Source organism: Equus asinus, chromosome 27 (genome assembly GCF_041296235.1).
Source record: "Equus asinus isolate D_3611 breed Donkey chromosome 27, EquAss-T2T_v2, whole genome shotgun sequence".
NCBI lineage: Eukaryota > Metazoa > Chordata > Mammalia > Perissodactyla > Equidae > Equus > Equus asinus.
Genome location: NC_091816.1, coordinates 13,734,646 through 13,878,824, shown reverse-complemented (window position 1 = coordinate 13,878,824; position 144,179 = coordinate 13,734,646). Strand labels below are relative to the sequence as shown.

At 43.7% G+C, this 144,179-nt stretch overlaps 2 long non-coding RNA genes across 2 annotated transcripts; one reads left to right on the top strand and one right to left on the bottom strand.

Annotated features, from left to right (window-relative positions):
• The first annotated feature begins 50,876 nt into the window (after positions 1 to 50,876).
• LOC123281457 (uncharacterized) lies at positions 50,877 to 126,870 on the top strand. Its single transcript, XR_006520957.2, has 5 exons — positions 50,877 to 51,114; positions 63,225 to 63,540; positions 64,699 to 64,931; positions 117,833 to 123,953; positions 124,045 to 126,870. It is a non-coding gene; the product is annotated as an uncharacterized lncRNA (long non-coding RNA).
• LOC139042286 (uncharacterized) lies at positions 100,306 to 131,993 on the bottom strand. Its single transcript, XR_011498846.1, has 3 exons — positions 131,413 to 131,993; positions 121,057 to 121,099; positions 100,306 to 100,479 (listed from the first exon to the last, which is right to left on the bottom strand). It is a non-coding gene; the product is annotated as an uncharacterized lncRNA (long non-coding RNA).
• Positions 131,994 to 144,179: the final 12,186 nt, after the last annotated feature.

Genomic DNA, 144,179 nt, shown 5'->3' with positions numbered 1-144,179 from the left:
TTCTTATAAAGGCGCTAGTCCCATCACGAGGACCCGACTCTCATGACCTCATCTAAACCTAATCACCTCCCAAAGGTCCCATCTCCTAACGTCACCACATTGGGGAACAAGGCATCAACATATGAATTTTTGTGGGACACAAACATGTGGTCCATAGCACCCCCTTTCTGATTTGAATGCTTTTGCTGTTGTCTTTTCCCTGCTGACTAGTACATGGTGTGCCCCATGAGGTAAGGAAGGGGTTGCGCCCAGACTTGGAAGGAGGATGGACAGCTGTTGCACTTCTGAAGACTCAGCTGAGTGGAGAACCCTGGTGGTCTCCCACTGCTCATCTAGAAGATTCCAAGCCTGGGAGCATATCTGACTTGTCAGACATGACTCTTCTGACCTTCTGCCCCAGGTCTCAACTAGACAGTTAGGACATTTTTAGAAAATGATGGAGTAAATTTCAGCATCTCCCTTCCCCTTTCTTTTAAGTTTATTGAATTAAGTTTAGGTTGACTAAATGGATGCACCCATTCTTCCAGGAGCTTCCTCAGTATTGACTTAAAATCCTGCATATGACTGAAAGTGTCATGATGTCTCCACTTCTCTATATTTCATAGTCTCCCCTGTATTGGTCTCTTCCAGGTGTTGCCGTCTTAGCCTAGATCAAGCACCCAAGGGCGGGTACCTTCTCTCATTCTTGGACTTCAGCATAGTCTAAGGCACTCTTCTTCATTCAAAGTTAGAAGAGTCACTGGTTTAGAAAGGTCCTCAGAGGCATCTAGTCTGTTTCCTTTAAATTAAAGAGGGTCTCCTGAGGTCACAAAGAGGTGAGGATATTGGCCAGTTAGACCCAACCTCCTGACTCTTCCTCCAAGGCTCTTGGCATAACACTGTTGAATCTCACTGATGATGCCCAGGGAAGTCTCAAGGTGCAGAAGAGGAGAGGTACCATGGACTGCGGGTGCCAGGAACCTGAAGTTCTGAGAAGAAATGGTTGGAATAGTGTCTGTGTTTCTCAATAGCTTTAGGAAGAATGTGCTTCAGATTTTACCTTCATGGAAAGGCAGCTGAGGATAGGAAGTATACTGAAGGATGCTGAGCAACTTTTCTCCTCCTGGAAGCTCCCCCTGACACCTTGCTGTGCCATTGCTGCAGTGGCCTCTGCCCTCACAGGGGCCTCTCACTTTTCCATTGACTGACAGCTGCTCTTTGGCATATGGAAGTCATCGGTCCCTCTGAGCAGTTGAATTAGCAGCTGGGTAAGGTTCTTTCATCTCAGAAAAAGGAGGCAAGAGGGGAAGAAATAATATTGCAGAGTCAGAGGCATGAGAGATTTCTCTGGTTCACTGGACTCTTAAAGGCAATAGCCCAGTACGGAGTCTACATAAAGAGAGTATTACTGTTCTCAGATGTCAGTGGAGGCATGAGGCTAGTGGGGGCTCTCTGACTCTGTGTGTGTGTGTACGCACACATGTGCTAGAAAGAGCAAATGGCAACAGAAAAAGATTCTCATTTCAGGCCCGAGTGGGCAGCTACCTGTTGGCTTTCTTTTCTGCAGTCTCAGCAAGATGGCTGGAGGAAGAATGAACCTGCAGAGGGAAATCCCTGTTCCTTTCAGAGGAGGCACTGGAGGAGAATACCTGTGTATTCTGTCTTAAAGGATCTGTGGTGATGTTCCGAATACTAACCAAAGGCCCCTTGAAAAGTGATAGCTCAAATTTGCTGAACTTACAGACAGAATAAGATTTGTAAGGTAGGGGCTGGCTTGGTGGTGTAGTGGTTAAGGTCATGTGCTCTGCTTCGGCAGCCTGGGGTTCACTGGTTCAGATCCTGGGCATGGACCTACACACCACACATCAAGCCGTGCTGTGGCAGCATCCCACATAGAAGAACTAGAAGGACTTACAACTAGGATAGACAACTATGTACTGGGGCTTTGGGGGGAAAAAAAGAAAAAGTGGAAGATTGGCAGCAGATGTTAGCTCAGGGCCAATCTTCCTCACCAAGAAAAGCATACTTTTAAAAAAAAGAAAAAGATTTGTAAGGTGAACCTGAAAGCTAAAGGAAGAACTATTGTTTTATTTGTTGTTGGTTGAGTTTTTTTCATTTGTAACTTCAATACATTGAATAATAATTTTAAATATTAAAAAAAAGAATCTATGGTAGAATTCCTCTGGCTTCACCTGAACTTGTATTAAACGTATCAACCTATAGTTACAGTATATGGTAATACAGCGAGTATTCATCAGGGAGGTAAGGAGACAATATTTGAAAATAGCTACTCTGCGCCCAGATATTGGCAGCCATTATGGAAATTCAAAACTCTATTCTGGTTTTCAAGTGCCATCAACTTAGCCAGTATACAACTCTTGTAGAAAAAACCCAAAGGGTCAGGACCCTGCCTAATCCCCCTCTGCGAGGTTTTAGAATATTCTTTGAAGCCAGGAGCAGTTTGGGTGAAGGGATGTTGGGCATGGGGAATCATGAGTGTCTGAGAGTAGCAGCAAGATTCAACCCTCCTTGAAGGGGCCGTGTGCACTGCAGGAGGACGGAGCACTATGCTCGGTGAGGCGTCTTTCTTTCCCGAATTCTAGGTGTACAAATCATTCGTGGCCAAATGTTCACTGTTTTCTAGGAAAGTTCAGCCCTGTACGGGGCTCAGGGAAGATTTTTTTTCCCTGTAAAATCCTAAATGTTTTTGTTGCATAGAAAGCCCTCCTATATCCTCCATGTTTTAAAAAGCTTAGATCGTGTAATTGTGTTTGGAAAGCGTCTTGGGAAAGCCTCTCCAGATCTGGATAAAGGATTACCATAAGACTGTTCGTTTAGATGGAACTCGTTAAAAGGTTGAGGTGGGAGGGCTCATTTAACTATTGCACCTGTGTAGTTAGCATGTAAGTAACAACTAGAGCAACAACAATGATAATAGTAAAATCTACCGCGACAATGAACATTGATTTAGCTTTCCTATGTGTCGGCCATTGTGCTAAATGCCTTACAAACCTTATTTCACTTAATTCTTGAGACCCATAAATGGTTATGTAGGCAGAGAGGCAGACAAGGAGCCCCCTGCTTGAGATATTTTTCAACTTCTTAGCCCAAGCAGCAGAATTTTAAACCATGTATTAGAGTGAGGTGCATATGGGAGCCTGCTCATCACTCTTTTCTCAAGGTAAGAAAGCGTTTGATTTTCTGGAAAAGCCATTGAAATCCATTTGACTTGGGTATGCAAAAACAGAGGCTTCTGTGCTTCCCACCCTGAAAAAGGACAAGTGGGCATTCAAGGACTGGCCATGCACCCAATCATTTCCTGAACAATATTTATTATGTGTCCCACCTTGCCAGGCGTGATGTTTGAGTACTGACACATTGCCGCTGATACCCCTAGTTTAAAGATGCTCTTAGATTTGGAACATGAATTGAGTTCCAAGACCCTCATCTAGTGTCAAGGAAAACAATTAAATTTTTATAGGGTTTAATGGAAAAGGCTAAAAGACATGGAAAAGCATACAGCAAACGGGCTCAGAGGCCCCTCCCACCCTCAAGAATCTATTGCCGGAGATCTCTCACCCCTCAAAGTGTGGCATCCTTCTCAGGTTATGTCTTAAGCACAGCACAGATCCATGCAGAAGGCAGACCAGTCACGACAAAAGGGACTCTTATGACGGAACAGCGGTTGCGTGAGTAAGTTGGAGAGACACAAGCGTAGTCACATTAACCTCCAACCTGCTTGACACCCCTTAACACATTCACTCCATTTCTGCAGTTGATTTCTCTGTCCCTTTCTGGGTTTTCATTTTCCTCTCGTTTCTATCCCAGATAAAGCTTCCTCCTCAATTTTCCTGGTCAATAAAGCAGTAAGATCCCTCCGGGCTGGTTTGCTCAGGCCTCACCTTGAGGTCGGATTGCAGCTCAGGAGCTGAGCCACGAGCCTTTCCTGTTCTCCACTGAGGCATTTCCCTCAACTAGTCTTTCTTTCCTTGGCTTATTGTCTGATCTTTCTCTTTTAGTTGTTACAATTTTTTTTAATACTTCATTTTTCAGGTCTTTCTTTTCTAATGAATGTATGTTATGGCTTTAAAAATGGCATCACATCATACTTTGGTCTTTTGTTGTTTTCTGAAAAGCTCCTTTCATGCTTTAAAAAAAAAATTTATGCCATTTGAGGTTATTCAGGAGCTGTGGCATGGGGACCTATTTTTTTTGTTTAGGGACAGAGATTGTCAAAGATAATGCGTATCATCTGATTTCTTAGCCAGGTTCTCTAGAAAAAAAGAGCCTAATGCACAGCTTAAGGGTTAATACTTTACTAAAAGGTGAAAGGTCAGGGTAAGCGGAATGAGGGAAAAGAGGAATGGGCCAGAGAAGGTGCGTTACTGAACTGGCTGCTACTTTATAAGGGACATGGCTAGTTGCTTGGCTACATGGATGGTTCTAGACAGGTGTGCAGAAATATCATGTTCAGAATAATCCACTGGAGGGAGGAATGGAGAGGCAATTTATTTGTTGGCTCTCTTCTATCTTTTGTCTCCCATAGGTCAAGGTTTGTCCGTGGGAAGTTCAGCCCGGCACTTGAAGGTTGTATAGCCCAGCTCCTAGGACAGCCAGCATGCGCATCCTGTGGTTTGGAGCTTCAGCCAAATCCAGTGGTGAAGGGAGCAGCCAGAGACTCTCAGGGCCAGTCTCAGATGGAGCAAGTGGCTGTGGAGCCTGAGAGAGATGAGACCAATTAGATAGGGTCTTCTAATTTCATTGCGGGCCCTGCCCAATCAGGAGACGGGAGATGGCCTGGGTGAGGCAGGAAAAAACACTTGCTGTACTGCTGAAAACATTTTAGGAGGCAGAACTGGCTTTGTCTTCAGGACCTTTAGCGCAGGAGTCAGCAGACTTTTTCTAAGAGCGCCAGATGGTAAATATTGCAGGCTTTGGGGATTGTGTGGCAAGAGTCAAAATGAAGGCTCTTGCGTAGGTGCCTATATAACTATTTAAAATGCCACCATTTAAAAATGTAAAAAGTGTTCTTAGGTGGCAGACCTTAAAAAGACAGGCAGCTGGCCAAATTTGGCCTGAGGGCAGTAATGTGCTGATCCTTCTTTTACAAACAAGTAACCAACTATGGGTTCAATTCAACTTTCCGATAAGGTCTCTGATCATCCCAGGCACCAAACAAAATTGTTTTTCTTTAAGACCTTTCCAGGAAACAGGTCTTCAAGAGTGGAGGTCACTTGGGGTTGGCCTGATGGGCCAGTGCTGTTTGGACTCTGTCCTATGGCTCTTTATTTATGTATTGATTTATTTTAGTTTTAATTATTTTCGTTTTGATAGCTGTGTGCAGTGGTAGGCTGGAGCTGGCTCATGCTGGCTCGCGGAAGCTGACCCTGCACATCTCTTGCCATTCAGAGGTGTTACATCGGTGTCTTGAACTTGGCCATAACAAGAATATTTTCACCATGGAAACTGGCAAATGTTACAAATCAGTACTTTCTTGGGAGTGGGAGGAACAAGCAATTGTGAATATTTACCAGCACACCGCTGGGCATTTGCCTTGTTGTGTTAATTCTTAGAGACTTTTTCAGTGATGGTTATATGTCACTTGGGGAGAAACATAAAGAGGTGGTAGAGAGCCATATTAACTGGGCTGGTGGTTTGGCCTTACGAAGGGAAAGGAAGTGGCCTGAAGGAGCTCAAGTCTTGTTAGTCAGTGGCCTACTTGACACTTCCACTAGGATATGTCACAGGTGCCTCCAACTCAACAAGTCCAAAATGGTCTCAGAATCTCCCTACCCTCAAAAAAAAATGGCACTGGAGCTATCTTGAGGCTTTCTCTCTCTCTACCTCCATCTCCCTCTGACCTCCCCTGCCCCCCAATCAAATTAACCCTCAAGACCTGCTAACAATGCTTCCTGTAGAATATGTGGATTTCTCTCCTCTGTGTGGCATTCTCGTCCTGCCCACCATTCTCTCTTGCTTGACCTCCTAACTGGTCTCCTCTTACTGGTCATATCCTCTTTCACTCCATTCTCCTAGCCAGAATAATCTTCCTAGAATGCAAATTTGTTCATATGACTCCCTGGCTTTAAACCCTTCAACTATACCTACTGCTTCTAGAATAAAGTCTAAACTCCTCACCATGCTTTGCAAGCCCTCTTCAACCAGCTGAGGCCTGCCTGCCCAGCCTCAGCTCTGACTTCTGGGATTTTCTCGCGGTATCACGGTGCATTTTGGTCTCACTGACCTTGCATCGCCTGGAATGGACCATGTTCCTTCTTACACGCTGTTCGCTCTCCCCACCTCAGTTTTGTCAGACTAATCCTTACCCACCCTTCACATCTTAGCTCATGGAGTCTTACTTTCTTTGAGAAGTTTCCTTCACCGCTCTACTCAGATAGCTGGGTGGGCTGCTTTACCCTCAGAGAGTAGAATTTAGAGGAGAGGGCCGTTGAGAGGGCACTGCACAGATGCTTCCAGAGTTTTATCCGTTGAGTTTACATGGCCCTGTGAGCTTACAGCCAACCCTGCTTTCTGGAATCTCTTTTGTTGTCTCTCTGTGAACCCAGAAGGTAGATATACCCCAAACTCTTAAAGCAGCACTACCGTAAGACATTAAAAGACCTTGGGAAGTAACCTAGTGGATTCCAGAGCACAGTGCTTTGTAGCAGGCAGACACAGCTCTAGTTTTAAGGGGTCCCTGATGTTGGAACACAGCCCTCAGACTACTGTAAGCGAAGACAACAGGAATGGTGTGCAGTTCTTTCCAACATCTAATGGCCCACGGGAAATGCTTCCGTTCTTCTCCCAGCAGTCTGCATTTGGGTTTAAAATTCACGCCTTTTATGGAGATTGGTGGTGATTGGGATGATGATGAGTTTCTGTGTATGGGACAAATGCATAATACGTTTTGGGGTATTACTGTTGAATGATAGTTCTAAAAATAGCATTTGAAACCTTGTCTATTTTAAAGGATCACTTTTGAATTAAAAGGAGAATGGTTTAGGTATAGCCAGAGAGCAGTTGTGCCAAACATATAGCATCTTGCATGATGGTGACCAGGGAGGTGGGGCAGGATTAAGGTAAAACTTGCTAGGCCAGGCTGCCTTCCTCCTCAGCGCCACTGCTCACCATCTGTCCGCTCATAGCACTCTCTCTAGTATTTAAACAATTTCCAATTGCCATCTCTTAAAATAAAGCTTAATATATTCACATCTGGTGGTTTCCTGCTCCAGTTATGCTTAGTGTTGGCCTTCATATTTAAAAAACTATTCTATGATTGCTTTGTGTTGCTGTGGAAGAGTTTCTGGATTAGGGATTTATGACTCTGGTTGATTGCATTGTGATTGCATTTGCAAGTGACAGAATGGAAGGAAATCTGAAGTCTGTTTTTATCGTGCTTCTGTGGGTACCAGCCCTGGCTGCAGATCAAAATCATCTGAGCAATTTTTTTTTTTTATAGTGCAGATTGCTAAGCCTGGTTCCAGACCCACTGAACAGAATCCTTAGTCATGGAGCTGGGCATTTATTTTAAAATCTCCCCGGGTGATTCTGATATGCAGCCAGGACAGCTAACCGTGGTTACCCTGGTTTTCAAAAGTCTCATCAGAAATTGTCAGTTTAGCATCTGTCTCTTGAAGAATCTTTTCTTCTGTGTTGGCAGTTGAAGTTTTCATTCTGAGGATCAATAATGTTGAAATATCTGCATTCACTGTCTAACCATCAAGAAAATTGTCTCAATAATATCAGTCTTCAAAGGGACTGTGGAACAAAGTGTTTGAATTAAGACTGTCATTCACATTAATTCCTACAGGAAGCAACAAGTGGGCTTCCCGTTGGCAGTCCACTACGTCACAGTGTGCTGAGGGACACACTCTCCTCTCCTGCCCTCAGACAGAAGGAGCATCAGTTTCGGAATCAGGTCAAGTTGGTTGTGAGTTCCGGCTCTACCAACTTATTAGTTGGGAAAACTTTAGTTTCCACAACTGTAAAATGGGCATGAAAGCATTTCTCTTGTAGGGATTACAGTAATCTTTAGAGCTATGAATAGTGCCTAGCCCATAATAGTTGCTAAATAAATGAGAGCTATTCTGCTCGTGAGTATAACGAAAAGCCTAGGATTTCTGTGTAGCCCTGAACACTTAAGGGCTGTCCATTCTTCTCAGGGAGCTGGTCCCCAAGTGTTGAACAAAGTTCTTGCCTCTACTGGGTTCTGTTTCAAGACATCAGCTTTTTTTCTGGTCCAGTTTTGCCATTTGGTATTTTCCCCAAGCATTTAAAGATGGAAACAAAATAGTTTTGCCCTTCCTGGCAGTAATCCCTTTCGATATTTTCTCAAATTTAAAGCTAACAGCCGGACAATGGGGTAAAACACTTTAGTTTAAAGCAAGCTTTGGGGCAAGATTGTCTGTATTGGTCTCCCTTCCCTCTATACAGAAAGACAACCTGAGATTTCAACAATAGTCAGGCACGGCCTCCCAGCTCCTCTGCTCTTAACAAACCCCTTTTCTCCCTCACCTGCCCGCCTCACTAGGGAAAACGATCAGCTCCTTCCTTTTCTTGCCTTGCCTCAGCAACACATCTTTTAATTGCTCTTCTGAACTTGGGGCTTTTTCTAGCACAGAAGCCTTTGAACAAAGCTCCTCCTTTGTGAAAACTCTCACAGGAGAGGTGTTACAAACCTCTGCAGCTAAGTGAAATGAGTGGAGTGAGTATCTTGATAAGACTTGTTCTCTTTCCTTTGACAGAACGAAACCCCCTCTGAGGAAGAGAGAAGGGGTCTCCATTGATGAACACATTCCCATTGCTGCATACATTTACATTCATGAATTATAATGTCAGACCATTTCGCTGGATCTCATCTTAAAAAGCTGCTACCTGGTATTATTCACATGCTCCACCACCTTCAAGTAAAGTACATTATTTATTAAAATAGAGCAGTTATGACAATGTGGCAGGACAGATGGAAATTTTGAAAGATGAGAGGAGTTAACCAGATAGGGAAGTGGAAGAGGGGAGTGGGTAGGCATCTGGGGGGAAAAATCTTCCCACAAGAACACTTTGGCTAGAACATTAAAGATGTGGATGAAATGAACAAATGAAGAAGAAGGAAAAGGCAGAACTCAGGAGGACAGGAGTAGTTGGGAGCCTTGAATTGTTGGGTTGGTGACCAATGATTTGAAGAAATGAAGAAGAGCTATAAGTCATTTTAGGAAAGGGAAATGCGTTAAACCTCAGACTGTTTGCTTACAGGGTGGTAGAGCAAAATGAATGCGATGGTTTAAGATGAGGAAGTACCCAAAAATCTACAATGGCAGAGAACTTGTCTCTTCCTCACTACAAAAAATGGGTGTGATACACTGGAGTGAATTTCTAAGGGAAGGGAAGGGGTAGTGAGAGAGATTGAGAAAGAGAGAGAGAGAGACAGATGGAGAGAGACAGAGAGACAGGGAGAAACAGAGAGAGAGGGACAGAGACAGAGAGACAGAAGCAGAGAAAGAGAGTTTTACAGATACAATATTTCATAGAAAAACTAAAAATATGCAATTTGGTCTTTGAATAATTTAGAGAAGTGACAGAAAGATATATTTACTGACACTGATTTGCATCTCTAGATAACACATACATACTGTCTATAACACAACCAGGAAATCCATCTTCTCTCTAATGTTGTAGGAACAGCAGAGCCATCAGGGAGGGTTTGATGAGTGACGGTCAAACATAGTAGAAAAACTCTGATTTAGGGGTAGGACAGACCCAGGTTCCATCTCAGCTCTTCTGGAACTTCGATCTCTCTTATCTGTCCAACAGGGTTGGCAGCACTCCTTACCTCAAGGGATTGCCAGGAGGAGGAAATGAGAGAGGGTTTGACTTGCCATTTAAGAGGTCCTTGGGCCTCAATCACTGTGCAAAGATACACTGGTACCCCTGGAACTCTTCTCAGGGATGTCCCCTGCACACCGTTACCCTATTGGGTACTAGATATTTGTCAGATTTTCAACATCCAGTTTGACACATAGGGTAGTGGGGATAGAATTTGCTAGTGCAAGCTCTTGCCAAAAAAGAGAAAATCATGTTTTTACTGGGATATGTGAGAAAACTTTGCCTCCTGAGCTGTCAGGACTATAAACAGTTCTTGTCAACAGTGACTCAGCTGAATGGAGTGGGGGTGGGTATCAAGCACAGAGTGTGAAAGCCATGGGCACTTGTAAAGACAATGTGACAAGTGGCAGTGTTTGAAAACTTGCTTAATGTTGGTTTGCATCTTTTAATATCTTCCACTGTTGCAGCCAAATGTTTGACCATGAAAATGTTGAGCCTGAAGTCCTGTATGAGCGCTCAGTTATGGTAGCCATATGACTTCTCAAGGTTCCTACTAGTTGTCATAGATAAAATGTCTCCCAGGGGGCTTCATTCCACTTTGATTTCATGAATGACCTCTTCTGACACATGGTGAGCTCTCTGGCCCTGGTTCACTATTGTGCCTCAATTCTTCACTTTTGCCCTATGACTTTGCATTTACTGCTGAGCGTTTTCAGGATATTTTCACATGTGCTAATGTAGAGGGCTCGTTTCCCCATTTTATATCCTTTTCATTTGTGGTTGCTTGCGTAGCAAGCAGAATGATGGCTCATCAAAGATGTCTATATCCTCTTCCCCAGAATCTGTGAGTGTTATGGTCCATGGCAAAGGGGAATTAAAGTTGCAGATGGAATTAAAATTGTTAATCAGCTGACCCTAAAATAGAGAGATTATCCTGAATTATCTGGGTGGGCCCTACGTCGACACAGGTCCTTAAAAGCAAAAGAAGGACACAATAGAGTAGGTCAGAGTGATTTGATGTGAGAAGGACTCAATCTGCCCTGGCTGGCTTTGAAGGTGGAGGAAGGGGCCAGGAGCCAAGGAGTGTGGGCAGCCTCTAGAAGCTGGAAAAGGTAAAGAAACCAATTCTCTGCTGGAGCCTCCAGAAGGAACACAGCCCTGCTGACATCTTGATTTTAGACTGCCGAGATCTGTCAGACTTCTGACCTCCAGAACTGAAAGATAATAAAGTGTGTTGTTTAAGCCACTACATTTGTGGTAATTGATCACAGCAGCCATAGGAACCTAGTACATTTTGCATCTCCCATAGTGTTTGCTTGGTCAATTCTGCAGCATCAGAGAGAGGCCACGAGCCTGAAAATGAGCCCCTGCGGTCCCAGAGGTTCTAGCTGGCGGCTGCACGCAGGACTCTTACAGCTGGGGGCTGAGGGAGAGGAGCCCAGGCCACGTAGAAGCTCTGTCTGGAGGAGCATGAGCGGCATCCTCATGGAACTTGCTTCATCCTTTCACACCATCCACACACTGTGCTCAGTTGTCACGGGCTCACTTCCTGTTTTGGTCCTTTATTTACCAGAAGTGTCTCTCCCTTTCTGAGAACAAGTCCACTTGACCATGCAAAGAGAAGCTGTTCAGGAAACACGTACCAAGGTTTCATTTTGAAAATCTTAATGTGAGAGCTGACGTTGGAAACTTCACAGACCCCCAAGCTTAGTAATGGTTTAGAGAACTAGCAAGTGTGACATGTCCTCATGGTAGATTTGGCTTTTCAGAAATTAGTTTTGAAAATACCTATTCTAGCCTTCATTTTAAAAGATGGAAGAGTAAATAATTTTTAATAATTTGAGCCTTTGGGCTAAAGCCTGCTGTTCGGATATATTTTTCCTCCTGGGACTCTCTTTCAGAACTGTCCCTCTTTAGTACCACATATCTGGACTTCCCCAGAGGTTTACGGGAAATGTTGAATCTCTGCCTTAGGGTTTCTGAAGTGTAATGAATCGGATGTTTGAGTTGTTTGCTGTAAGGGGTTCACCACATCAGCTAGAAAGATCTGTGCTTAATGGCTCTCCTGGGATCATATAAAAGTGTGAAAAGAGGGGCTGGTCTGGTGGCATAGCTTGCGTGCTCTGCTTCGGCAGCCTGGGGTTCACGGGTTCGGATCCCGGGTGCAGACCTACATACCACTTCTCAGGCCATGCTACGGCAGCATCCCACATACAAAACAGAGGAAGATGGGCACAGATGTTAGGTCGGGGTCAGTTTCCCTCACCAAAAAAAAAACAGTATGGAAAGAGGGATGTTAGCTTATCCAACAGAAATGGCACTGCCCAGTCATACGACTTCAACCAGTGCCCAGTTCTCTTTGGACGGCCCACATCAGAGAGGCTTTTCAACAACAGCTAGCCCTTTGAGTCACTTTAGGATGTCATAGCTTTCAGTGAGTTGCTGATTAATGTTAGATTTCAGGGAAAAGCCAATTTGAAGTAAAGTTTACATAGAAAATAGAAGCCTAAAATGTAGATCCTGGAGTGTATCTAGTAAGGGGAGGGAGAGTATCAGCAATTGTATTAGTGTGAAAAATGCTATGAAATGGGCAATATGGCTTGATTCCCTTCTCTTTGTCTCTCTTGCAGTTTCCCTCTTCTTTCCCTCTTTCTCGTTCTTCTTTCCCAATTTTGCTTCTCTCTCAGGGCCCAAAAGCTGCTTGAAGACATATGATGTGTTTTAGTTCCTTTTTTCCCCGCTCAGGGCCTTACTTTGCAGGTACTCAGTATATTTTTAGTATCTAACTCTCAGCTGTTCATCTTTTTAGAAAGCATTTTATGTTTTCTGCTTTAGATTGGGGGTGGAGTTATGTTATTTTATTTATTTCCAGTTTTATTGAGGTCTAATTGACAAAGTTGTTTATATTTAAAGTGTACAACGTGAGGATTTAATGGTGAAATATTTACCACAATCAAGTTAATTAACACATCCATCACCTCACACGGTTACCTTTTTGACTACTCCATATTTTAGAAGGACCCCGAAAACATGGAAATAAATCTTTCACTGAGAAATGGCCCAGGTTTGCAAGTAGGGGAAGGTTCAAGGGCCAGTATTTTAGGGTCTCCTCCGATTATGACCCCAAGCCTATTTGTAAAGCCCGTGGGAGGGCTTCTCCAGGCACAGAAGAATGCCAGAGTTAAAAAGCAAGCCCCTTTCTGCCATGTATTATATGTCATTGTGAAAAAAAGGACCCAACGAAAAGGAAGGCTCAGAACTTAAGATGTATTCTATTCCCAAGTGGAAGGCACGTTTTTTCTTATTGCTTTAAGCAGCAAACATCCGGGAGCCTTTGGTCCTGGGCAGGATGTTGGTCTGCCAGCTTCACGGAGGAAAGGAACAATGGCTGTTTAACTTGCTTTTTATAGCAAGCCCATTTGGGAAGAATGAAGACGGGAGGACCTCAGAAGAGCTTCCTCTCCCTGAGGGTTGGCCCATCTGCTCGGGATGAGGAGAGGGTGCAGGAAGCCGAGCCAACCAGGGCCCTGCCACTGCCCTGAGCGTCGCCCTTTGCCAGGATGCTGGCCCACGCGGCCACTGAACAAATGACACACCCTGGGAGCAGGGAGGTTTGTTCGGAACCCCTTTCGGAGGGTGAGACAACTGATTTCTGTCTGGGGATTACAGAGACATATGTTCGCTGAGCATCTAAGAATCCTTTCTCTAACAAAGCCTCTTTTGTGGGGTGTTGTCAGAGGAACGCATGATAACTGAAGCTCACCCCTGCAAATGATTAAACATTTAAGACAAATTAATCAAGATATTTCTAAGTGTCGTATCTTTAGGCTTTGGAAAGCAGAAAACTGGGAACAAATTATAAACAACCATGAATATCATTTTGAAATATAATGAGTTGAACGATTACAGCTACTCTTTTATTTTGGTGTTATGAATACTATACTGAAACTCACAATGTCATCCCCACCAGGTGTAAGTGGCTATACTTTCTGTATTTTCATCATCTTTTCCTATCTTGGGTTTTGGCATCTTTTTGGGGTCTGTCTGGAAGTACTTCCTTCTTTTTTTTTTTCTTCCCCTTTGTTTCTATTGCTTCCTCTTTGTTTCTACTGAAACTAATAAATTGCTTTGTTATGGTCATACATAAAGAAAGAATAAATAAACTCTAGAAAGAACCTGATGAATTTCCTATGAACTTACCTGATAGCTCTTTAGGCTGTCCCCAGACCTGTTTTTATTTTATTCTTACATCAAGGTTCCTGCCTATCTTGCAGTGACTTCCAGATAAGGAAGGTATTTCAGACCCTGTGGCAGGGTGAGCCAGGGGTCTTCTCTGAATGGCTCTGACTCAGCTGAGGTTTTAAGGGCACAAGCAAGAGTTGGAGGAAAAGAAGACCTTTTTGCTGGGAGCTTGGTCCCCAAACTCAGTGAAGTTTGCCACACTGGATGCTGGTTGTCGATGTGCGTGGCCTTTCCTTCCTCAAAACTAAGACAAAAGTAGTCAAGGCACCCTGTCTTTTCCTCACATTTTCACTTAGATGCAATGCACATAGCCAGGTGAGTCCCCGTGCAAGATAATGATCCTTTCAGTACCTTAGATGACATCATCTGGGGATTTGTTGAGCAACCACAAGTGCTGCTGATGAAGAAGAGATAACACAGAGAAAATATTTGTCCTATGAGTCTCTCACTATTCTTCTTAGTCACAAATGTTCTGATGTGGTGGTGGGAGTAAAGAATCCTCTTATGACTGCTCTACATATCAGGGATGGGAAATTCTTAGGTCATCCGACTTACCCTTCAAGATATATATAGGATTATGGCTTTCTGTTCATCCTCTGGGCTGACCTCATCTCCACATGCTTCCTTCTCAGAAGAAACAAAGTGATGAATGAAGATCTCAGGGTTGGAGAGATGTTTGCAAAGAATCATGCCAAATGGTGCCATTCCTATTTTCTGTGATTCCACTCCTCTAGTGGCTGGGTCCTGCCCAGGCTGTCAGACACTGATTCTAGTTCTGACGCTCCATGAAGCCTACAGCAAGTGACTTCAAAATATTCTTGTGCCTCAATTTTTCTTCTTTACCAGTACTGTCCAATAGAAATAGAACATAAGCTGCACACGTAATTTTAAATGTTCTAGGAGTCACATTAAAAGAGTAAAAAGAAAGGAGTTAAATTAGCTGAATATATTTCATTGAAGCCAATATATCTAAAATATTATCATTTCAAGATATAATCAATTCAGAAATTAATGAGATATTTTACATTCTTATTATTCATACTAAGTCGTTGAATTCTGTTGTGTATTTTCCGTGTATAGTACATCTTAATTCGGACTAGCCACATTTCAGGCGCTCAATAGCCACATGTGCTGGTGGACAGAGCAGCTCTATATAATGGAAGATGTATCTATTGCTTGTTTTTAGCTCAAAAAGTGTCTGAATTATTTAAAATAGAACAAAACGACGTCACACTATGGTAAAATTGAATTATGAGTTACTCTACAATAGATGCACAGGTGTACTGTTCTCAGAAACAAGAGATATCAATGTCTATTGCTTTTTGAAGAGTATTGCGTGTATTTTAGAGCTGAATGAATATCTGCTTTAAACAATTTGACAGACACAGGTAAGGATACACAGGGACGCCAAGAAAAAATTTGAGTATCGTTTTTCCCTTCATGGGCTGGAGGTTCAGATAAACTTTGAAAGATGAAGAGCCTATGAATTACAAGAGACCTTTGAGGCAAGGCCAAGAATAGGTCAAGGAAGCCAGATATGGAAAGTAGATCCCCCGGTATTAGCAAAATCAGCATCCTAGGGGTGTGAAAAACCAAGAATATGTCCTATGAGTAATTTGTTCTACTCTGAGGGATATTTTCCTGATGAGTCCAAGAAGCCCCCTAGATGTGATTAAGACATAATCTTAAAGGATGTCATGGCGATGGAGCTGGTATTTAGAGACTGAAGCAGGTTAAGAAAGATGTTGAAATGAAGAAAGCCTTTGTTGCCGTGATGAATGCAAACAGGAAGGTGGGGGCTTGAACAAGAGTTGACAAATCTATTGTTATCTTTTCAGTCTTGTCCAAGGCAGGGGGTGATCTGGCCAGACAACTTGTGCATTCCAGGTGCTTGGCAGGCAGACTCCATCACAGAGGCGGTTGCTCCACGGGCAGCCTCAGAAAGCAGTAAATCTCCGTCAGGGAGAGCCCACGGCCTCTGCTCCGATTGTGTAAGGACAGTAGCTAACCCTTGTCAACTATCGACTATGTATCAGGCTCTTCAAAGATTCTCTGTAAAACAGATTGTGTGCGTTTGCTCGGGCTGCCATAACAAGATGCCACAGACCAAGTAGCTTAAACAACAGAAACAGACTTTCTTACTGTCCTGGAGGCCGAAGTCCAAGATCAAGGTGCCAACAGGGCCATTTCCTCTGGGGCCTCTCTCTTCAGCTTACTGATGGCTGTCTTCTGTGCACAAGCACCCCTGGTGTCACCTCCTCCTCTTCTAAGATACTAATCATTTTGGATTAGGGCCCTACTGCACTGTCCTCATTTTAACTCAATCACTTTTTTAAAGACCCTACCTCTAAATATGCTTACATTCTGAAGTACTGGGGGTTGGGACTTAAACATATGAATTTTAGGGGGACACAGTGTAGCCCATAACTCAGGTATTTCCCATCTTACAGATGAGGAAACTGAGGCCCAGGTGACTTGCTAGGGGTCAATAAGCCAGTTGAGACTACAATCTGGATCTCAAGTTAGCGTTTGAGCGTTCTTTATACCATGACCACTGGTCTCTTGAGGTGAACTGATGTCTCTGGCTAGTGCTGTGTAAGACACTTGGAAAACTCGGATTTCCTCATTGCCTGCATGATGACTTGGATGTTCCATGGGGAGTGGTGGAGTGGGTGGTGGATAGTGGAAGTAGCTTGGGGATTTGGATCTGGAATCTGAGTGTGAGTCTTGGCTCTGTCATGTACTAGGTATGTCGCCATAGTCAAAGCCTGCCTTCCCTAAGTTTATATTGATTAGTATTTATTAAGCACAAGTACTTAGCACGGAGCATAAATCTTTTCATTCCATGTTCGCAACAGCCTTTGAGGTAGATACTATTACTATATCTACTTTATAGTTGAGAGACAGAGGCTCAAAGATGTTGAATGACTTATCAAAGGTCGCACAGCCAAGAAGGCCTAGAGCCAAGACTCAAACCCAGGTATGTGGATTCCAAAGTCTGTATAGTTAACCATCACCAGACCTAGAAATTATAAATCTTATGCTTTTTCGAGAGGAAAAGTCTGTGTTTTAATGTAAAATCTCCAGAGTTTCAAATTTTGAAATTCAAGTTCCTTAAAGACACTAAGCAGGGCAAACAAAACACATCAGGGAACTTCAGGTTGGACTAGATCAGCTTGGGAGTCCTTGCTCGTCCAAGAGTTCGTGATTCTCTGACGCCATTTGGAATTGGTGAAATGGCACTTCATGGGTGTGGCAGGACTGTGTGGCCTTTGGACCTGAATGACTGGTTTGAATCTGTGCCTTGACACTTAGCAGCCGCACGCGGAGGCACAGTCCTTAACCTTTCTGAGCCCCAGTTTCCCCTTCTGGAAATTGGGGCTTGTGCTCTGCACCCTGATGTGAAATTTGTCACAATGTTTGTCAAGTACCTGGCCAGCCCTGGTAGGCAAGGAGGAGCGGTGAGCATTTCACGCTGCCTGCATCTCTCTGCGTGGCTCACAGGCTTCTAAGGTGAAGGCCTATGTGGCAATTTGCGGGTATATGGTCAGAATTGCCACCCTGAAAGTTCACACCCAAGGTTCTGTCATTTTAACTTTAGTTTTAGAATCTTCAAAAGTTCCTTTGATAAAAACGCCCCACAGGGTGGCCGCACCTGAGCAAGCTACCACTCAGGGTGGGCCTATGGTCAGCCAGGTGGGGACAGAGGAAGGAAGGAGAGTCTGTCTTAACTAGATGGGCTAAAGTCAGATTCCTTATAGTGGAACCAGCTGGTTCATTCTTAATAAATTTAATAAAAGACGATCATTTTAGGGTCCTGAGATAAGCAACAATTGGCAAGATTGGAATGGCGTGTTCTGACCTCCAGGCCCCTAGTTACCATGCGCATGAATAGCCCAGCGCCCAAAAGTTGCCGTGAATGGTTTCCCTTCTCAAGTGGGGTGGTTTTTGCCCGTAATAAAGTGGCTAGTAAGCTTACGCCTGTAACAGGCCCGGCCACCGTCAGTCATTTCTCGGCTCCCACCCACGCACCTTGCTGCGGCAGATCTGTAAGTGTCCCCTCTTCCTTGCTAAATGAAGTCGCTCAAAGATTCGGAGGAGAGAGGATGTGGCATGAAGCAGAAGCCTGCGCCCACAGCCCGGCACCTGCTTGGTTCAGTGAGTGCCGTGTGCCTGTGCTTCCGCTGCTGGACCGAGTGGGGAGCTGGGCTGTGACATTTGCTGCCCAGGTTTTTTTTCCAGCAGCATCTGGAAGAGATGCCGGGAGGGTCCAAACAAACCACATGGTGTTCTCTGGAGGCTGAGCCGAGGCGCGTGGGCGGAAACAGCCTGGGGTCTCTTTGCTCTCTCTCTGCCTAGAACACTCACTGCGCATACCACAAGTTTTTTTTAGAGGTTAGACAAATTTGCATCCTTCTCCCCCAAGCCAGAGGAAGTGCTGGAGGAAGTCACGTATTAAAAGAATGGGGTAGGGGCTTAGGTTAGGAAGAGGGACTCTTCTTGGCAGCTTTCCCCGTGGCCAGAAACCCCAATAACCTTGAAGCAATTAACCCGGCAGGATCCGGATCAATGGAGTTCATGATTCATCTCAGAAAGGCTTCTTTCTCTCTCTCTTTAAATCTGAGCTTTAAACTAATCAGCAGCAGTTTGTCTAACAAGTCAGCTCCAGCTCCCTGGGGACACCAGCAAATCACAGGACAGCTGCTCTTAATATGAGAAGGCCAGGAGAATCCACTCAGCAGCGCACAGGGTGTTAACACACAGCCCCGGCATTGACCCCGTAAGTGAGGACCAAAGGGGAGACAAGCTCCTCCCTGGGCTTTTCCTTCTTTGCCTTGGGAGCCTAGACGAGCTGGTCTTTGATGCCTTAATTGGTTCTGCGCTCTTTTCTTCCCTTCATAAATTCAGTGAAATGATACACATTTAAGAGTTAGTCAAACCTCAAATTAGACTGTCTGTAGAAGTGAGCCACTGCAAAGAAAGCAATTAAATTATTGGCATGAAACAACAGGACACTGGAGGGAATGGCATGGAGAAACCACTAGTAAAAGTGGAAGGAAATGACTTCTGAAGATACCATTACCTGTGCTGAGAGACCTCAAGTATACATCTAAACCATTTCTGACCAAACTTGAAAATAAGGCTGTGTATGTCATTAGCCATCATGTCATTAGACGTCAGGAAGGCTTTGCTGGCCCCTGGTCTCTCTGCATGCTCTACTTATGTTTAGCTTGGGCCATGGGGTACCGAGGCCCATCTTCCACTGGTTTCCATTAGGAACTCCCTCGTGCCAAGCACGTCCCGAGTTTTCGTAGAACTTACTCAAAGTTTGGGGTGTTTGTGGGATGGGGTCCCATGGTGGAGCTCTGAGCTTTCTGCCTTCCGCATCTCCACTGTGGTTCCCTTCCCTAATCTCTGGGCCACATTCACTGCATCCTGGATTGGCTCCTAGTCTCCAAATCTTTTCCCCACTACAGGGCAGATCCCATGCCCCCTTCCTCAAGGTCTTGCCGCAGAGAACGACATCTCAAGGATGTCAGTGTCTGCTTTCACAAACCAACCAGCCTTGGCAAAATAAGGCTGTTCCCAATAACACTGCCTCTCCTCATTAAAATGCCCTGGGAGAGGCGGAAGGCAAAAATGTGTCCCCACTACATACATAACCCACGTGCCCCCAAGTTTTCTCTGCCTGCTGAAACAATCTGAGCCCCGCTCCTGTGACGCTGCAGAAAATCCAGCCCCTTTCCCCTATCTTTGAGGCTCCCTCTTGGAGTGCTGAGAGATGCCGCTAACCCGTTGACTTGCTCTAGAAGCCCACTGCCTGGGGCCTCTCCCTGGTCAACTCTGGCCATTTTGCAGCTGCCAATCTGGCTCCCTCCTGTCGGCCTCCCTGGGAAGGATGGCTACAGGACCCTCCCTCCCATTCTCCAAAGGAGCTGACACAAGGCTTTGTGTTTAATGAATTTTTCAGAGCTCAAGGCTAACCTAAGGGAACTGTAATGCAGAAAAGGGAAGCAAAATCAATATGAGGTGTTATGACTGAATGTTTGTGTCCCCTCAAATTTATATGTTAGAGCCCCAACCCCTGGGTTGGCTGCATTTGGAGATGGGGGTCTCTAAAGAAGTAATTAAAATTAAATGAGTAATTAAGGTTAAATAAGGGTGAGGCCCTGATCTAACAGAATTAGTGTCTTCATAAGACGCACCAGAGAGCACACACAGAGAAGGGCCACTGAGCACACAGTGAGATGCACGATCTACCGCCCAAAGGGAGCGCTCTCATTGCACACCAACTCTGCGGGCACATTGATCTTGGAGTTTTAGCCTCCAGAACTGTGAGAAACAATAAGACAATAAGATTCTATTGTTTCAGCCACTCAGTCTGCGGTATTTTGTTATGGCAGCCTGAGCTGACTAGGACACGAGGTGTCCCCCTGCTCTCTGGGTCCTTCCTTTGGGTTGTCCCAAACTCACTACTCAGCATCACACGCCTTCACTCTTGCCTACTCCCTGACTGGCCAGATCAGCTCACCTTCTGGCCCAGACTCTCTCAGTCTCTTGCTCCTCCCTGTCTCCTGGCCCCAGGCAGAGGGAGTAAAATGCTGTAATGCTGTAAATAATCTCTACAAAGAGCGCCCATCCAAAGTGAAGATGGAGTTTCATTTCACATCCCAATCTGGAGTGATTGCAGCTGGGTGACTGCTGACTTTTCCAAGATCCAGCCTTGCTGGGAAAAAGAGCGTCTCCCCATCAAGCTTCTACCCTAGAATGCAGAAAGGACCACAGCTGAGTTCACGTAATATTCAAAAAAATTTTAAACGTACGCAAAATTGATAGACCGGTACAATGAATGCTCACATACACTTTACCTGGACTGAACAATTGCTATCATTTGCTGTGTTTGCTTAATCTACATATAGATAGTTCTGTGTGTGTGTGTGTGTGTGTGTGTGTGGCTAGATCATTTAAAAGTAAGTTGTACACATCATGATACTTTATCCCTAAATACTTCAGCTTGCATCCCCTAGGAATAAGAACATTTTACAAATCACCACACCATTAACGCCTAAGAAAATGAAAAGAATTTCCATAATACACAACAGCTGTTAAAATAGCACTCACATCGTTGTTTCTGATATTCTGTCCTCACTCTTGGGGCCACATGGCAGTATGTATGGTCAATCCTTGGGAAAGCCAGTCAGTCTCTCTGTCCAACTTGGGAAATAAAGTTGCTGAGAGTTAAAATTAAGATTAACTGATACTCAGAGAAGAGACACGCAAAGCTATCTTAAAAGGTATACAGGTTGCCAGATCTTCGACATACAACGGTGCCCAGATTAAGTGTATTAACATATCTAAAGAAAAATCCTTGTCAGTCAGAAAGGGCCAGAGTGGGGAGTAAAGAACAGGCCCAGGGGCGGACAAGTCAGTGCTCATTGTGCACAAGAGAAGATGCCTGCTCCCCAGGACTGAACCAGACAGCTGGATACATTAGCTTTCCCTCTGATAAAACAAAATGCATGTCTTTCAAAGGAAACCTGAAAATGTCTATAAATGACGGGAGGCTCTGAATGGAAGTTCTGTGTTCCTGGTCCCTGGGAGGCAGGAGAGGCACCAAATGGATATTTCAGCTTCCAGAAATGTTCTCCCTGTGGCTTTCAAGGTAGACGTAAAGCTTGGTTTTCAGGGCAGACTGTTTCTGCTGTGCTCTCTCGATCCTGCCGATGTCAGAAAAGCGTGTACTTATGGGAGGTGGGTGGTGGTGCTGGAGGTAGGGAAGACATCCCAATATAAACATTTTAGACAGGGCCCCTAAGTATTCTCAGTAACAGTAGGAAAAGCTGCTTAAAGTGGGAGATGGCTAGAGTAGATTTCTACCAAATGCTTTTTTCTTATGATGAGGAGATTTGGCAGTTTCCCTGGGGGGTTTTGAAGGCACTGTTTGTGGGAGCCTTGGATGGGAGGTCAAGAGAGCAGAGAAGGAAGAGGACTCTCTGTTCTAAGCATGGATTTGCAGTCATCCTGGTTGTAAATGCATGGGTTATGATGGCCATGGGCCATCCCTGCATCTTGGACCCTTGGAAATCTGTGAGATTCTTTGACTTTTGACTGTGCCTAACAATGAATCACCTCTCCCACCCCTTTCCAGAAGAAGACCTCCATGACCTTTATTTGGTGCTCCATCATCCCTCTGGCCCAGACAGGAGAAGGAAGGCCAGAGGTGGTGGCAGTGAGAAAGCACAACTGGAGGGGAGGGAGGAGGAGCAGAGGGCTCAGGTTCCTCTGCCATCTGGAAGAGGCTATGTGTCCTTGGGTGGGTCCTGCAGGTCCAGGAGTTGACTCATTTGGCTAACAGTCTGTTGACCCCGAAAGGAAAGGCTCAAAACTCAGTGAATGTAATGGTGGGAGGGAATACCATTAAGTATGTTATTCACAAGTGTCTTTGCTTATTCTTGAGGATTTTGCTAGACCCTGCTTGGCTGGTTTGTGGCTTGGAAATGAGGACATGTGCCTCGGTGTATGGGATTTCTATTAAACATGAAATTTGACCCCATAAGTACTATTTAATCCTATAAATGCTGTGCATGGAAGAGTGGGCCTTAGCTAATGGACTTCAAATATTCCAGTCCCATTTGAAAGAGCCTCTCAGTAAGAAGCAAGCTGAGCCGACTCTCTTAGGCCGATGCCCTTAAATGTGAGATTTCCTCTAATTCCCTTCATTCATATTCTATACTGCGAAAGCAACTGTTTTCGTTTCCTTAGGCTGTTGTAACAAAGCACAGCAAACTGGGTGGCTTAAAACAATAGGAGTTTACTTTCTCACAGTTCTTGGGACCAGAAGTCCAAAATCAAGATGTCTGCAGGGCCATCCTCCCTTCGAAACCTGAAGGGGAGAATCCCTTCTTGCCTCTTCTAGCTTCTGATGTTTACCAGCAATCCTTGCTGTTCCTTGGCTCGTAGATGCATGCTCCAATCTTTGCCTCTGTCGTCACATGGCTGTCTTTCCTCCCTGTGTGTCTCTGAATCTCTTCTCTTCTTATAAGGATGCTTGTCGTATTGGACTAGGGTTCACACTAATCTTAAGACCTTGTCTTAGCTACATCTGCAATGACCCTGTTTCCAAATCAGGTCATATACAAGTACTAGGGGTTAAGACTTCAACATCTCTTTTTCAAGGGCTCAGTTAAACCTATACCAGAAACCCTTAGATTATGATGTTGCTTCCCATGGGGCCTTCCTTCCAGGGTAGTGTGTCTTGGCCATACATACTTTAAGTGTTGTCGTTCCTGTGTTAGTGAGTTCTCCTTGTAAAATCCATAAATTAGACTTAGAGAATGGTTTGGCTTTCCACATAGTTGGACTATAGGAAAATAATGAATTGATCATATGTGGAACAGGGTTCCCATTTCCAGAGAGAGAAATTTCTCATTGTAAGCTAATAAATTGGCTTACCATAAATCCAGATTGATTCATCTCACGATTCATCCCTGCTATGAGAGGAGGAGCCACCATCGCCATGCCCACAAAGCCAGGTTTCTGAACTTCTGAGCTGGGAAACAGACTTTGTGCTAATTTACGAAGATAATGACCATCAACCTAAGGAGCCCCAGGCGGTTGAGCCACCTCAGCATTCGCCAGGCTAACAGCCCATCCTACATTGCCATGTGATCAAATGTTACGGCTGTTATTTGTCTTATTTTAGATTTTGGGTATATGGGATTTGTTCTGCATAAGAAATAAGTGTTCCAAAGAGAGCTTGGTTCCCTTGGTAAAGCAAACAAAACTCCCATCCAGAGATAAAAAAGGAGTTAATTAAAACCAAGGATGTTTCAGATCTTATCTCAGATTCAAATTTAGTAAGAAAAGAGAGGACTTTTAAAGAAAATTGGTACGACTGTTGGTATAATGCATGAACCTAATAAATCAGTCAGAAGAACCCTGATCATGGCAATGTCTTAAATCTCTGATGTAATGACACCAAATTTTAGCAGATTCATTCTAGAAGGCAGTAGAGTTTTCTTCTCCAAATTAAGCCAGTCAACTATTGAGGAATTACAGCATTTATGGATAACTTTTCTGACAGGCAGCAAATCTGGCACCTTCATTGAGAATAAAATAGAGACACGTGCATCCTGTTCAGCGGAGACAGAAGAAATTGTGATGTGAATAATGTTTGTACTAAGATGAGGATTGAACAATTGATGGTGCTGTTTCGAGGGGGTGGCTGGATGTAGGAACTGACTGGAGGTCAGAGGAAGTTATTTAATTAACATGGGTCCAGAAGGCAGGCAGACTTGCCTGAAGTGCAGCACTATAGGGCAGCTGGAAGGAAAGGCAGAGTTTAGCTGACCACGAGCAGATCTCCTAGGACAGTGCTTCTCATACTCGAGTGTGCACGAGAGAGTCAGCAGAGAGCTTGTTAAAACACAGAATCTGATTCAGTAGGTCTGATGTGGGGCCCATATATTTGCATTTCTATCAAGGTGATGCAAATGCTGCTGGTTTGTGGACCCCATTTTGAGAAGCATAGTACTGGAAAACACATAAAAGCTGAGAGGCGCTACTGGAGTTAATTTTCTACAGAAACAGCAAGTCTTTAGAGAAGAGAAGCTTAGGAAAGAGGTGTGAGGCTATGTATCAGTTAGGACGGTATCGCTGCTAATAACAGATGTCTGAGAGCCCAATGTTAACCACACCTTATAAGTGTAAAATTTCTAAAAGTTTCCACGGGCTTTCTCAGTTGGGCAATGCCTCTCAGATGGTAAATGAGCCTAGTGGTTTTAAATAGCTCTCTCTTTCTTAAAAAGAAGTCTGGGTTACTTTGGTGTAGGTTACTAGGACTTACCAGGGAGAATTATTTTGACATCCCCTAGTTTGGCGTTTCCCAGCCAGTGAAGACGTTATTATTAAAGAATGATGAAAGTTGTAACTACCCTTTACCGCATGCCAACTATGGGTCAGAGACAGTGCTCACTATTCACAGTGGCGCCATTCTTCTTAAACATCTGTAGGCATGCCGTATTGTACCAGTGTAGAATCATAGGATAACATGGTACTTCTTCCAAGAGTGTGAATATTGCTTGAACATTTTGGAGAAAACAGATTTTTTAATATTAAAATATGTATGCAAATATTGCAGCATAAAAGACAATCTATAAATTTTAAATAAAAATTTATGACATTTTGAGTTTGTGAGAGGCTGTTTTAGGCTACACCTCTAGACTTCTGGGTAGATATGTTCCTTTGCTCTTTTCTTGCTCTCAGTGGTATTTGTGTGGAAATACTTGCCATGCACCGTGCAAAGGCGTTGGTAATTGTGTGGGTCTGTTGGTTTTCTTACAGTTCTTTGGCTCCTCCCTTTGAGGTCTAACATATGCCATGATTTCATGTGTTGTGCCCTTAAAACTGGTCTTAAGAGTAGGCATATGCCTCTAAATCGTTGAAAGTCTTCTAGGTTGGCTTCTTTTGCTCAAACTATTGACCCTACTGGCAGTCCTACCACCATCTTCATTTCACTCTTTGCGTCATAGGGGGGTTTTGGTTTTCAAGAGTATTCCTTAAAATGTGAACCCTCTTTGGAGGGGCCATGCCAGTTGTGAGCTTATGCCTAAAGTCACCTGAGGAAAGATTGGGAGTCACAGGCTTACATATTGTCCACGTGGAAGGAGACCTCGGAGACAATTAGCATAATCCTTTCATTTATGGGTAAGAAAACTAAGCTCCAGCAAAGAGTGGGAACAAAGATGTATTACCAAGAAATCTCTTTTTTGATCATTTTAACTCTTTGCCTGCCATACGTGCTTACAACTCTAGCCAATGTTGTAAATGGTAGCCATCAGGTCTAGACTTTCTCTTCCTCCTGATGCCAGCCAATCGCTGCCGTCACCATCTCTGTCCTACTTGCTAGTTACTAGAGGAGTAACTTGCTTGGATTGACCCAAAAGTTGGTAGCCAGAGGTCATTTTGAGTGACAACCTTCTATAAATGTAACCTAAATGGAACTAGGTCATTATGAGTGATAGCTTTCTATAAATTTAAACTAACCAAGGAAGTTGATGGAGCTATGGTGGTTTAAAACTGTATATATGTGTTTGCCATCTTTGGTCTCACCATGAAGCCACCTTCTGGACTCCTGTTTTTTTTACTGTATTCCATAGTACTAGGGTGAACCTGGGGACCCATAGAGTCTATTGGAGAAGTGTGGCCCTGGAGTGGGAAGCAGACAGAGACAAATCCCAGCCCAGCTCCCTCTCCATCTTACTTCTGAGTGAGCACCAGCATCCTGTTGCATCTACTCCTGCTACTTTGACAGCCCAGAGAGTGTTCCTTATCATTCCAGTCTGAGCTCAAGTGTTGCCTCCTCTCTGACATCCTCCTGAACTCCTTGAGGTGACTGGGCTCCTCCAAGGTTCCCTGAAGATACACATCCCCAGTATGGCAATATCTTAGGGTATTATAGTTTTTGTTTGTTTTTGGTCTATGTCTTCTCACACAAGTCAAAGCTCCCTGAGGTCAGAGACCCTACCTTTCATTGTTATAACCCTATTGCTTAGCATAGGTCTGCAAATAGTACACACTCAGTGAAGGTGTGCTGTATACTCATACACGAATTAATCCATGAAGAATTTGAATAAATGAAAGGGAGGTAAAGAGGGCAATTCAGGCAAGTAAAATGGCACAAAAACACCTCTAGACGTAGGTGCAAGATATTTCTAGGGAGAACAAGGAAGCCAGGCAGATGGGAGGAGAAGGAGTTTCTAGAGTTGCTGGTGGTCAGATCTATTCTCAAATTAAGAATAATGTTTATCCTCAAATAAATATTCAAATTAAGAAACAATTTCTAGGCAAAGATCAGATTCATAGTGGGCCTCTAAGATTCTTTGTTCAGACATCAGAAAGATGTAAGGCAGTGCCTCATAAAATCTGTCAGACAGACAAAAACCTTTGTAAAGATATTGAACGCGTTTCCCAGATTCAATCCATTAACGAAATAGGACTTCTAAAAATCTTAAGGCATTGTCCCATACTGGTCTCACTGGGAATCCAAAGTAGAGGAGAACTCATCTCGAAGAGATTTGTGGGTGTAGCCTTTAGCTACTGGTATGGATTTATAAATTGACCTAGCTTGAACTGAAAAGGATAGAGACAGCACAAAATGAAAAGAGGTCATTGGATCCCTAAACTTCTACTCCTAAGAAGCAGGTTAGGAAAACAACCCAGCTGCAGACATAGTCTTACTTTTTTTTTTGGAAAAAAAGGTAATTGGGAGAGAAGAACTAAATATCCAGAAGGCAAAGCCAAAGGCCACAGTGAATAATTCCCGGGCAGTAGTGCTGAGCCCTAATCAAGGAACTGGCAACGTGTGACTGGCTGGATTTCAGAATTACTATGGACCAGTGAATGCTGTGTGCCCTCATTTCTCTCCTTCTTGAATGAGAGTCTATAGTGGTTATCCCATGCATATCCCACTATTGTACGTTGGTTGTGTACGTGGTGGAGTCAGGGGCTGATAAATTGTTTCTTTAGTTCATAGGTCTTCCTAGGTCTTTGGGCACAAAGAAATAGTTTCCAAGTGGATATTCTCTAAGAACTGAATCCAAGGAGCTTCATCTGCACATAGACTGGCTTTAGATAATGAGGCCCTGGACTTCTAAGAGGATACCAGTGAGATGAGACTTGGGGGGCTTTGGCAGAGGGGTTAAGTGTGTTTTGTATGTGAGATAGATGTGAATTGTTATGGCCAGAGAGTAAATCATGGTAGAGTGTATTTTCCGAAGACGTCCACTACAATACATCCCATCCCGCCCCACATACTCTCACAACATGACATTGACACTCCTCCCATCCAGTGGTAGGGTCTGTGTCTTTTTCCCTTGGACCTAAGTGGGCCTTTACAACTGCCTGTATCAATAGAGTATGGTGGAAGTGATACTATGTGACTTCTGAGGCTAGGTCATAATTGGGTTCTTGGAACCCATCCACCATGCTGAAAATAAGCCAAGCAGCCTTGGAGAGGAATTGAGGCCCCCACCTCTCAGCCTGACTTCCCGTCCTACTGCCGGCACCAACTTTCCAAGCATTAGAATAAGACAACTTGGAAATGATCCTTCAACCCTCAGGTGAGCCGCCCCAGTTGATACTGTGTGAAGAAGACATGAGCCTTCCCTGTAAATTTTGCCCAGATTATACACTTGTGAGATAAGTAAATGATTGTTGTTTTAATTCACTAGGTTTTGGAGTAGTTTACTCTCAAAAATACATAACTGGAACAATAGGGGCTGATTGGCAGTTCTATGAAGTGCCGTGTAAGTAGTGAGTCATAGGCAGCAGGCAGGATCCCAGGCATCCTGTGACCTGTCACTCCTCTACTTATAAACTATGGGTAGAGAAGTAGCAGAGCATGTACCAGGGCACACAGGAGGAGGGGACTTGGGTTGGAGGCCACTAAGTGTATTCTTTACACTTAACAGAGTCAGTAGCTCTTTTAATGCACTTGAAGACCAGATTCCCCTAAGACTGAATTAAATTAAAAGAGAAAATCTGCTTGGATTCACTTGAAATAAAACTGCTGGGATGAAATCAATGTAAAAACAAGACTTGAGAATGGGTAACCGTGGAGGGAAGAGATCAATCTTGAGTAGAAGCTTGTGTTGCAATGTGGAAAACATTTTGTAATCTGAATGAAAGAGTCAAAAGCACATGGATGTCAACACTGGCTATGGAGGTGGCACATCATGGGGATGGTTCTGATCCATGGGGGCTGCTGGAGGATGGAGGGCGGGGAAACCAAGACTGCTTGCCAGAGGAAAACAGTCCCAGGAGCAAGGAAGGCAGAGATACAGATGGATATACGTTCATCCAGTGGCTGGGTATTCAGGAACATGGGAGACACTAACTGGCATAAGACACGGCCTAAGGAATACACACTTCCATCAGCTGTAGGAACTCTTAGTACAAACCGCTCCATCCCCACAAACTAAAGGCCTTAAAGCTTTAAGTGGCCTGAGTTAGAACTCTAGTCTGTAAACACAATATCAGGTGTATCTCTTTGCCCTCTGGTCCCGTGTCCTCCCGGTGCCCCCCTTAGGAAGAGGCAGGCAGAATAGAGACTAATTATTCTTACTGTGCTCCAAGCCTCCCTGGGGTCAGAGAAGGTATCTTATTCACACTGCAGATGCTTGAAAACACTTGCTGGTTGAATGGACAAACGCATGCCTATGGGGATGAACCCAGCACCCAATGGCACCTGCAGAGCTCAAAGGAACTGCAGAGAGCACTTGGAGAAGGGGAGAGCAATGGGTGTGCAGGGATGGGATATCCGAGGGGTGGAGATGTGGGGAGGTCAAGTCTTAGGAAATCTGAGGCCTTGCTTAACTCCTTCTAAGTCAAGTGCTAATTAATAGACAGGAAGTCTAACTGGTCTTTTCAATTTCCCTTGCCCTGCTCTGAGGGAGGGGTAGTGAGCAGGGAAAGTGACTGGTGGAAAAGGAGGAGTTGAAGGAACCAAAAAGACTCCTTAGCTGGAGCATGAATGGAGCTGGACCTGTGTATGAGCTAAGCTGCCTACCGTACCCATTCCACCTCCTTCTGGGGCCACCCCTTCCTTTTTGCCAGTCCAGGTTTCTGGCCTTCCAGAGGCCCAGCGGTGTCAAGTGACAGCAGGAGGGCAGTCTGTCAATCAGGCCGCCCTGCCAGGGCCTGTCTACCACACCTGAGTCAGTTACCTCTGGTTAACCCAGGTCAGTAATGGCAGGAAACCCTCAAATGTCACCATGAACATGGGACGTCTGCAAGCTTAAAAGGACCTGGGCAATATAGTTCAACTCCTTTATGTTACAGTCAGGGGCACCAGGGATCTGAAAGGTTTACTACCTTGTCAGAGGTGGTGGTAGAGTCTGCTGGAAGGCACATCTCCTCACCCTCCTTTCCACTGCAGCCCGCATCCTTCAGAGGCGCCTCACCCGGGAGAGTTTAGAACATAAAGCAGGGTTCTCTGCCCATCTCCCCACTCTGTCTTTGCTCTTCCTCCCCAAGGTGGAAGGAAGTGGGTTTCTACTCTCTTCACCCTTTTGTTCATCTCCATCCTCCCCTGCGGTGCGGACAGAAGCTTTTAACATAGTTACTCATTGAAGTTTTGCTATGGGAAACCATCCAAATGACAAAAAAAAAAAAAAAAAAAAAAAAACCTTGTTGGTAAAGTTTTTTGTACCAACAAAAAACTCTTGTGGGTACTGAGATCCCTCATTAGAATGTGGGGATCCAGGATGTTGTAGGTTCAATGGTGCCCCCTAAAAAGATATATTGAAGTCCTAACCTCACGTATTGACCTGTGAATAAGGTCTTTGCAAAGGTAATTAAGGTATGAGGTAAGAGGAGGTCATACTGGAGTAGGGTAGGCCTTTAATCCAATCTGGTTGGCATCCTTATACAAAGAGAAGAGACACAAAGACAACCTTCACAGAGGACACCTTGAGAAGACAGAGGCAGAGATTGGAGTTATGCGGCCACAAGCCAAGGAATGCCTGGGGCCACGGGAAGCTGGAAAGGGCAAGGAAGGATCCACCGTAGAGGCTCTGGAGGGAGCGCCACGGTATAGGTTCGATTTATAGCCTCCAGAACTGTGAGGGAGACTAGATAACTGTGGTTCTAAGCCATTTGGTTTGTGGTACTTTGTTACAGCACCCCTAGGAAAATACACATGCCACATGGGTCTTGTTAGCTGGAATCCAGGAAGCCGAGCCTGCATGAAGCCAGGATCTGGGGATGGGATAGAGAAGGAAGGAGTCAGGGGACCAGGCAGAAGGGCTCACTGGAGCCCATGTAAGGCTTACCTGGTGCTACCTAAAGGTGAGCAGGAGGAACAGCAAAGAAATATGGATGGGTCCTGTTCTAGCTGATCATGAGCTGAGGCCATTTCCTTTCAAGTCATTGTGGGGCCTAGCAGTGGCTAAAGAATTAACGTCCAGAAATTAAGTCACTAAAGTCATCGCTGGCTGGTCTCATCCCATTTGAACCTGCATCTTCTTATTCAGCAGATGACAATGGTCAAGAGCTGGCTTCTGCCATTTCAATTGTGATGGGACCTGAAGTCCTTAAGGGAATGGACTTCGGCATACAGGGACCTTTCTGTGGCTTCCTGTCAGTGCCGGCAGTGAGCGTGGCATGCACAGGTCTCTAAATGTATGTTTACTGGTTGGGTGATTTGTTATCATAACAAAAATACAGCCTAGGGTGGTTTTGATTTGTTTAATTTTAAGTATTCCTGGCAAATCTGCTTAGCGTATAGCGATATCTTTATACTCCTGGGCAGGATATCAGTCACACAGCAAGCAGCTCATCTCTCCTCAGAGACCTCACACTGTAGATGGCCTTGTCACTGAGCTTGGTAGAACCTTCTAATTTGGACTTTTCTTGTTTGTACTTTCAAGGTGGTCCTGATTTTAGAAGATGCTCGTCTTGCCTTTTCTTCTCCTTGCTTCAACTCCCCACTCCCATCACCCTGTTCCTCCTCTTCCTTTAAAGACTCTTCATTTATTTTTTGTTTTTACAGAGTTTAAAGAGCAGGATGATATAAAAAAGTGTGCACTGAGAATCCTCACTCGTTCCTCCATCCTCCTCCTCTCCCTGGGCCGTGCATGTGGGTAATTGCCATCAGATTCTTATTTATTTTTCCAGGACTCTCATGCAGATAACTACACATAAAGGTATATATTCTCATACCCCTTCTATTTCTTATACAAAAGATAGCATGCTATATACACTATTTGACATCTTGCTTTTGTTTTTCACACGAATGGTACTTTATTGAGGTATAACTTATAGATAGTAAAATGCACAAAACATAAGTACACAGGCTGATTAATTTTTTTCTTTTCTTAAAATTTATTTTTCTTGTGCGACTTTTAACAGGAGTTTTATTGAGGTACAATTGGCATACAATAATAAACTGCATATACATATGTATCCTCCTTGGAAGTTTCTTCTTGCCTCTATATTTCTTGTTAGCTACTGAGATGGAACAGATTGATGAACGGGGCTGAAGACATCTAACAGTAAGCTGATTTGCACTTCTTCGAGGCTCCTCTAGTTTCTTAACAGCCAGGAGGTAGGTAACAAAATTTAAGGCTTTACTCCTACTAAGTCTTACTAATCACTTAAATTTCTGATGATTAAACATTTGACCTCAAGGGACTTTGATAAGATTAATTTGAAGGTGTTTGCAATCCAAAACTTATTTTGTCGTCCTGTAATGCTTTTAAGTGTCAGAGCTTCTGGTCCTGGGCAGTTTGACTCACAGAATCAAGGATTCTAGGAAGAAGAGAACTTCCATGGGCTTTCAGGATTTCCTTTGTTTATAAGCAGTAATCCTGGGAGGAAGGAAATGAACACTTGTTAAGCACCTTCAATATGTCAAGCACTTTACATGAAATAAATAATTTAACCCTCACAAACAGTGATGGGATTATCACTATCTTCCCAGAAGAGGAAATGGGATCTGAGAGTCTAAGCAACTTGTCCAAGGTGACATTGTAAGTGGCATGAGCTGGAATTGAAACCCAGAGCTATATTATTTTAGAGCCCATCCTTTTCAAATCATGGCTCTACCCTCTGTTCCTGACCACGAGACAAATATCAGCAATGTATATACAGATAGATACACACACAGACACATATATACATACGTAACAGGATGTGCTATATGTAACATTTTAAACACTTCCAAAGGCTTAGGAAAAAGATACAACAGTCTGTAACAAGAGATGGAGGCAAACTGGTCATAAAAGACACGAATCAGTGTATTTTGCTATTGATATAAACACATACATTGAATTTGTTCCCAAGTATTTTCGTTAATAAGAACTGAGAAGTTACTATGGCCTAGGAATTGTGTCCTGTGCTTTGGCAGAGACGAAATGAGGATGAGATGTAGCATCCACTGGCGAAGACTATATCATGTTGTTGGAAAGCGAGGCATAAAGTGGGAGATTGTGTGTAGAGATGTGAGGGCAACGTGGTTCTGGAAACCGTCTGATTGGAGGGAGAGGAAGTGGAGTATTTGACGTTGGGTGTGAGGTTGGGGATCTGAATATCCCAGACAGTGACGTTTTGATAAGTTGCTCAAGTTCACCCAGCCAGCTGATAGCAGAGCTAGGATTACGTGTCAGGCATCCTGCCTAGTTATATATCTTACCAACCTCTGTATTCTCCAAAAGCTGAAACCTTTGTATTGCAAGAGCCAACTTCAGTTAGTGGCAAGCAAAGACAATGAGGACCAAGGCATAAGTCCCACAGGAAACCCATGACCCACTCAAAGGGGGTGATTGAAGAGAGTTCCCTGGAGGGCCCATTTACAAAGAAGGAGCAGGTTTAGAAAAAAGCAACAAGAGATGGTGAAGCACCAGGACCAGCAAAAGCAGGAAGCCATTGCCGTCCCCAACTGTGAGGGGCAAGGGGACAGAGAGGGGTGCTACAACCGATGTGCTGAGTTTCTGGTCAAGGAATAAATATCCATTCCTCACTCTCCTTGCACCCTCTGATCACTTCCTCATTCCTCCTCTTTGCCCAAACCAACAGGAAGCCAGAGGTCACAGGAGCTGTGTGGGTACAGTTCTTAGAGGTCAGCCTCCTGGGTATAGTGCAGAGTGGAAAAGGACAAAGGGTGGATTTGGAGGGACAGACGGAGAATATCCGGTGCAAAACCTGTGCTGGGGGGATCCAGGAAGGCTTTCTTGGCAGTGCATCAAAGGAGCTATTCCAGGTGCCCTAGAATCTCAGAGTTTCAAGTTTATTCCCTTTCGTAATCCCATAGCTTGCCCTGGTTCACAGCAGAAGCTCTATAAACCCAGGACCTTTTCTTATTGTAGTCATCATTTCCTGCAGAACCCAGATACAAGTGCCAGCTGCTTAGCTCAAGCCCTTGCTAAAGAGGCAGTAATGGATCTATTCTTAGTGATCACATTGTGATGGGTTAGTGACTTGAAGTTCAAGGTAGTGGGGACCTAGATAACTGAATGGTAGTGTTGTTTATTGGTTCCAAAGAGGTCTTCCTCATTAACTCATTATCTTGCTGGAAGAGGCAGTTGCATTTTGGCTCCAGCTTTTAAATGATAGTGGCTCTATTTCCAACTTGCTTGGAAACTATTATTAACTATTATTCCAAACAATACACTTGCATATTTGACAATCCGGAAACCAAATTTAGCGGTTCAAATTATAGACAACTGCTCTCTTATAATGTTACTGTGATGTCCCAATTTTTAAGACATGGAAGATTAACAAAGCCAGCTTTAAATGCTTAAAGCAATATTTTATGTAAGAAACCATTTTCCCCCAAAGATGCGTAGATCTCCAAAATGTTCCTAGAGCTCTCTGGAAGATAACTAATATTTCTTTCACAGGAAAGGGGAGTTGCAGAAGATCAAATATATGCAAAAGCCCTTCAAAGCTGTACCACCAACTTACTAAGGAATTATGCTGAAACTAAGGGAAACTTAAGAGGTAATTTAAATGATTTAAACATCATCCTTCTCCCTCCTTCCAGAAAAATCCCCAAGACAGTGCTCATAATGTTAGACTGACCTTTAGCATATGTGACTTTAATGAAAGACAAGACTTTAATGAAAGATTCTGAATACATCTCAAACCATTCTATAAAGTAATGATTTCTTGTCAAGGTCCTTAGACTTACTTGTGAAGAAGGGACATCTGACTTTTGAAAATTATTCCATAGGTCTAAATCATCTAAGTATATTACAGCTTTATTCTCGCAGACAAGAGAACCAAAAACAGTTTGGATAATGGAGAAATTGTTAATACAACTGGATTTGAATGCTACTTATTGAGATACCACTGTGTGATTTTAGACAAGTTACTTAAGCTCTCTGAATCTATCTTCTCATCTTTAAAGTAAGAATAATACTATCCTGCATGCTTATTGTAAACAGTAGATGAATTTGTGTTTGAGCACAGTGTTCAATATATGAGCAATAAGGTATTTCTCCTAAAGGTACTTTTTATAAGTAATACAGTAAGAAAAAACAACCACAGTAATTCATGAACCTTCTCAGAGTTCAGGGCTCTTACTGAGAATGCAATGTTGGCAATGGAGACAAAGGAGACATAGAGTTGAGATGTAGAGACAAAGAAACAAAGTTGACATAGCAACAAAGAGAACATGGTCGTATACATGGGATCTGAAACAATGTCATGGTTTCTGACAAACCAATCTAGCGCATGCCAACTTGAGGGTCCTCTGCATCTATTTTCAAATTCTTCTATTAGGGTACCGAAACCAGCTTGCTTTGCCTGGGATTACCTGACCATGTAGCTCAGGGTCCATGATCATTGGGACAGTGATGGTAATAGTACCCACTCATCCTGCAGAATGGTTAGTGCGATTGTTCAGCAGCCCATACGTGGAGAAATGATACTTCTAGACATGGAGAGGACGTTGATATAAAATTGTGATGGTAATGATGCAAACAAGATGGCTTGTTCTGATGGTGATATTTCAAGATGTAAATAGCTTGAAACTGAAACAGTTTCTACAGGACAGAAGCTGTATAAACCCAGCATCTTTGTTTCAATAGACTTCAAATCTCTCTGCCCTCCTCAGAAATCTGAGAAGCTTGAACCTTTGAGGACAAGAGTAATCTGTTCTTTATATTTTTCTGACTTTTTTATAAATCTTACATCATTTTATAATTTGTACAATTTACCATAGTCAAAAATGTTTACTTTTTAAGATTCTTACAAATAAAATATTTTTGGAATATTTTTAAAAATTGAAATTTATTTTAATATATTTTATATAGTGTCATCATTGAATCTAAATAGAACAAAAGACAGACGGAAAGGGGAGGAAAGTTAGAAGAAATTTCAGAAATCTGCTGTAATATCTCCCCTAAAGAGGCAATTAGTAAATTGCCCAGATTCTGGAACTTCCTGTCTCAGTCCAAATCCTGACTCGACCATTTACCAGTTGTATGAACCTTGGACACGTTCCTTAACTTCACCCTGCCACTGTTTTTTATCTGCAAAAGGAGGACATAAGTATGTTATGAGACTTTACTCCTTTGTTTTCCTGAAGCACATCCTCTAGGAGCTTATTAAGAAAGGGTGCCTTAGAGGTAAAATTCTTGACTCCCTGCAAATTTGAAAGTGTCTTTCCTCTACCCTCACACTTGATCAATCAGTTGGCTGGTAATAGAATTCTAGGTTGAAAATCATTTCCCTCAGAATTTTGAGGTTAGTATTGGTTCAACGTCTTCCACCTTCCAGTGCTGCTGTGGAGCATTCTGATGCCTTTCTGATTTCACTTCTTTCGTCCCTGACTGCTTTTGTTCTCTCTAAATGCTTTAGTACCTTCCTTTTTATGCTGGTGTACCTTATTCATTGTTTATTCATTCATTGTGCTGAGCACTTGGTGGTTACTTTCAATCTGGGGATTCGTATTATTGAGTTCTAGGAAGTTTTCTATTATTTCACTGACAATTTCCTCTCTTCCCTTGTCTTCATTCTTTTCTTAAAACCACTATTAGTTGATGTCAGACTTCTTGAATTGATTCTCTAAATTTCTTACCTCTGTTCTTCTATTTTTCTTTTGTTGCACTTTTGGGGATATTTCCTCACATTTATCTGTCAATCTCTTTACTGAACACTGAAAAATTAATGTTCTGCAGGGTTTTTTTTTAAAGGAATAATATATGCTTATGTTAAAAATCCAGAATCACAGGGAACTAGCCCAGTGGTGTAGTAGTTAAGTTCACCTGCTCTGCATTGGCAGCATAGGATTTGCAGATTTGGATCCTGGGCATGGACCTACACACCTCTTATCAAGTCATGCTGTGGCAGCATCCCACATATAAAATAAAGGAAGACTGGCACAGATATTAGCTCAGTGACAACCTTCCTCAAGCAAAAAGAGAAAGATTGGTGACTCTTAGCTCAGGGCCAATCTTCCCCACCAGAAGAAAAGAAAAGAAAAGAAAAGAAAAGAAAAGAAAAGAAAAGAAAATTCCAAAATCACAAAAGAGAATGTAGGTAGAAGTAGGGCTCCCTCTGCTCCTCATTCCTCAGACATCCATTTACCACCTTGGTAGGGATATTTGGCTGAGCAGAGGATGAGGCTGAAAAACAGGGGTGTGTTATGAAAGTTTGCATACTGAATGAAAGGAGTCCCAGCTCTCTTTCTTCACCTTGATTCTACAATGCAACCATCCAGGAACGTGTTCTCCTGGATAGCAACTGGCTGGGTGGCTTTGCTGGAGAATAGAACCTTGGCTGTCAACATCTTTGGGTCTTTTCTCCTGGGTTGATAAGGTTCCCTAACATAGAAATTTCTAATATCCTATTTAGAGAGCATAAGCCTGAAGCCTGGCTGCTAACATTTTGAGAAAAAGAGCTGGTAGGGGGTAGGGGGTGGGGGGTATTGAGGTGAGCCATCTCCATAGCCAGTATGTAAATTTGTACTTTATCTTTCTATTTTCCATATTGTGCCACCACCCTCCACTATCCACGGTCTCCAATCCACAGATGCTCTGTTTTACACTCTCTAGAAAATAAACCCTTATCTTCTGCTGAGGTCGAGGACAGGAAATCATCTGGCTGAGATGAGTAAGAGAAGGAATTTGTAGTTCTAACTACTTTTTCCATTCTTTAGATTGGGTGATTTCTATTGATCTATTTTCTTGTTTACTGCTGCTTTCCATTCTTATCTCCATCCTACTGTTACTCAGTCTACCTAGTGAATATTTTATTTCAGATACACAACTCAGTTTTAGAATTTCCTCTTTAAAAAAATAGTTTCCATATCTCTCCCTTTTTCAACCTTTTCATTAATTATGAGTATGTTTTCTTTTACTTTATTGAATACAGTTATAACAGATGCTTTGAAATCCTTGTCTGCTACTTTAAACATCTGGGTCGTATCAAGGTCAGTTTCTGTTGATTATTTTTTCTCTTGAATATGAATCACATTTTTCTGTTTCTTCCTGTGTTGAATGACTTTGGATTATATTCTGGACATTGTGAATGCTACGTTGTGGATAACCTGGAAGAGTATTGTCTCTTCCTATTTATTTATTTTAGTAAGCAATTACCTTGGTTGCATTCAAACTGAAAAACTCTGATTTTGGGGGGCACTTCAAATTTTCTATTACTTCTTGTACCTTTAATTGGACTGTTTTCAGCTTTCTCTGTGCATGTGTAGCTTGAGAGTCACGCAGATATTTGATTAGAGTTTATACACAAAATTTCTGGCTCCCTGTCACTGGCCCTCATGTTTCCAATATTAAAACTTCATTTTCCCTGTGGCTGGGATTGCCCTGGACTGTGTTCTCTGGTTCTTTAGGCTAGACTGCAAATTTTCTGTTGGAAATGGTCACCTTCCTTTGATCTAAGAAAAATAAGGTGGGGGGTGGGGGACTGTACCACTTCCTTCTTCCAAATGTGAACGCCCTCTCCAGTCTCTGCCTACTTTTGTTCACTCTACAGTGCCCTGAGATCGTTTATTTCTTTTAAATGTCATTCAGAACTTATAGTTATCTGTAGGAGGGCAAGTCCAGTAGGAGCTTACTCTACTATACCAGAAGTAGGCTCCTTTTAACTGCTCCTTAAACAATCTTTTGTTTGTTTGTTTGTTTTGAGGAAGATTGGCCCTGAGCTAACATCTGTTGCCAATCTTTCTCTCTTTTTTTTTTTGAGCAATATTAGCCCTGAGTGAACATCCACCACCAATCCTCCTCCCTTTGCCAAGGAAGACTGACCCTGAGCTAACATCCGTGCCCATCATCCTCTACTGTATATGCGGGATGGCTTGCCAAGTGGTGCCAGGTCTGCACCTGGGATCCGAACCTGCAAACCCTGGGCCGCGGAAGCAGAACATGTGAACTTAACCACTGCGCCACTGCACCGGCACCCCGATCTTTCTCTTTTTGCTTGAGGAAGATTGCTGCTGAGCTAACAACTGTGTCAATCTTCCTCTATTTTATGTGGGATGCTCCCCCAGTGTGGCTTGACAAACGGTGCTAGGTTCACACTGAGGATCCAAACCTGTGAACCCCAGGCTGCCAAAACAGAGCGCACAAACTTAACCACTATACCACCCCGCCGGGCCCTAAACAATCTTTTAAACAATTCTATTTTCAGTCATTAACTCCACTTCCAAAGTAACTCAGTGCCACCAATTTCTGTGCTTTTTGGAAGTTCCGTGTGCAAATGACAATACCACTGGGCTAATATTCACCCTTAAAAGATCTTTTAGTGAGAGCTAAATAACACGTAAATGAAGTGAGAGACAATGGAAGATTGTGTCATGGAACATTCTAAATCAGACAGAACCTCTGCTGCTCTTTCACTTAGTCTCAAAGTGGCAGAGGTTAGGGCTTTTCAGCCTCATGCAGGCCAAAATAAGAGTATTCCTTTAAATCAGCACCTTAAAAAATATGGCTAAGGACTTCTAACATCAGAACCACCTGGGGTGTTTGTTAAAAATGCAGATTTCTGGCTTTACCTTAATCTTCCTGAATCAGAATGTGGGGTACAGCCTAAGAATTTGTAGACAGTACGTGCTCATCAATGTTGCCTATCCATGTTATTGGCTGAGGCTGCGTAATCAGCAGAGAGCTCCTGATGTGTGTGTGACTTCCCAGGTGCCAGGTGTGGGAGGGGTTGTTGTTGATCATAAATGGGACTGGTATTACCAGTTGGGCACAGCACCTGATTTCGAGTCAGTAAATATGCCTCAGGATGACGAATACAAATAGTTCGGAAGCATACTGCATGGTAGGAAACATTTTTTGTTTGCTTTCTTTTCCCAGGGTCAGTTTGAAATGGGGTTTTGGAACAAGACTTTAGTGCTGAAATTTCAAGGTGTTCTTAACATCTATACTCGCTAAATTCCTATCAAGAAGTCACTACAATGGACTGTAAAAATGACCCCTTTGCTGTAAAGAGATGGCCTTGTCTCTGTTCTCTCGGTTTCTGTCACCTGCATTCAGTTAAGTAATATCACCAGTACTGCTCTGTATGGTAATAGTCCGATGGAATCAGTCACTTCAGGACCCTACATACACACTGGAAAGCTTTGAGAAGGTCATCTCATTAATTTCGGGAAGTTAATTTTTACTCTCATCTTGCTATAAACTCAAGAGCACAGGGAAAGTGAATTGGTCTTTTAGATCCATTTAATTAAGAATTGGCTTCATTCTTAATTTATGCCACTCTAGTCCATCAATTGAGGTCTCAGTAAATTTGTTCTAGAGAAGTTAGTGCACATTTTATAGGATCCCTTTAGCTATTAAGGTACAGGCTGTTTCCTAAGGACAGTCACTGTAAACAGCTGTGATATAAACTGCAGAAGAAGATGTGGACATAATTCAATAAGTTTTTGTTTCCAACTGAAGTAAAATTTGAATGTCTTTAGGGCTTGAGTCAAAACTTTTGGCTTACTATGGAAAACAGTATGGAGATTTCTCAAAAAGTTAAAAATAGAAATACCCTATGACCCAGCCATCCCATTACTGGGTATCTATCCTAAGAACCTGAAATCAGAAATCCCAAGAGTCCCTTGCACCCCTATGTTCATTGCAGCATTATTTACAATAGCCAAGATGTGGAACCAACCTACGTGCCCAGAAACTGATGATTGGATAAAGAAGATATGGTATATATACACAATGGACTACTACTCAGCCATAAAAAAGACAAAATTGGCCCATTCGCAGCAACGTGGATGGACCTCGAGGATATTATGTTAAGCGAAATAAGCCAGTGAGAGAAAGACGAACTCTGTATGACTCCACTCATAGGTGGAAGTTAACATATTGACAAGGAGATCTGATCGGTGGTTACCAGGGAAAAGGGGGGGTGGGGGGAGGGCACAAAGGGGGAAGAGGTGTACCCACAACATGACTAACAATAATGTACAACTGAAATCTCACAAGGTTGTAATCTATCATAACATTAAAAAAAAAAAAAAAACTTTTGGCTTTGTTCACTGGTCTAGAATTCAAAATAATTTCTCCCTCTGGTCTTGTACTCCTTTTCTGAATATTATTGAATTCAAATCACTTGAAATGGAGCTAATCTGGCTTAGCGGAATTTTTGGAATTCTTTAAACCCTCAAACAAATTGAATTTATCTGGGACTCAGAAGAAGTGGTAAACTTCAACATTACAGGGTTTTCTCTGAATTCAGAACAACCAAAGTGTTGTCTGTAGAATAGCCCTGAGGTGAAGATTTTCAATCTCTTCCTCTCTTCCTCCCTCCCTCCCTTCGTTCTTCCTTTCTTTTTAATTGTCTGATAGTTGTTCCCACTTGTCCGATGAGAAAATTGAAACACTGGAAAAGTATTATGCTCATGCCTTGGTTACACACACCTTTTTTGGGAGGACAGAGATGGAAATAAAAGGCAGCTTTCCCTCTCCAATTCAAGGCTATGTAACTTCTACTCCTGGGCCCTTTATGAGGCCCTACACAAGGGTGTCTGAGCCCTTTTGGGGTCTTTGAAGGAAACAAGAAGGATTTTTGAATTATTTTCGTTATTTCAAAAAGTCCAACAGAAATTGAACATTTCCCAAAATAAAACTGCATGAATTAACTAGAATGCTGTGGTATTTTTGCTTTTGATTAGAGCTAAGTAAATTCAGTTTGATAACATTGATCATCACGCTGATGTGAGGCTGTGATTGCAGTTACATATGTCTTAGATGATTAAAGTGGGAAAATAGGTTAATTATGTCTTAATAAATGCAGTTTATTTGATAGGCAGAATTTTATAAAACCTGAAACTAATCAGAAAAAATATAATAAATTTTGGGAACTCTATATAACTAGAACAGGCAGAGCCGAGGCACATAAAACTCTAAAATGTATCTATAGGAAAATTATTCTAGAATCACAAAATTCTGTATATTTTTTCTTTCTGGTTTTGTTAACATGAACAATACAAAGTCAAATTGCCCTTTCTTAAACTTTTGACACTAATTATGTCTACAGTCCATTGACCAGCTACTGTCCATTACTGACATCTGTTTAGCATTAATTATGTGACTTTTCTAATTTTAATTTAATGGACTGATATCTGTGGATGCTGACAGTACATTTAAAAGAAGGTATTTGACAGCAACAACACAACTATTACATTGAGAAACAAAGAGAAAAGACGAGTTAAATCTATCATTCTGCTGGAACTCAGTAGATATCTTCCCCACGTGCTAACAACACACGGCGTTGTTAAGGGCAGTGAAGCTGGTTTGGAAAGTATAAATAGAAACATAACGTATTTTCTGATCTCTTATGAATCATTAGGCTTGTTGAAAGACATTTCTTTGAGGAAGTACTCAACCTGCTTCCCTGAGCTAACTTTACAGGTTGGGGTTTTCGTAATCGTGTTACAATCGCTGTGGCTTCAGGCGTCACTCTTCTGACTCACCTGGCACAGGCTGCTTTAGACACATAGTCCAGAGTTCACCCTGCTGAAGGGCAATGGCTGAGATCATTGTTTCCCCAGGGTGTGGCTTTTAAAGGTTAAATCTGTGGGGCGATAGGACAGGCGCTGGGGCTCAGGAACATGTGACTTGCTAAGTTTAGGCTGCATTCTTCCCTAGTATATTCTGGTTCCAGACATCATTCTGGAGTGTTTCTTGGCCCTAAAGAAAGGTCAGGCATCTCCCCACTGCTGTCGTCATGAGGGTGCCTGTGAACTTGAGGTAACACCGGAACTTGGTAACACTCAGTCACAGGCGTTATTTGTAGGATCATTGCCTCTCTATTGGCGCACGTTACACAGAAACACATGACGTGACAGAAGCTTAATCTACTCAGGTTCCTCGTGTGTGAAAGAGAGGCAGGGCAGATGGTCACTAAGGACCTCTCAGGCTCTGACCAACTTTCTATAACTCGAACCTTCCTTGAATAGTAAATCTCAGAATAAAGATTGCCGTGGCACAACACTCTTGACCAAGTTGACTCCAGACAGGAGGTAATTTACATGTGTGCGAGACTCTCGTTTGGGGGTGGGGAAAGCCAGTTTGAGACAAAGCACATGCGTCAAAGTACGTATTTTAACCTTTAAAAAAAAAAAGGAAGGTTCACCCGTGGAAGGTCGATCCTTTTCTTTTTGTTTCTTTGTGCTAGTGTAGAAAACAACCAGCTATGACACTTATAAGCATCTGCATCAGAACCTTTTATCTTAGGGATTTGAAGGGTTGATGATTTTAATTGCGCAAGTTTCTATGTTCTCAGATGTGTCTTTAAAGTTCTTAACTTTCTGTTTGTCTTTCATCCTAAGTTCACTGCCACGCATGAGACGTGTGGGGCTTGGCATCTGTGAGCACTTGAATAAGTATTTATTAATAATTCAATTGTCATTTATGTAGACTTTAATCTAGGCCAACCCCCATTGTTCTAAGTCTATATTGTTTAATCTTCACAATAACTTCATGATTTATTCTTGTCCTTACTTTACAGATGAAGAAATGGAGATTTTTGAGAGGCTGAGTAATTTGCCTGAAGTCGTATAAACTTGGACAACAGGATTCAGGCTAAAGTACATTTTATTCAAGAGCTGGTATTCTTAATCACTGTGCTATATTGTTTCCCTTCCTTTTGTTGAAAGGATGAATAATACAGGCTCTTTCCCATTGGGGAGAGTGTGATATTAGCAGATCTCCTCTGTTGAAGACATCCTCTGTGGTGGAGAGGAAGGGGTTTGCGGGTGGGGACTCTCTTGCCAACTTCATCAGCAAAATAGACAGATGCAACTCAATCCCATTTACAGAAGCTTAAAAATACACACACACAAAGCAAAAATCCACACTTTACAAGAGCACGTTCAAGCAAAATGAAATATATTAAACTCGTTATAATGGTTGCTCTCAGGGGTGGGGAATAGAAATGGGAATAGGCCTAAAAGGCAACAAATGAATCCACAAGACAGGAGAGAGGACCTTCTGAGGGCCCAGTAATGATGATGTGATGTGACCTGTGAGATATAAGGAATGCAACTCTTTGCACTTGAGCATCCTCACTCCACTGTGAAAAAGACTAACAGCCAGGAAAGGGAAAAGAAGATGCGGTTAAGACAAGATGTGGAATGACAAGGAAGACATGAGTGAGTGTCTCCCACCTCACATTCAGAAATCATTCATTTAGTCCTGGAGTAGAGGGACTTTAATGTAAACATCAGCTACACACAGGCGTGCAGTTGGTCTATCAGGTGTTCAAGTTTTGCCGGAGGATAAAAGGTTTGAGGTCCTGTCATTCACATACTAAAGGAGAAATGGTCTCAGAATGTGTAAGCTGGAAAGGATGGATAAGAAAGCCAAAGGACAGTGGTTGAGATGGCACAGCTGGTGTGGGACAGATCTCGAATGACAACCCAATTCTCTTCCCACTTGCCCACGCTGCTTCTCCAGGCTCATCTGCCCCAGCTGGTCTCTGGACAGCCCTGCACTGAGATAACACTCTGCTTCTCTTGTTGAGCTAGGAGCAGATTTTCTTGCCCGTTTTCTCCCTTTCATTACCTTGACTCAGAGGAGCCTTGACTTTGGAAGGCGCTCAGTCAATGTTGTTGAGACTTCCAGTGCTTCAGTAAGGAAATTAGTTTTGTATTACTTGTTCTGGATTGTTGTGACTTTTCATTTTATTCTAGTTTCAGCTCTGCTGTTAACTAGCTGTATGAATGTGAACTTATCCCGCTTATATTGGCTTTAGTATCCTCATTTGTCTGAAGGGAGGTGCTTTTATATTCTCCAAAGAGCCTTCTAGTCAAGGTTCTATGGTCAAGGCTCTTCTGGGACCTCAGAACTCACCTTCTCCACCAAGGCAGGCATAGGAGAGCTCGGGCTCACAAGGAATTCTCTAAGTTGCTCTTCTGCATTTCAGCTGCACGTCAGTCTTACGAGGCTCCTGTGTCATCTCATCCATAAGTGAGCAGGGAGGTGCCCACCAAGAGCAAAGTGCTGTGTAGAGACAGACAATCCTTGCCCTCCAGGTGCTATCATCTCACTGCGGAAAGAATAACAACAGACAGATGGAAGTACACTAAGTGCCAAATCAGGGCAGGGAGTACAGTGCTGTGGCTGCTTACACTGCATCAGATCTGGCTGTGAGCGGCCAGGAAAGCTTCTCAGAGGAAGAGGGACTGATGCTGGAGTTTGAAGGAAGATAGGATGCTGATAGCAAAGGCAATGAAGTGCAACAATATAGGTGGAGGTCACAAACAGACCAAAGACACAGTCAGGGGTTGTTGGGTCCTCTGCAAGGAACTAACTAGAGCGGAAGGTGATGGTGTTCAGATCTCAGCATCCAGATGGGCGTAACTAGGGAGCTGACCAACTGAACGCGTTATTTACAGCAAATTTTGGTCAGTTGACATTTGAATGTGTATCTGAGATGGAAAGTATGAGAGCATGAGTTAACAAAGTTGTTTGGAACAGACCCAAAAGTAGAGTGTGGCTGTCACAGGACAATCCGCACAAGGTGGGCACTTCCTGGGGGGTTTCTGTAGCTACCTGACCATTTGAGTGTGGACACAAACTCACCAGGAGTTAAAACAAAGGCAGAAAGAGGACATCCAACCTTCTGAGAGAGAACACAAAAGTGTTTATGAACAACAGATGAGTATTCGAGAAGTACAAGGCAAGCGGAGAGGGTTGCAAGTGAGAATGATTTAAAAGGTTAAAATTCAACTTTTCTTAACAAGAAATAGTGACTGTATGAGGAGATAATGCTGCCAAGAGCTTTTTCTGCCCACATTGAAAGGGTATGTGTAATATCTGAACAACTATGTTTTGCATCTGAGTAAGTTTGTGTGGCTATTAGAGTTAATAAATGCATAAATCAATATACTGTTTCACACATAATTTACATCAGCGTGTTCCCCTGGAACTTAGACATTCTTTCCCATATACTTATTTATATATATATGGATATATGATTGATAGATGATAGATAGATAGATAGATAGATAGATAGATAGATAGATAGGTAGGTAGATGGATGGATGGTTACGGGGCTGAAAAGCCAGATTGGGAATAAATTGTGAGGGACCTTGCATGCCTCGCTAAGGAATTGGGGCTTTCTCTTGGGCAAAAGAAAACCATTGAGATGGTGTTTGGATGAGGATTTTATAGATTGAGTGCCTGTCTGCTTTTTGAAAGCTAAGCGTGAATTACTAACCATAAAATAGGAAGTGGGTAGTTGCTGGAGTCCTCTTTGAGGACAAATGGCCCCATTCTCATAGCAGCCGTCAGCTTCGCTCCAGGGACTAGGATTCCTGAGCCCAGGACAAGGCAGGCAGGGACAGTAGGGGCTTAGCTGCAGCTTCCTCTAAGGGCATCTGTGACATCAATGTGGCAATGCTGGAACAGAATTAAGCTTTGAGCTTTCTTCCTTGGCCTCACGGGGCCTACCTCCTGCAGGCTTCTCTGCCTCTAGCAGAAGAAAAGAAGACAGGTTTTTGGAAAGACTAAAAATCGAGTCCAGGTTGTTGTTTTAGTAAGCAGCATGCCTAATAATAACTAGCATTTACATGACACTAGATGGAAACAGGATGGTCAGACCCTTAATAAAACTCATAAATACTTGCCCTTCTCTTTGTTGGGCATGCCTTCCATTTAGCAGGTAGCTACGTTTTACTTCCACAGAAGGGAAATGGTAGGAGACAAACAGAATCACAACTGGATTACTTGAATTTTCTAAATATACTGTTCTGGAGACTATTATACCAATAATAATGGGAATCTCTTATTTGTGATGCATCAGGCAGCTTACAGCGTGGTTTCAAATGTATCCTATCCTTAGAATCTCACAATACTGCTTTGTGATCATCAGGTCTGGTGTTGCTACCACCCCCTCCCATTTAAATATAGGAAAACTGAGGCTCAAATTGCTTATGTGAGCTGCCTGGGAACTCGTGGCCAGCGAGCTGCACAGCCATGATTCAAATTTAAACCTTCTGACCCCTTGTCTAGTGTTCTTTCCTTTCTGCCACACAAAAAAGCAGACTTGATTTTGATTCTGCGTTAGTAAAGTTCTTTTCTAGTAGCCCATTCCGCTCCTCGGGCCCTGAGATGCTGCTGACCTCCAACAAAACTGTGGTCAGAGGCAGAGGCGTGACCCCACTCCCCTGAGCAAAGTTCTGGTCAATGAGCGCACAGCCCCACTCACACATCCTTATTTGCACAGAGAGGATTGTGTTACAGGGTCATCTTTGTTCCACTCCACACTTCCGTGTTCATTTGTACACAGAGAAAATTGTGTTTGGGATTTGCAAAGTACAGCAGAGCATTTCCTGGTTTCACCACTGGCAATTTTTTTAACCCATTGGTATACCTGTTCTTTAAAACTTGAGTATAGTTCTTTCAAACTGTGAGTGAGTTTGAAAAATGTTGAGGGTAGAGATGGGCCCAGGTTGTTAAGACTGCGTGTTTTCAATAGGGGAAGATATCCTGATGATGTCACTGTATCAGCTCCTTTGTTTATTGAAGAAGAAACAAAGCTGTTTCAAGGAGGCAGAGAGAAAGAGAGAGATTGATTTTCACTTGAAGGTAGGGACCCTGAGTTATTTATCTTTACATCTTGCCCCTGTCCTTAGCCCAGCACCCAGAAAGGTGCTGCCCATAGAAGATACTCAGTACACTATTTTCTGCATAAGTGACTAAGGAACCCAGAAACCTGCTTGCTCATCCCCTGCATTGCTGGGTTCCATTCCTATCCGTGGTTTAGGACTTTAAATAGCTTTGAATAATCCCTCTAGCCTGAATTTAGATACGCCAATCCAAATAAAGCCCTGGAATGGTGTCTCCTCTGAAGCAGCTCCAGGGGAGGTATAAAAATAGTTATATTTAGAACAGAGCTATTAATAGCATCATTTTCCTCTGAGGCTTCTCTCTCTGCTCAGGAAAAAGAGGATATAAAATATTGTCCATCCCATGCTCCTCTTTAGGGTTTTGACACCTTGTACCTCATTCGACCTGTTAAATAACAATGGTCTTGCAGACACCATGGTGCCCAAAGGAGCTCTGCGGTGTGGACCAAGGACACGAGTGTGCAAGAAGTCGGGAAGACAATTGCCTGCATTCTTTCAGCCCACTTCACCCCTGTTACCCCAGAGAAGAGACTCTCAGAGCTACCCTATGAGTTTTCTGGAATCCTGACTCCTGGATTGAGAAGAACTCTGGCGTAGCTTTTACCAAACTGTAATCCACGGTGTAACAGATGCTGTTACTTGATCTGTCAAAGCTTTGGTTTACTCGTCTGTAAAACACGGGTAACAGGAACTAATAAGGTTGTTTGAGAATTAAATGAAATAACACCTGTGGAAAGAACCTTCCCCAAGCTTGGCTCCCAGGAACCACTGGTGCCCTTGGCCATTCCCTCTTTTTTCTTCTTCATAGCTAAACGGATACAGTGAGTCCTTGAGCTCTGGTAGCATCCTTCCACCCACTTTTCTACCAATTTGGCTCCTCTGCTTCAAACTCTCACTCAGGTCCCACCTCCTCTGGGAGCCTTCTCTGAAATGCTTGCCTCGCTGGTCCTTGTGAAGTGTTTGGGTTTCTTAGAGTGGTCCTGGCTGAGCTGAAACTGAGAATGGGCGTATGGGGCACCTAGGGGTCCTTAGGTGAGTTGCCTTGCATGGGAGGAGGGCCCAGAAGGAGATCCTTTTTTAAAAAATATATTTTCAGACTGCTAATATCCAGCTGGTAAGAAACCATATGGGAATGATTTCTAAGTGTCCTGGGAACCCAGAAGAGGATCCTTTAGTAGAAAATTTTAGGTGCTTAGATGTCCTGGGGGGCAGAGGGAAGAGACGGCCGCAATGGAGGGGTGTCCAGCCCAATCCCTTTGGAAAGTAGCAGCATCCTCCCCATTTCTGTATTTCTGCAGGGAACCAGCCTGGCTCTAGGACAGGGAGGGCTAGAGAAATGCAACTCTTACGTGCGACACTGGCATGACAGATTTGGGGACACAGGAAGACAGGCCCTGGGCAGGGCAGCCTTCCCCAGCGGAGACCAGATGGACTCCCAGCCGAGCCCAGTGAAAACAACAAGCCCAGAACTGTTCACAGACATGAAAGACATTCCCAGAAGGCTCTGAGAAATACTTGGGGAGGATTTTGAGATGACTTTATGTAGACAAAAGGGATGATGAGACAGCAGAATTTATGACCTCATTCACACTCACCAGCTGATTATGCTTCTAAATAATGCAAACCGCCCCACTGCAGAACATCAGCTCACCAGGTAGCGGAGCAGATCCCGCACAGGTGTGTGGGTGCTTCCTGTTCAGTACGGATTGTCTAATATAGCACTGAGTGTCTCCGTCGCCTTCTGGAATTTGAGCTACTCGCTGTTGCTTGAGATTCAAAGAAAAAAGGGAGAAGAGAACTGTTTGTTGTTTATTAGGATTTTATCATTACCAACAGATCCTCTTTTGCAATTCTATCCCCCAAACTCAAGCTCCATGGCCTGGGTCACTTTTTTCCTCTTTCTTGTGATATTTAATGATTGTGAGGGTTTTTTGCAGTAATAGGTTGATTTAGAATTATGCTGAGAAACACCCAATTATTTGATGGTCCCAGTGAATTTGGGAGAGAGTTTTAACTTGTCTGTTTCTAACTAAACAGAACTAAAACTAAGGTGGTAACTGTGATCAAGGGTTATTTATTTTAGCCATATTTGCACTTGGCTCTTTTTAAGAGTTGGTACCTGGGCCAGCCCTAATGGCCTCGTGCTTAAAGTTCTGTGTGCTCCTATTTGGTGACCTGGGTTCACTTCTGGGTTCGGAACCACACCGCTCATCTCTCAGGAGCCATACTGTGGCGGCAGCTCACACAGAAGAACCAGAAGAACTTACAACTATACACAACTAGGTATTGGGGCTTTGAGGGGGCAAAGGAGGAAAAAAGGAGGAAGATTAGCAACTGATGTTAGCTTAGGGTGAATCTTACCCTGAAAAAAGAAAATATGTCTTACTCTTAGCTCTATGCAGCCCATAAAAAAAAAAAAAAAAGGGACACCTTTTTGAGTTATTAAAGTCAATACTGCTAACAGAAGAGATAGGGATCTGAACTTTACAGAAATTCTGAGTGATGCCTTGAATGTCCTTTGATTCTAATCGTATTTTGGGGGGTAAGATGCTCGAAGTGCCAACTCGTCGTTTTCAGAATTAACTCACTGAAGTTGTAGGTGTCTAGCTGCATCCCTGAGGTCCTTGCTGGCCAAGGAGTCAGCTATGAAGTCTGGCTGAGCCTTCAGGCCGGTGTCTGTCATCACACAGACTTTGCTGGTGGCTTGAATTGCTCAGAGGTTGCCACAGAGAGTGGGCAGCATCCACGCTGTAGTGGCAGGATGTGCTCCCAGGATGAATGACTGCCTGACAAGTGTCCACTTCCAGTTCCAAAGCAAACAGCTGGCAGTACCCTTCCTTTATGGTAAGCACAGAGGAAATTGGCCCTTCCTTCTCCCCACCCCCCCCCCCCAAGGAAATAACATAGTGTTTCCCATAGCCTACAGCCAGCCTCTCACTCTTCTCTGAACCTTTTAGATGCAAATCACAGGGAGGATGCTAGGGCCCTGGGGACAGAGCTCATTGTCTGTTGTGTTGTCACCTTCTGTTATCCAGGTGCACGGCTTGGATTTCATTCAACGCCCCATGTTCCTGGCACACGAATAAACTTAGTGTGGTCTGGTGGGCCGAACTGGCTTCCTGCTTCTGTCAGTGCTGTGTTGGCCAGTTATTTCCACTGTGCAGGAGGCAGCCAGTGCTCCCACACCACCCCCCATCCCCCACCCCCCCAGGCTGAGGCTGGAGATGCCCTTTTGTTTCTTACCACTTGGCCCTGGAAACAATTGTCTTCTGACAGGCTTATCATGCACAGGGTGTTCTCGCTCTGTAGCTCTTGCCAGAGAAATAACAGTGACCTGATCTTTCCTGAAGTCTCTCTCCTTCTACAAGCACCCTGTGTGAAGCCTGTGGGGAGCCCTCAATAAATATTTGTTGAGTGGATTGGATAAATGGAATCGCTTCTGGATCACTTGCCCACTTTAAAGAATTCCCAATGTGGTGGTAAGTCTGGCTTAAATAGAAGCTATAGTGAGAGTGCCCAGTGAAGCCTAGAAAAGTTTATTTGTTGCTCCAGTGCAATCAATGACATTTGGAAGGTTGAATGGGATAGATCCAGACAGCGGAGCACTGCGGGCTCAGGGGAATTTGGGGAAGCTGGCAGCTAACATTTCTTTTGCACAGTTGCCGTGTTCCAGGCACTGAATGAGGCACGGTATTTGCGTTATTTCACTTCTTCTGCACAGTGAATATTTCCTAAGGAGGAAATCTTGCCCTGCTTTAGTGACGAGGAAATGGAGATGCATCAATTTCCAAAGTCAAAGCTAAGAGTTAGGTCAAAGCCTCTGCTGTTTGCGTCAGCCCACAGCAGAGTGGCCACTGGGCTCAGGTGAGCCAGACGGGACACTTCAGAGAAAGATTCGAGTCACAATAAGCAGAATGACTTCTATTTGTGTAGCACTTAAACATTTACAGCATGATTTTACATCCACTAGTTTACACTCATAGATATTTTACGCTATTGTATATTTACACTAGTCCGTTTGTCCCTCACAGTAACTTAGTGAGTTATTAGCTACATACCACCAATGAGAAACTGAGGGATGAAGAGACAAAGAGAATTTGGTCTAGAACTCAGAGCATCTGATTGTGAATCTATTGGGTTTCAGAGAAAACAGAGCACTTTTATTAAGTATTGTGAAAAAAGCTCAATACAGCTTTAACTTCCAATACAAAATATTAGGCTGGAAGCTCCTTAAGTTAGGAACTAAATATGATTCACCTTTGTGTCCCCAGCACCTAGCCTGGCATGGGGCTTATTGCAGGTAAACAGTAGGTACTGAAGGAATCGGTGTCATTGGTCATTGTGATTCATTGTCTATAAAGCAATAGGCCTACAGAGCGGCTTCAGGGTCGTTCCTTAGAAGTATCTAAGTGTCGTCCTCATTTTTAGTGCAGTGGTTAGGAACAAGAACAGTGGCTTAAAAATATTTTAGTGTTAGAACTCTCTTTTTCAAAGAAATCTCAGGCAGAATCTTGACATGGGAAGTGGTTTTTAACAAATGGAGAACTGGGCAATTGATCTCTTCAGCATTTGATGGAAAATACTTCAGTGGGAAACTCCTGCAAACTCTCTGTGCTCTCCCAGGTTTCCAAGGCGCACGGTCTGAAGATCATTAAATGGGATGATGAGATTGACCAGAGTACTGTTCATTCCGTAACCTTGTCACACATTCACGGGCTGTGTGGGGAGGAGGGAGGAGGTGAGGGAAGAATGGTGGATGCCCTTCTTCTGGATGCCAGAGTCTCATCATTGCGGGTGGAAGGAGCAGTGGAATATTGGGCCAGAACTCAGGGCTGAGGGACAGATATTCTGTATATTAGATGGGATTCTCGGGTACAAACAAGAGAATCCACTCTAGCCGGTATAAGCACTGAGCATTTTATTAAATGGTACGCATCCCTCATAGAATCATTGAGAAGGCTGATAAACATGCATTAGTCGAGATAGAATTTCCAGGAATGAGTCCCAAAATCACACTGCAGAACTGAACTGACAAGTGAGCTGTTGCTTCTGCATAGTGAGATGGTGTTCGACCCAGAGTTACATTGCCTTTGATATGATCAGGGAGTCACTAGACCCAGCAACAAAATCAGAGAGCCAGCATTGTAGCTGCTGGCTCCGGGAACAGACCTCTCTACCCTGATCCACATCAGACAAATGGAAGTCTTGTACTCAAACTTTCTTGCCACCTAAGTCAATTCATAACTGACAACCAACACAAGTACAATTTAATGGTAGAGCCTAAATCACATCTGGAATCTTCACTGCTAGGGAGTCTGAGAAACATCAACAGGACAAGAGAGAGTTAGAATGGGTGTTGAGCAAGCTAATATCTAGTAATGCCACAATCCACCACTTTGGTACCCAACACTCATGCACATCTTTCCCTTTAACTTAAATTTCCAAACAACAGCAACAACAGACATTCCTGCCTAAGCTAAGGTACTAGGTTGGATCTTATGAAATTGCTGATTTTTGAGTTTTTGACCTAAAAATGGCAAACTCATGTGGTTTAATAGTAACTGGCTTGTGTATGGTCAAACACATATGCATATTTACCCTCTCCTCCAAAGTCTTACTGGTCAGAGCATCCATCTCTGAGCAATGGTCATTCCCCCTTAGTTCACTTACAATCCAGTGTTACTGTCCTCTAATCTATGGTCTAGATTAGGAAGATAGCCATCACAACCACAACAGTACAGGAAAGAGAGGAAGAGATAAAAGAAATTATATTTATATGGTTATAAGCGGGCGGGGGGGGGGAGAGAACAAAAGAAACTATGGGTAGATATTGCAGTTCTCATTCCTGTAAATGGTCAAAGTTATAGTTGATTGGTATTTATAGTCTCTTCCTTCTCTACCAATTTCTTTGCCCTCAGTCAATACTTCAGTCGGTCAGGACTCTTTACTTAGTGGGGTGCCCTAAACAGTTATTTCTGAGGGGTCTAGCCTATGATGGTCTCTCCTGTCCGGGGTTGTTACAGACTTCATTAATTGTTACCATAGGTATGACCATTTTAGGAGGTGCCCCAGAGGATCCCCTGCTTTCCAGACATCTTTCTCCCTGCCCCGATTGTATAATAACATGTTTTGTTTTGTTTTTTCACCTTGTTCATCAAGGCCAATCATGCTGGCTAAAAGATAACTCCTTTTTTTGTTTTTGTTTTTTTGCCTATTGTTTCAATGGCACCAGGGCCCAAAGTGACTAGATGGCAGTCTCAGCTTCTGGTTCAGTGGGAAAATGATTGTGTCCTCTGGTGAACTGTGAGTTCTAAAGCTCCAGAGCTCAAAGTCTCAGAGGTAGGAAGCAGATATTTTGCCAACGGGTCATCAGATGTAGCGGTGAGAGATATTTTGCTACTTAGTTCCTATGGCCATGCATTCTGGCTAAGGGAGAAACACTCCTATTCATTTGTTTCTGATTTGGAGCATATGCCACATTCCACCACCTTGCTAGTCATTGTTCCCAAGTAGCACTGTAACTGGGCCTTCGTGGGCCATTCCCCCATTCTATGAGGCCCTTTGTTTCCGGATGAAGGATATACGGTAAGACCAATGAATGCTGTGAGCATGCACATGTGGCCTTACTAGTTTTCCCATAAAATAACTGTCCCTGAGAGGAGCAATATTGCCTTGGATGCAATGATGATGAATAAGGCATTGAGTAAGTCCATATATGGCAGAAGCATGGCAGGCAAGAAAGACAAATCCACGTCTAGAATAAGCGTATATTACAGTGAACACAAATTCTATTCAACAACTCAACAAGCAAACTCCCAAAATTGTTTCTCTACTTCTAAATAGAGAGTATAGATGTGGCAGAGTACAGCCCCGGAAACTCAAGAACTCCATGCATGTGGGTGCATGATTAGGGGACACACTGTCTCAGTGGACCATAAATGATGGACTGACAATTTTGTTCTTGTCCTCAGGGACCCTTCTCCTATTCATTTATGTTTTTTCAAACCATCGCCTCTTTTCTCAAACTCACGATTCCAGTCCTTTCTCCCTCATTCTTAGAAGATGACCTTTCTTCCTTCTTCAGGAAAGACGCTGAAGCACTTAGGCCAGAACTCCAAAATCAAGTTACCCTGGGCTGCTTTTCTTCAAGATTCAGAGAAATAAGTTTAAGGCTAAAACTCCAGCTAAATTCTTAATTCTCATCTCTTCCAGATTCTTCCTCCATTAACTATCCTCTTTGGAATTCTCATCCTTACCACATCTATAGGCTTCTGGCTCCCAGATTGGTAATATGCTCAGATTGAATCCATCTTAAAGTAAGAGCAACAATAAGGACCAAAAACCTGGAGAGAACCCACCCCCCACCCCCACCCAGTCCTGCATTGTCTTTTAGCTATCACCTGACTCCTTTCCTCCAGTCAAGGCTTTTCGAAAGCAGCGTCTGTAGCCATGTCTACCTTCTCACCTTTCCTTTGCTCCTCAGCCTATATAGTTAGGTGTTTATTTCCTCTCTTCTCTGAAACTGCTTAGGTCACAAATTTCAGACCCATAATGTAGTGGCCAAACTCAGCGACCACTTTCATCTTTATCTCATTTGCTGTCTCTGCGGTGGCTGGCAGTGTTGATTTCTCCCTTGTCTCTCCTCCCATTACCTCCATAACTCCACAGCCATCTGGCTTTCCTCTTGTTTCTCTCCATCCCTCCAGCCTGTCCTCCACCTACCTACCTCTTAAATGTGTTCTTCAAGGATTGCTGCTCTCAGCCATTTTCTCTTCTTCCTCTTGCGGTACCTCAGCAATCTCCAACTACTCCAGAGTTGTTGAGTTTGGGTGTTTTTTTCCTAACTGTCCCTGCATGTAGATGACTCCTTGACTTCATTCCTGAATCTCAAATCCGCATGTCCAATTGCCTATGAGTCATCTCCAGATTAATACCTCACAGGCAGCCCAAGCTCAACAAGGCTCCAACTGAAATCATCTCCCTTAAATCTGCTTCCTACCCTCCTAATGACCCATGGTGTCAGGGAAAGCAAAGTTGCAGCTTATAATGAGGTGGTAGAAAGTGTGTAGGGGGAAAATCAAGATGAGAGAGGTTTGGTTTAAAGAGAAACAGCAGTCTAGAGGCACAGGCTCAAGGACGCAGGCTGGAGAACACAGTCCAGAGGACACAGGCTTGAGGATGCAGACTTGAGGACACAGTCTAGAGGGCACAGTCTAGAAGACACAGGCCGAGGATGCGGACTTGAGGACACAGTTTAAAGCACACAGGTTTGAGCATAAAGTCTAGAGAGCACACAGTCTCAAGGACACAGGCTTGAGAACACTGCCTGTACGACACAGAATTGATAGGAGAATTGTAAGACAAGGAGCACTTCTAGGGGAGATGGTGGCGTAGGCCACAATTGAGGATGAGAAGCAGGGGCAAAGAGCAGAGACTTCATCCCTGGAGCAGTGCTTGTTGATTTAACGGACCGAAGGGGCAGTAGCCAGGTGGTCATCTGGCAGAATGAGGTATGGAATGTTTAGGGAATGCTTGGCTGGGAGAGGGGGAAGCTGGGTAATCAAAGGAACGTACAAAATTACCCAGCTCCAGGGTTCTAATGAGATTCGACGATGGAAACACCGAAGTCTCAGGATGTTGAGCCCTTTTTACTGGAACTTTCTGAGAGGGTCCAGACCAATGGAAAGAGCTGTTACAACTCGTCAGTTGTTTTCTGAGTGGGAGCCCTGAGTCTCCAATGAGTATGTGGCTCTTTGAGGGCAGGTGGCATAGCGCTTGCATTTTTTTGGCAACTCCTTTAGCACCTAATAGTGTGCCAGGCACACTGAGGGTCCTCGAGAAACAATATTTGGAAAGAGTTGACCTAATAATTGTGTCTGTGGAATCCCTAACACCTGCTATCTATCATCTCTTTGTTCTTGTCACTGAGCCAGTTACCTTTGCCATCAGAATTAGGGAATGGCTCGTGGTGGGGACCTGGTAAGAAGGAGGAGAAAAGAAGAGAAAATATTCTATTAAATACTTGGGAATTTCTTTTTTGTCAACTTAATCGAAAGGTACTGATTGTAAATGGATTTTATTGGAAAACCCATAAAAAATGGAAAAGCACACATAACTATCCCAGCGGTTTATTTGCAGTGCTAGATTCTTACAGTAGACAGAGCCATCAAAGAAAATCCCAGCACCTTCACATCATGTCAAGTTATCAGCCCGTGACTCTGTGAGTGGTGTCAACCGTACTCACAAAGACGTTATCATCTCTTGAATCGCTTTGTTGTCACAATTTGAATGGTGTGTCAGCCTCCATGGATCCACGACAGCATTTTCCTCTACACGAACAGCACAGAATTTCATTTTGTTCCTTCCCTATTGCTATGTTGGTTTCACTTTCTGGCTGGTGTGGCAGCCTGCTCTTGTCCCACCCAAAGCAACCTGTGTAACTCTGTCAAAGGTGAGATCGGTTTCTGATTTTGATCTCTACCGTGTGAAAGGGGAGCTGGCATTCGAGAGCCTTAAGTCCTCTCACTAAATGTGTGTTAAATGCCTTGCAAGATGAGAAGCGATTTCATCTTATAAATGATGGAGCAACAGACTTACACAAAAGAATTGGTAAGGGGATGGTGTAAGTTGCAAATTAATTGTACAGTTGAGAGTTACCTCCTTTCTTATCTTCTCTGTAGCCCATCTCCTTCCTCCAAACATTTCCCCTCTGAGCAGTCTAGACTTTTGTCCCCAGTCCTGACGGGGGACTGGGCTGCTTCTGGGTTGTCATGGTATTGGTGCTGATACCCTGAGTAAATAGTGTAGCGGGCACAGTGCATCTTGCCCTAGAATGCTTGGATGCTCAGGGTCCTCATGACCCTCCACGTCTCCTAGGGTGAGGCAGCTTAAAATGGAAGCCTATCCCAGGAAACCCACACTGTGACACCATCTAAGTCTTAAGCCTAAAGAGACCAAGTCCTTCTGTTCAATTTCCTGCCCTGGTCAGAGGTTAAGAAAAAATTGGGGGGAATGAAAACCAGTCCATCCTCCTGTAGCCACACTCTACAATTCTGACCTTATTTAGTTGGGCCTCTACCTGTGAATTCTCTTCAGTTCAGGTTCAGCAAGCATTTTTTTTTTTTTTTTGGCTTAGTATGTGCTGGACGCTAGGCAAAGAGCTAGGAATATAAAGATGAGTAATGTTAAAGTCTCAGCCTCTCAGCAAAAGACAGATTTGCAGTGAAAGAAATCATGACACTGTTAATGTATAGTCAGTGTCATTATGAGCTATGTAAACCAGAGGCTATTCTGGCTTGGAGCGTCTACGCAGGTGTCAGAGGCAGTGGCATTTAACAGATGAACAGGTTTTCTTAAGCAAATGATGGGAGGGGGGTGTCACTTAAACAAAAGCAATAACAAAACATGAAGTGTCTATGCTCAAGGGGTTTGCAGTCTGTAGTAGGACATATGCATGCACACATACACCCACATATTTCTTCTTTTTTTTTAAATGAGAATGAAGAGCTTTTTTTTTTTTCCCCTCCCTTTCAAAGCCCAAGTATATGGTTGTATATCCTAGTGGTAGGTCATTCTAGTTCTTCTGTGTGGGATGCCACCACAGCATGGCTTGATGAGTGATGTATAGTTCGGTGCTCAGGATCTGAACTTGTGAACCCCAGGCTGCCAAAGCGGAGTGCACAAACTGAACCACTTGGCCACAGGGCCAGCCCTCATGTTTATTATTCTAAGATAAATAAAAGAGGAAAAGTGGTCCTCAGTGAGGGGTAGATCTTTACAGAAGGCTGTGCACTGGACCTTGGATGTAATGCCTGTCATCCAAAGCAGGAGGACGACAATTCCAAGTGATGCATTGGTGCAGTGGTAGCAGAATATGATGTGTTCATCAAGAGGAGTGCACCAAGACTATGGGAGCACAGGGGTGGGGGTGGGGGTAATATTTTAATTTAGAGAAGCTCTCTTTGGTCAGGACATTAAAGGATAAGTGAGACTTCAAGAGTCAGAGAAGCGGGGAGGGCACCTACTCTTCCTTCCATGCTTGCCAGAGACTCTTCGTCCTCTTGGAGTCTGCCCCTTGTGCTTGTCCCTTGTTTTCCAAGTGACACAGAGCTGAACATATCCTTACCATAGATAAGAGAGGCTGTGCTGAGGGCAAAAGAGAGTCATATCAGGGCATGTGCCTCCTGAGGCCCCTCCTCCCAACTTTCAGAGACCTGACTTGGTTTCTACCTACCTTGACTCCTGCTGGTTGTCTGGGTTGCTCGTGTTCATTACGAATCTCCTTTGAAATGGCCAGAAGACACAAAGCTCCAAATGATAAGCAGTGACTGTGCAGTAAAATTGATGAATAATGCTGTCTATGTATATACCAGTGCAGATCCCCAAGAGAAAGACTCTTTATTGGAAGCATAAAGTAACAGTGTAAGAAAACTCAGGTGGTCCCTTGGAGTTTGTGGATTGGGAGCAAACCAGTATTATTGGCCATCAAATATTTATTGTACATCATCGGTATGCAAAGGACAACCTTCTCTCTCCAGGAGCTTATGAGTGGGTTCAAAGCTGAAGATGTGAATAGATGAAAAGGTAAATAGCAACACAAGTATAAACTGATGCTATAGACAATGTTTGTATCCCCCCAAAATTCATATGTTGAAACCTATTCCCTCAATGGGATCATATTTGGAGGTGGGGCCTTTGGAGGGTGATTAGGTCATGAGGGCAGAACCCTCATGGGATTAGTACCCTTATAACAAGACCCCAGAGAGCTCCCTTGCCCTTCTGTCATGTGAGGACCCAATGAGAAGACCACTGTCTATGAGCCAGGAGCTGGCCTTCCCCAGACACTGATCTGCTGGTGCCTTAATCTTGGACTTAGCCTCCCGAACTGTGAAAAATAAATTTCTGTTGTTTATAAGCCATTTCGTTTATAAAATTTTGTTATAGCTTCTGAACAGACTAAGACAGGTGAGATCTCATAAGATGATACATGATGAAGTGTTGCGTGAGTAGCAGAATGTCCTCTGAATGAAGGGAGGGGACGACTGGATTAGCTGACTTCCATAGATTCTGTTTTTAGATCCATCATTGTATGAATCTGACAATAATTGTTTTGAAGTCAGAGTTTCATCATCCAAACAGCTTTTCTTCTCTTCCTCTGATTGTATTAACATAAGAAAATAATTCAAGAGAGCAACAGTTATGTGGAATTAACCATCAGTTACCTGTAATAATAACTGTGTTATACTACTTGCATCTTATATGTAGGACATAATATGTTGAAAATATTGACTAGTGAATTTACAGAGTGTATCGAAACTTCTTTACTTGCAAACAGGTTGGGTTCTCAAGGTCATTCTTTTTTTTTAAATTTTGTTTTATTATAGTAAGAATACAATAAATTTTTAAGTACATAATACAGCATTGTTTACTATAAATACAATCTTGTACTGAAGATCTCTAGAACTTATTCATCTTGTTTAACTGAAGCTTTATGCCCATTGATTAGCAACTCCTCATTTCCCCCGCCCCTGCAGGCCCTTGAAACCACCATTCCACTTTGATCTTAAGGTCATTCTTAAATCTAGTTGTTTGCGAGTTCAAAGTGTCTTCAAACAAGCAACATTTGACATTTTCTTACCACTCTCAGTGTACTTATTTCTATACTTGTTTCCGTAGTAATTCTGTCTCTTCTTACTAGGACCTTCAACACTCTTAGTATTTTGGATTATATCAGATATGATGGGATTAATACTATCTGCAAAATCCCAAAAAACAATAAGCCTTCACTCTCCACTGACAGAGATCAAGAGGAGGCTTGGTCTTGGAGTAGTGCTTGACTTTCCCAAATGTCTGTAACTTCATATACAAGGCTCAAAAGGGAGACAGGGAGACAGTATTAAGAATGATCCTGAGCTCAGGAATTAAGACCTTGCCTCCCTAGGTCTTCTATCCCACTATCTTTGGGGCTCGAGAATGGGCCTGAAGTACCCACCCCTCCCTACCTTTCAATGCTTACAGCTTCACCAGCAACATTTGTCTTGAGTCCGGTAGGACTAATCTCATTATGCTTTCTGTCCTTGTTTATTTCAGTTATCCTAAGAAGCCCCAGCCTCCCAGGTCTCTTTGTGTCTCCCACCCTCTAATCCCTGTAGGTTCTGCATACCCACTAGTCTTTCCCCTTCCTAACTCGTGAACCTCTTCTACTGTGTCTCTGTAATTCCTGGACCATCATCAGCAAAATCCTACATATCCTTAATCTCTTCTCTTTCCCTGAATCTCCCTTGAGGACAGTGCCTCCCCTGCAGCCCCTCAAGGGGTAGCTATTTTTCTCCTGTAGACTTTGTACCACTGGGCCTGGAGGAGACCTAGATGTTCTCCGTGAATCCCATGGCCTCTTAAAACCCCTTCCCCACTTCCCTCCCCAAACATCACTAGCTTTGAATCTCGTATCAGATTATATCACCCAATACCTTTCATTGTTGCTGCCATGTAGGAATTCTGATTCAGTATGGGGTTTGTGTTTGTGTGAACTCCGTGGGTGATTCCATCCCATGTAAAGGTTGAGAACCAATGTTTAGGCTGTGGTCTACCTTCCTTCCAGGAGGTCACTCTCCCCTGCAGGGTTCCCTTGATGGGTCCCTCACAACCTTGGACGGTGGTCGCATTCCAGGGGATGGCTCTGGAGTCTGTCTTTGGCACCTCTGACTGTCCCTGGGTCCACACACTCATAGTGTATCTGGTTGGCCTGAAACCACCTAAGCTCAGGGCATCTGAAATGAAATTCCTCATCTACTTTTCCAAACCCAGCTTTCCTCCTTGGCATACTTATTCCTTTTCCTCAATAATCAGACTCACAAACTCTGAAATGTTCTTAAATCCTTCATGTCCTTTACCCATCTCTTCACCTAAACAGTTCCCATGGAGTAGATTATTCCCTGATGGTGTATCTCACTTTTATTGAGTTCCTTCCCCTCCATTTCCTGTATTCAAGTTTAAAGCCTCCTTCTTTCATGCTGACAGGGGGACCAACCATCCTGGCTTGCCTGGGTCTGAGGAATGTAGGATTTTCCATGGTAAAACTTGGAAGGTCCTAGGAAATCCAGGACAAGTTGGTCACCCAACCTAGACTGAAAATGTTTGCTTATGAAGGGGGAAGGCATCATGGTCACACATCGCTGTAGAGAACACATGTCCAGTCCACTGTGACTTATAAGAGACACATACGCCATTTACAATTCCCCCAAATAAAGGATAATAGTTGCCTACATTTCTTGAGCATGTACTCTGTTCCAGGCACCGTTGTAAGTGCCTCGTATGCAAACCTTTGGTTAGCCTCACAGCAACCCCATGAGACGGTCCAGTGCAGTGGTTAAGAAGATGGGCCCAGAAGTCAGACTGATTGGGTTTGAAACCCAGCTCTACCACTTGCTAGCTGATGTCCTTGGACAAGTTGTTTAACCTACGCACTTCAGTTTCCTAATTTGTAAAATGAGGCTGAAAATAGTACCTAATTCAATGAGGTGTTGTGAGGACTATGATACTTCATTGAATCCAAGAAGTTACCCATTGTATGGTGGACCATAACTTTATGCATCACTGATAGAGAAAAATATCTACCAATTCACCTCTGAACACCACAGATTGTTAGATGTAATCTGATTTCGCAGATGTTAAAATGTGGGAAAATATGCGACTTACAATAAATGAAATGTGGTGAACGGTTTAAATGAATGAGGATACTGTTATGGCCTGAATTGTGTCCCCCCCAAATTTATGTGTTGAAGTCTTAACACCCCGTTCCTCAGAATGTGACTGTATTTGGAGATAGGGTCTTTGAAGAGATAATTAAATAAAAGTAGGTCATATGAGTAGCCCTCATCCAATAGGAATGGTATTCTGATAAAAAGAGGACGTTAGGATACAGACACACATCGAGGGAAGATCATGTGAAGACACAGGGAGAAGATGCCCATTTGCAAGTCAAGGAGAGAGGCCTCAGAAGACACCAATCCTGCTGCCATCTTGATCTCAGACTTCCAGCCTCTCGAACTGGGAGAAAATAAATTTCTGTTGTTTAAGTCCCCCAGTCTGTTGTACGTTGTTATGGCAGCCCTTGCAAACTAATACAGAACCCTCAATAAAGCTTTCTGAGACCATAAGACAAGGAACTGAGATAAGAGTTCCTGTCTTAGCAGGAGACTCCAGCCCACCCTCAGTTGGTCCCTTGTGTTCAATTAACCCACTACCAAATTAGACTTTCCCTTCCACTTGGGTCTCAATTCATGGAGAAGTCAACTGTTCACTTGGAGCACCAGAGCTGTATGAGAACCTTCACCATTAGCACTTAACCTCTTATTTTTTAAAAAATTCCATTTTTGAGGGCATAAGGGGAAAGTGTGAGGAAGCTTTGGGTGTCAACACACTATTAGCCAGATTCTGACGGAAGTACACAGCCCATGCTTAGCTCAGCCCATCTTTAGCAAAACCGATGGTGGGTACTTGACATTAAAAGGGTTTATAACAGCAGATTGTCTAGATTAATTAGATCTTCACACAGGACTGACACCTCCTCTCTTTTTTCGTTTTCTAGAGTGGTTTGACATTTGTGCATAATATGGAGAAAGAGCAAGACTGAAATGTGGCTGTTAAGAGTCTTGGGCTCATGTTTGCTAATCTCCTGTATGGTGAAACACTGGCACCCAGACAAACTCTCATTCACATTGGAACAAAGCACTAGTTATGTGTGTTGAAATTCCTTAGAGAAAATGTCTTGCAGCCTGTTGGGGAGTACATGAATGCTGGAAATACTTCACCCAATGTTGCTCAACGTCCTGGGAAGACAGTGTGCTGGCATCTGGACACCCACTCTGGAGAAGGATTGCAGTGCTCTAGGGCACGTGGGTCTGGTGAGGACAGAAGGAGCATGGGTGGATGGGTGGGTGGAGATGGGGTTGGATGTTTTCTCTGTAATCATCCCAGACCGAGCTGGAGCCAGCTCCAGACTGCCCACTTTCTTAGTCCATTGAAAGTATCTAAAGTCAGCTTGTTGCCAAGGCTGTTGCTTCCCCTGCTTGGGACCAGATTTTCCTGTTTTTTGATTATAAGTCTTAGTTACTTGAGTTTCCTCAACTTTGACCTGGAGAAGTAAGAGGGTAGAGGAATGAAGGAAAGGTTTTCGATCAGTGTCAAAGGTATGAAATGGTTAGGTGGCGGTCTGTGCGTGTAGGATGGAAACTAAGTCAACTGTGGCTCCAGCTGTTTGGAGATAACTCCAATAGATGGGACTAAGTGACCAGAGAGCGCAAAGGAAGGTGGATGTGGTAATGGGGTAACAGTAAGAAGTGAATGCCACTAAAAGAGCAAGGAGAAAGTGCTGAGCTAGAGCAACGGTTCTCATTGTGGCCCCTGGACCAGCAGCATCAGCAGCACCTGGGATAAAAATGCAGATTGTCAGGTCCAACTCAGACCTACTGAATCATAAGCTCTAGGGGTGGAGCCCAGCCATCTGTGTTTGAACGAGTCCTCCTGGTGATTCTGATGCACACTAAAATTTGTTAGCAGCACTTCTGGAATGAGGAAGAGACATCTTGGTAACACTGGGTTTGAGAGGAGGGAGGAAGAGGAAGGGGAGGAGAATGGACTAAACAGTAGAAAGAAGTTATACTCCAAGAAAAGGAAAAGTGATGAGGGCTGCCAGAATGGAAGAAGAATGTGAGTCAAGATTATAATAGTTCATGGTAGCCTGGATTTTTAGTTAGCACATGCCTGCCACTGACATCATGCAGAAGTTTTAAGGAGAAGCAATGATAAAAGAACAAATGTGGATGCAAATTCCTCTCAGAAATTACAAAAGAGAATTACATTGCTGGGGTTCACTTGCAGATCCTGGAAGGGCTCGTTTATGTATTTTTCACTCCAGTGTGGTGTGAGTTGAAGGGTGGCCCCCAAAAGATATGTCCTCGTCCCAACCCCCAGAACCTGTGAATGTGACCTTATTTGGATAGAGTCTTTGCAGATGTAATCAAGTTAAGGATCTCAAGATAAGATCATCCTGGATTATTTAGGTGAGCCCCAAATCCAATGAAACTGTCTTTATGAGACAAGAAGAGGAGACAGACACACAGAGAAGGCAATCAGAAGACAGAGGCAGAGTTGGGAGTTACGCAGCCGTAGACCACAGAACGCCCGGAGCCACCGGAAGCTGGAAGAAGCAAGGAAGCCTTCTCCCTCAGAGCCTTCGGAGGGGGCGTGGTCCTGCTGACACCTTGATTTTGGACATCTGGCTTCCAGAACTGAGGTAAGAGCTATCTGTTGTTTTAAGCCACTAAGTTTGTGTAATTTGTCAGGGCAGCTCTAGGAAATGGATAAACCAGGCCTCAGGAAAAAGGCTCTGGGGTTTGGAGTCAGAAGGACCTGTATCTTAATGTTTTCTTTGCGTTTCATTCCTTTGGATGGGGTAAGAACTCTCAGAGTCACAGTGCTCCCCATGTGGCTTGCATTGCTCTTACTTTACCTGTCTGCCTCCTGTGAGCATCTGAGTTTGTGCCCTCTGGGTTAGATGCTCTCTCAAGTCTTCTCCATCTTTGATGCCTTAAAATTCTAACAAGTGGATGGGCACGGTGAGTTGATAACCCAAATCTTTCGGGAGTATTTGGAGATGTTGCAGTCTACTGTCCTTTGAATGGCCTGGTTGATTACTATGAAGGATGAAGGAAATTCCTTCCTGAATGCAACATGATGCCTTTTTCAGAGCTGGGCCCCGGGTGATTTCTTTGAAGCAGTGACAGGGATTGTCTCCTGGCTGGGTTTCAGTCATTCCTTCCAGAGGGTGGGCGGGGGTGACTCTGGAAAATTAGTGTCGAGTGACTGAGTGAGAAGGGCCTCCCCTGCAGAAGAGAAGAAGTAAACAGAGGCCCGCAGTGGGGACGTTATATCATCCGGTCACTATTACCCATGTATGAGGCACATGTGGTTGTTTGGAATTATCCTCAAGTTCTCCACCCAAAAAAAAAACATGACCTGAAGTCAGTCTTTCTCAGAAGCTGTGTGTTTTTCAGGGAAATCTCCAGCATCAGCTACTCCAGCAGAGAATTATATATTAGCTGGATCAATACTGTCTCCATCCAAGGGGATTTATTTCTGGAGTACCAGAAAACCCTCTGGTTAATAGCATTTTGCTGCTGATAAGTTCCCAAGCTGTGCTTCTGATGCTGGGTGGCATTATGGGGTTCTGCTGTGGTGCATTTTCCATCAGCCCTGCCTCCCTACCTGCTAGGTGTCAGTGAAGGCGCTGGGGAGTAGAAGCTTTATGTGTCAATGTTCCTCTTTGGCTTTGCAGCTAGGGTGAGGAGAAATGGTTCCAAGCAGGACAGGTAAAACTGTGAGGGACAAAATTTGTCTTCGGAGGCCTCCTGATACCCCCAAACCCCGCCTAGTTTCCCTCTTGGTGCACATCTGTGGCTACCCTCAGATTTCATACTTTCATCCTCGTCTTCTTCTCATCCTCCTCTATCAAAGCACAGCTGGCATTTACCTCAACCGTTTAAAGCTTGGATCTGTTGATAAACAAAGGTCCTATGGCTATGAGCATCCTACCGTTTCCAGGTAAGCCATCTGCACATTAGTAGCCTTCTCTAGTCCAGTGGTAGGAATTTCAGAGCCATGGTGGACGGAGCAGTGGGGCGCGGGGGCGGGGGTGTCCCTCAGAGGCCCTCAAAACACAGCACATATGTGGCTGCTGACTATACTGTGGGACTCAATTGACCCTGGACCAACATGGAAAGTGAATTTATTTACTTAGGTCTGCAGGGGTTTTTCAGCCTCACCTCAGAAGTCAGTCCCAGGGAGAGAAGCTTTTGCTCAATCTCCTGCTGAAGGAGGCTTCCTTCAAAGACCAGGCAGGACAATGGGGGTGGGGAAGGCTGAGAGAGCCAGGGTCCCCGCTGGTCGGACTGGCTCAGCCACCAACTGGCCATGTGATCCTGGACCCTTCCCTTAACTCCTCTGAAAGTTGCTTTCCTCACCTATAAAATTTAGTGGTAATTCAGGTGGAATTAGGGCAGTGTCTGACCAGAAAAATCATACAGGCCAACAGTAAAAGCCCGGCTCTCTGGGCCTCACATCCAACCACGTGAATCCAACTCTCCATGGAGGAACACGGGCATCTCTTTTTTAACAGGCACGGCTGTGATCTCAGGGAGCAGGTAGTGTGGGGAACAGGTAGTGTGGGAAAGACGGAGACGATTTCTCAAGGCCCTCATAGCCTCGCTGTCCTGTGAGACTCTCCAGAAAGGCAATTGGGCAACAGTTACAGCAAGGGCCCTGGAGCCTCATGCCTGAGTTTAAGTCCTGGCTCTGTGGTTTACCAGCAGTGTGACCTTGGAGAGTCATGCCTCTTCGTGCCTCAGCTTTCTCATCTGCAGAACGGACATCATAGGAATATCAGTCACGTAGGCTTGCTGGTGATTAGATGATGCCAAATAAGTACAGGGTACAGATGGTGTCTGACACATAGCGAGGGCTAGGGAATATGTTCATTGTGTTAAAACTTCAAAGGGCAGGACAAGAAAAGCATTTGACAGAGCTTCAGAACTCAGCACAGTCTCTCTCTCTCTGCATCTTTCTCTGGAGCTCTGAGCCAGGTGGGCTGGGTTCCTCACTTCTGCTGTCTTTACCATCCAGGCTTACTTAGCACATGTCATTGTTTTGACCTTGTTCACATATAGGTCAAATCTCCACCAGATGCCAAGTGCCCCGAGGGCAGGGCAGGGGCACCTTCCTCTTTCACCCTCAGTTCAGAGCAGAGCTGGCAAACGGCAGGTCCTGCCTCACCACTGACTGAACCAAATTCATCTCCTGGAGCTCTTGGCTCTCAGGCTCTCTCTGCTTCCCTTTGTCTATCTGTCGTCTCCTCTTGTCTCCATCTCTGCCTCCCTGGATCAGAATGCCAAGCTGTTCTACTGGGACATAAAAACTGGCCAGCAATAGGGAGGTAATTTTTTTCTCTCTCCCCTTTCCCTGGTGGAAGGTGTGCCCTGGGAGATCACCGGGTCACAGGAACAGCAGTATCTCTTCACTCGCTCTGAGGCAGGCAGGAGTCTTGCAAGTGAAGGTGGGAGGAACTGGCCCCTGGACCACATCCTCAGTCCTGCAGGACAATTGTTTTTTTGCAGTGCCTAAAACAACAGTATTGTCCCAGGAAGACATTCCATTTTCCCAGACTACCTCTAGGGGTGCCGATCATTGCTTCAGCATTGTGCCCCTAAGGGAGTCAGGTCTGGTGGCCTGGAGGTTGACCAAACTCCCAGTGAGGGAGGGGGCCAGGCCATGGGAGGTGGGAATCCACTCAGGGTCACAGCTAAGGCCGAGAGGTGGGGACTGGGCCTGACCCCTGCTCTGCCTCCAGCTTTCTTGGACCTTTGGACTCGGAACTTCTCCGTGCTATACCAGCAAGGATGACAATAGTAAAAGAGAACCAAATAGAAGCTGTATCACCTTTTATGACCCAGCCTTGACAGTCATACAGTGTCATTTCTGCTGCAGTTACAAGCCCACCCAGGTCCAAAGGGAGGGAACACAGGCCCCACCTCTTGATGGAGGAGGGTCAAAGTTGCCTTGTAAGGAGAGCGAGTGGGATGCGAGCTAAAGCTACAGGCATGTATTAGGGTTCTCCAGAGAAACAGAACCAAAAGGAGATCAATTAATTAATTAATTAATGATAAGGGATTGGCTCACATGAGTATGGAAGCTGAGAAGTCCCAAGATCTAAGGTTAGCAAGCTGGAGACCCAGGAGAGCCAACGGTGTAAGTTCTAGTCCAAGGGCAGGAAAAGAACAATGTCCCAGCTCAAAGGTCAAGCAGGCAAACTTCCTTTTTCCTCAACACTTTTGTTCTATTCAGGCCTTCAATGGATTGGATGAGGCCCATCCACATTGGCAAGGGCCACCTGCTTTCCTCAGTCTACCGATTCAAATATTAGTCTCATCCAGAAACACTCTCACAGACACACGCAGAACAACGTTTCACCAAATGTCTGGGCGCCTCGAGGCCCAGTCAAGTTGACACATAAAATTAGCTATCACAAGCCATCTCTGAAAAACACAGTTGCCACATTCTCAGAGAAACAGAGCCCCACTTCTTTGGTCCTGAGGCAAGCTCGGAGCCCTTCTGGCTCTTCTAAGGGATGTTGCTACCGGCAGACAAGGCCACAGGATTCAGGCAAAGACACTTCTTCCTCAGGGCCCCCATCCTCTCTTGACTAGACCTTGTAGGGAAAGGATCCCAGAGATGAGAATGGCGGCTTGTGGGAGTCACAAAAGACCCTAGTCAGAGCATTGCCACTTCAAAGGAAAATCCAGGTGCTGGGAGTCTCTTGGGCCTTTTGTGACTAGGCCAGCTCACCAGTGGGATCCTGTGGACCAGGCTGGTAGTGAGGGGAAGAGGAAACCCAACTGATGGTGTTCTGGGGGCGAGACCAAGAGTGAGACCTGGGAAGGCACAGAAATAGGGCTGCTGAAAGGCGCTCTTTCTTTTCATTGTCTTTATCTTTCCTCCCTGCCCCAGCTCTGGCCCTGTGGTTTGACAACAACATCCAAACAGACAGGATAGATTGGAATAAGCAGTCAAACAAAGGAATTAGTATATTACTGAGTTCGATGTTTACACCACATGTGTGTATTGAGTGTCATTTATGCACTAGGGCTCTCACAAAACTTCTGAGAATAGGATATTATCAATTTCAATTTGTAAGCAAAGACAGAGACAGAGAGGTTTAATAACTTGCTTAAGATCATTCAGCTAGTGTGTGATGTAGGCTGGATTCAAAGAATGTCTATCTGACTCTAGCAGTTCATTGCACTATAAGCTCATTGCACTGTATCAGGGTTCCTCCAACTCGGGGGAAGCGATGAGGAATGGGGAAGCGAGGTTGATATGAGGAAACAGCACCAAGAAGGAAGTTGGGGAGAGGGAAACCAGATTCCCTTCCTGCATTTCTTAGTGGTTGTTCGCCTTTAAGGGACAAGCAGGTAGGGGAGGCTGCCCGGTTCTATGGGTACCAATGAATTTGGGCAGGAGATGATCTTGCAGAGAAAATAAGGAAAGAGGCCTGCTGTGTTCAATGAGAAAGGAAAGCTTCTGGGCCAAGGACAGCTGGCTTCTCTCACGGGCGTGGTCAGCGTGCACAGGCCTGGAAATTGCAGCACAGCATAGACATTTCTCTCTCCTACTCTCAAATTTGAAGTTTCCTGGGAAAACATGTTTCATTTGTTACAAAATAATTTCCTGGGAAAAGGCAGGATAGAGTGGATCATGAAGAGAAACAGGAAGTAGGAACTCTGCCTCTGGCTCAGTTGCTACTAGTTGGTGTTCTAGGCAAGTTACTTCACTTCTTGGGGCCCCTAGTGAGTACATGGTCTCCGATCTTCCTTCCAGCTCCAAAGTGTGTGACTCTCCTCTAGTACTGGGCCTGGTATGCAGTAAGTGCTCAGACATGCCGAATTATGGAACATGTTGAACTGAATCTCTGGTTGCTCCATGGCAAAGTGAGGGCCCTGTTTCAGGAAGAGGTGACGTGAGAGGCAGCTTTTCTCTTTATACCTTGGCCTGGAGTGAGGGTTTACCCTCGGGCAGGTCACACCAGAGCTCTGAGAGCCTTTACATCTCTCATGCAACTGTGACTCCTAAGTCACCTTTATGTAACTTCCTGGGCCAAGTCATCCTACAGGGTTGCATTAGAATGTTCTCCCTTTGGCTTTCCCTTTGTTCCAGATCTTCTCAACACCACCATGGGAATGCACACAATGAATCACGGCATAGAGCCTACCAGGATGTTCTGGGTGTTGTCGAGGGGCCCTGGCGGGACTGGAAGGATGCTCATACCATCTCATGTGCTCAGGGTTTAGTCAGGCTGCCCTCCTTCCTCTTTGCCTTGGCTCTTCTCAAACTCCCCCGCTGTCGACCACTCCCTTTCTCTCCCAGACCCTTCCCCAGGTCCACTCATCCCGCATCAGGCTCCTGCCTCTTTTCATCAAATGTTTACCTGTTACTGACTGTCCCCTCTGCTAAGCTCCCCCTCTGCTCCTCGCTCCAGCCCAGTCAACCTTTGGGGGTGTGAGGAGGGTGGAGGAGTTGGGGCACAGCTAACAGCAGGTGAGTCATCTCCCCAGGTTGACGTGGGGAGAAAAGAATGGGTGGATGTGCTGGTAGGAAAAAAATGACATTCAGGCTAAGAGTACAGCTGAATCAAGCGTTAGTCATTGCACCCAGGGGAGAAGGATGCCCTCTCTGAGAGGGGTCATGTATGTGTATGGGGGTGCTGGTGAAGATTTGGGTAGGGAGAAGAGGTCTGGGAGAGCAATGGGACCTACCACTTAATGGAGCCATTTATTAAATGCAGTCTGAATGTAAACTGTGGATCATTCAGATTCATGAAAGACCATCAGTATGCATCAGTGAGGGCCTCCTATGTGGGAGACTCTGGGCTTCTTGCCCCATGGCTGGTTTACAGTACTATAGCCTTTGAGATGGGGTCTTGGGAAGAGGCTAAAATTTGCAGCCACGGGTAGAGGTGTTAGCCTTCATGGTAGAAGGAGTGTCTATTTTTCTGGATCCTTTTTCAAAAAGAGCATGGGTACTTTCAGTGTCTAAAATGGTCAAGGACCAATCTGAAGGTTAGGATGGCACCGATTTATCTGATACAGCCCTTGAAGATCTGTGAACCTATGGCCTCTCCATTCATCATCTGAAGAAAGGAGGACAGGAGGACATGGTCCTAAGGGATTGAGGTCTCAGTCCCTATAAGAAAGCTGAGATGTTAGCATTAATCTTTTTCATTGATATTCCCTCTTTCTGTTTTTGCAAGACACTTGGTGTCTCACCTCATTAGCCTCCTTTCCCCTTGGACTGGCTCCCTCCATCTAGCACTGACGTCTCTGGTCTCCGAGGTCACAGACTCTGGGGTCTCCTTGGATTTAGTAAATTCACTGAACACCCTTCTATTCATTTCCTAAAAGCAATCCTGCTCTCCCCCTCCCAATTCCATTGTTTTTTTGTCCACCTTCTTTTCTTCGGCTTTCTACTGCCATCAGACAGCTTTGGGCCTTCAAACCATCAGGTATGATCTCCTAGCTGTTGACTTGCAATTGGTGTTTCTCTCCTCAAAACGCGCTGTGTCATGCTAGTATGATGAGATGATGGACTGTGTCAAGAACCGCTCTTGCAGCCCCTTTGGGATTTCCACACGAGACACAATGCTACCTGTGCATCAGAAATCCATTTCCTCTTCCTGGACATGTGGCCAGCCTACATTTCCTGGTCTCTCATGAAGTTGAGCATAGTGTATAACTGAGTTCTAGGCAGTGGAATGTGAATAAAACAACCAACACTTTAAGAAGAGCAAACAAGGATGAAGCTCAGGAGATGGCAGCATAGGAAATAGAGGTGCCTGGGTCCCTGAATGACTGTGAGGAGGAAAGCCATCCACCAATGAGTTTAGACATCTACATCAGCAAGAAGTAAATTGTATTGTGTCTGAAAATATTTGGGTCTATTTATTACCACAGCCCAGCCTAGCACAACTACCCCCACTTCAAGTCTGAAGTCCTCTATCTGATTTCTAAGATCTTCCGTAAGTTGCCCCTTCACCTATCTGTCTTCCATTCCCACTGTCCCCTCCTCTGCCTTCTCTATTCTGGTCATCCAGGTCTCTGTTAGCTCTGAGCACGCTCACTCCTGCCGCCTGGCTCTGGGCCTGCTATTCCTCCTGCCCTCTGCCTCCTGCTGTGCTGATCTCAACATCTAGTTCTTCCAGAAAGAGCCTCAGACAATTCCATCCCACTCTCGTCTCTCTCTTCCCTGAGTCAATAGGTCAGTAATTGTTTCATATGTAATTTCTTTTCCTCCTCACAGGCAAGAACGGCCTTTGTGTATACTCTTCAATGCTGGGTATAAAGTAGGAGGTACATTTTTTTGTGTGAATTTATTGTAGTCTACGGCCCTCAGACTTTATTCCTTGACATGAATAACGTGGAGCATGTTCTCTAATAGATCACTTGTTCATTCCACAAAAGATTTACTGGGTGTCAGGCTTTTTACAATTCCCACCAGCATTGTCGTAAAGAGCTATAGGGAAAACTCCAGGGAGCACATTAAGAAGTAACTGACCTTCAGCATATGTGTCAGAATATGAGCCTCCATGGTTTGATGAGCGCTCTGTCCTGGTTAGTTCCTGAATTTGCCCATGTATTTTCACTTTCCCCTTAAAGCTTTTGTTCTGTCAACAGTGTACCACCAACGCTGGAGCCTGAGTCTGAATGCACCCGGGGAAGTACAGTGCAGGAGCCCTAGAACAAAGGAATCCCACTTGACTTTGAGTCTCAAAGTTTCTTTGCCTGGTCAGGACAGTACTCTAGAAAGCCAGGCTGTGGAGAGAGAGGAACTTTTTCCAAATCCCCAGTATTTCCCTTTGGCGTGTTAAGAACTGAGCCTTGCTATGCCTTATCAAAGAGTGGTGGAGAGGGCAGGTAGCCTCCAGCCTTCCCAATCCACTGCCCAGAAGGGGATGGATCAGGGGCAGGGGAAGTCCTTGCCAACAAGGACAATAAAGCGAAATGCCAACCCCTCTGGCTCTCTAGAATATGAGAAGGAGTGTGGATCTGAGATTCCCAGGGAGATGATAAGTTCAGAGAGAGGCCAAGATGGGAGGGCCTTTGTTCCACCTCTTATTGGGACTCTGGGAGGAGACCCTTCAACGAGTGCCCCCTCCACTGTCATGGAGTTGCAGGAAGGTCAACTCCACTAGGGCACGGATCTTTGTTTTGTTCTCTGATCCCAAGCACCTAGCACAGTGACTGGAACATAGTGGGTGTTCAATAAATATTTCTGCGACGACTACATTAGAGTAAAATTGATGGGATGCCGCCTCTGGACAGAACCCCTCCATGTGGCTAAGGCATCCAAGATTCTCTATGAGCCCCAGGAGGACACAGATGAGTGGGGAGGGCTGGAGGGTGAGCTTATGTGGGATGTTGACACCACAGAGGTTGCAAGGAGGACCCTTTGTGTTGAAGGGGCAATTGTGTCCTCAGCCAGTGTCAGGAGGACACTCAGCACCAGTGAGAGCCAGATGGGGCTGAGTCTGCTGGGGAATGTTGGGCCTGGTAGACCAAGAGCCGCCACAGCCTCGTTACCACAGCATTGGCAGCGCCAGGCAGACAGGGGGCGCCATGTCCCACAGGACAGAGAGTAGCTCAAGGGCACCACAGACATCAGAGGCCACCTCTGTGACCACAGGGACTTAGAAACTCCCCCAAATACTACTCAGAGGTCATCTTGGGGACAAGGATGGAGTGGGGCAGAACTCGGAGTATTTCTTTGAAAAGTACTGTTGGAAACTTGAAAAGAGACTGGTGCAGTAGGAAGAGCATCAGATATAGCTGACAGTGGAGTCGACACTGGCGCCTACCTCACACGGTTGCTGTGAGGATAGATGAAGAGCACATAGAAAGCATTTCGAACATAGTAGGTTGTAATCAACGTCCTTGCTGTGACTGTTGTTGCTCCCCAGAGAGGTGGCGCTTTTGGGGATCACTAGGTCTGTTATGAAAAATAAGATGTTACTTTTCTTTTGCAAGTCTGAGCGTAGTGTGAAAAAAAATTTTGCTACCATAACAGTTAATAACAACACGATTTGAATAGGCATTTGTGGCTTCCACAGCACTTTCAAATATTGTCCCCTTGAATGCTCTCAACAATGCCACAACAAGGGAGATCGTTTCTACCCTTACTTTACAGATCTAGAAACTAAAGCTCAACAAGTTTGACAGGCTCACACAAGGTCATACTTGTGGCAAATACTAAAGCCAGCTCTGAAACTCAGGACCCTTGACTCCAAATCCCTTTCTCTTTCAACTCTATCACTCCTGTAAGTGGGCCCCACGCCACCAACGAGGGCAGGACCCTCCACCTACTTCTCGGGTCATGAGACTTCCCTCCTACAAGGAGGCTTTTGTTTAGTTGGGCCGGGGTGCTGAGAAAGGAACAGGATCACAGAGGGTCCCAAACATGTGGTGGTGAAAGAACAGAGTCTCTGGCTAACTTAATAAGTGCCGGCTTCATTTGTACAACAATCCTGCCTATGCAAAATGGGTTTCAGTGCTCCTGAGGTCTTACCAAGTACTCCCACCAGCACTGTGTGGCAATTGAGCCATCTGCAGTCTTACAGACAGGCAGCTGAGATGCCGAGAGGCCAGGAGGCCTTCCCAGGTCATACAGAATCAGAGGTGACTCAGATAGGAGGAACCCCCACCATCAAAAGGTGGAAGTGGCTGGTAGAGGTGGCCAACACCACGAACAAGGGAAATGAAGTCAGTCACACAGGGCTGAGCTACCCAGACAAAGGAGGACTTTCGCTTTGTCTTAGTTAAGACCCTTTGGGTGGCAAACAACAGAAGCCCAGTTCAAATTCACTTTAACACTCAGGGTGGGTATACGGGTTTTGGGGTTTTTAAAAAAAAATGTTATCTAAAATGGGGGGTTATTTGTTATGAGGGTTCAGGGGTTTCTCACAGAATCCAGGCAAGGCATGAGACTAGAAGATCATTAGGTGCTGTCCCTGAGTGGCATGGTCTTCTGGTTAGATCTGCCTTCTCTTTTCTCTTTGCAAACTGGCCGGCCTCCTGGTTGCCTGCAGTTCCAGAGTTTGCTTCACCTCTGTCCTGGTCACAAGCAGAGGCCGAGACTAATTTCTCTGGTTTTTCAGTTCCTGGTTCCCAGCAGAGGGGACTTGATCCGCCTGGATTGGGGGTCTCCAACTTGCTATAGTTCAATGGTCTCCGGCTGTTCTCCTGAAGTGCTCACTGGGCCTGCCCTCCAGTCTAAGCAGAGAAGAGGCCATGTGCAGGACAGGCCTTTGGGCCACAATGCAGGAAAAGCTGTTTGCATGTGGAGGAAGGTTAGCTTATTCTGCATTCTATTTTTTATTTCAGAAGGACTGATTTTCTTTCCATTTCAGCGTTTTCCTTGCAATCCACCCCGAGTACAGCTGTCAGTCCAGGCATAAATGTGGCTGCTTTATGTAAAAGGCAGAAAGCTTTTGTTGACATAAACTCTTACCTAGTGCTCTAAAGTGTCCAATTTCCTCCATGTGCTAAACAGCAACTCCTTGGCACCTGTCAAGGGAAGCTTTGCCGTGGGACCAGAGATGAGAACAGCACGGGACAGGGCCCCTCGGCCTCCAGACACACTTACAACTCTGTGATTTATATTCTTTGGGTCCTCTTATCTCCCTTTTTGTCATTTGGTAGAGGGTAGGCCTGCTGACCCCCTAGATTCTCACTCTGGGGGTCAACTGCCAAAGAAACCAAGTCAGAGAGGTGTGGCCCAACTTCATATGACATTATAGCTGGTTGGGGGTGTTACTTTGCTGCATGGATGGTATCTGGTGTAAAAGAAAAATTTGAGGGTTTTTCTCTCTCCAAATTCAGGCCCCCCAACATTTAACTTAGAGAATAACGAAACACTAACAGTAGCTTTAATGGGAACTTATTTCACAGGGAAGTTATAAAATTGAGAATTTATGCATGGCATTTAGAAGCTTAAACTGCTTTTTCATGGAACATGTGTGTAAGCTGGGTGTTTCTTGGGTCAGACCTGCCTCTTGTAAGGGATGCTCAGCAGAGCCTCTGGCTTGAGCCAGGGCCGGGGGTGGCTCATAGCTCCTCCTGAAAGCACGTTCTTTTTTGTGACTGCACCATCTCTGCTCCTTCGAACCCCAATCAGTATGGCGACTGATGTCTCCCCTCCTGGCCATCACTGATGGAATCCTCCTCCTCTGCATGGAGGCCACCAGTCCTGGCCCCTTCTCTGCTGTATCAGTCACAGCCCAGGGAGGCCACGAAGGGGAACTTTCTCCCCTCATGGGGCTAACATTCTACTATTCAGACCCCAAACGGAATATCCATACTTCCCATTTCATCCAGCACCCCTAGTGTTTCTCCTCTGTGAGTGAACTCAGTCTTCCCACATAAGAAAAGTTACTTAGAGAGAAGATGGGGGTGATGTTTATGATCTCTTGCTGGAGATTTATGTCAGCACATGGAGGGCAGCCACTATGATTGTTCTTTCTGAGTACATTTTGGTGCCACCATCATAAGCAAGACCAGGCCAAGGTCAGATGCAGCAATTGCCTGACCCAAAGCATATGCTTTTCCATTGGCCATTTATTGCCGGTGTCACTATTGTAGCGAGAGAAGCTTCTGGGCGTTTTGGTAGGTTATTAGGGAAACACGAAGGTGGGATTTAGTATTGTCCCATCATCTCAGATGACTTGATTTGCCCACAGTGTCTTTGTCACAGTCCATGTATGTTGGATGGCAATGGAAGCAACAAAACACAGGCATTTTCTAACACTTCTTATTACTGTAGAAATTAGCCCAGGCTGGCCCCACTCTAACCACGGCAGTCCACAATTCTAGGAACTCCAAAGGAGCAAAATAGACGCATACACAGAGGCACAGCGGCCCTAATTCACTCAAGAATCGCCATATCCGCACAATAAGGATTGGGTACATCTTTCGCTCCCCTCTCCTACAACAGGGGGAGAGCAAGTCAACAAGCATTTATGTACCCAGCACGGGGCGAGGAATTTTATGTGTATTGTTGAGTTACTTTCACGGGAAGTGGATTTCCAGTGTAGCACTGAAGACCTTGAAGCTCACATTCGTGAAGAAGTGGCCAGGTTTTTCTGGCACCAAAGACTGCCGTGGGCTCTTTCATCAGGTTCCCCAGCAGATCATCACAGATGGGAAACTTTCCCCACTAAGATTTGACAATGTTCCAGGGCCCTGGGCTGGGGTGGAGTAGCCTCAGATGACACTGTGAAATGAGTGAGGTTTGTGGTATTTGAGTCCCCATAGCAGCCTTTTCCCCACTCCTGACTGCCAGTTACACGTGCCTTTCTCAACCACTGTCCCTCCTCTCACCCCCAGGGCTACTGTCAGCTAATCCCTGAAAGCTGAAAAGGCTAACAGTGGTATCTTTTCTGGAAGACACTCAAAGAACAAAAAGACCCAGATCTCAAATGAGTCTCTCCTTGAGGAATTTCAGGCTCCGAGACAGGCAGAGTCTACACACCTCTTAAACCACACTCTCAGCCCCGCCCTTCTCCAAAGGCAATAGGAAGCTATCTGGAGAGAACTACGTAGGTATATGGCCTTGCGCTTCTGTGATCCAACAATCCTGGTTCTCTGCTGAAGTTTGAGGCTTTAAGATCAGCTCTCCCCCCATCACACACGCACGGTTTGTTCACTGTGTGGAGCTAGGCTCCTCAGTTTCATTTGCATTGTGTGTTTTGTCTGCTTTCACAACCCATCAGTTCACGGCAGCCATTAGAAACCATGCCATTCCAGATCAGGAACACAACGTCCCAGGTACCACTACTTTATTTAACATTGTTTTGAAAGTGCTAGTCAATAGAATTAGACAAAAGGATAAATAAATATAATATAAATATTTTAAAAGGGGGAAACATTATTTACAGATGATCTGATCACTTAATTAAAAACCTCAATTAAACAAAACTATTGGAAATCTTAAGTTCAATAAGGTGACCAAATTCTTAAAAACAGCAAAATCAATGTCCTTAGAGCCAAATAAGAACCAGTTAGAAAACAACAATGTAATAAAAGACCCCATTCACAAAAGCAGCCAAAACAATAAAATAAAATACGATAAAATGAAATACCTAGGATAAACTTTAAAAATATGTGCATGATAAATGAAGAGAATAGTGAAATCCATCCAAGAGACATAAAAGAAGTTCTGAATAAATGATGAGACATCTTGTTCTCAGAGGGACAACTAATACTGTTTGATTTCTAAACATTCGGGGATTTTCCAGATATTGCTCTGATACTGATTTCTAGTTTAACTGCATTGTAGTCAGCAAGCATAATTGCATGATTTCAATTCCTTTAAATTTGTTAACGTTCAATTCATGGCCCAGAAAAGGGTCTATGTGAATGTTCTGTGTCCTTGCAAATTATGTGCATATTGCTCTTGCTGAATGGAACATTCTATAAAAGTTAATGAGATCAAATTTTTCATTTTCTGTATCTCTGTTGATTTTTTGTCTACTTGTTTTGTCAATTATTGAGAGAGCAATGTCGAAATCTCCAACTAAAATTGTGGATTTGCCTATTGAGAAATTTCCACTCTCTCTTTTTGCCTCAAGTATTTTGGGGCTTCCTTGTTTGGTGCATTCACCAAGAAGATATAGCAATCCTAGACACATACTTACCCAGCAACAGAGCTTCCACATACACGCCTTCTTGGTGAATTGACCTCTTGATCATTAAGTAATGTCTTTGTTTATCTCTAGTAATACTCTTTATTCTGAAATCTACTCTGTGATAAATAAGATAGTTATTCCAGCTTTCTTTTGATTAGTATGTGCGTGGTGTGTCTGTTTCATCATTTCACCTTTTTTTTTGGTAAGGAAAATGGTTCCTGAGCTAACATCTGTGCCCGTCTTCCTTTACTTTGTATGTGGGCTGCTACCACAACATGGCTTGATGAGAGGCGTGTAGGTCCACACCTGCAATCCGAATCTGCGAACCCCGGGCCGCTGAAGCAGAGTGCATGAACTTAACCACTATTGCACTGGACCAGCCCCTTCATCCTTTTACTTTTAACCTACCTACGTTTTTATATTTAAAGTTAGTTTCCCTTGGACAGTATATATTGGGGTCTTTCTTTTTTAATAAATTTCTTTTTATCATATATTATTTATTTTTTATTTAGGTGAAATCAGTATACAACATTATGTAAGTTTCAGGTGTACAACATTATAATTTGAAATCTGTATACAGCACAAAGTGACCATCCATTATCGTACAATTGACTTACTATACCAATTTCGACCAACCCCCAATCCCCTTCCCCTCTGTAACCAACAACTGTGTTTTCTGTATCTATGAGTTTGTTTCTTTACATTTGTCTGGCTTTTTTAGATTCTACGTGAGTGAAAACCTACATTTGTCTTTCTGCGTCTGACATTTCACTTATCATAATACCCTCAAGGTTCAACCATATTGTCATAAATGGCAGGATTTCATTATTTTTTATGATTGAGTAGTATTCCATTGTATACATATACCACATCTTCTTTATCCATCCATCTGTCAATGGACACTTGGGTTGTTTCCATATCTTGGCTATTATAAATAATGCTGCAGTGAACATAGGGGTGAATATATCTTTTTGAATTAATACTTTTGTGTTCTTTGTATAAATACCCAGAAGTAGAATAGCTAGATCATATGGTAGTTCTATTCTTAATTTTTTGAGGAATCTCCATACTGTTTTCCATAGTGACTGCACCAATTTACATTCCCATCAGCAGTGTGTGAGGGTTCCTTTTTCTCCACATCCTCTCCTATACTCGTCATTACTTATCTTTTTGATAATAGCCATTCTAACAGGTGTGAGGTGATATCTTGAGTCTTTGATTTGCATTTCCCTAATAATTAATGATGTTGAACATCCTTTCATGTGCCTGTTAGCCATCTGTATGTCTTCTCTGGAAAAATGTCTATTCAGATCCTCTGCCCATTTTTTAATTGGGCTGTTTCTGTTTTTGTTGTTGAGTTGTATAACTTCGTTATATGTTTTGGATATTAACTCCTTGTTAGATGAATAATTCGCAAATATCTTCTCCAATCCAATCAATCTTTTTTTTTAATTGTGTGTCTAGACTATTTACAATTAATGTAATTATTGATAGGGCTGAATTTAAAATTAACATCTTGCTACTTGTTTCTTATTTGTCCCTGTGTTCTTGCTCCTTTCTTTCTGTTTTTCTTCCTTCTTTTGCATTAATTGCATATTTTTTATGATTCCATTTTATCCTAATTATCAGCTTATTAGTTATACTTCTCTAAAAATTAGTTGATGGTTGTCCTAGGGTTTATAATATGCATCATTACTTATCATAATCTACCTTAAAATAATATTATTTCATTTATTACATTGCATAAGAATCTGACAGCAGTTTACTCCCAAATTCATTTCTTCTATTTTTTGTGTTATTATTGTCATACATTATACTTTTACATACATTATAAACCCTACAACATATTGTTTCTGTTTTTGCCTTATCCAATCAGTTATCTTTTAGAGCAATTAAAAATAAGGAAAATGGATTTTATATCTACTTTCATTTTTACCATTTTGGCACTCTTTGCTTCTTTGTGTAGATCCAAGTTTCCACCGGATATTATATTCTTCTGCCTGAAGAACTTCCTTTAACATTTCTTGTAGTGCAGGTCTACTGGCAATGTATAATATCAGCTTTTATTTTTCTGAAAATGTGTTTATTTCACCCTAATGTTTGAAAGATATTTTTGCTCAATATAGAATTCTGGGTTAACAATTTTTGCTTTTTTCTTTTGGTATTTGAAGATGTCCCTCCATTATCTTTTAGCTTGCATAGTTTCTTATGAAAGGTCTCCTGTAGTTCTTATCTTTGTTCTTCTCAGTATAACGTATCTTTTTCCTCTACTTGTCTTCATAATTTTATTTGTATTTTATGTAAGTTGACATTGGGTCAACTATCTTGCAATTTTGTAATAAAATAAAGCTGAATCTTTGCTTTACTCTTTACAACAAAATAAATTCTAGATGGATCAAAGATTTAAATGAAGAAAAAGCATAAAACTATAAAAACACTAGAAGGAAATATGGATAAATATTTTTTATAACTTGGGATGGTACAGATATTTATAAGCATGACATGAAATTCAGAAATCCTAATAATATTGAAAAATCTTAACCCATTGAGATTTAAACTTCTATGTAGCAAATATCAAAACAAAAGATCATAAACAAGATTTAAAAAGTAAGGAAAACATAGGGCAAATTTTGTCACTTGTATGCCAAGCAAAAGATATATTTATATATCAAAAAATTCTAAAATATCAATAAGGAAAAGATGAACAAAGAAATAATACATAGGCAGAATATATGAAAAAGCAATTCCAGAAATAAAAAGTGAGTAAGTCTTTGAAAAATTATTCTATTATATAGAATGCTAATAACAAAAGAGATATTCTTTCTTTTTTTTAAGCTATCAGATTGGTAAAGGTTAAAACAACAACACAATACTCAATGTTGGAGAAGAACTAGGAAAACAGACCCCTTAAAGCACCTTTTGTGAGTTTCTAAATTGATAAACTCTTTCTGAAGGGTCAGTTGGCAAACCGGATAAAGATGAAAAATCCTGCACACCTCCCTTTGACTCAACATGGTGAGAGGCAGCACACAGGATTCAGCATCAGACTACCTGGGGTCTAATCCTGGTTCTGCCACACACTTGCTGTGTGATACTAGGCAATTTATATCATCTCTCTGTTTAACTTTTATTGTCTGTCAACTGAGAATATTAAATACCTACCTCATTGGGTTATCATGAGGATTTATTGAACTAATATCTATAAAGCAGTTAAAATGGTGAATGGCACCATTTTGAACCCACATCAACATGACTGTTTGTTGTTAATATATCAGTAGTGGTCTTCATGAAAATCCTCTGAAATCGTTGGGGCCCTGTAAGCAAAAATCATCTTATAAGAAGATTTTTTTTCCTACTGACCACCAGTTATCATCGTCATTTAAATTAGTTGAACCTGTAGGTCCTAAATTACTAATGAGATGATGTGATATCATGATAGTAAACAGTTTGAATTTAGGTGCCAAGATGTTTGAATTTTGTCAGTGTGCTTGACATTTTGAAGAATGATGGTTTACTTGTATCTCAGCCTATAAATGCCTGGACACTTTCCTTAAGAGCCATGACCCACGTTCTTAATGCCCAGTTTACACCATAATTAAAAGAGCCATGTGGTCCTGCCACAGGGCCAACTCAGTGTGACAGGCCATGCCCTCCATTCTGTGCCATTTCTGTTTCAACTGTTGAAACAGGCTGACAAAATTGCTGTTCCTCTTTTGAATGATAGAGACACAAGACTCCTTAGAGATCTACAGCTAAGGACCCATGTGACTAGAGAAAAAAATTTTCCCTTGGTGGCACTTTTGGAATGAAGAAATTCTTCCTTTACCACTGAAACATCTAGCAAGTCTACTTTTGGAAATTATCTGAAGGAGATAATAACAAGAGACAAAGATGCTTATAGTAGTAAAACCAAATCAAGTTTTCATTAACGGCCAATTGTGTAAATAAACCATGGTTCATCTATAGAATGGAATGCACACCCATTAAAAATATTTCTGTGGATGTACACATATATGGAAAGATTCCCATATTGTTGGATAGATTGCACTGGTTGCATTTATAGCGTGAGCATTCATTCATTTTTTTTATGTCGAACTTGTATCCACTTGAAATTATATATTTTTTATTTGTTTATTATCTGTTGCCCTCAGTAACCTAAGATCAGGGAATTTGTTTATTGCCATACCCAGAATCTTGAACATCATAGGAATTCAAAAATACTTATTGAATGAACAGATGAATACATGAATTCCACTTCTGTATATGATGTATCTCTATTTCCATTGTATACGTCATACAGAGAGACATCTGGAAGCTCAGTTCACCTAAAGGCTGGCATTGGTTGGCTCTGTGTGATGGATGCTCTCTCTCCCATCTCCTCAACCCCTTACTCCCTATCTACATCCATAAATACAAAAATAATATACAAATACACTCTCAATGTATAAACTTCCAACAATATGGAAAAACTATGTAGATAAAAGCAGAAGTTCCCTTTCATTCTCTCCTCTTCCCACCCTGCCAAATCCCACCCTTCTTCCCAGAGATGACCCCTGTTATCAATTTTGTGTATATCCCTCTAGACTTGTGGAAACGTACACCCTATGGAGAACAACACAGTTTTATTTGTGAATATTCTTTAAACAAAATGGGACTAGTCTGTATATATTGTTCTGCAATTTGCTTTTTTCCATTTAACAATATATATTGAAGTTCTCTCCATGTCAGCACATGTGATCCTTTCTTGTTCTTTTTAGCTGCTGCACAATAATCTATAATATGCACGTGTTACCTAGTATGGATGCATTCCAGGTTATTTTATCACTCCCCCACGATGGGCATTTAAGCTGGGTCCACTCTGTTGCTGTCACAAACCACAACGCTGCAGTGACATCTCATTAGGTTCTCTTTGTAAATATCATGTGTATTCTCAAGACAAAAGTTGTGAAGTGGAATTGCCAGATGAAAGAATTTATGCATTTAAATATCATCATTTTCTACCAAACTGTCTTTCCCAAAAGTGACACTAATTCCCCTACTAATATTAGGTGAGAATGACATTTCTCTATTCTCTTGTCAAGACTGAATCATATTACTAATCTTTTAATGTTTTGCTGGCTTGACAGGGAGGAAAATATGTCTTTATATTGTTTTAATTTGCATTTCTCTGATAACTGGCAAGATTGAGTCCTTATACCTATGTTTATTAGACTTTTCTTCTGGGAAATCCATATTTGTATTCTTTGTTCATTTTCATGTTGGGTTGCTTATCTTTTAGTTAATAATTGGTAAGATTTTTAACAACATATATTCTGATTATTGATTTTTTGTTACATATTTGAGAACTTCTCTCCTTAAGATCAGAAAAATAGGTCCCTATATGGTCCTTTAATGGTTTTTGTAGTTTTGCTTTTTATATTTAGCACTGTAACACATTTGGCATTTCTCTGTGTGTATGGTGTGAGATAAAGATTTAATTTAAAAAACTTCCAAATGAATAGCCAGTTGCTCTAACAGCATTAGTCAAATACATTTTCCTTTCCCCATTTGGAAAACCGTCTTTGTTAAGTCCCAATTAATGGCATGATTTTTATTTGAATTTATTATATATGCTTTTATTTTTGAATTATTTACAAAAAGCATGCATTATTTTTAAAATCTGAAAAGGCAGTTATTTTCTATATGAATACATATTATAAGATAATACACAAAGTTATTAATGATATACTAATTTAAAAATTCAGGTGATAGCATTTTATGTATAATTTAATCTCAGTTATGTAAATATATCTATGAATACATAAAAGCAGCAGAAGAAAAGTAAAATGCTAACAACTATACCTTGGTGCTCTAGAATTCAGGATAATTTTTATTCTCTTCATGGTGATTTTTTTGTGTGTTTTCCAAATTTTAAACAGTAAACGTATTATCTTTATTATAAGAGAAAAGCTAAGTTATTTTAGAAACATTTAGCAATGCACACTAAGATTTTCTTGGGCCTCAAAATCAGGAATATAGAAACTTTTTCTCTGACAGCAGTTGATAAACAGCTAGTAGAAAATCAAAATTTTGATTTTATAGTTGTCATTTTTCTTATGCTAATATTTTGTTTTCTTTTAGGCCTCAAACTTGCTGTTTTTAGGCTTATGTACTTATGCTAACTTTAAGTTCGCTTTATCCTTAATTATACTTTATTCCTTACACCCTTCAAATGTGTTTGTCACCCAAGTGGACCTAGAGTGGGGTTTCTTTACTTTCACATACAGTGTTTTCTTTCCTAAGCCGGCTGTGCAATGAACCACGCTTTTCTCCACACCAGGCTGCCTTCCCGGTATTGCTAGTTAGGGAGGAGAAGGGAGGGTAAGAAATCCCCAAAGAGTTATAGCCAGGGAGTCCCAACCTCGGGTTACAGATCAACATCCCAGTGACTGATCAGAACCTTCCTCGTCCTGCAGTTCATGGGAAAACAGCACTTTCACCTTCTGCAAATTTGTTATCAACCAACTGGGAGAAGACCTGGCCCTTAGAGAGCTGGACAGCACTGCAAAGGCAGAGCCGAGGCTCCTGTGAGTTTCTGCCCCTTTTGAAATGGAGGCTCAGGTTGCAAGGAATGATGGCCTCCAGTGGTTGCTCCAGCTTCAGCGCTTTCTCACGCTGGGGAGGGCCCGGAGGTTGGAGGAAGAAGGGTGGGAGGGAGGGGCAGGGTGATTGTTAGGGAGTTTCTGCCACATACCAGCCTCCACGCTCATGCTTTTCTCCTAGGGCGCGCCTGAGACCTAGGCCACAGCGATTCTGTTTGGGATGGGACAAAAATATCTGTCGAGAAATTGATAGCAGGTGCTGGCTGCTTAGGACTGCCTTTTTCCCGCTTGCAACCAACCCCGAACCTCATATATTTTTTTAGGAGGTGTGTCGTCAATAACCAGTCCCTCTCCTCTGGTTCAGGCAAGCCATCCTAGTCCGTTGGTGCTTGATGAAGGAGGTAAAGGGTTCAGGTTCCTCGTGTGAAGATCCTGTTAGGGACTATGTTAGCCAGAGGCATGACTTCAGCAGACAAGCAATGCTCGAAATCTTAGTTCAGGAAGTGTGGACACTTTTCTCTTTTGATTTCATAATGTCCTTTAAGCTGAATGCCTCTCTCTTGCCTGTGTTTCCTGTCACAGGCTCCAACAGGCTCCAATTGTAATACCACTTTTAGCTCTTAGTTCCAGTTCTTTTCTCCTTTACAAGGCTGGAGTCTCTGATTTTCAGCATTGCCTTCTTGTTGAATCATGTGAGGAGTGGATGTGATATATGTACTCAGGATGTCTGGTGTTACAAGGGTGTGGATGAATCTATCAAGGAAGAGAAGAGAAGACGGACAAGGGACCTCTTTCTGAGCATCTATTATTGTGCTAAGTGCTTTCTATCACTGCATTTGATTCTCCCAAATGGCCTCTTAAATAAAATGTTATAATCTCCACTTTCCATTTGAGATTCACTGTAGCTTCCTTTAAGTTGCACAGCTAGTGAGAACATGCACCCAGCTCCATCTGGAGCCAAAGCTCACAACTTCCTCCTCTTTACCAGGCAGGACCCTGGGATGGTGATGGCAAGCTTGGGGATCCAACATCTGGACCAGGTTTTATTCAAATGTGAACTACTTGCACCACCACTGCACCGCCTTCCCTGCCTTCCACCAGAGTCCGTGGACATGAGCCAGAGGCTGGTGTTCAGGTCAAAAGAAGTACAGCCCCTAGCCACATCACCCTGGAAGGGAACGGTCCAGAACCCTGGCATCCTTATTTACTTGTCTTGACTCAGCTTTTGTAGGATCACATACCTGTTCTTCAGTCTTCCTGGTTATTAATCATGGTCCTAATTCAGGAGATGGATATGAAGCAAATCAGGAAGTGGTTAAAGGAAATATCATACATTTGCCCATCACAGTTTCTTCAAGCTGTGTACTCAGCGCCATGACTCAGTGAGTAATCTCGTTGCTCATGAAGAGTGCTACCATCATGATTTGGTTGCTTTTAAAGCCTCATGAGACATCCTTGCAGCAGTAGAAGAGATCTTGTTTTTTAAATAGGGTGGATTTTTTCTCAAGAAAGAGAGGATTACCCTTGGTCTTCCAGCATGGCCTTCTCCTTTGCTCTAGGATATACAAAAATAAATGTAGTCTGTTTACCTCTCCCTATTGATCAGGAAATACCAAACCCTGAGGTTCCAGGGCAGTGGTTAACCCTGCCTTTGGGTCCATGCCATGTCAGGATATGATTGAACTGCTCTGGTCACAGCGCCCTAATGTAGCTTTGCTCCTATCAAACCCACGCCTTCTTGTCAAGTCAATTACTCCCCTGAAGACTCGGGTAGAGAGAATTAATGGAAATCGTGGAAACTGAAGTTCAAAAGGCTAGATTCTCAACCATTGTTTCTTCCTCATAATTGACCCTTTATTCAGGCCCTTTATTCTGACAAGTTATTCTTTCTGAACCTGAATTTGTGCTATGGCTGAAAGACTATTGTTGGTTTACTAGGAAACAATAGTTCCAAGCATGCTAGACTCCCACCTTCCCTCACACTGTTTATTTTGCCAGGAATGTGTTTCCTTCCATGTCTGCACATCCTTAAGCTGCCCACCCTCTGCAAGGCTCTGTGTAAATACCTCCGCCTTCGTGAAAGAGTCCTTGGATTCTCCAACAGCCCATCGTAAGATGGCAGGGTCGGGGCAGAGCAAGGATTACAGGATCAGACCACCACAATTCACATCCCAGCTCTGCCACTTCCTAGCCACAGGACTTTGGTAAAGTTTCTCGCTGTATCTTTGCCTTAGTTTCCCCATCTGTAAAATGGGGATAAAAATGTATGTACCTCAAAAGTCATTAGGAGCATTAAATGAGTTATTACATATTAAGGGCTTAAAACAGTGCCAGGCACACACTAAGTACTACAGAAGTGTTTGTTAAATAAAATAGATTTCCTCCTCTGAACTATTAATAACATTTCAATATATCTTCTATGGTGCATACCAGTTTCTATTTTCTACTATACAAATTATCTTCTCTCCTTTCCTAGACTGAAAGTTCCTAGAAGTAAATCCATGCCTGTTTCTGTTCTGTATCTCTCACACTATCTTGCATGTGACAGACACTGCATAAATATCTGGTGAACGATTTCCACGGTAACTGCTGTGGCTTGATCCTCTCATTGCAAATGGCAGCACCTATAACTCACAAAGAGCATCATGGGTATTGTCTTTCCTATCCATAAAGAGTTTGATTCTTTCTCAATTCTCTTGGAAAGTGTTCTAAAAAATGTACTTCCTCTCAAAGAAAACACTCTGGAATGTACATCCTGTCAAGGGTCCGTTCATGCTCCTGGCCACTGGAAGCTTGGTGTGGCAGTGAACAAGTGTGTTAAAGTCGGCTCCCCAGGATGGCTGCTTCCTGGTAGCATCACTACAACAGAAACTTTTGTCAGCTCACTCGGAGAACCTATTTGCTCATGGGAACCTGGTTCATTTATGCTCAACTTCTAAGATGTTGCCTAACAGACCAAAAAGGCAAGTCATCAATTTTATTGTGAAATAGATCTCCTAAGGAGGTCCTTCAAAACTCTTGTTGGCAGGTTAGCACATTCTCTTTCCAATATGGAAATTTACTTGAAAAGTCAAATTAATATCAGAATGCTGCCCAGTGGGTGTAGAGTTGAATAAAGAAGTTAGATGTTCAAGTTCTGATTGCTTAATATACCCATTTTCACTAAAGCAAATGCAGACCAGAAGGGGCAGGGTGCTCTGCACACAACCACACCAGACACACACTAACAAATTCTGACAATTTACTTATCTCTTTCCAATATTCCTGGCCAGTCATTAAAACTTCCGTTATGACATTACTTCCTCATAATGGATATGTTTCAGTGTCCAAGATTACAACTTATCTTTCATTCTGAATTCTAAATGAAGGCTTTCCTTTTGGGAAGTACTCTAAGTCCTTGGCTAATATTCAGAGAATGCTCTAGCTTCATCAGCAACACATTTATAGCAGTCTTTGGTGTGTAATTTTTTGGAGGGAAGATGGCAAATATCATTCAATTTTACATGGATTCTTGTTAGTCTCAAGTCCTGATGTTGACATAGTCTAACCTGCATCCTACATTCCAGAGGCACCCTGTTTGAATTTCACAGCTTCAAAAATCCTAAATATTGTTGGCATCTTAATTTCGCCGGGAGGCAAATGCCACCCATTCAGCTAGCAATTTTCATCTATTGAATCTGGTTCTAATTGAAAACATCAGTAGGCTCTGTAGCTAAAGAGGTCATTTCTGTCGTTTTCTTGTGCGCCATTGCAATTCCCCCAGGAAGCAGAATACACTGTGCAGTTACGTGGTAGTGTTTGGTTTTGTTTGTTTGTTTGTTTTGGTTCAGATCTAGCTGAACTCCTTGGATGATAGTGGAACTGGGAGATGTGCCTTGAGTCCGAAGTTTGCCAGTAGGCCGCACCTTTTGTTCCACTCTCAGAGTTGCGCTCTTGTGACTCCCAAAGGTCCCAGGGAACAGAACAGCACCATCATAAATGTCTCTCTGTTCTCAGCTAATTAAGCTCTGCCAATGTCTTCTCTCCAGATCCTCACCAGTGCCATGTCATTCCCTGGGCACGTGTCTTAGGTTCCCCTAGAGAATTGGGCCCAACATCAAGTTTTTACTTGAAAGGCAAAGAGAGAGGTGTTGAAACATTCAAAGAGAAAATTCCAAAAGTATTCATGGTTGACCATAATTTGAGTTGCATTAAAAATTCTGGATGCAGGCTTTGCCTTGGGCTTCAGTAAACAAGTGAAGAGTCGTGGGTGAGGATGGGAACGAGCATTGAACACAATTTTGAAATCCTTTTATTTTGCGGAGGAGGAAAATGAGTCCCAGAGAAGGGAGGTGCCTTCAAGGTTACAAAACTCCTTAGTAACAGAGACGGGACTTGTGTCTTGAGACCCCCTGTTTTTTCAACTAGATCTCACATAATGGATACTGCAAGTGCTTGATAATTTAATTAGCATTTAACCACTAACTTCTTGAGCACATTGTGGAATTTTTTTCCACTTCTATTAGAAAACATATATGATGCAATTTTTGTAGAAATTTTAGTTTAACTATATAAAAGATATTTCTTGAGAGATTACTGCAGGCCATGTTCCATATGCCTGTTTGCTCGGCACTGAGGCTAAAACTGTGAGCAAGACAAAAATGATCTGTCTTCGTGGAGCTTACAACAACAGAGAACACAGACCTGTGAACAGACCAGGAAGGAGCGGGAGGATAAGGACTGTGATTAGGAGGGAAGTTCCTATTTATCCAAAGGAAATGAAATCTCCATCTTGAAAAGATAGCTGCACCTCCCTGTTCATTGCAGCATTATTCACAATAGCCAAGATATGTAAATAACCTAAGTGTCATCAACAGATGAATGGATAAAGAAGATGTGATATATAAATATACAAAGGGATATTATTCAGCCATTAAAAAAGAAGGAAATTCTGCCATTTGTGACAACATAGAGGGACCTTGAGGGTGTTATGCTAAGGGAAATCAGTCAGCAGAGAAAGATAAATATTATGTGATCACACTTACATGTGAAATTTAAAAAAACAAAACCCATAGAAACAGAAATCAGATTGGTGGTTGCCAGAAGCAGCAAGTAGAGGGTGAGGGAAATGGGTGAACATGGTCAACAGGTACAAACTTCCAGGTATAAGACAAATAAGCCCTGGGGATGTAACGTATAGCATGGCGGCTGTAGTTAACAACACTGTATTGTATATTTGAAAGTTGCTAAGAGAGTAGATCTCATCACAAGAAAAAAAATTGCAACTATATGTGATGACGGACGTTAACTAAATTTGTGGTGACCATTTCACAATATATGTATATCAAGTCGTTATGTTGTATGCCTAAAACTAAGCCAATATTTTGTCAACTTAAAAAACCTCTCCAAAAAGAAAAACAAAAAGGAAGAAGAGAGTCCCAAGAGGTGGGGTGGGGATGGTCAGAGAAGGCATCTTGGAGGAACTGTTTTCTAAACCAAAACCTGCAGATGAGTAGGAAGAAGCTAGATGGGGAGGAAGAGGACTCAGCTCACACTTGCTTTCACGCTGCGTCCTGCTTCTGTGGATTAGCATGTGCTGGGTCCTTGGCTTGGAATGCCCTCCACACCCTGCTCTGCTCACACCCTCATCCCCTCTGCCTGCTGAGCTCTTAGTCATCCTTTCCTTCTGGGGGCAAGTGTCACCCCCTTCAGAAGCTCTCCCTCACTCAGAACAGGCAAAAGGTCTTTACTCTGTTCCCTATCATGTTTTACCTTTTATTATAGCGATTATCATACGCTGCAAAGAGATGCTTTCTATCTGTCTTCTCCACTAGATTTCAAACTCTTAGAAAACAGATTTTCTTCTACTCACGTTCTCATGTCTACAGTGTCTGGTACAGGGCAGGTGTTAAATAAGTGTTGATACTTGATAAAATAAGTAACTGGCATCAGGCTTAGCCGACAGCTCTCCGAATGCTGCCTCAAAAGCTTCCAAACTACATTTTGGTCTTCAGATTACGTTTGAAAGCTCTCATGTCTGAAAGTCCTTATTAGGGAAGATCTTAGGGTTGCCTTTCAGGAGAATGAGAACACAAACCCAGTCAGGAGTACGGAGAGTCACCGCACTTGGAGGCCCAGGCTTGTGCTCCGGCTGTGCTTCTCTTCATTCTCCAGCTGGTGAGGGATGGAAACTGCAGGCTCCCCCAGCATGTCCCAAAGTCCGGAGTCCTCCCTGGTGATTTATCTTGGGCTAAAGACTTACTAGGAAAGCTGCAGAACAAAATGAGAAGCTATTTGAAAAGTCTGGAGCCAGACAAACACTTGTGGGCAGGGTGAGAAGAAGAAGATGAACTGTCCATGTGAGAGCAACGAGAATGCACTGAGCCTGCCGTTGGCTGGGTGGTTATGGTGATGGCGGCCATCTTTGAAACGACACATTTGGGAGCCTTCGGTGTTCTTTATTAGACTATTCTGTTAGCTAACTCACAAGTTGCTTGTTTGTTGGTTGGTTGGTTTAAATGGCTTGTTTTTAACATTTAACTGGCACATTACAACTAGTTTTATTCATCTAGAGATTTTACCAGCTCCCAAAGGGTCAGTCACTTGCATTGTCTTTGTTGGAATGGGCGAGTTTTCCTGCTCATTCATTTTCTACTTACATGTAAAGAGCTATCATTTCCGTTTGAAAAATATCTACATTCACAGTGACTGCCCAGGACATTGGTTTTGGTTTAATCACACAAAAGATATGATAACCTCCACTGGCAGTCGGACAGTGTCTGAAGCGAGAATTAGCTTAATCGGCTGTCCTTGTTAACATGCTCCCAATTATAATCTGCTTTTGTCCACCACATTTTATCTGCAGTGGAGAGACAGGAGTCTCTCCTCCTTTTGGGCCAGTCTCCTATCTGTGCTAGAGGATTTTTTATACTGCTCCACCTAGACCTTGAGTCATCTCAGCAAATCTGCTCATTATGAACATTTTTTAAATGGAAAGACCTAGATGCAGCAACTGAACCTGGAGTTGGAAAGCATGTGAATGTCAGGTGAGTGGTTATGTCAAATGTTGCAAATACATTTTCTTTCCTAATTACTCTGGGCCTCAGTTTCCTTATCTTTCAAATGTCTTCACCTTGAAGGAAGCAATTTCCAGAGTTGTTTGCAGGCTCTTATGGTCTGGAGTCTATCTAAGCTTTGTATCATCACTGATGGAATGGGTGCCATTCTTTCTGTGGGGAACCCCAGACCGGGGAAGGGACTGAAAGGTCCCCAGAGCATCCAACCCATTCAGGAAGTGGGAAAGTGAGCTCTCCTGACTCAGACCCCGGAAACGAGGCCATGCACACTGCAGCCCAGAAGACGCATCCTGTTGAACCATGGATGGGGTCCAGTTGGGAGGGAAGTGGGGAAGGTGCTCCAGCTCTTCCAGCACGTGCCCCTCAGAAATTCTCCTGACTCCTGGATGCCTGAGGGACCACCATTAGCAAGCGGGCTGCCCACTCCCTTCTAGCTCCCCTCACCCTCCTTCGATCCCCTTAAGGATGAGTGATCCTGGAGTGGGGACTGAGCCAGTTGGGCTGTAAGGCAGAGAAGAGCCTGTTCTGAGCAGAGAGGAGGTTCCTGGAACCTAGCAGAGCCCCCTTCTGGGTACTTCTGTTGCAAAGCAGTTCGTGGCATTCATTGTCTAGGACACAGAGCTGAAAAAGAGGGCTGACTCTAGGGGTATGGGGGCATTCTCAGTGAGAGCTTGAACTGAAGAGGAAAAAAGTTGGGTTTTTGTGAGCCTTTGCCTTCTCCCCTTCTGTCATGGTGGATCAGGGCTGGATCAGGACAAGCAGCCTGCTCCTGACTTGTCACCCGTGACAGAACAAGATTCCAGAAAGGCAAGTGGTCTTGGAGGGGAGGTGTGTGAGTGGCTGGCAGTTCTCAGCTGTGCCTGCCCCTTTAGCTGTGTGACCCAATCCAGGAAGCAGAGGAGGCCAGTCAGCCTCTGAGAATTATGCACTCACCTGAAACTTAAGCCAGGCTTTAAAAGAGGCCAAAACGAGATGATTAAGCTGAATGAGTGGGGTGAATTTTAATGCATTTCCCAACTCCCCAGAAGAGGAGGCAGTTTAGCAGTGGTTGTTGCTAAAGATCTCTGTTATTCAACAGAACAGATTAATTCTCAAAAATCTTTATTGAGGGGCCAGCCTGGTGACATAGTGGTTAATTTTGCGCACTCCGGTTCAGTGGCCCAGGGTTCGTGAGTTTGGATCCTGGGTGTGGACCCACACACTGCTCATCAAGCCATGCTGTGGCAGCATCCTGCATATAAAACAGAGGAAGATTGGCACAGATGTTAGCTCAGGGACAATTTTGCTCAAGCAAAAGGAGGAAGATTTGCAACAGATGTTAGCTTAGGGCCAGTCTTCCTCACAAACACAGAAAACAAGCAAAATGCCTTTATCGAGTGCCCTCTGTATGCTTGGAAAATCAAGCAAGATGCTTATAAAAGAGCTTTTCTATGAGCCCTAAAGTACACTTGCTGGCTCTGCCTGCCTGACCCTACCTCATTAAAATTCCAGATGTCGGAAGAAGGCTACGCTCCATTCCGTGATTTAAGGCCCCCTTTGTTAGTTCAAAGCAGCCTCAGCTGCCCCTGATGCAGAGTGCCAGGTTCATGCCCTTAGCTACATTTCGTTGAGAAGGATGCCAGGTGGGCCTGTCTCTAGAGCGTAGTGGTTTTTCTTAAGACAAGGGGTTCTTAGGAATAATTGGGCCCCCAAAGTGTGTGTGAATCCCCAGAAAATGTGTTTTTGTTGTTGTTTATTTGAGTTTTTTACAACAGGGCCTGTGACTTTTACCAGATTCTTAAAAAGAAAGACAGACAAAGAAAAGTCCCCTCAGCCACGTCCCCCGACTGACTCACAGCTCAGGGGCTGGGTGGGACCATCCTTTCTGTCTTTGTTCTCTATACAGCCCAAATGTCCCCCTACTTTTCCCAAAGCAGGAAACTGTATCACCCCGTCCTGCCCCCTTAGTCGTTTGAAGGCTCCTTGCTGGCTGCACAGCCAATCATTGCTAGGCAGAGGGAATCCTGGAAGAAGCAATCACCAGGCGCCTTAAGATCAACACTTGCCCTCTTTGCACCATGCACAAGTCGCAGAATGACTTCAAAGAGATGTCCCAACAAACACACCGCACCCCTACCCAGGGTGAGAGGGCTCATGCACTTTGGCCAGCCATTATTCCGGCGCTGGAAAAACTCACAGCTCAGTTCCTGAGGGCAGAGAGTAGAAGGAAGCCACTGCAGTGTCTGGAAACAGGGTGAGGCCCCTCCCCGGGGTAAGGAAGTGGGGGTGGGGGCTGTGAAGCTGGCGGGGCCATAAGCTCCATGGAGGAAATATCAAACTCTATAAGATGTGTTGCCTTTCTGCTGCTAGTTCTCTCCTTTTTCTTTCTTTGTAAAACTCCATAACCCACTGATTTTCATTTACCACTGATAGATATGTTTGCTAATTTGCTAGTAATATTGCTTTCAAGCGACAGGAAGGAACTTGTGTTTGGTTCCTTGACTTTGTTTCGGAGGCCAGTCCTGTGGGAGGTGGGAGTGTCTTGACATTGATTAATGGGACATTTTCTTGCTAAGGAGTGGGGCTCCTTCTCATTTATCTCTGGGCTTTCTCTTTTGTTGACTCACTGCCCACCTCCTGAGACTTTCCTCAGAGATGGAGGAGGCCGGCTCCCTGGGGATTTGGGGACAGTGGAGTAAGGCGCTTTCCTCACCTGCTGACTGGCTGAAGCCACCATCCTCCACCTTACCGGAAAGGTCTGTGCTATTTACATATGACTCAGTGCTGTGACCCGTTGAAGGAAAAAGCAGCGAGTTAAAAAAAGAGTTCTCTTCAGATATAGGCTGGCTTGATGGGATCTAAATTGTGGTTGGGAAGACTGAGACATGGGATGGTGCTGAAAATTGAGACAGGGAAACATTTAGATCGCAAAGCTGGGGGGTCCCTTTCTAGCAATAAGGAGAAGGGGGTAATGGCTAAGATGAGAGTGATTTTTTCCTAGGGAAGTAAAGATATTCTATCAGTTAGGATGGAACAAAGATAAATTGGGCGAGGCCATTTGTGTAATGGAATAAGCACTGAATTGGGAGCTAAGGATTGGGTTTTAAATCCCAACTCTGCCACTTATAAGCTTCATGACCTCTAGGAATAATTTCCTTGAGTTCCAGTTTGTCATGCCCCCATTAGGAATAGTAATGTATCAGGATGGTTTAACTTGCAAATAACTGAAAACTGAATTCAAAATGGCTTAAATACCAGAGAAATGATTTAGTTCATGGCCTCTAACGAGTCCATAAATGGTAAAAGCTTCAGGCATGGTTTGATCAGGGTTCCAGATGCATCTCTCTTTGAGTCTCTTGTTTCTGTCCTCCTTCAAATGCTTTCCTCTTGGGAGAAAAATGGTGGTGGCAGTTCCAGGCCTCCCAGCTTGCACATCACATTGCCCAGAATAAGGTAGAGAACTTCTCTTCCCCAATCGCTGAACAAAATTATTGGAACTCCCTCCGACTAGACTGACTTACATCACATGCTCACTCCTGAACCAATCATTTGGCCTAGTGAATGCCATGCACTACTTGTCATAGGCCTGGTCATATATTCTTGTTTACACCAACCACTGTAACAAGAGGGATGGAGTGGCTGTTTGCTTTAGGCTGGGAGTTTTGAGAATACCATCCAAACAGCGCAATTGCTCCATGGTAGAGAAGGGGCATACTAATGATGTCAACTAAAAGTAATATCATTCATTAAGGATGAAAGGGAGACTTACATAATTTAGCATATATGGACCTTCCCAGCACCACTCCTAGCACATAGGAGATGCTCAAACATTAGTCAGATCTGAATTTGTGGTGAGATGTCCTCTCTCAGTTTTCTATTGCTGTAAAACAATTTATCATACAGCCAGCAGCTAAAATTCAACACCCATTTCTTAGCTCACAGTTCTGTAGATCAGAAGTCTGGGTATGGTGTGCCTGGGTTCCCTGCTCAGGGTATCACAAGACCAAAAGCAAGGTGTAGGCCAGGCTGCATTCTCACCTGGAGCTTGAGGTCCTATTCTAAGCTCATGCAGGTTGTTCACAGAATTCAGTTCCTTGTGGTCACAGGACTGAGGTCTCTGTTTCCTTGTTGGCTGTCAACAGGGAGCCACTCTTAGCTCCTACAGGCTGTTTCAGTTCCCCTCCATCTTCAAAGCCATAAATAGAAAAGCTCTCTTGAACTGAATCCTTTTTGTGCACTGAATCTCTGGGTCTCTACACCCGGATTTAATGGGCTCATGTGACTACGTTAGGCCCGCCCAGACAATTTCCCTTTTGATGAATTCAAATGATTAGTAGCCTTAATTACATCCAGAAAGTCTCTTTTTCCAGGTAACATAATATAATCAATCACATGGGAGTATTATCCCCTCATAGTCCCAGGTTCTGCCCACACAGAAGGTGCCCAGGGGTGAAGATCTTGGGGGCCGTCTTAGAATTCTGACTGCCACATGCTCTCAGAATAAAGCCTCACTTATTGTAACCTGTTTTGGTCACAGTGCAAGGCATCATAGGAGCACAGTAAATATTTGTTGAGTGAATGAATCAACACGGTTCCCAAGGCCCTTCAGGATCTGATTCATTCTTGTCTCCTGCCAGCTGACTCTCAATGCGCGCACACACACACACACGCACACACACACACAAACACACACTGTCCACACTCCTAGGCCAATGCTGCTAGGCCTTCAGACTCAGCTGCCCTGACCTCTTTGATCTTCCAAGCCTGGGTCAGGTAACCTGTGCTAAAAGCTCCCACAAGTACCCTTATCATAGCATTTATTATAAGATAATGTGTTAGTCCCCACTCAAGACTGAGAGCAGGGAATGCAGGAACTCGTATATGCACACTGATTTGCAGTGTGACCAACCATGGATTCTGACACATATTTTTCCAAAGACTCAGACTTTCTAACACCAACCACACCCCTCAGCCTAGAGTCCCTTAACCCTACGCCAGTGACTTAACTTTGGACCCCATTTGGCTTCAGAATTCTGCATCAAGTGAGAAGAGCTTAGGTTAAAGCATAGTAAACTGCAAAATGCCATAGCAAACTCCAAAATGCCACAGTGAACTGATAGATGCAGGATGCCATCCTAGTGTCTGATACGAGGCGATGGCGTGGCAAGTGCTTCTGGCTCTTCAACCATGTTGTGAATGTACTAACTGAATGTCTGCCTTCCCCTTTACGTATCACCTGCAATTTCCGCTGCAGCACAGGCAGTGCTGGGGTGGTAATGAAGAAAAGTGTGCTTCTTGTGATTTTTTCTTTCTGTTTAAAAGTCCATTTCCATTTCACAGAATAATATACTATGGGGAAACAATATGCTATTAGTGTTGAGAGCCAGGGCGGTAAGATGAGATTAGCAGGCAATCCTGAACGGGATTCTGTTTCAGTTGTTCTGTGAACTTGGACAAGTTCATTCTCAATCTTAGCCACTCCACTAGGCTCTGGGAATAGAAAATGAAGAAATAGTTCCTACCTTTGTGGAGCTGCCGGTCTAGGGTAGAGATAGAAATGGAAGCAGAAAAATGACATATCTCGGTATATATTTGAACAGGGTGACAGAGTACAGAGCAAGGAGCTGCTGGTGACAGTCGACTCTCATCTGAAGTCTGAGTAGGAGTTCGCCAGCAGGAGTAGGAGGAAGGGAGTGCAGGCAGGGGGAGCAGCTGTGAGCAAAGGCACAGGAGGTGCAGAGAGGCTAGGGAAGTGGGGAGGGAGGGACGCTGGTGAGCTCTGACAGCCAAAGGCTTTGCAGGACATGGCTGTTGCTCAGGGAGCCAGTGAAGAGAGAAGAGCGTGAGGGAAATGGAGCCGTGGAAGGAAGGCTCTACCTGCTTAGCAAAATGCAGGTGGGGAAGAGAAACAACTGGTCTAGGAACACGATGAGAATGGCTGTGGGAGCAGCACGAGAGAGTCCCAGCCTTAGTTACTTCCTCACAGCCTCAGTTTCCTTAGCATGCTCTGTCCTTGTTGGGGCAACTCACCTCCAGCTCAGCTGGGTAGAGAGCAAGGCCCTGGGCTCAAGTCAGCAAGGTGGCATGGGGAACAACAGCAACCTTTGTGGGTGGCTTTCGGGGCTTAGAAAATGTCTGTGGGACTGACTGGTCCCAGGACCTCCACACAGAGGAGAGAGGCGCAGGGACTAGAAGTCGTGGCGTTGCGACAACCCCTTGGTGGGAATGGGTAAGTTGGTTTCAGTGGCAGCAGCTTTTTTAAAAGCCTGGCTTCAGATTCCCCACAAAGAGGTCAGAGAGTGGGGTCACACCTCCTGAAGACTTGTTCCGGCTCACAGTTGTCGGTGATGGGAGACATCACAACTCCCCTGGGGCGCCTGGCTTTATGTGGAAGGGAACTTTGAATATTTCTTGAGGGGTCTTTGAGTAGAAGCCTTTAGGATGGATATACCCACGCTAACACCAAACTTGATTCCTTACCAAGTGAAATTTAAAACCTGTGCACAAAAATGTACAATTACCATCCCAGCCAAGATCTGTAGGCCCTAAAAACCATCTTTTGGGGAGCATATAGCCTACTTTTTGTAAGGTACAATAAGATTCCTCATTGCTGTTCACTTTCAACTAACGTCCATCAAGCTCCCACTCTGATCCAGTTACTATATCTGGGACCCAGGAAAGGCTCTTTCCTTTTAATAAGTAAGGGAAAGGAGACTAAGGAAAATTAAATAATTCATCAAAGTTACACAGAGAGCAAATAGCAGAGGCAGGATTTGAACTCACGTTTCCAGATTTGGAGTCTAACATGCATTTATTTCATGAAATGAAGTCACTTGAGTGATCATGTCATTCATAGCCTCCAGGAAAGTTGTTTCATTCATCAAGATGCCACGAGCTCTTGATTCATATTTGAATTCTTACAGAAGATCCCATTCTCTTTTATCCTCCTTTGGGTCATGGAATACCACTCTTACCTACTATCACTAATTATTTCAGGGCACATTGCTGCCTGGCTAAAGGCTGCTTTTCCTACTCTCTCTTACGATAAGATGTGGTGATGTAACTAGCTTGTTACCAATGAGTTGTGAGTGGAAGTGATCTAGACAACTTTTGGATCTTGCCCTTTAAAAAACTTATTACACATGCACTCCCCTTGGTGTTTCCTCCTTCCCTCTGGCTGGAAAATATCGACAAGTGGAGGAATTTCTTGAACCCGGTGATGAAAACCACATGTTGATGATAGCAGAGCCATGCTGCCATCCATGGACCACCAACCTCTGGACTGCTATGTGAGAGTGTAATAGCCAGTTATCGCTACATAACAAACCATCCCAAAACCTAGTGCTTTAAAATAATAACCATTTTTTATTTCTTATAGGGAGGTCTGCTAATGCCAAGAGGTTTCAGTGATCTTGGCTAGGCATGTTGACATGTCTGTGGCCAGCTAGCAGATCAAGTGGGTTCACCTAAGATGATCTTGGCTGGGATGACACGGCTCTGCTCCAAATGGTCTCTTATCCTCCAACAAGCTAGCCTAGGCTTGTCTTCATAGCTAAGGCAGAGCAGCAAGAATAAGAGTAGAAGCATGCAAGGCCTCTCTGGGGGCCTAGAGTTGGACATAGTGAACCATTGCTTCCACCATAATCTCTTGGCTAAAACAAGTCACAAAGCCAAGCTACTCAGAGTTTGGGGAAATAGACTCCACCTCTTGATGGAAGGAGCTGCAAAGTCCACACTGGACACAGGGATGGGTAGGGAATTGGAACCAGTTTTGCTCTCAGTGTACCACGGTCCACCCTCTGGCCACAAATGTTCCCATAATATATATACCAAAGACCTCCGAAAGTTGCGTGTAATTATGCCATTGGATGTTGCTCCAAGTCTAGGATCTCGTGACTGACATCAGGTCCAGATGTGGTTTCTCTTGATCCAAAGACCTATGAACTAAAAACATAAGTTATTTAACATACCTAACATACAATGATGAAACGGGCAAACACTAATAATAAATTAAAATAATAATAATAATGATAAATATAATATAAAAATAACTTTTAAAATAATAAGGAATTAAAATAATTTAAATAATAAATTTAAAATAAATAAACAAACTCTGGCATCTGAAGAGGGGAAGATTGGTAGACACTGGTCTCTGACGATTCTGAAATCCCCTGGCGCAAATACTGCCCGTTTCCCACACTCTGGGGTTGGGCACCATCATGGCAGTGGCTCTCCAGTCCATTGCTCTGCGTGGCTTTTGGCTCTGCCCTCTGGGACATCCTTCCTTTTCCATCACTCTCCTTTTGCCACTTCTGAAAAGGGCGTGAGAAAATGCACAGCAAGCTCAGCCTTCTTCCTGCCTGTAAAGCATTGGGGACCCAGGAGCCTTTTACGGTTTTGAACAACTTTAATTCAGAATCTTTTAGTCCAAGCTGGTGGCACTGTTGCCTTTACAATCCCTTTAAAAACTTCATGGCATTACTTTGGATCTGATCTGAATCCACTCTGTTTGACAAATTCTTTTTGAGACAGGCCTGATTCTCTAGACTATTCTCAGCTTTGGCATTCAGGCTGCTATGGGATGGCATCCTTAAAGTTTCTACAAGCACTTTTGTCCAGCTGAGAGAGTATCCTGGGTACCGCCTTAATTCTTTCCAAGATCTTTTTTTTTTTTTTTTGAGGAAGATTAGCCCTGAGCTAACTGCTGCCAATCCTCCTCTTTGCACCGAGGAAGACTGGCCCTGAGCTAACATCCATGCCCATCTTCCTCCACGTCATATGTGGGATGCCAACCACAGCATGGCATGCCAGGCGGTGCCATGTCCGCACCCCGGATCTGAACCGGCGAACCCCGGGCCGCTGAAGCGGGATGTGTGCACTTAACGGCTGTACCACCGGGCCAGCCTCTCTTTCCAAGATCTTAACAAAGGGTCTTATAACTACCATCTTGATTTATGTTTTACTCTAGGTCTATATGTCTCTGGCAGTGCCTTGGGTTTGATCTTTTAGTGGTTTGGGTCACTGGAGATGAGAAAGTTTTATTTTCCATCCTACCCTGTTCTGTACCCTCTATATTCCCTCTAAATTCAGTTTGCAAATGAACCACTTCTTTCTTTAGCAGGAGATACTTTCAAGTTCTGCCTGCAAATCTCATTGCTCAAATCTAAAATTTCACAAGGTACATTTTCTGTCATCCCACTTACCATAGACAATGGTTTTACTAATTATTTTGCACTATTTAATATGGGTCACCATTTTTCCAGATTTCTATAGCTTTCGGGCCTCTGTATATTGTCTGGTCTCTAAGCCAACGCCACATATTTTAGGATTTTGTTACTGCAGCACCTCACTTATGCATACTGATTTTTGTTTCAGGGAGCTATTGCTATGTGACAAACCTTCCCAAAATTAGTTGCTTAAAACAACCACCATTTTTAAGGTCATGATTCTTCAGATCAGCCATTTGAGCTGGGCTCAGCTAAGGGGCTCTTCTGGTCTTCGCTGGTCTCCTTTGTCTGTGGTCAGTTGCGGGTTGGCTGGCAGGCTCCCCTTCTGCAGATCATCTGACTGTTGGCTGGGTCCCTTGACTCTTCTTCACATGTCTCATTCTCTAGGTCTCTTTCCCATCTCTCTAGCATGCTGGCTGGGCTTATTTTTTTGGTAAGGCCAAAGCTCAAGTGCCAACCAGGCCAATTGTTCAAGAGAGCCAACAGAAGTACACAAGGTCTCTTAAGGCCTAAGCTGGAAACAGGCATTCTGCCACTTCTATTGGACAGGGCAGGTCCCAAGGCTGACCTGTTTAGAATGAAACTCTGAAGTTACAAAGCAAAGGGCACAGATACAAGGAAACATTAGTTGGGGCCATCAATGCAGTCAATCAACCCCAGAAAGAGAAAGAATCTATCTTACTAAAGTCACTGTGCTTGGTTACAGCACCATAGGTTGTAATCTAATACACCTACTGTGTGCCCAGCAATGTACCTGTCACCTTCCTCCTATTTCCAAAATTAAAAGGAGGAAGCATTGTCCCCAGGCAAATATATACCCACGTCTGTCAAGCCACTCTCTGCTGCTTGAGCTTTCCTCCCTCCTGGACCTGGCTTTTGGTGGAGAAAAAGACCCCGACAAACATGATTCTTGTTGTAATGTGCAGAAAGTGAACAGCCTAGGGAAGTGTGCGCTACAGAGATTCCAAAAGAAAAATAAATAAACATAAGCCATTGTAGTTGCTGTTGACAATGCCATTTTTTTTTAAAAGCAATGATTTGTCCTCAGAAGACGCTCAAATGTGGTTTCCACTCAAAGTCAACTGAGGGTGTTCTAACATGTCTTCAATTGAGAAAATTCAAAGCACTAAGTAGTTTTAGAAAAATCTCACTGAGGCCCTCTGAGTACCCCCCCAAAATTCATATCCTGAAGTGCTAAGCCCCTGTCCCTCAGAATACGACTGTATTAGGAGAGAAGATATTTAAAGAGGTGATTAAGTTAAAATGAGGTCATTAGAGTGGGCCCTATACAATATGACTGTTGTCCTCAGAAGAAGAGGCGATTAGGACACAGACACACATGAAGGAAGACCACATGAGGACACAGGGAGACAGGGACCATCTATGAGCCCATGAGACAGACCTCAGAAGAAACCAACCCTATTGACACCTTAATGTTGGACTTCTAGCCTCCAGAGCTGTGAATGAATAAGTTTCTTTTGTTTAAGCCACTTAGTCCATGATACTTTGTTATGGCAGTCCTAGCAAACCAATACACTATCTAAGATGTTGATGAATTGGAGTACTTTTTTGGCTAGAACGGCTCACTTTACACATATTTCCTTGTTGAAGTAAACAGCAGAGCTCACTAATGTCAATAAGAAAATTTTATTGAGCATTTACTATTTGCCAAGTACTGTGCTAAAAACTTTCCATGTATTTTCTCATTTTGTCCTCAGAACAATTCTGTAAGACAAGCACTGTATTAAGCCTGTCTTTTTAGATGACAAAACTGAGGCTTAAGTGACATGTCCTGAGTCTTCCGACTGGCAGAACTGGGATTTCATCCCTCTCAGCTGGAAAAGGCCTTGGCTTTGAAATCAGATGGATTTGAGGTTAAATTTTTATTCTGCAAATTACTGACGATGATACCTTGAGTAGTTTACTCAACTGTTCTAAGCCTTAGCATCCACATCTAAAAATGGTCATAAACCACGGGTTATTGTGATGGTTGAATGATATAACACACGCCTACTAAAATGTTTGAAGAAGCCAGGCACAATTCCTGTTGCATATCAAGGGTTCAATGAATGTCAGCCTTTGTATTTTAAGACAACATTAAGTCCAGTTGCCTTATAACCATCTCTAATCCAGTCAGTCTGTGTGTCAGGGCCAGAGGTCAAGGCTGTTTCCTGCATTACATTTTTTCCAGTTCCTTGTCCCATCTGCTCTTACGTTTCCTCAAAGGATATGACCTTTACCCATGACCTCACATTGTAGATGGGGAGGTCACAAAAGGTCTCACGCAGACTGAAGAAGCTCAAGGTTCAACACAAACTGTCGCACAAAGAAATTAAAGGCCACCATGTACATCTTCTGAATAAATGGCTGAATCCACATGCTCAATAAAAGGGTAGTGATGTGAGCACATGTAATTTTCAAAGCTGTGATTTGGAGGGTGTTGTTTTCATGAGGTGAGATTTTATTGATCATGAGTAGGAGGATGGCATCGTGCTGGGTCCATCAGGGCAGTAAACTCTGAAGATGTACAGCACCAGATCGAATGGGATCAGTGCCTTTAAAAGGGTGAAATGTGCTGAGAGGTTAGAGGATGGAGAAGTTATTTTTGGTTTGGAAACATACAGAGCTTTCATGGAGAGGTCGACATTTAGGTAGGCCTGGAAGGAAGAGAGGAGAGAGATGGCTTTTTAATCCAGGCGCACTTTACTCTCAGCTTGGTTACGTGTTAAGGCATGTGGGTCTGTATTTAATTGACAGCAGAGATGAGCACAATTTCAACTATTTGTAAGGAAGTACAGTTTGTAACATTATTAACTAATATACTCCAAGAACTTGGCAGAAAGAGGCTGTTGTAGGGACAGTTGTTCAAAGGATAAGCAGTTCTTCAGTTGTTTTGGCTATTTTAAGATCTTACCTGGGATTAAGTCACATGAACCAAAAACAGGGTTCCTGGATGATGTCACTTGGCCACCGGCTGAATTGTTTTCATGGATGGTGCCTTGGGGTGATGGGCAGGACATCCCATCATGGGGATGCTTCAAGGCTGCTGATCAATGGAGGGTATCCTGACCTGCTTAGTTCGGGCCTGTAGGCCTCTGTGGTCCAATAGCTGCTCTGTCCCTGAGGAAGTCTTGTCTGGAGAGGTAACCAGCTTTGCCTTTCAGCCTTATTTCCTAGAAAGCTTAGAGTCAAATTAGTGGCTCCCTTGTAACAAGCATACGTATCATTATGTATGCAGTCTTTAAAATCTTATTCTTGGCTCCATTTGAAATCCCCATCCTTGTTTTTATTTCTTCTTAAGTTCCTTTCTTTGATTTATATCTTCTTTTTCCAGCTTTTATATCCTTGTTAACTCCTTTCAGTGTTTTCTAGAAGGAGGTATGGTAGAGCCACACTATCTTTTCATTTCCTTCAAGCCTGTGATCTTTGCACATGAGGTTCTCTTTGCCTAGAAACTTTCCTTTCCCCTTTACTCTTTTCCCCTTTCCACTCTGTCCCCTGACGACCCTGGAACTCTGCCTTCTTTTAGGTCTGTTTTGACATGACTTCTTCTATGGGTTAGAGGCTCCTCCATGTATTCTCTTAGCATGCAGCTCTCTCTGCTCCACAGCACTCTTTTCGCTCTGTGGAATGGACCCCTTCCTTGTCTGTATCCTCTACTAGACCATTCACTTTGTGAGTGTCCAGTCTGTATCTGTCTTCTTCAAGTTGCCTTTCCAGAACCTAGTATTTTGCCTGGCACATATCAGATACACAGCAAACAATGGTTATACAGATGAGAGAAGTTCTTTTTATGACCTCCAGTTTCCTGACATGTCAAGAAGATGCTGGTTATCATGTAGGATTGTTGTGAGGATTAAAGAGAGTGATTCATATAAAAGTCCTAAGGTAGGGCCTGCCATATATTAAGATGACTTCTCACCTTCAACCCCATTCCTTGTAAGTGATTAATTTCTTAGCACATAATTCACTATGAACCAAATCCTTCTTGGAAGCAATGCACAGTTTGTCTCCAGGAAGAAAAGCTACAGATACAGAGAAAGCGATTAGGGAGGGCTTCCTGTAGAGGTGGAGCATTATGGGAGCATTTTAAGGAGCTAAGACTTCAGACAATAACCAGGCTCAAAGAGAGGTGGTGGAAGGTGGGCTGGGGGGGCGGGACCAACACTGGGGCCAGCGAGCAGCCCCTGACTCCATCCTTCCAGGTCACTACTCTGATTTTCATAAGGCAGCTTTGACAAATGCAACAGACTTGGGGCTCAGCATCGGGAACCTGTGGTGAGCATTTCCTGGGGGGTGTGAGCTCCTCTGTGCATATTTTTCATCTTTCTGTGTGTTTCCAGAATCTAACATATTTCTCTGCTCCAACACCTGTTAAACTCAATTCTCTAAGCCATTTGTCCCTTGGCCTTCCTTTCAGCCAATAACACAGTATAAGGTATCTATTCTGTCCCCAAATACCTTTTCCCCCTTTGGTTCTCAAAAAGCAGTAGAGCTTCCAGGGAGCTCGAAGACCATCACATATGTGTCTGAAATTGCTGCATGGTGGATGGGAGAAATGCTGCCTCTTTACTCACGGGAGGCATGGTTTCTTCCACAAATGTGGGTTGAGCCCCTACTGAAAACCAGGCACTGGGAACAGAGGTACCCAAGGATGGATAGCTTGGTCCCTTATCTCCCAGACATCACAGGATCTGTTCTAAGAGGTGGCCTCAGCCTCTTTAATGTCTCCATAGTCCGTTACTTGTCCCCTGTCCCAACAAGTCACCCGAAACAATTGATTTAAGCACACGTCATTGTGTTCACTATGCCACTGCAGCTTCAAAGCACATCTGTCTCCTGATAACTGCTGTAGAGCCCCTCCTAGAGGAAAATTCCAGAGCTGCAGCCTGAGGATCTGGGAAGAGAGTATCTGGGAAGAGAAAGCCTGCAATGTCAGTCTCAGGAGAGGATGGAGAGGTCTCCATTCCTTTCTGAAGGCTTCTTCTATTGCAAAGACTCACTCTCCCCATAGGCCAATAGAAGCGAGAACAAGATATGAGGAGATTAGCCACCCCATCTCTTTCACCATCTTTGCTTTCGTGCCTCCTTTTAATAAGATGGAGATCTAAATATTTAAATATGGCTATTTATAATGCTAGTTCAAGTCGAAAACATACTATTTCAATATAGCCCTAGCTCAGGCCTATGGACGTAGCAAGGCCTTAATAAATACATGTTGTTCACTTGGCTGTAGGTCCTTGATCCCTGGAACTAAATGTGAATAGAACAGGGATTCTCGGGTATTTCTTGTTTTGCTTGGAACAAAGAGCCTCTGAGCAGCAAATCTTAGAAGGAACAATCTCTTTTGTGGCCAATGTGAACCAGAAAACAGCATCAGGAGCTTGTTCTTGGAGTCCTTATAGTGTCCAAGATCTGAGTTTTCCATATTGAAAATGGAGAATGTGGAGACACCAGAAAATTATATCACCAATTCACTGTCCAAGATCAGCTAAGCAAGCATGGTACTGGCTGGAGAACTCCTACTCCATTTATTTAAACAATCATTCCTCAGGACACTATAGAATTTCGCTAATAACTGGCTGAATATATGTTTAAGCCCAGTAATAATGGCTAGCAAAGCAAGAGGTACTTACACTTAATTATACCTCTGCGTGTAGGTTGGCACAGAGGGAGGCCTTAATTATCAATGTGTTATGCCCTTGCTTTACATATAACAAATGGCTTTAATGTGGCTATTCATGTTATGGTTTAAACATCTTGGTAATTAGGAAGTGGAAAATAGGCGTAGCAGAGGGGGCTGTCAGTTTCCTGAGCTCTGTATTCCTGTGACCTTTTGTGCTCTGTACCTCTCTGGGCTGAAACTCCTGGCTGAGGGAGGCAGGACCAGGAGAAATGCATAGTGTGGACTTTCCGGGAATATGAGGAGGCTAAGGAGGGTTACCTCCATTTATTTAACAAACCTTTGCTGAGTACCTACTATGTGCTAAGCACTGTTCTAATCACGTGGCGAGTCAGTAAGCAAGGCAGACTCAGATTCCTGCTTCTGTGGACCTTATGTTTGAAGCTGGTTCAGTCACAGAATCCAAAGAGCTGATAACTGGCTCAGAGAGGGTCACCTGCCCTCCACTCTGTCCTGTCCAGTGCCTCTTTCAACAACTTGAATGAAGACATAAAAGGCATATGACCAATTCTGCAGAGAGCAACAGTGAGCACATACTGGGTGCCCAGGAATTTCCTTACTTGATTTCTTATCCTCACCATGATCTTACAAGGCCCCTATCATCATCATTTTCATTTTAGAGCACAGAGGACTGTAGGACTTACCTGGATTTCACATCCACGTTGGCTTCCCTCCCTCTGAAGATGCAAGGCTGAAGATGGCATAATTAATATTGGATGATGGAAGGAAGATTCCAAAAGTCTTTATTCTCGGAATAAACAAGCTCAAACTAACAGTTTGTGTTGGGGGTATAAGATAAAGCAGTAACGTCTAAGATAGAACATTTAGAAACTTGATTTCTCTTGGCACTGTTTTTGATGCATTATCTATTTCTGTGATTACTTCCTGCTGTTTATGAGATTTCTCCTTTTCCCTGGTACTCTGGAGGAAGTTGTCATTTAAATGCAAGATTAATTAATTTGATAGCCAAGTTTAAGGGGTAAGAGAATTTAGTGTTAATGTTACTCAAAGGCTGCAGCAGCCATGGCCAAGGTGATTTAGGGGTTGATCTCTGTCCCAGCTATCCCTTGCTGTGTGATAAACCAACCCAAAACCTAGTGAAGTAAAATACAATCATTCTATTACACACATAGATTCGGAGTAAGGAATTTGGATAAGGCATTTCAGGAACAACTTTTCTCTGCTTCACAACATATAGGGCCTCATCTGGTGGGACTGCAGTGGCTGGGGTGACTCAGATGTCTGGGAGCTGGAATCATCTAGAGGCTTCTTCACTCACATGTCTAGTGTTTGGGTTGGGATCATCTGAAGACTGGACTCAGCTGGGACCCTCTGCCGGAGCTTTTCTATGTGGCTTGGGCTTCCTCACAGAATGGCAGCTCAGGATAGTTGGATCTCGTAAAGGGCATCCTGAAGCTTCAAGAGAAAGTGTTCTAGCAAACTAGGTGAAAGGTACATGGCATAATTTCACCATATTTTATTGGTCAAAGCAGTCACAAGTTTGTCCAGATTCAAGGGGAGAAAACATAGATCCTATCTTATAAGAGAGATGTCAATGAATTTGTGGCCATATTTAAAAACCATTGTATCCCCAAGAAACCTATCTTCCCTGTGGGTTTTAGCTCAATTCGTTCTGCCAGAGTGACTCCCAATTTGGAGAAGAAAAAACTGGATGGAGGATGTGGCTGCTGTCGTCAACTCCTTGAAAGACTGTCACTTGCTAGAGAGAACCCACAAGGCTTCAAGCACACAACTAAGGACCAGAGAGTAAATGTCAGAGGAGAACTTACTAATATTTAGAGATGTCTGTCAATGGCTGGCCTGGCTAGTAAGACAGTGAGTTCTCTGATTTTTGAGCTATTGATTAAGCACAAATCAGGAATGTTCTAGAAGAGCTTCAGGCATTGTCTGGGAGGTTGGATTAGATGACTTATTTGGGAAGCAGGGCTATCAGTGACTATAGGTCAGAAACATCACCACAGATACAGAGAATGATGCATAATAGTGCAAGACTTCAATTTTGTTTTCCAAATCACCTCCTGAGTCCATGATTTCAGGAATATGGGAAGGCCTGATGGTACCTCCCCTTTAATACTCCTCTCCTATATCAGTGGCTGAAATCTCCCAACAAGAGATTAATTCTTTTAATTTAAGCCTTTGATCCTTGTTAACATGAGATACTCTGGGAGAGATGAGAGCCAAAGTTCTTTGGGGTAATTTATAATTTAACACGAATGTGCCTCAAGTCCTATTCTGTGAGCATAACTTGACAAGAAAAGACAAGGCAATGAGTATCCGAGAAGGATGAAGGGGAAACACAGCAAAAGAGGAGACGAAAGGAGTCCTCAGGCGTGGGGAAGATGCACAAAAAGACGTGGGAGAACTGAGGCTTCGGGGGCAGACCTGGTTGAGAGCTGATTTCTTCAGAGTAAATTAAACAGATAAGAAACCACAGTTTTCCAAGCAAACCAGTAGAAAGTGGGTGCCCTGTGCACTACCGTTCCTGCACTTGAGAAATGCAGCGATGAGTTCAGCACAGAGACCACAGACTCCTCTTTCCTGCTGGAGAAGTGAGACCCCGCCCCCGCCTGCCCCGCCTCGCCTCGTGTATTCCTGTCCCCGTACTCTGCTAGAACGGGGATGATCTGAGGCCTAGCCCACTTCCTGAGAAGTCACATCAGCCTCTGTATAAACAAAGTAAAAATCTCAACCATAAATCTCCAAAGCAAGAGAAATCCCAGAGGAAGACAGAAATGGTGTGGGAGGCAGACACAATCCAAGGGGAAAATGTTTCAGGTTGTGCACATTAGATCTGGTCATTTAAAAATGACCTCTTGAGAAGGGCAGGGGATAGCAGAGACTCAAACTGAGGCTATAAGATTCATGGCATAAACAGAGCATCCGATACAGGGAAAAATAAGCAACCAGCACACTCCCACACCCGCACTGCCCACACATCCCAGAGAATTTCTAAAGAAGGAGGGAAACAGTCAATGTTTCAACCTATGTTGAGGACCCCAACTTCCATTCTGCATTTTCCTTCCCTCACACAGCCCAGACTGTGCCCCTGCAAAACCAGCAGTCGAGAAAACATTTGATGTCAACTATTTGCATCTTCATGTGATATAAAGACAGTGGGCTGGCTCCCTCCTCATATTTTAGTTTTAAAGGCTTATATTTCCAAGAGCGGAGTGAAGGACTGTCCCCATGGGAATTCAGCCTGGGGAGGAGCGATTGGGCAGATGCTAAGGAAGGAGAGGTGGCTTCAGGGAGTTCAGCAGGCAGCCATCACTTCCATTTCCAGGTAGGAGGGAGCTTGGGGGTCAGCTGCTGGTTCAGTCGAGGGAGGACAGCAGGCTTGGGCTTTGGTCTGGATGCTGTACTCCTGGCAAGCACCTAGTGAGTGGGAGTTTAGGCTCTGGTCCAGCGTGAGTCTCCATCTTTCTTCCTGTGGTCTGTGGAGAAGCCAGCTCAGTGGGGCTCCATATTATATCAGTAGCCATCCTGAGGGAGGTAAGAACACAGCTCTTCCTCTCAGCTACAGAAATTTTAATTGAGCTGTAAATAGACAACCATGAGGCCAAGGGAGAAATCTTCCAAATGGAGACTTCGCATGGTCACAATATTCCAGACCATGGAGATCTGGGGATGAAATGTCCAAAGTAACATGAAGTGCTATTTATTTTTACCAGTACATATCAACCAAGCTCTGACTGTGTTAGGCATTGCCAGTAAGCAGCTTGACAGGATCACAGACACATCAACAGTCCCTAAGGCCCCATAAGGCTGTTTTCCTAACGTTACACATCCTCCAAGTCATAGATGTCACAACGCCGTTCTGGAGGAGATTGAATATCATCCCATTATTAGAAGATGGAAAGTAAATTCAATATACAAGATCAAATGCAGATGTTTCTTTTTCTTTTCTTGTCTTGTTTTTTTCTTTTTCTCCAGTTACTGCACCAGCAGATCTTGGTTGTGAGGAGCTTTTAAACCTTCACAAGCACAGTTACAACATCACGCTCAACAAATTCATTTTAAAGGGACCATTTGATAGGATTAGAGGAAAAGAATTAATGGCGCTAAAGATTCATTTAGCATAGATTTTGTCCAAAGAAAGGAAAAGTCTTGGAACTCAATATGAATAAATTTAAATGTGACTCAGAAGAGAGAGCAATTTTTATACATGAATTTGAACTATGTGAAACCAGCAGCAATAAACAGGACTTACAATACTATGGATGCCCAATAAACAAGAATGAAAGTCTGAAATAATATTAAACACTAGGAACCAACTCAGACAGCCAATATCCCACTCAGTCAGATAATAACTCTGTTGGCCCACACGCATGGGAATTCAAACTGGCTATGTAGGATGCAATTGCAGAATTCTGCAAGTTCTGAATATTCGTAGGGGCTTGTAATGCCCTGACATCGAGAAAAAATAGAATTATGTACTCATTCTTGGAGAGAAGACTCAGGGACTCTCACATTTGCATCAGTTAATCATAAAGCATCTTAGGCAATTTTCCCTTAAGATTTGTCATAAATGTTTTGCATAAAAGATAGGACCACAACTCCAGCCTGAGTTCTAAAGAATGTTTAGTGTGTCTATAATCTCAGTATTTCTGCTGTGCACTCTGGATACAGAGGTCTCTAGTAGCTTGATTTTTCTCTTTTCTTATTATAATTGGAGGAAAGATTCATCAGTCTGGTGGGGACTAGCCATGTTTGGCCTCCTAAAGAGGGAAGTTCTAGTGATGTTTATAGGAAATATACTTATCACGGGAAATTTCCTTGATGCAATGGTAACCTACAAATATACTGCCAGGCAAGCTAGCTCAGAGATCATGGAACAGAGGGGCCCGTACCAAACTAATATGCTTGAGACATATAGTCTTTTGAATTATTGTAAATACATAGCTAGAAGCAAGGGGCACAGGTGAGGTAGGGAAAAAGGCTTTGGGTGCATGTGGGGTGGAGGGAACACACTACCTGGTCCTTAGTTACACAATGTTCATACATCCTGTCTCTCTCTCTGCCTCATCGGTCTTCCCCACTGATGATGAGTGATGCAGATGAGAGATGAGGTTTAAGCAAAAGAGTTCAGCCTGAAGGTGCTCAAAGCCAGCACGAGTTTGTTCTATCACAGAGACACAGGGCAAGTCCCTGACCTGTAACTGAAGTTTGCTAATCAGCCTGATAAGCATGGATTTTATCTACAGTTACATTATGCCAGAGGGGGTATCACTAAGGGGTAGTCAATTTGAGGCCACATGAATACTGAGTGTCTCCTGTTCCTCATGTATATTTAGAGATTCATGAATATTTGTTGTCTTTTGGTGATTCCAGCTTTTCTGTCTATGATCAGCAATACATGATTTACTAACTATATCGAGGACATATTGGAGTGTCCCATATCAGGAAGGGGCAGAGGCAGGAGGCCAGATGGTGGGATACCTTGAATTCTAAGAGAACATGAGAATAGTCTTTTAAATGCTTGACCCCAAATTCTTCATTGTGTGATGGCAAACTTCCGTCAGGTCTCTGGAAATAACGATGATAATGTCCTGTGATTTCATCAGTCCGTCCAAAATGTAGAAAGCCACAGTCTGTTTAATTGATGACATTTGGGACAGTAGGAAAATTTGAAACCTATGTATTTCTAAGTTAACATCGTGTATTATTGGAAATGCTTATCTTGAAAAGATTGCTCGCCACGAGGTGCTGAAAGGTCTCAGCTGCCTAGCTGGGTCAAGGCTGGGGAGAGGGGTGACTTGCCTTTGTTTCAGGCTGACAAGGGGACAATGGGAAATGTCTGGAGATGATTTGTGCTGCCGGCATCTTCAAAAATGAGAGACGATGGAGGGAAAAATATTACCCTGGGCAGGGCTGGTGGTGTGAGGAAATGATGATTCAGTTCATCTCTTTGACCCGTGCAGTGCTTTGTTTAAAATTGTGCTAGGCAATTCCTTCAGCCTCAGGAAGAGAAACAACTCTTGTCAATAAATTATAGCGGATGTGGGAGATCGCTCCCAGGGTGAGGTCTGGGACTGAATGAGTCCTGCCAGGTCAGTGCCCACAAAAGCAGCTGCCAAATTTACATTTTTCCATTTGCCCTCTGGTTCGGAGTGGATATAAATCCACATAATGCAGCCACAGAGCCCCCTGTCTGCTGGCCACGCACTGGGATAAAGGTTGGGGAAAGAGAACAGAGGACCCCAACTGCTAGACCTACTTGACAGATGCAGGCTCTGCTTCATCTTTTCCAAATATCTGGAATCCTCTGGAAAATGGTCAGTCCCTTGACCAGAAATAATTAATTTGTGCTTAATGTCCAAACTTTATTGAGGGCAAAAATAATTCAACCTACAAAGATATACATTTAATTATAAAAATTATACATACATATGTACATTGCTAAAATTTTCGAGAGTACTAAGTGAAGACAAAAGAAAGCGAAAATCTTTCTCTTCCTATTTCCCATCTAAATCCAATTCCCCAGTGATAACTGCTGGTAATTTGGTGTGTATTCTTTCAAACGTTTAACTGCATAGAGTAGTGGCATAGGCTCTGAGATCAGACTGCCCCAGTTTGAACCTGTTTCTGTGTCTCGGTAGCCATGTTGCCTTAGATAAGTTCCGTAACTTTTCTGTGCCTCAGTTTTGTCATCCTTAAAGTGGGGATAATAATAATACCCACCTTATAGACTGGCATGAGGATTAAGCAGAATTTACACTTGATACTTAATAAGCACTCAATATGTGTTTGCAAAAATGGGACTATATCGAAGGTGATTTTGAAAGAAAAAATTCCTCAGGAAATTTGGAAACAAAGGGCAATGAAGTAGAAATGTAAGTTAGTTTGTTGGGACAAGATGAATTGGACTTAGCTCTTCTGAGTTTCTTTTTCCAAGAGCAGTAATTTCTTATTCTTCCTCAGTAAAAATAAGCACCTCACGGCAATTAAGACCAGGCTCTGAGATCAAACACACAAGGACTGGAAACCCAGCCCCTCTACTTACTAGTGTTATGATAATGGCAGGTTACCTAACTTCTCTGAGCCTCAGTGTCTTTGCCCATATAATAGGAACTATAGTTCTGTTTCCAGGATTATATGAGATAATGCATGTGAAAGATTTTCCTTGTCTCAGAGTATGCACTCAGAAGTGACGGCTTTGGTATCATGAAGCCAAGGGCTTAATGCTTCCTTTTTCTGATTTCCCCAGTAGACATATGGAAGTATAGGGCTGCTACCATTCTCCGAGGAGAGGAGAGAGATGAAGACTTGACTTTGATCATGCTGGGGATGGCTGACTAACACACCAAGTTTTGTCTATGACTTTTGGCAATCCATCTTTATGTTGGAATAGAGTTTTCTAGTTGACAGATCACTTTTGAACGTGTTCAACTTGACCAGAACCCTGCAAAGTAGGATGATAGGGAAAGTGTCATTAGCATTGGTTTCTAGATAACAAAACTGAGGCACAGAGAGCATAAAGTACCTGGCCAAGGTCACCTAGCACAAGCAGAGCCAGAACTGGCAGTCTGTGCTGTAACAGGCTTAGCCCTCTAGTTCCCGGAGAAGGCCAATCAGAGGCCAGCTTGTAGCACATGAAGTGCGGTGGACTGCACAGGTAAGATAAGGATTCTGGGGCCAGGGTTTGGCTCAGAGTAGGCCCTCAACAAATAGGTCGCCATTGTCATCAGAGCATCTTTATGTCCCACCATTCTACTTCTTCCACCATGACTGTATCTCAATCCAGATTTGTTTTTCTGGGCCTGGTATGGTTGATGAAGCTAATAACAGACTCCTAAAATGATTATGAAGCCTGAGACAAAAAAATTTTTCCTCCTTATCAAGATGATCTATATTTTGGGCAGCATGGCTCTTTTCCTCCTATATCCCTTTTGTATATTTTGCGTCAGGAGTGATTTTGCTTGAGAAACATTGTCAGGGCAATTTCATCTATAACTGCATTGGAAGGAAGAGGATAATGGAAATTTTAATGAAAACGCCAACGCAATGAGAATAGGAATCAGTTCTTTTGCAATAGGAAGCAGCTACTTTGCTCAACAGGCAACAAAACCTTTAGTTTGTGTTCATGAAAATTATGATCATCTCCGGCTCCACTGAGATTTAACCAAGGGGAAAAAAAAAAAAAGAATTTAAAAAGTTCAGATGCAGTTCACTCGGAAGTTTGTCTCCAGACTTTGGGAACGTTTCAATTTTTCAAAAGGCACACAAAGAAGGATACTGGATTCTTGTACAAAACAACACAGATTCTCTAGATCATAAGGGCTGTACGAGACAGTGTGTTGCTAGTCGCCTGTGCTTTGCATCTCATGACTATGAAACAGCAGAATTAATAGTAACATGCTGGACTCATTGTAAGCAGCCTCAGGGCCTGGGCCATGAATGGGGTTGCACTTCAACGGCAGACTTACTCTTCCACCAAGGTCTAACGCATGTGCTGTCTGCTTGGTGGGTGATAGCTGGGGCAGGGGGAATTGGGAGTGAATGCGTGTTGTGTGTGTTTGAGGGACAGACAGACCAAGGTCAATCAACAGTGATGCCTGAGCCTGTCTGGTGATCTAAATACTAGGGGGCCCAAAGAGAGTTGAACACTCACAAAGCCTTTGTCATTGAGTGGTAGGAGGAGACTGTGGTGTCTGTCCACTACCCAGTCTTCCATGGACAAGAGAATGAAAATTCAGTTTCATAGAAGTGTTCCATTGTAGTGCCTCAGGTTGTGTATGGCAGATACTGCCAATATCCAACTGTCTATAAGAAACACACGGTGCTCCTTTACTCACTCACACAGAAGAACACTTCTGCGACCAGATGTGTGAGTTTTCCACACTAAGCAGTTCTGACACTAACTGCCTGGAGTTGGGGCAGAATCCTTAGGTTAAGGTCTCAGTTCCACTAGACTGCCCCCCAATTCAGACACCAATTGCAAGTCATGGGTCCCCAAGTTACCCACAACTTCTGCCCAACCTGGCTACAAATGGGAAGTTCCCATGACCCCCTTCTGGGTTTGATCACTTGCTAGAAAAGCCCACAGAACTCAGGGAAACTCTTACTTATGTTTACTCGTTTATTACGTAATAAAGGACATGACGAAGGATACAGATGAACTTCCAGATGAAGGGATACCTAGGGCGAGGTCACGGGGGCTCCAAGTGTAGGATCTTCTGTCCTCATGGAGTTAGAGTGCTCCATCCTCCCAACAAGTAGATGTGTTCTCCAACCTGGAAGCTCTCTGATGCCCGTACTTTGGGGGTTATTATGGAGGCTTCATCACGTAAGCATGATTGATTGTTAAGTCATTTTCTAGCCTGTCTCTCCTCTCCCAGGATAAGGGATGGGGCTGAAAGTTCCAAGCTTCCAGTTGTGCCTTGGTCTTTCTAGTGACCACGTTCATCTAGGAGCCCACCAAGAGGCACATCAGGACAAAAGACACTCCTATCACCCAGGAAATCCATGGGATTTAGGAGTCTTGAGTCAGACACTTCTATCACTCAGTAAATTACAAGGTTTTTGGAACTGTGTCAGGAACCAGGGTCAAAGACCAAAAATTAGCAGGGACCAAGGACAGAGACAAATATATATATACACACACATTTCTTACTATTTCACACCAACCCAATTCCCATTCTCTTACCTTTTATTACTCAGAGAATTACAGTTTTGTCCCAGGAGGAGGAACAGCCCAGATAAACAACATTCACAGCCCTCCTTGCTGTTAGGGATGACCATATGACAAATCATAGTTGTGGCTAATGAGAAGCAGGTAGAAGTCTACTGGGGATTTGGGAAAAGTTCTGGTCTCCTGATTTGGTGCCTTTCCGTGGTAGTTTGCAAGAATGGCCACGATCTTCTCATTGCTATACCTTTGGAATTGACTTTGCAACTCCTCCCATCAAGAAGCAGAGACTATTTCTCCACCTGTGGACTCTGGGCTTGGTTTGTGACTTGCTTTGGCCAGTGTACAATAACAAATAAGATGCAAATGAAAACAGAAATGTTATTGCACGATGGAACTTGCCCTTTCTTGCTGCTCTTGGAAACCTGAGATGGCCACAGAAAGACACCAGGGCTAGCCTGCTGAATGATGAGAAACATGTAGTCTGGGTACTCCCACTGCTCTTGCCAGCAACATGCCAACAACTAGATATGTGAATTAACCATACTAGATCATCCAACCTCCAGCCAACTCGCTGGGTGAATGCAGATGCACGGGTGAGCCCAACAGAGATCAGCTAAGCTAGCCCAGACCTGAAGAACCACGCAGCTGACTGACAGAATGGTTGTTTTAAGCTACTAGATTTTGGGCTTTGTTAGTTATCCAGCAAAAGTAAATGAATCTATATTTCTTCCCCAGGTCACTTTCCTCTTTCTGCCTGGAATGCAGACATAAGGCTGAAGATGGAGCAACGACCTTTGCAGCCATGGGGATAAATCCATTTCAGAAAGACATACTTCCTGATAACAAATTGATAACACCATAGAATAAGGTCTATACATCCCAGAACTACCTAGTTCCAGATTTCATGTTTTGTGAGATAAACTCAACCATATGTTGTTAAGCCACTTATATCATCCAGTTTTAGTTGCAGACATTAGAATGCACTTCACATAATTTAGGTAGAAAGTAGTTTGTTAAAATATAGTAGTTAGCTTATGGAGTTCTAGAAATCCAGAGAACCAGTTTAGGATTATACTGAGGCAGGAAAAGGGCAGCCAGATCCAACAGAGCCAGGAGAAAAGCCAATCCGCAATGCAAGACTGTTCTAGTGGCAAAGCAAGTATCGCTGCCTCCTGCTGCCCTGTGTTAGGGAATGGACACCAAACCTTCCTCCATGGCCATCCTGGAAGAACAGGTGCCTCTGTCTGTACTCTCCACATGTAGCTACTCCCAAGCTGCTCACTTTTGCCTAAAAACCTCATGCAAGAGAACCTACTTGGCAGACCGTGTGTTTTACTCACCCCCTCTCGACCTGGTTGGTGAAGGAGGGGTTCCTGCTCTAGGGTTATGAGGATGGCTCAACACATGACACTGACACTGGATGGATGATTTTGATAGCAGTTTCTTGGTCACGTGTACTCACCATCCAGAGTAGGAGGACACAGCACACCACACAGGGCCACACCGGGTTGTACTCCGGAACAGAGTGAACAAGCAGGGACTGTAGGAGGCAGGCTTTGTAGTAACAAGAGGGTGAGGTGACTCATGGTTCCCATGGGAGGATGTGATTGGCTTGTTTGAATAATTCCACAGGCTGACAGGAAACTGAAACCTGACGCTCAGGGATAAGCAGGCACTGGGCCTGGTCCCCATCATAAGGAGGGCTGTTTGGCTAAGGGACCTTATCCACTGAGGCAGAAGGGGTGGAGGACTTGAGATTAGGCCATATGAGGCCCTCTCAACTTTACCAGATGTCAAGTGAATCTTAATTTCAGTCTTATGCCGTATCATGTCTCAAGCAAGCGCCCTAGCTGGAAGGGGATTTGGGAAATCTAATTCTAGCTTCCTATTCTCAGGAAGGCAAGCTAAAGGGATTGAAATAGGTGTTGAGTGAGCAAGGTTCCACCTCTTTTATTATTCAAGATCCATGTACACCCTTCTCTTCATAAGTAAACTTTTAGATAAGAGCAGCAGCGACAACATGGGCCAACCTAACGTCATCTAACTCATCTTTATACAAATGAAAATGCACTTAGCAAGGAAAGATTCCCAGTCTCATTGGTCAGTGCCTCCACCTCTGCATGATGTTTATTCCTTCTCTAATGCAGTCACAATCCTGACTAGATATCCAGTAGCCCGGGGACTGAATAAATAGTAGGGAGAAGGAAAGGGAGAGATTGTAAATGCCCACTCATACACACTCACATACATACACATCAAAGAAAGGAAGAAAATATCCACAGCTACCATAGTCATTTTCTGCACCTAGCAAGGAGCAGCAACAAGAGGGCATAGCAGTGCCCAGTAGAAGCCCAGTGATGCGAGGCAGATGCAATGGTGCCAAATGGGCATGGTACTATCTAGGGAGGCCTGGAGTAGAGAAAGGGGGAAAGGAGAGAGGGACAGATTGTATGGAAGTACATATGAGATCCCCCAGTGCTTCTGGAAATACCAGAGGGGGAGTCTTTGCAGGTGTCTGTGTTTGTGCATTATAAGTAAGACAACACTTATAGAGGAGGACAAAGAGAACACATGTTAAAGAAGTAAAAAGACACGGTCAGGCAAAAACAATTACTGTCCAGTCTGGAAGACAATTATTAAATGCACAAAATATCTACAGGAAAAAAAATAGTATGAGATTAAGAATGTTCTGGCTCTATGAGAAGTACTGAGACGTGGAAGGAAGGGGCCAATCTGGGAAAGACAACAGATCACCATGGTGTCCAAAGGCCAATGGCCAATGCACAGTGTTCTCAGAGGGGACAAGAGCCCCCGAGGCCCAGAGAAGTGAAGTGACTTGCTCTAGGTCACACAGGCAGTGAGTAGCAGGGCAAGTATCCTTCAGTACAGCGCACATGGCAAACTATAATGGAGTAACTTGTAGGAAATAGTCTTATGCTGGTTTCCCTTTGCGCTTTTCACTCTCCTTTCAGTCAAAGAAAAGAGCTACTGTGTATTTTTTGATTAGGTCATTTGATCTCCTCGTGCCTCCAGTAGGCAAACTTCCCCAACCAGTCATCTGTTTCTCAGCTGAACTTTTTTGGCTAATAATAAGAAAAAAAGTAGTTTCTGTTATGATAGTATCTTATGTGCTGTGCAATGGAAAGGACGTGAACTGCAAGTCAAGAAACCTGAATTCTTCTCTTGGCTTGTCGGCAACTACTGGGGGACTTCAAGCAAGTCACTTCATCCTTTTTGGATGTTGTTTCCTGAAAAATGAATCCTAGAGCAGTGGTTTTCTAGTTGTTTCTTGGAACCCTAAGATTACATGGTAGTACCCGAGAAGAAGATAAGCAGGGAGACCAACGGAGCAACACTTCTGGTCCCCCACTCCACCTCAGTTTTACATAGTGGAGTTCCTAAGCTGAAAAAAAAACCATCTAGAGAATTGCCCAGGCACTAATAATCTATGATTCCAAGGCGTTTGGTTGCTGGTTCTAAAGATAGCCTCATGCCCACATGCTTCAAGTGAGTAAAATTTTGGATGGACTAAAAATAAAGAATGCTAGTTTGATTTCCGGATTTTTTCAGAATGGTGCAGAGAGAATGGACTGAGAAAAATGTTTTGTGAGTAGGGAATTATTTTGCTTTCCTGCCAAGATTTATTACATAAGCACGTTTTCTCCCTAGCAACACCAGCCCCAGCGTGAACACTATTTCACTGTACGTACATCTGCCTTAAGGACACAAACCGGAAGATTCTTATAGGCTGGGGCCACATGGAAATTGATTGTCAGAACCTTCTAAAAAAATCAGTGGGAAAGATGAGAGTTCAGCGTCCCTTGTTTCTTCCTCTAGAATCTTAGCCATATTAGGAATTTATTTAGTCATTTTATAAATACCCTATTACTATGACGACGAAGACAATTACACTACAAATAACATGGAAAGAGGATTTCTAGGCAAGTGAAGGTACTCACCTTTAGTCCAGAACAGCTGTTAAATGGTCTGTTAATAAACAAGCTGTAAGAAAACAGAGATTCTCAAGTTATGTTGCTTGATGCTAAAGAAAAACTGTTACAGATGCTCAGACTTTTAGCTAATGAAATAAAAACAATGATCTACATGAGACACAAAGTAAAATTTAGGGAATGAGATATGGGAATCAAGATAATTAGAATTTTTGTTTGTTTGTTTAAAGGTGAGCAAATTGGAAGATTCCATTAGGACGATCTTCAAGTGAATGAAGGTGTTTTGTGAATTAAATCTTTCCTGATCATTTCTTATATTCCTAAAAGAACAAGGAGGAAATGGACTTATATTTAGAAGAAAAGATCTTGATTTGTTAACAGAAGTGAGTTGAGATTTTTTGGTAATAAAACACTGGGGTGACCAAAAGAAGGTCACCCTCAGATCACTTGCCATCAGACCATCTGTCCTGGGCATTTGTCCATTTAAAGGCGAGTGGTTGGAGAAAAGGATCTTTATGATCTTCATAACTGTATATGGAGCATGTATAGAAATGTGAACTGGTAGAATTAGTATTAGTATATTGCATCTGTAAAACTTTTGATGCTTTACAAAATCCCTTCCCTCTATGTGATTTCACTTGGCCTGTGGGAAAGGTTCAGAGGCAGCATGCCCATTGTGCCAGTGAAGGACCTGAGACACAGGGCCATAGGGAGGTGAAAAGCCTTAACCACAGCCACATGGAACCAACAAAGTCAGGAGCAGCCCCTTCTCCCGCCATGTAGCCCCAGGCATCGTAATATGAGAGCAACCAGCCGGCAGAGGTAGCCTTGGGGGGAGGATTGGAAGTGAAAAAGGCCCTGGGAGAGATGGAGGAAGGGCATCATCTGGTGAAGAGTGGCTGCCTGTCGAGACATCTCTAAGAGGGGGATTGTGACCTCAGATACTTAACAGGCTTTAGGACCCAGCCCTCACCTATCAGGTCCACAGACTCACAAAAGCTCCCTCTCAATACCTCACAACACGGGAGTGGACAAAAAGCCACACCACCAATTTATTTATTTCTAACAAGCGTGATCCCTCTCCCCAGTTATTGGAATGCTCATGTCCATAAGGGCTGATGATTCCACATGAGAAGGTAGAAGCTGGGGACAAATTACTGGGGCCACCAGGCTGGGAAGGAGACCTTGGCCTGACCATGTTGCAAATCAGTTTAAAACCCCTGTGAAGGTTTTTAGCTGTCTGCCTTTGCTGGAGCCCTCAAATCTTTTTTTTCACTGGGGCTCGAACTCATTCTCAGTAGTCCTGTGCTCATGCTTATATTTTATTCCTAGAATCAAGGTGTCTGGTTATTAAAGTATTTATAAGAAGGTTATTTGTTGACCATAGAATCGGATTGAGCTGGAAGAAATATTTCATGGAAATTTTCCTAGAAAATTAAACATATCAACATCCCAGCCCTGTATCTCTGGTGATTAGATCTACTAGCATCCCTCAGATACCATATCCCTCCCCTCTGAATGGATGGAATGTACCAGACAATTCTGCCCTTTGAATTATATATTTTAATGATGACCATACTAACCTCCCCCAGCCCCCTGCCCCATTCAATGTCCCTTTCTTTCTCTAAGCACATTAACATTATTCTGATTCCTGTTCAGTCCACGATATTTGGCCATCTTATTGGTACCACTCTCAGTTTTAAGGGACCCATAAGTGACAGCAATGTGTCTGAGGGCTGGGGGACCCAAGCATGAGAGAAGAGGCCCCAATTGACCGGATGAAGTCTTGGAGACAAACAACAGTAATAAATGACTCTATATTCCTCAGCATCTGATCTTCTTAGTATTTTAATCTTCCTTTGAGCAAAGCAAGAGCCATGTCACCAGACAGCTGCCCCCCCACCACCTCCCATCTTCCTCATCATCAGTAAATTTCTAGCAGTGGCATAAGGGCCCAGGAGGGTGGCTGCTGTAGGATTCAGTGACACTTCTTCTTTCTTTCCCACTCCTGGCTTGCTTGGTTTGACCTTGCTTTGATCTTGACACGACTTCTTTAGGCCTCATCATCCCATTTGCAGAAGGGGGGTGTCTTAGACATGACTGTCTCCAAAATCTCTGCCAACTCTAGATTCTCAGAAGGATTCCCTCCGGAAAAAGAATCCTAAATTAAGTAAATTGGCATCAGCTTTTGTTTCTGTTCTTTCTTTTCATTCTGTAGCTGCCAAGTCATTTTCTAGGTATTTGAAACTGAGTGAAAAGGTTTCCCGGGGGTTTCATTTCAGTCGCTCTCTGTGTATTTTTATTATGCACTTACCCAGGGATCAGCCTCTGTAACTGTCCCCCAGGCACAAGTGTCCTTTTAATTCCCAGAAGCTTGGCAACCCACGTAAAGTACTCTAATTAAAAATGTGCATTTTGAGAAAAATTTGAAGTCACACCCTCATACAGTGGAAGAAAGGATCTCTGTTAAACTCTCCACAGAATGAGAATGACTTTTACTGTTAGAAAGAAATTTTCTACTCTACCAATCCTGGCTCCGGCCTTCAGAGTCCACCCGGGCATTGGAGCTTCAGAGGACTTGCTCCATGGGTCAGAAGGACTAACCTCCAGCTACCATCTGTTAAATCCTTCACTCAGGGACTCGAGCCACTAAACACCTCCTGAGGACCTGCCATGTGTCCGGCCCAAGCCACTGAGGATCCAAAGGCAGCATGTTGCAGGGGTTCAGGGCTCAGGCACTGGGTGTCATATGTGGTTTGGGTCCAGGTTCTAGAGTATATCAACTCCATGACCTTTTTGATCTTCAGTGTCCTTATCTATAAACAGATAGCACCTGCCACATGGGGTTGTTGTGCCAAGTCAATGAAGAAATACATACAAAGTACCAGCACAAAGTCTGGCCCCTGGTAAGCCTTTAATCAATGACAGCTACTATACTGACCAAAAAAGGGAAAATGGCATTCAACAGGCATTAACCAGGAGTCTTTTCTGTTTCAGGCACTGCGCTAAGACACTGGATATGCATTGGTAAACAAGCAGGCATCATATCTGTTCTCATGGAGCTTGCAATCTGGTGGGAGATACACTCTGTATAAAACAAACAAGCCTATAAATATACAATGACAGATTGTAGTCGGTGCTATGAAGGAAATGAACTGGTGCCTCAGCGTGCTTGGGAAGATGATGTGGGCAGAACCGTGTGGGCTTCAAGAGAAGAAAAGGGCTTCTTAGCACAGGAGCTACTCTTGTGGGATGGGGATGGTCGGGCAGTCTTCCCAGGAGAAGAAAACACACCTATCAGAAGAAACTTGCTTTTTGTTCCATTGACTCACAGCATTTTAAAGTTTGAGCATTTATCAAAGATCATCCAAAACAAATCTTTTATTTTATGAATGAGTAAACCAAAACATGGAGAAGGACGTTGCCTCCAGTCGTATGGCTGGTTAAATGAATCAGCAGGCTCCAGAACTCTGGGAGTTTTTTCTATCACTTCTTATTTCTTCTTAAATATATCAGAACATCCAGGATTTTTTTTTTTTTTTAAGGAAGATTAGCCCTGAGCTATGCAAGGGAACCAACTGGGGAGGAGGACTATCAAGTTCCATGATCTGCCCAGCTCATCACCTTCTCCCCCGACCCCAGCCCTGCCCTGGCAAGGGAGACACAAGAGTCCCAAGTCTGGAGCTCATCTGACTTAACAGGGATCTGCCTGGCTGCTGATCCTTCTCTGACTGTCATGGCTCAGTTCCTGTTGCCTGGGGTCCTACCTCAGAGATTAGTTTTTGCTAACCCCAACTGGACCGACCTTCCCAGTACTGCTCATCTTCCCACCCGGACCTGTCCCCCTCCTCATTTCACCACTGTTCACTCAGATCTGTGACTTCAGGCTTCAGCTAAAGGCACCCATATTCTGGCCTAATCATTCCTTCTGGATCTGATCTCCTGGTTGAGGACCAGCAGAAGTCCCTACACCACTATATGCCAATTGTCAAAGGAGCAGGGTCCTGGATGTTTGAGTGTTAGGTCTCCCAACATGCATCCCATCCATGCTTCCCTGTCTGAAATGCCCTCTGTCATGCCCTTCCTGACTCATCCCATCTCCTCCCATCCCCATCCAGAACCCTGGGCAGTCAAACAGTATGAAGAGCAGGGACAGGAGAGCAGTGAGGCAAGGGAGGTGCCTGGGGCATAAAATTTAAGGAGGCATGCATTCTCAGTGCCAACCTTGAACTTGCATGACCCAGATAGGGACTTCTTCCATAAATTTTGCACCCTAAGCACTTCTTTTGCCACACCCTCATCCTAATCCTGGTGAGGTGACCTCCTAAACCTAGAATAGTCTTAAGGCACTCTCTAGACTAGAGTTTCTTTAATTTCTGGAAGGGATCACATGATTATATATAGGGAATTCTACTGCCAAGGTGGAAAATTCATGGGGAAGAGGAAAGCAGTTTCTATCAAGTCCAGCAGGTTTCATGGCTGGTGATTAATCCCTTGGTGAAAAATGGCAATTTTAACATTGACATGAGTAATCACATTTTTTCTTTCCGTAGTAGTTTAGCATTTCCTGCTATAATAATTCAGGCCTAATACCTCATTCAAGGAATCAGAAGTGTCAGCACACTATTAGCTTTCCCCCACTGACCGATTTGTTTCTTCATAAACTTGGTCTGAGTCTGCCACCATGCTGGCGTTCATTACTGATTCATGATGGACATCGACAGAGATTCAAAAAGGGCATTGCCAAGAGGGACCTCCACACAAAGGATGATTCCTCAACTTGGTAGCAACTCAATGACCCAGTAACTTGGTCATGAGTCTCTTGACCTATGAAGTCCCCTGCTCTTCGATTGTCAAGGCCGTTGTCTGTGAAAAGGCAGGAAGAAAGGAGAAGCCCTTGGGCCAATGGTTGGGTCTCTTGGGTCCTAACCCCGGCTCTGTTGTCTAACTTTGCTAAACTTTTGACTTCTCTGGGCTTTAATCTCCTCATCTGCACAAAGAGAAGACTGGCTGAGAGCGAGGTGAATAAAGACAGTTTCAGCTTGAAAATGCTAAGGTGCTACTTGGTGTGGCACTCGAAGTTTTGTTTTTCTTGAGAGTTCCTTGAAGTCTCTCCTGTCTTTGTTCTCTGAAAGACTGACAATAGCAGTGGGAGTCTAGGGTCATATGCACATTACCATTCTGATTTGCCAAGGTGGTTTAGGAATGTGAAAAGAAAAGCTTTGCTGCACTTTCATTTCTTGACCTGTACTCTACGCCTTTCCTTGCTCCCTCAGGGCATCTTCAGGATCTTCTTGTCAGCTTCCCTTCTGCTGAGCTGCCAACTCATGCCTCCGTAAGTGAAGGAGCCCTCTTAACTGGCCCACTAGCATCATCTCCTTCCCACTAAGGTGTCTGACTCATAGCTGCAGTGTAACGTGTGGCACCCCCAGAGGAGAATACATCTTGCAAATTGCATTTTTTGGTCTGCTGCTTTTCTTGGGAGCTGCTTTGCTGGTCTGCCCCTTCTGGATATGAGAACCAAGATGATAACCAGAATTGAATTCTTCACACGTTAGGGAACATCTAATTATATCTGAAGGAGCTTTTTAACTCAGACTTTTGTTTTTTTCTTTTAATTTGTATATATTTATATCTCAAGTATATTTCATAAGAGTCAAATATGAGTAATATTGTAGTACCGCTTAGATTCTGAGTGTCTAAACATCATTAAGATTGTGAACTCTTACTCTGAAGAATGTATTCAGAATAAATTCTGATACTTTTCTCTGGACATCGTTTTTCTAACTAGTTTTTGAAAACAACAAAGTAAGAAAGGACTGGGTTGGCAAATAGATCTTCTCTCATCTACCAGCACCTATCAATTTATAGTGGCTTCCTTGTGGCTGTGTTGAAAAGGATCATGAGACAGTGACTTGGCAGGAAAAAATGCCTAATGGATGAGCAATGTCTGGTATGGGTAAGGAGGGGGCCAGGCAGCGTGTGTGTTCCTTATGCGCCATCCTTGGATGACATCTTTCCAGCCACTGCCCACCTCACCCTCCTGCTTGAAACCAGAGGGCAAGGCATAATGCTCAATTAACATGAGTGTTGTCCATGATGGAGGAATATTACTCACAGTATGGTTGTTTCAGTGATAAACATCAACTTACAGGGTAAGTTATTATGGTGTTAATTTTGGGGTCTTGCTTCCACATCAACATACCTGGTGAATCCGGTTAAAACGGCTACCGAACCAGGTTCACTTTTGCCTGTCACTCGAAAAGCCAAACACTGAGATGACAAGATTGCAGCAAGGAGAGAGTTTAATCACAGGCAGCCAAGTGAGGAAGCAAGAGAATGAGTCTCAGATCTGCTTCCCCGAAAATAGGGACTCAGGGATATTTATGGAGTAGAGGGGCAAGGTGGTCTGAAACGTGGGGATAGGTGATCGGAGGTGAGGAGAGGTGAGGTAATTGATGATCTGCACAAGTGTAGTCAGACTTCATGCCTCTTCACAGGACCCATGTTCTCAAAATGGCAGCATTAGCATGATCTGAGGGTGGAGTTTTTAGCCTCTTGACGTCAAAAGGTCACTTATCAGACGTCTGTTTATGGGTCAGTTTATGGGTTGGTGGTCTCAACCGGCCTGAAGTGGACAAGGGGTTCTAATTCCTGAAGAACAACTCAAACACCCTTTATCATGGTGACCCAGGCTCCAGGGAGATGTTAGCCATAGGAACCTAGTGGGAGTCAGATAGCATATTGCCTAAATGGCACAGTTAACAATGGGTGAGTTAAACAGCTAAAATCTATACAGTAATTGCAAAAAGGACAAAACCTTTAGTTCCTAGCTACTTAATCATCAATGGCTAACTCTTTGCTGGTTTCAAAACTGAAGTTATTTTAGTGGGAGGTAAAAATATCTAATTGAGATTCTAATCTAATGATTAGATTAGACCTAACGATGACAAGAAAGTTAGTAGAGAAGGAAATTGAGGTCCCTAACAATTGCTACACAGTTAGGATGCAAATAAGCGCATATATGTCTAGCAACAGATAACCACTTGTAGGATCTTTATACTAAGGTCCATTTACTCCTTACTAAGGAAGTGGCATACTCTTAGCCAGACAGGACTACAGTAAATCTCCCTGGCGAATTTTGTGTGTGTCCTGCTTAGATTTCTTTATCCTGGCTTCCCAACCGTCTCCCTCTTTGCCTCCCATTGCTTATTCCCATGTCCTTTATGCTAGGATGGGCTCTTCCCTCTAAGGGCCGCGAGCAGACCAAATGTTGAGAACTCTGCTTCTCCATCTGCTCTTGCTTTGGATTTTAAGGAGAGAGTCATCAATTGCATTCCTCTAACTCCAGATATTTGCCTTTTTAATTGACAATTGTTTGAAACTTAAAGAGGTTTCTTTTGCCTCTGATACAGAAAAATGTCTCCTTTCCCCTCATTCTCCAACCCCCCCAAACCTTGGGGATCCATCCAGCTTGTACATCACAATGCTTTGCTTTCTGTCTCTCTGCTCTGATCACTGTGTGGCCTGGCTTGCCCTGTGGCTGTAGGAGAGATTTCGCTGGGTGAGAAGGAACATATTTCAAGTTGAATAGGAACCAAAAAAGTCTCTAAAATTTACAGATTCGGTGTTATTTTCTGGAGGGTCAACATCAAATGCTCTGCTCTCTCTGGCAAAGCAGCCAGATATTCAACTGTAGGGACAATTAAAGTCCTTATGGTTCTCATGGTCTCATTTTTACAGAAAAAGTAGGAGCAGAGGTGGCAGGTGCTCTGTCTGGAGAGGACAAACCCAGTTTTGACCTGTCTCTTAATTGGGCTTGTTTCATGATGCAAGGAATAGACACACGCTCACATGTGGAAATGAGAGAGAATAGGAATGTATTCCAACAAGCTTCATGGAAAACAGAATGCTCACTGAATATTCAATGCATTTCTAGAAGCTTGGAACTCTTGTGCCCACTCAGATTTGCTCCTTGTTGATGCTAGTAAGCCAGCACTGCATTGACTCTGCTACTGCACATCTCTGCTTTCATCGGTGACAGTGGCGCCACCTACTAAGGTAATTCTTCACAGTTACCTCCTTCTTTTGTTTTCCTGTCTCCCGGTGGTTTCTCTGGAATGCATCCTCATTTGTGCCTCACCATGTCGCTCAGTAGTGTCACACAAAAGCAGCAGCTGAAACTTCTTGATGCTATGTGGAACCGGGGCTGGTATTTTCTAGCTTCAGCCCTTCCTAAGAATATATCTGTTTGCTATTTTCTGCCTAGTCTCTTCCTTGCCATTGTTCCCTGTTTTGGTTTACTTAGTGTCAATTCCCTTTCCATATGGATTAGTCAGTCCTTTCTGCTATCCACTAAATTGATTAGTCATGAAATGAAGGTAACATCATCTATTAACTCTATCGTTGAACACTGTTCTGAGTGCATTAGGGATAAACTTTGTAAGACACGATCCCCACCTCCATCCTCATCCCTTCTATGAACCTTGCTCCTGTGAAATAATAGGGAGTGATGTATTTCAGGATATTTGCAGATGCTCAGCACAGTTCCTGGCACATTTTAGGTGCTGTACAACACATAGTTGTTGGACGAGTGGATGAATGCTCGATCGTGTTGTTAAGCATGTCGGGGTTCTGGGAGTTTAGATTAGGTGTGATGATGTCGGCTGGAGAAGTGAGGGAAGGTTCCAGTAAAGGCACGACAGGAAGGTGCTGGAAGGTGTGTTAGGATCTACCTGGGCAGTCTGAAGGGAGGCAGGAGTACCAGGCTAAATGAGGGCCCTCAGTTCTCTGGATAAAAGCTGCTTCTCTGACTTAGCTGTGACGGTGATGACGGCTGCTGTCATTATCGCTAAATTTACTCTAAATAGAAATCTATAACTATCTCAATGAGCTCTAAAGAGCGGCTGAGTCATCGCGGCCACCGAATGTCGTCACATGCATTAAGTGCACCTATGTGTCCAGAAACGTCCCAGCCACTCTGTGACGTGCACAGCCTCATTGGGGCTTTTGGATTTGAAAATAGCTGTATAAAGGAAGGAATCTGACTTTAGAATGAAAGGAAAATATACTCTCTACATCTCTCTAAATCAGATTTTTGCTATTACATATCATAGAGACTTTTAGATGTGAAATTACAAATCATTCATTCACAAATAATTTAGAATATTAAGGCAATAGGCATAAAGCATGAGAAGAGGGAGGCAAAATTAATAACTAATTACAATTACTTCTCTATTATAATTGTACTAAGGGCACAAAGGAACAGGAAAGCATGCTAAGGAGTACGGAATGGGGGACCTGACCTCGTTTGGAGCAGAGAAGAAGTTTTCTTTAAGTACTTGATTACTCAGAAGGATGAGAAAGAGCCAGGCAACCCGTTGGGTGAGGATGATCTGGGAGCAAACTGGGAAAAGACTCACTTTCCCCATGCTTTGAAGTGCATATTTTACTAACTTACAGCTCCCTGCAGTAAACTCCTTTGGCTGTTTTGACCCTTCAGAGGTTGGCTAAGCAGGTAACATTGTGACCACAGCAGCTGCTCCTGACACGAGGGACAAACATCAACGTTTGCTGTTCTTTAACTCTGGGTACCAGGGGTGGCATTCAGTGTCATAGTGCCTCATTGATTCTTTTGACTCTCGAGTTATGTTGAGTAGAGCACAGGCGAACACAGACACACACACACACACAGCACAAGGCAGTAGATATTCAGATCTTCTCCACAGCTATTTTTCTCTTCTCCTCAAAGTCCAAAAGCATGGTTATATATTGCAGTTGTAAGTCTTTCTAGTTCTTCTATGTGAGCTGCTGCCACAGCATGACAACTGACAGATGGGTGGTGTGGTTCCGCGACCAGTAAGTGACCCTGAGCCGCCGAAGCGGTGAGAGTGCCGAACCTTAACCACTAGACCATCTGGGCTGGCTCGACAGTTATTCTTTAAATATTTGCATGCTCAAGGTTCTGATCAGGCTGAATATGCCATGCACTGAGATATCTCCAGCAACCTCACTTCTTGACTTTTCAGTACCCCCTTGGCCTCCAGTTACCCCTGTTCTCTCCTTCCAAGCAGTTTCAGGCCAGGTTTCCTCCCCCACCTCCAGAGCTCTGACTTTTCAACATGTCGACCTTGAGATCATTGATGCGCATGTTTCATTCTACAATGTGTGAGGAAGCTAGTGGAACCAACGTCCATGGTATTTCTATTTTGTCCAAGCTCGAGACCTGACCACGAACAGAGAAGCTTTAGCAGTAGCCATCTTGAACATGAACTTGGACTTCAGAAGAAGTGAGAGAAACCAAGAGGTCTGAAATGTGTTTACAACTGGCTTGCTGAGAATGAAGGGACGAGGGGTGTTTCTTACCTGGCTCTGACCCAGCCTGTACAGGCTCCGTTCTGAGAGTGTTGGGGCTCTTGCTGACCCAGCCTAGAACCGGGCAAGGAGGGGGTGGGTGGCAGTCACGGAAATTTTGTTGCAGGTTTCCAATATTCATAGCTATAAAAGTAACATGATCACATGATTTTCTCTCATTTAGAAGTAAAATGCCCGTAAAAAAGGAAATTGTGAAAGTAAAACTGGTAAATGGAGAACAGCCATCTGGGCTGGGAGCATGCTAAGGTGGCGCTTTCTCTCTGAGAAGGGATCGGGTGGAACTGCTTTATACTACTAGACGACCTGGCCTGTCACATCATCCAGGATCAGCTGGAGAAGAATTTCACAGATGTCACATATGGAAGATAGAGATCAGACCTAGAAAGGAGACTGGACTTTGCCTTCCGGAATTTTCATCAAAATGTTAATATTCTCCAGGCCTCTATTCTTCTCTCTGTAAAATGGGAACACTGATTTCTGACTCCTGAAAAGAGAGATGAAGTGCTTTGGGACCCAAAAGACAAGGCTGCAAGGCGGCATTCTTATAGCTACACATTCAAGAAGTTGTTGATTGACCGACAGGGGGACTGGGAGGAAGTGGGGCTGATTGATTTGCACATTTCAGTCTAGCTGAACATGAAATAAATTTCACTGTGGTTGGCAGAATAACGTCCCCAAACACTCCCACACTGTAATACTGACAATAATGGGGCAGCATCTTTAGGAAGCTACAAGTCCAGCAGAGGGACTGGGAGTTCTAGAGGGATGTGTCCAAGAAATAATGAAACGGACAGTGGACATGTTTGGAAGTATCAAAAAGAGATCTATACCTCCGGCAGAGTTTTGGGATAAGTTTGTTATAGGTACACAGGAAACTGGGCAAGAATAATACGAACAATTATTTCCTCTAGGGACAACACAGTTGAACAAGCAGATATAATCATTATGTCTGAAATGGCTCAGCTGAGAACGTTCATTAGTCATAATAATGCAATCCCTGGATATTGATACAGATATAATTCATTACATCATTTTGGGAAGATGAGAGCGAGTGTATGTATGTGCATACGTGTGTGTGCCTGTGTCAGAGCCGTCCACAGGGGTATAAGGAAGTGAAATTCTCGATTTCCGTAGAATGAAGTCAACAGATACTCTCTGAGACTGGAAAATCAAGTACAGTAATGCGAGCATGCTCTTTAGAGACATGGAGGTAAGCACCAGAAAGCACTGGTGGTCTTCAGAGAACGGAGGCTGGCAGGGCAGGCAAGGCAGGGAGAGCCCCTCTTTAAACTATGGACATGTATTCCTTGGATAGAAAGTAGAACTAGCCTAATACAGAATGAAATGAAACTCAGTGACACCTCATTCGAGGCCCTTCACGATGCGCCCACAGGCTAACCCAGCTCATGTCAGAATATACCAAACTTCTTGCCATTCCACACACTGTAAAAAGTTTCCCCAAACAGGACGTTCTTCAAACATGCATGCTGTGCCTTCTGCACATACTCGTCCCTCTGCCAGGTGTTGCCACTTCTCCTGTCTCTACTTGGTCATCTTCAGTTGTTCTCACAGGTGTGGGTCCCATACCACCTCCTCCAGGAAGTCCTCCTTGGTTCCCTCAGGTCAGAATTAGCTGCTCCCTCTCTGTCCTCACAGCATTTCTGGTCCTGTACTGCCGTCTGTACTGGTTTGCCTGCCTTTACTTTCATGAGGGGCCATGTCTAATCCACTCCCTCATCTCCACAGCCCAGCACCATGCCTGGCTCACAGGAGTTCCCAGTAAACATTTGCTGAATGTGAAAGGAACTCTTTCTTTGATGCTGAGCAAAAAATGAAAAAAGATGAATCCTTTCTGAGTGGTCGTCCGATGACAAAGGGACCTTGGAGCCAATCAATAGAGTCAGAAAGGATGGGGGCTCCGGAGTGGACCCAGGAGGCAGAGAGGCACCAGGCTGAAGCAGTTGGTCCCAGAGGGACAAGTCCCAGTGAGTGACAGCCTTCCACAGGGCCCAGTCAGCAGGGGCAAGAGCAAGAGAAGGTTTCAGAGTCCATATCACAGCACCTCAGGGATGCCCACGTGGTAGCCTTACCGTTAGACAGTGACAGGGTCCTCCTTCGACCCTGCCCTGCTCTCCCTTTCTTTGGGTTGAGAGGGTCAGCACTATGGACATTGGTAACCATTGATGCCCCTCCCCAGCCTTCTTCACCTGACTCACTGCCTATGAGCTCGGTTTCCCAGGAGCTCTCCCGCCTCTCCAGACAGGCTGCCTCCTTTCTGTGCCCCGAGCACCTGAGGGGATCCCAAGCTATGTCCTCTGCACGCTGCCCTGTGGGGCTTTGCTCCCCTGCCAGGCCATGAGCTTCTTGGGATGGGAAGTACATGTTGTGCTGGATCTTCGTGCCTGTCACACACAATGGAAGATTGTGGAAACAATGGGTGGGCGGTTTGTGAATTCCTCCTTCCCTATGTCAGACCCAAGCACGTGGGATGGGGTGCACACAGCATGAGCCAGGGGTGTGGAGACCTTAGCTCTGTCACCTCCTCCATGGACGGGGGTCTTAGAGCTCGAGCAACCTCTGACAGCTGAGAAGAGAGTCAGGCAGCACCAGAAAGGAGAGAATTTCACATTCCCTCTTCCAAATTCCAGGGGCCAGGAATAAATATAACTCCGAGATGTTTACCCTGTTGCCCTACCTGGGAAAAAGTCTCTTTAAGACTTCAAGCTATCTCCCAGCTCTGGAATTCTGTGCTACTAAGATGCTTAGCTTATCAAACCATACTCTTCACCCCAAAGCTTGCTTCAGTCCAAGAGTGTTATGTTTTCTCAGGTTCCTCAGAGGACAGAGATGCCAGAGAGGAGCCGGTGCTTGCCCCAGCCACAGATCCCTGGTGCTGTGGGTTTACTGATCCCCCAGCATCATTTCTGCTGGAGAGTGGGCAGAGTGCAAGAATAACTCATGGAGGCAGTTGCGGTGCTGGGATGGGGGCTGAGAAGGCAGCTCGAATTCAGCCTCAGCCCAAACCTCAGCAAGAATGGAAGCCCTCTCCCTCTGCCCTTGCTCCCTTAGTCCAGTGGAGATTAACAAGGTTCGAGATGACTCATTCTGTGAGTCAGACAGGGGAAGAAAAACAAGCACGTCAAAGTCTAACTTTCAGATGTGTAAAGATTTAGAAGTCTGATCTGTGACCAACATTGTTAATTTGACGAGCTGGGAAGAAAACTGTGAAGTTCTCTCTCCTTTCCTTGTCTAGGGGCTACGTCTTCTCTGAACCAGCTGAGCAAAGGTCCAGCTGGAGGAAAGAGAACCCAGAGAAGCCCCAGGGCTCAGAACAGGAAGTATGGAGGAGGAAGGTGACCTGCCAAGGCCCGGAGCTGAGGTGTGAAGTCTGTCTTCTGTTTTTCTGGGATCCCTTTCACATCCCCCTTTCCTTCGGGCAATAATGGTCCCTATCCATTTCCAGGTGTAACTTGTGCCCTTGATTCCTGCCTCCCTCATTCTGCGGTTCTCAAACTTGGCTTCATATTGGAATTATCTGGAGAGAGTAAGATATCCTGATGCCTGGTCCTACCCCCAGGGCCTGGGCATCTAGATTTTTACAAGCTTTCCAGTGATTTTAATGTGCAACCCAGCTTGTGCATCATGTCCTTCAGTCAGTGTGTAAACTCTCCACAGGAATTTGCATTTCAGTCTTTTATCTCTAATACTTTAATGACATGCTCTGTCCTAGATTAAAGAATGTCATGCTTTGGAAAAGGAGATAATTCTGTGAGCTGTGAGGCGTTCTCCTGTACCCTAAAGTCATACTGCTTCGGATATGGCTGCTAAAAATCAAGGAGTTCTAGTGGATTTAGGATATTTCAGGTCTGAAAGCAGAGCAAAGGGCACAAGGCAGCCTATTCTCTTTCTAGCTTTCTTCTCTTAATTCTCAGTTTTCCCCTCCTGTTCTTCTTCCTAAAGACTCCCAAATGCCAGGGATTCAGAGCCCATGCTAACTGGTCCCTCTTCCCCTCCCTGTGCACTCCCTCAACATTCTAGTACTTACTCTCCCTATCACCAAGAAGGAAGTCATGGTGGGATCTGCCACCAGGGACTCCAACCTCATGATCCAGAAAGTTCCTTCCAAACTCTCCATTCTGCAGGGCACCGGTTGCTCAAAGGCCTTCAGTCTGGAAGCAGCAGCGAGGGTACAGGGACACTGCTATGTGGGGTCCCCTTCAGATGGGGGGTGTAGAGTTGTTTCTCTCATGCTTTTTGGTCTCAGGACACCTTTACATTCTTCAAAAGTGTTGAGGATCCCAGGAGCTTTTGTTTATGTGCGTTATATTTATTGATACTGCATTATTAGAAATTAAAATTGGAAATTTAAAAAATATTTATATAATAATTTACTTAAAAATAACATTAACAAACTCATTCTAAGTTAATATGGATAATATATTTTATGAAAATTGGCTGTATTTTCCCAAAAAAAAGCAGTGAGTAGCATTGCTCTACTTTCTACAAATCTCTTTTATGTCTGGCTTAATAGAAGATAGCTGGGTTCTCCTAGCTTCTCCTGTTCAGCCTGTTTCAGTTCACACATTATGCAGTGGCCTCTGGCAAACAACACTGGAAATTGATGAGAGAACGAGAATGAAAAACACAAACAGCGTCATAGTATTAGGAAAATTGTCTTGACCTCGTGGATCCCCTGAAAGGGTCCCAGGGAACCCCATGGGTATCTGGGCCATACTTAGAGAACTATTGGTGTAGACAACCATCCACGGTCAAGAGAGCTAGTGCTGGGGTGATGATTAAACAGTGCTTGGGGCCAGGAATAGGCAGTAACTTGGTACCCAAGTGTAGATCCCCGAGGACTGACAGCATCAGAAAAAACTAAAATAAAAATTGAATTGACTGAGTACAAAGAATAGTTGCTAATGTCACATATGCCTTTCTTACCAATTTTTACATTTCTGAGCTGCACACTCTATTTCACGTCAACCTGGGCATAATGCCAGAGTTTCTTGCTCATGCAACATGTTGAACAGCATGACACTGAGGATGGAGCACTGGGATAGACATTCTGGAGGTGCTGCTGTCCCAGCCCCACCACTGGCCAGGGAAACAGAGGTAAACAGTTTCAGGTTCAGCTTCCATCTCTGTGGCAGGTTAAGTAGTTGACTTCTAAATCCTCTTCTAGTTTTAACATCCTGTGGTTATCTGTTTACAACCTTTTAAAAAGCAGGGGAAGGGTCACGGCCTTCTTGAAAATTTTTCAGCTGAATTAAAGAATGTTTAATTAGATGATAGCAAAATAAAAAGGAAATAAAACTGAACATTTACCAAATTCTGGGTAGAAGGTAACTTTTAAAACATTGTAAAACATTTATAAAATGCCAAAACTATCAAGAAGAAGGTAAGATTGACCCACTATATTTTGGTATATTTCCTTCTGAGCAGACTTTTCTAGATGATACTGTAGACAGAATTTTTAATATTTTGATTCTTTTAGGTAAACATTTTTACTAAATTTTTATGTAGATGGTCTTTATAGTTTCCATTTAAATGCATAAAATTCAACTATATGAATATACTCTATTTTATGTAACAATTCCCTTATTTTTCGGTATTTGAGAGGTTGTGTTAGGGTTACAGAATTATGAGTGACTTTGTTTCTATTTCATTTTATTCTATTTTGTCTAGTGTGGTTCAATGTTATTCTTATCAAAACTAAATTTAAGGTTAGGACATACTTTTTAAAAGTGGGAGGGATATTGATTGTTTACACCAAAATATCACATTCTTTGAAGAGTCTCAATGCAGATTTTTCTCGACTTTCATCAGCCCCTCAGACGTCACAGGGCTACAGCCCCAGAGGCGCGGCTAGAATTCCAAACATGACCGTCAGCCGCCTTATACCACTGGTGTGATTCATGCTGCGTTCACGAAGCATGCCATCCCCGTTCAGATAACAATTTGTCATTTCACCACAACACGACCCCCAACATGCAGCAACTTCACTGGAATTCACTTTTCCTGTTTTTCGGGCGCCTCCCATTTCCAAGAAGGCAATTCGGAAATCACTCTTTGCTTTCGCCGCAGCACCATGCATCAGGGCCCTAGAGAAACGACCATATCCCACAGGAGCCGGAGAAGGACGGGAAGCATCCTATTCCTAGCCCGTCGTAAAGAATCCTAGACCTAGCCCGACGTAGGCTTATCATTCCTTGGCTGATAGATGACCGTCTTTTCCCTGTGTCTCTTCACATCATCTTCCCTCTGTGCATATCTATCTCTGCGTCCCAATGTCCCCTTTTTATGAGGACAGCAGCCATACTGAATTTGGGCCCACCCTAGTGACTTGGTTTTAACTTAACTCTGTAAGGAAGTAGTTTCCACATAAGGTTATATTCAGAGCTGCTGGAGGTTACCCATTTCTTCTTGGGGAAAACAATTCAACCCGTAACAATATGTAAACGTCGGTAACCGGAGGTGGATCTCCTAGCCGCCTCCGCGGCTTTCTCAGACCCATTTTCTCAGGGGAATTAAGATGCCTGGGGTTAGTGGGATTTCCCTGGTAGCAAACTTTCCCTGACAATGATAACAACTTGCAGTGGTAGGTTTTGCTCTAAATTAAGAACATTTCTTAGCCAAGAATTTTATTGGATATTGCAAGTGTGGCCCAGTGGGGGCTGCAGAAAGAGCCTGAGGTCTGAGCGTGTTTTCACTCCAGTCTCTAGAACAGCAGGCTAAGCTTTGCTCTCTGAGTCTGAGGAAAGGAGGCATTTTGGGAGGGGGCGAGCCTTGGGCTGCACCCAATGCTGGGGAGACGCCTCCGGCTGTGCATCTTCCGTTTCAGGTCTCCAGCCCTGATGTAAATTAGCCCTGCCTGGTTGGGGCTGCGCCTCCCAGCCGGGCTGTTACTGCAGGAAGCAATGACAGCGATGCTCAGCGGGGTGCAGCGGCTCTCGTGTCCTGGATGACAGAGACCTCAGTCCTTACCACGCCTTTGGGAAGTAACTGGCTAGTGAACTTAGCATCGCATTTCTGGCATCGATTTCAGTCTAAGCGTATCTCACTAGCAACTGAAGCACACTTAACATCGGATTAAAATAACATTTCTGTGCGTCTGGAAAGCCCTCATTTGACATTCTGCTGTGATGGGACTGCCACAGGCCCATGGCTTCTTTTAGACTAGGACTCTGTAAATAAAATGCCACTTTAATTTTTCATTATATTTTTTCTATGTTAAAAGTAATTGATGCTCCATATGGAAAATGCAAGAGGTGTACTCATATTTTCATCAGCATTTCTATCATTAAATAATACCAAATGTGAGTGGCATGAAATAAAACTGGGAAGGGAATCCGATATTCATTGATGCCTCTGATGTGCCTGGGCACCGGGCCAGGAAATGGATAAATGCTCTTGCATTTCATCCTTCCACAGCTCCTGCAACCTGGGTGCGTTATATCCATTTTCTCCAGGAGGCAATGGAATCTCAGGGTCCTTTGGCTGCAGGCTGTCTCCACACACACTATGGACTTTAAAAGTCCAGTTCTAAGCTCACCTCTTCTCAGAACTCACCCCTCTCCAACTGTTGACCTTTCCTGGGACTTCTTCAACTTCATATGCACCATTTCAACATGTCTGCTATACAATTAAAAGAAATTTTTTTACTGCTATTTTAATACATTTATTCATGTCCCCACCTCAACTGAAAATTTTCTAGTGCAGGGGTACAGCATTTACTTCAGTATTAAATAAATGTTGAAAAACTGCCCTGCTGACTGCTTAGGAGCTGTTTATCTTAGAGTGTGTAAGTCGGGTGTCTCTGCGTCAGATTTGAGGGTTCAGAGGCGATAAATGGATAAACTTCTTGACCCTTCTGGGCGTGGACTTACTTCTCCAATAACAGGCTTGATTTGCCAAACCTAGTAGAGAAGAATGCTCTGCTTCGTGAGGAAGCTATAGTAGTTTGGGGGCATGTGAATCCTTCTTAAATAAATTTGTAACTGTAGCCTGCCCTGGAATTTTCTTTGTGCTCAAAAGGGCCAGGTAAATGGGGCCAGCCCAGTGGCAGAGAGGTTAAGTTTGTGTACTCCACTCCAGCGGCCCTGGGTTCATGGTTTCAGATCCCAGGCACGGACCTACACCCTGCTCATTGGGCCATGCTGTGGTGGCATCCCACATACAAACTAGAGGAACATTGGCATGGGTGTTTGCTCAGGGCCAGTCTTCCTCACCAAAAAAAACAGAGCCAGGTAAATGAAGCAGAACTCCTCTTTGGTAGAAATCTGAGCATTCTGGAATGAGGTGAGTTGGCTCCTGCTTCCCTCACACATCTCTTCATCAGGCATGAAGGGGTTTTGCATAGAAGTGTTCCTCAGTTGGCAGGAAGCTCCTAGAAGACAGAAGCTGCACCCTATTCATCTGTGTTCCTACTGCCAGGGAAATGCCTCTTCCTCTTCAATAAATGTTTGGTGAATAAATGAAAAAAATGAATGAGTGAGTTGGTTTTTTTCAATTCCTTGTGAAGTATTGCCCATAGGCCCAGGGCATAGGGCAATAGTCATTGTGTGAATCCTTATACATCCTCACCTTTGATATGTGTCCCTATCCTCTGGGCCTGTGTTAATTTACTTGAGTGTTTTAACCATCAGACGTGCCAACTATGCAGGCTAAGTTCCGGGAAAAAACACAGAGCGAAGTCTAGTAAAATTTCATTTTCACTCATATGTGGAAGATAAACAAACAAACACATAGATAAGGAGAACAGATTGGTGATTACTGGAGGGAAAGAGGGTTGGGGGAGGGCAAAAGGGGTAAAAGGGCACATATGTATGATGACAGATGGCAGCTAGACTTTTGGTGGTGAACATGATATAGTCTATACAGAAGCAGAAATATAATGATGTACACCTGAAATTTACACAATGTTATAAACCAATGTGACTTCAATTAAAAAAAAATTTCGCTTTCTCAGTTATTTTGGCCTGAAGTTCCACACAAGCCTAATTAAGTAGACACTAACATGTATTTGTTGAATGCACTGATGTATGATTGCAGAGTTATCCATTAGGGGCCCCTGATTACTATTTTATATTTCCAGGAGTTACGGTCACTTAGGCAAAGTTCAGAGTGCAAAGCAAACGACAAACGCCTCCTCCCCACATCCTTCCCTCAGTCCAGATCCAAAGAATGTGAAGGATTGCAAAACTTCCCCCCGCCAGATCCCCATTATTCCTCTACAGTTCTCTGTCCCACCCACTCCCAAGCAGACAAAAATCAAAGAACTAGAATTTGCAAACCTTCAATGCTTCGTTTGTCCCCATCTGTTTCCTCGATGTGTCTGAGCCCTTACACTCTTACAAATGTCTGCCTCCAAACCCCAGAGGTGAGTGACAGCCTCCGATAAAGCAATTGTAAGTTTCTTCTTTCATGTGGCATCTGTCCCACGACTGGATACAGCTGATTTACCTGTAGTAAAAAGGACAGTAACCAGAAAAGAGGATTACAGTACATTCAGAGGCAATCAAGGGAAGAGAAGAAACCAAGTGCCAAGAGGGTATTAAGTAGCAGAGTTATCTGAAGGATTAGGACAAATTTACAGAGAGGCAAAGGAAACAACAAACCTTCTAGGACAGTCCCTATACTTCATAACTCTGGAATTGAGTCAGAAGCTTGATAATTGATTTTCTATTTTAGGTAATTTAACAGGTAGACACAATTTAGTGGGTTTTGTTTATGACTTTGTTTAGGGAGTCCCAGAAAGCCTGTTTTTTATTGACAAAGCCATTCTTTCTGAAGCAACCTAAGCTTTGGAAAATGCATATTCTTAATTCCTTCTGTACATATGTATACAGAGTGTGGGTGTACGTGGGGTGCTGGGAGGGTCTTGTAAAGCCACAGGAATTGGGGAATTTCTTTGAACATAAATTGTACTTGAAAATCTGGGGAAGACATTATCTTTTTGTATTGAACAAATGTGCATTTGTCATGTAATATAATGAGCATTTTTGCATGAATTTTAAAGATTAACAGGAGAGGTCAAATAATTGTCACACTACTGGCAGCTGCTTCAAATCAGCAGATTTTCTTTCGCCCACTCCTGGGGGTCCTCTCTGTTCTTGGGCCTCTAGGCAGAGATGGACAAGAAGCCTCTGCTGTATGTATGAATACATTGTCAAGAGACTTACTTTGCAATCCTTACTTCTGTAGCAATCCTTCTACTTGGAATTTCAAAGGCATCTTTATTTGGGTCCTGCCTCACTTTTTTTCCCACTATTTCTCTCTTTTGGCCAAGTTTCCCAGCCTATAACTCTGCTGGCCATCAAGGAAAGTTAATCAAACAGAGCAATAAAATCGAATGTGTGGTACATGACTCATTCCTCCTTCCATTCTCCCCATTTTTCTACCACTCCCCAAAGGATCACGTTCTCTGTAGTGAGTCATAGGTGGTGGGTCTGAGAAATGACTGAGGCCCAGCCCTAGATGAGGCTGGAGAAATCAGGAGAATAGATCCTAAGCGGGAGGTTGTGGGAGTTAGGAAAAGATCAAAATTCAATTTGTAGCATCTTTGTGAAAGATTCATAAAACAGGTGAACTAGAACTACTTAGAAAAGTTCAGCATGATTCATACCATATGAATGTGAAGAACTGGGACGTTTTCTTTTCCCTCTCTGCATTGTTAAAGACTGAGTAAAATAAAAAACTCCATCTTACTTTTGAGGCAGAATGGCTTGTAGAAAAGAGGTCAGCTTTGGAGCTAGACAGATATGAGTTCAAATCCCACCTGTGTCACTAATTAGCTGTGACCAGGGCAAGTTAATTAGACTCTCTGATCATCCGTATCCTCATCGTTAAAGCAAGGATAACGTATTATCTTTCAGTGAAGGGTTAAATCAAGTACATGTGAACAGTCTGATGTGTAGTGTTAATCTACTTTGTATTACTCATCTATTTCTGTGTTACAAATCACCCAAAACATGGTGGCTTCAAACAACAAACATTTATTATCTCATAGCTTCCATGGGTCATGAACCCGGGTACACTTCAGCTGGGTGCCTCTTGCTCAAGGTGTCTCCAAGGTTGCAAGGAAAGGGTTGGCCAGAGCTGCAGTCTCATCTGAAGGCTCAAGTGAGGGCAGATCTGCTTTTAAGCTCACTCACATGTCGTTGGCAGCCCTCACTGGCTATTGACTAGAGAAATCAGTTCCTTGCTGTGTGAGCCTCTCTATGGGGCAGCTCATAACATGGCAGCTGGCTTCCCTCAGAATGGCAAGAAAGAGAACAAGAGAAGGCAAACAAGATGAAACCAGTCTTTTTGTAACCTAGTCTTGAAAGTGATAACTCATTACTTCCGTCATCCTCTGTTTATTAGAAAAAAATCACGATATCCAGTCTACACTCAAGAGGAAAGGATTACACAAGGGCATGAATACCAGGAGGGGATCGTTAGGGGCTACCTTAGGGGCTTCCACTACACTCTTGCATTCAACAGATATTTATTGAGTGTCTACTGTTGGCCAGACACTGTGCTAGGTGATAAAATATATAACAGTGAGTAAAGTGAGACCTGGTGCCTGCCCCCATGCAGCTTACACAAGAGGAAGCAGGCATGAATTCATGTCAAGTTATGACTTATGGTGCTAAGAAAGCACAACTGCAGGGACTCAGCCTAGTAAGCAGTCAGTGAATACTTTCCTGAGCAAGTGACACAGGAGCCAAGGTCTTATGGTTATTCAGGAAAAGAAGGGGAGGAAAAGTCATACAGCATGTGCAAAGGTCCCAATTTGGTATGACGTTCTTAAAATTTTAATCCCATATTAATTTATGACACTTGATCAACCTGGAAAAGATATTTACTTTGTGTACCTATTTAATTTCACCTCAATCAATAGCGAAACAACTCAGAGAGGCATTTTGTTCTCTGATTTTCCTTCGGGGCTGTGGATGCAACTCCGAAGAGAGAGCTCTGCGGCAGAGCTTCCCATACTTTAGTGGACATGGAGTCTTGTTGGATCTGATGGAAATGCAGATTCTGACTTGGTAGATCCCGGATTTGCCATTCAAATTGTGGTCCCAGGAGCAGGAGCAATGGCCTCACCTTGGAGCTTGTAGCAATGTAGACTCCCAGGCCCCAGAAGAGGGCTCTAGAACAAGAGAGCACGTGAATCACCTAGAAAGACTGGGCTTCATTCCCAATGATGCTGCTTCAGCTGGTTTGGGGGGGACTCCAGAACTGGCCTTTCTAACAAGCTCCCAGGGGAGGTTGCTGCCACCACCAGACTTTAAGTAGTGGCGTTCTAGACTCCTAGAGCTCAAACTCTTAGCCAAAATATTCTAGAAAAGACCTTGAAGTCTTTTACCCCTTTTACCCTTACCCCTGCTGGAGTAAATCTTAAGGAAAGGTACCCTCTGCTGTGAGGAAGGAAGAATGGCTCATCCTCTTTCCTCTCTCATTACATTCTTGGTGGAGAGAGTAAGGAAGAGCTGGAGGGAGGATGTCTACCCCGGAGACCACCCAGAGATCCAGAGACTGTTCGTTTCTTTCAGGGAGCCTCCAGGGACCATCAGAATCTTCTGTAAATTAGTAACCAAGGTGCATTTTTACTATGACAATTACATTCCTTGTGACACATTTTAACCTGAGTAATAATTTTCATTTCTTGGAATACCTACATGTCTTTGGGAGACCAGCAGAACACAGGCAATGTGATGTTGAGGTCAGAGAACTGGACTCAAAGGACGTGGGAGTGATCCTCAGCTCTA